General features: G+C 39.7%; 2 protein-coding genes, 1 long non-coding RNA gene and 1 pseudogene across 6 annotated transcripts in view; 3 read left to right on the forward strand and 1 right to left on the reverse strand.

The window, feature by feature from the left end:
• The first annotated feature begins 6562 nt into the window (after positions 1-6562).
• TXLNG (taxilin gamma) lies at positions 6563-71881 on the forward strand. Of its 3 annotated transcripts, none has more exons than XM_037822151.1 (10): positions 6563-6672; positions 47825-48128; positions 50434-50525; positions 57807-57977; positions 59415-59609; positions 61055-61174; positions 62575-62649; positions 65374-65466; positions 67595-67690; positions 68779-71881. In XM_037822151.1, the coding sequence occupies exons 1-10, from the start codon at positions 6571-6573 to the stop codon at positions 69109-69111; spliced, it is 1581 nt and encodes a 526-aa protein (XP_037678079.1). In that variant the 5' UTR covers positions 6563-6570; the 3' UTR covers positions 69112-71881. The 3 variants fall into 3 exon arrangements, with proteins under 3 accessions (XP_037678079.1, XP_037678081.1, XP_037678080.1); XM_037822153.1 differs by lacking the exon at positions 6563-6672 and adding an exon at positions 10544-10589; XM_037822152.1 differs by lacking the exon at positions 6563-6672 and adding an exon at positions 38147-38201.
• Positions 71882-72733: 852 nt separating this feature from the next.
• RBBP7 (RB binding protein 7, chromatin remodeling factor) lies at positions 72734-93115 on the reverse strand. 2 transcript variants are annotated; one of them, XM_037822009.1, is made up of 12 exons: positions 92820-93115; positions 91883-92027; positions 87928-88073; positions 84270-84443; positions 83090-83205; positions 79495-79655; positions 78604-78730; positions 78417-78494; positions 77741-77817; positions 75913-75970; positions 73970-74080; positions 72734-73185 (listed from the first exon to the last, which is right to left on the reverse strand). In XM_037822009.1, exons 1-12 carry the CDS (start codon positions 92833-92835, stop codon positions 73117-73119), a joined length of 1278 nt encoding a protein of 425 aa, XP_037677937.1. In that variant the 5' UTR covers positions 92836-93115; the 3' UTR covers positions 72734-73116. The 2 variants fall into 2 exon arrangements, with proteins under 2 accessions (XP_037677937.1, XP_037677938.1); XM_037822010.1 differs by lacking the exon at positions 92820-93115 and adding an exon at positions 92456-92602.
• Positions 93116-107181: 14066 nt separating this feature from the next.
• LOC119523327 lies at positions 107182-107529 on the forward strand (annotated as a pseudogene).
• A 25571-nt stretch (positions 107530-133100) lies between these two features.
• LOC119522924 overlaps positions 133101-144179 on the forward strand; it is an 11255-nt gene continuing 176 nt past the window's right edge. The window contains exons 1-3 of the long non-coding RNA XR_005214563.1: positions 133101-133225; positions 143336-143411; positions 144156-144179. The exon at positions 144156-144179 is cut by the window's right edge and continues 176 nt beyond it. This is a non-coding gene — a long non-coding RNA (uncharacterized LOC119522924). The remainder of the gene's footprint in view (positions 133226-143335; positions 143412-144155) is intronic.

A 144179-nucleotide genomic window follows, 5' to 3' on the forward strand; every position in this document is an offset into this window, starting at 1 on the left:
TTCATAGCAGCATTATTCACAATTGCCAAGAGATGGAAACAACCCAAATGTCCTTCAACAGATGAGTGGATAAATAAAATGTGGTATATACACACGATGGAATACTACGCGGCAGTAAGAAGGAACGATCTGGTGAAACATATGACAACATGGATGAACCTTGAAGACATAATGCTGAGCGAAATAAGCCAGGCACAAAAAGAGAAATATTATATGCTACCACTAATGTGAACTTTGAAAAATGTAAAACAAATGGTTTATAATGTAGAATGTAGGGGAACTAGCAGTAGAGAGCAATTAAGGAAGGGGGAACAATAATCCAGGAAGAACAGATAGGCTATTTAACGTTCTGGGGATGCCCAGAAATGACTATGGTCTGTTAATTTCTGATGGTTGTAGTAGGAACAAGTTCACTGAAATGTTGCTATATTATGTAACTTTCTTGGGGTAAAGTAGGAACATGTTGGAAGTTAAGCAGTTATCTTAGGTTAGTTGTCTTTTTCTTACTCCCTTGCTATGGTCTCTTTGAAAGGCTCTTTTATTGTATGTTTGTTTTCTTTTTAACTTTTTTTTTCATACAGGTGATTTGAAAAAAGAAGGGAAAGTTAAAAAAAAAAAAAAAAAAAAAAGAAAAAAGACAAACAAGGGGAAAAAAAAAAAAAAAAAAAGATGTAGTGCCCCCTTGAGGAGCCTGTGGAGAATGCAGGGGTGTTCGCCTACCCCACCTCCATGGTTGCTAACATGACCACAGACATAAGGGACTGGTGGTTTGATGGGTTGAGCCCTCTACCATAAGTTTTACCCTTGGGAAGACGGTTGCTGCAAAGGAGAGGCTAGGCCTCCCTATATTTGTGCCTAAGAGTCTCCTCCTGAATGCCTCTTTGTTGCTCAGATGTGGCCCTCTCTCTCTCTGGCTAAGCCAACTTGAAAGGTGAAATCACTGCCCTCCCCCCTACGTGGGATCAGACACCCAGGGGAGTGAATCTCCCTGGCAACGTGGAATATGACTCCCAGGGAGGAATGTAGACCTGGCACCGTGGGACGGAGAACATCTTCTTGACCAAAAGGGGGATGTGAAAGGAAATGAAATAAGCTTCAGTGGCAGAGAGATTCCAAAAGGAGCCGAGAGGTCACTCTGGTGGGCACTCTTATGCACACTTTAGACAACCCTTTTTAGGTTCTAAAGAATTGGGGTAGCTGGTGGTGGATACCTGAAACTATCAAACTACAACCCAGAACCCATGAATCTCGAAGACAGTTGTATAAAAATGTAGCTTATGAGGGGTGACAATGGGATTGGGAAAGCCATAAGGACCAAACACCACTTTGTCTAGTTTATGGATGGATGTGTAGAAAAGTAGGGGAAGGAAACAAACAGACAAAGGTACCCAGTGTTCTTTTTTACTTCAATTGCTCTTTTTCACTCTAATTATTATTCTTGTTATTTTTGTGTGTGTGCTAATGAAGGTGTCAGGGATTGATTTAGGTGATGAATGTACAACTATGTAATGGTACTGTAAACAATCGAAAGTACAATTTGTTTTGTATGACTGCGTGGTATGTGAATATATCTCAATAAAATGATGATAAAAAAAAAAAAAAAAAAAATAAAGCCACAGTTGCCAAAACAGCATGGTACTGGCAGAAAGATAGACATATAGATCAATGGAATCGAATTGAGAATTCGGAGATAGACCCTCAGATCTATGGCCGACTGATCTTTGATAAGGCCCCTAAAGTCACTGAACTGAGCCATAATGGTCTTTTCAACAAATGGGGCTGGGAGAGTTGGATATCCATATCCAAAAGAATGAAAGAGGACCCCTACCTCACCCCCTACACAAAAATTAACTCAAAATGGACCAAAGATCTCAATATAAAAGAAAGTACCATAAAACTCCTAGAAGATAATGTAGGAAAACATCTTCAAGACCTTGTATTAGGCGGCCACTTCCTAGACTTTACACCCAAAGCACAAGCAACAAAAGAGAAAATAGATAAATGGGAACTCCTCAAACTTAGAAGTTTCTGCACCTCAAAGGAATTTCTCAAAAAGGTAAAGAGGCAGCCAACTCAATGGGAAAAAATTTTTGGAAACCATGTATCTGACAAAAGACTGATATCTTGCATATACAAAGAAATCCTACAACTCAATGACAATAGTACAGACAGCCCAATTATAAAATGGGCAAAAGATATGAAAAGACAGTTCTCTGAAGAGGAAATACAAATGGCCAAGAAACACATGAAAAAATGTTCAGCTTCACTAGCTATTAGAGAGATGCAAATTAAAACCACAATGAGATACCATCTAACACCGGTTAGAATGGCTGCCATTAAACAAACAGGAAACTACAAATGCTGGAGGGGATGTGGAGAAATTGGAACTCTTATTCACTGTTGGTGGGACTGTATAATGGTTCAGCCACTCTGGAAGTCAGTCTGGCAGTTCCTTAGAAAACTAGATATAGAGTTACCATTCGATCCAGCGATTGCACTTCTCGGTATATACCCGGAAGGTCGGAAAGCAGTGACATGAACAGATATCTGCACGCCAATGTTCATAGCAGCATTATTCACAATTGCCAAGAGATGGAAACAACCCAAATGTCCTTCAACAGATGAGTGGATAAATAAAATGTGGTATATACACACGATGGAATACTACGCGGCAGTAAGAAGGAACGATCTGGTGAAACATATGACAACATGGATGAACCTTGAAGACATAATGCTGAGTGAAATAAGCCAGGCACAAAAAGAGAAATATTATATGCTACCACTAATGTGAACTTTGAAAAATGTAAAACAAATGGTTTATAATGTAGAATGTAGGGGAACTAGCAGTAGAGAGCAATTAAGGAAGGGGGAACAATAATCCAAGAAGAACAGATAAGCTATTTAACGTTCTGGGGATGCCCAGAAATGACTATGGTATGTTAATTTCTGATGGATATAGTAGGAACAAGTTCACAGAAAGGTTGCTATATTATGTAACTTTCTTGGGGTAAAGTAGGAACATGTTGGAAGTTAAGCAGTTATCTTAGGTTAGTTGTCTTTTTCTTACTCCCTTGTTATGGTCTCTTTGAAATGTTCTGTTATTGTATGTTTGTTTTCTTTTTAACTTTTTTTTTCATACAGTTGATTTAAAAAAGAAGGGAAAGTTAAAAAAAAAAAAAGGAAAGAAAGAAAAACAAGGAAAAAAAAATGATGTAGTGCCCCCTTGAGGAGCCTGTGGAGAATGCAGGGGTATTCGCCTACCCCACCTCCATGGTTGCTAACATGACCACAGACATAGGGGACTGGTGGTTTGATGGGTTGAGCCCTCTACCATAAGTTTTACCCTTGGGAAGACGGTTGCTGCAAAGGAGAGGCTAGGCCTCCCTATATTTGTGCCTAAGAGTCTCCTCCTGAATGCCTCTTTGTTGCTCCGATGTGGCCCTCTCTCTCTGGCTAAGCCAACTTGAAAGGTGAAATCACTGCCCTCCCTCCTACGTGGGATCAGACACCCAGGGGAGTGAATCTCCCTGGCAACGTGGAATATGACTCCCGGGGAGGAATGTAGACCCAGCATCGTGGGACGGAGAACATCTTCTTGACCAAAAGGGGGATGTGAAAGGAAATGAAATAAGCTTCAGTGGCAGAGAGATTCCAAAAGGAGCCGAGAGGTCACTCTGGTGGGCACTCTTACGCACACTTTAGACAACCCTTTTTAGGTTCTAAAGAATTGGGGTAGCTGGTGGTGGATACCTGAAACTATCAAACTACAACCCAGAACCCATGAATCTCGAAGACAGATGTATAAAAATGTAGCTTATGAGGGGTGACAATGGGATTGGGAAAGCCATAAGGACCACACTCCACTTTGTCTAGTTTATGGATGGATGAGTAGAAAAATAGGGGAAGGAAACCAACAGACAAAGGTACCCAGTGTTCTTTTTTACTTCAATTGCTCTTTTTCACTCTAATTATTATTCTTGTTATTTTTGTGTGTGTGCTAATGAAGGTGTCAGGGATTGATTTAGGTGATGAATGTACAACTATGTAATGGTACTGTAAACAATCGAAAGTACGATTTGTTTTGTATGACTGCATGGTATGTGAATATATCTCAATAAAATGATGATAAAAAAAAAAAAAAAAACGAGTATTCCTGTAAAGCAATGAAATGATGCCCATAAACCAATAAACTGCAGAATAAACAAGAATGCTAAAAAAAAAAAAAAAAAAAAAAAAAAAGAAAGAATGGGTCTATCAAAGATCTGAGTAGTCTGACTCAGGCAAAAAGAGAGTTCCCAGCCAGAAAGCACAGGCAAACGCTATTCTCCTTTTTCTCACCTGCCTTTGGGAATTACACACCTCTTCTGCTACACTGTACTCTTTAGAAGCAAACTTCTTAAGTCCAGCGCACATCCAAGGTGATGAAGAGTCACACTCCACCTTTTGCAGGGAGAAGGGTCGAAGAATTTGTCGACAGATTAAAAAACCACTGTACCTTATATATAAAAGATGTTATAAGAAACAGAACTCTAATATTCACATTTCTCGTAGAACCAGAAATGGCTATGTTTCTCTTGAGCAACCAGTTTGGCTTTTATTTTGTGAAGTGAATCATTCTGTAAGTGGTTTTCCTCTTTTCTCAGCTGTCAAGATGCTCAAAATAAAAATGTTGGCTTACCTTCAGCTTGTGTATAAGAACTTAAGGCATGTATTTTATGGATTAAACTTACTCATGACTTCATCTTATTTTTTTCTACCTTTATTTCACTTTATTCTCATTTCTGCATATACAATACATATAAATCTCGGCATATTGTGTATACGTTTACAAGTCACCCCAAATCCCTTTGAAATTAGAATATGTATAAATACAATTAAATATTTTTCATTGCTCTTAAGTCTCGAGGTCACTTGCATAGTTCTTTCATTTTCTTAATGAAGATGACTTTGATTTTTTTTTTTGGTTCTATACATACTTCCACTCAATACAAAAAATCATGAGGTAATAATACACCCAAATCTCAACATCGAGGGAAAAACATTATTAACGTTTTGATGACTATCCTTCTAAACATCTCTTTATAAACATACTCATAGGTAATTCTACATAAATGGAAAAATTTTTAAGCTCACTCTATGTACATTTTTCTAGGTCAATTAAAAACGCTTATCATTTGTAGTAGTTGCACAGCATTCTGTTGTACCATAATTTAACTAACTATGCTGGATTTTGACACTCGATTCCCTGGAGAATTCCTGATATATTTTATTTTGCATCTTGCTGGGACTTTTGCCATATGGGAATCCTGTAGTTTAGGCATGATTGTTCTGTAAACACACTTCTCTAAAAAAGGAAAAAGAAAAAAAAAAAGTGAGGGTTTGGGTTCATCATCTACCTCTTAAACTATACTCTAGTTTTGAAATGTCAAAGCTGGACTGAGGTGTTCTTTCCATGAAACAAAATAATGGTACTTTCCCCAAATTTACAGAAAAAATTAAAGGATGTCATTTCCCCAATATCAAAATTTACTCTCGCGTATGCGCTTAAAATTTTGGCACCCGCTACCACTGTTTTGTATTCAAGTCTAGTAAAAAAAAATGATACAGGACTTAGCACAAATTTTCATATCAATTACTGAACACAATATGTTAGGATTTCATGAGGTGAAGATCCGGTTCTATCAGATGGCAATAGGGAATATACCTGAGGAAAACTCCATCCCGTCCTCCTCCATCATATCGAGATTAAAATCAATTCAGCAAACCGGGTTTATTGAAAAATCTAAGTAACGAAACGACTGGCGGAGAAAGCAGGATCCATTCGACTTGAATCAAGCGTCAACTAAGTATGGAGCGCTGTGCTAGAAGCCGGGAGGGTTCAGCCAAGGTGAATAGGACGCGCCCTGCAGGAGCGCGGGACAGGTAAACCGTTGTGAAGAATCTGGTGGAGGGGCAGGTGTCTGAGCCCGAAACTGCAAATTTTGAAAGCCACTGCACCTTGAAAATCGCCAAATACTTCCCTTTATCCCCAAATCATTCGGGCTCAATTCCGAAGAACAGGCAGGTGAGTCCCACATCGGATGAGGCAACAACAAAAACGCAACAACCGTTTCCTGATCCCGATCTCTCCCAAACGTAAAAATTCTTAAAACTTTTCCCGATCATAACCGAATACCGCCCCAGCAAACTACATGTCCCAGTAGGCTGCAGGCGCAGCACAGTGGGTACACTCTCCCTGCCCAGAACGCTGTATTACACGCCAATCCCTATCTGGGCCTGCGAGCCGTGGCCGCGCAGCCTATTGGGACTCGTAGTCCGCTTGAGTCCCTTCCACCGGTCCGCGCAGGCTCGGGCGGCAGGGGTCTGCCCTACCGCCCCGCCGAAGCCCAACCCACGCTTCAATGTTCCCCACCCCCATCCCGCTACCTCCCCTCGGGGGTCAACCTCCTCCGGTCACGTGAAGAAGCTCGCACGCGGCTATTGGCCTTGGGAATCCGGGGGCGGGGCGCGAGGCCCTGAGAGGTTCCGTGCCCCTCGTCGGGCCGCTTGTTTGGCCGTTGCCGTCACCTCATGGCGACGCAGGTAGAGGAGGCAACGCGGGGAAGAGGCGGCGGCGCTGAGGAGGCGACTGAAGCCGGACGGGGAGGACGGCGACGTAGCCCGCGGCAGAAGGTCAGTCCGGGGGACGCTTTCGTTGCTGCCAGGCGGGAGGGATGCTCAGTCTACCTTTTACGGGAGCCAGCTCTTCACTCCCCCCCGGGTTACCTTTAGCTACGGGGCGAACATCCGGTCCTCTTCCCTCCGGGGGGTGACGACAGTGGGAGCAGGTGTGTGTGTGGGGTGGGACCGGGAGGGATGGGGAGGGAGGGGGCGACGGTTGGGTTTGTGGGCGCGCGGCGGGAAAGGGGAGGGACGGCAGGGGGTGCATCCAGGTCTGCTGGGGAAGGGGTGCGACGCGGGGGCGCTCCAGGTGTGACAGCCACGTGCGGCCGGCACCGCGGGGCCCCGGGCGCCAGGTCTCCTCTCTCCCAGTCCCCGCCATCACCAGGCTCCCCGCGCTGGGCGCCGCAGTCGGGGGACTCTCTGGGGTCACGGGCTCGCCGTCCTCTCCTCGGGCAGGTGCGCAGGGCGCGCTGCGGGGTGCTCCCGGGCCGCGCTGGCGAGGCTGTTGCGCAGTAAGATAACCGCGCGGGAGCCGGGGCTGTGCTCCGCCGGCCCCCCCCCGCCCTTCTTCGGTCCCCGCCACTGCGCGGGCTGGCGAGCGGCGGGGCCGGGGGGACCACTGGCCCCCGGGGCTCGGCTCTGGGCGCCATGGGCTTGACCGCACGTGGGGCCAGGGATGGGGAGGTGATGCCAGAGGACCACGGTTTCGCAGAGTTGGGAGCAGCATCGGCTGATACGTCTTCCCAGTCCAGCCTTCCCCGTCCCCTTCCACCCCACCACGCCTTCCTTTCTCTCCTTTTTTTTTTTTTTTTTTTTTTTTAAAATTTAAGTGTGCGGGAACTTGCACCTCCCCGACCCTGGCCTTTGGTCTCTCACTCTGGGAGACAAGCTGGACCGTTCCCTTTCCCTTTCCCTTAACTTGACTCCCGTCAAGGAGTTTTCAGTTTCTGCCTGGATACAGGAAAATCGAGATCTCCTTCAGAATGGGACAGATCCACTCGTTCTGGAGTTCAGTGGGTGGAGCTCGAAAAAGATTGCACAACTAGTGGGCTACAGGGTGCAGGGCTTTCGGGGACCAGGAGTGGAGAATTGCGGGAAAAGGGCCTTGGAAAGTGGAAACCGATTTCTTTTTCCTTGTAGTTGAGCATAATGAAAGATTCAAGTTGTTGGACGTCCTGCTGGATCACTCAGGGCTGTTTAATATTACTTGATTATTCATTTGAGTACTCTTAAAAATCACTCCTGTATGAAATTACGAAATAATATTTTTCTCATGCAGTTCATGAACTTCAGAAGGGAGAAAGAACAAAGGTTCGGTTTATATCTGTGCAAAGTGTCAAAAATTAGCTTTTTGGGCCTGTTTCTAAGGTCAGGTCCCTCGGCATGTGGGTGTTACTACTTCTCAGTTGCCTCTGTTTCTCTCTCTCTACTGTGAAAGAAAGATCCAGTACTTTCAGGACCGAAAAAGAAGCTGTGGACCAGAATGTTCTCTAGGGATTCAACATTGTCACTTTGGACACTTAACTTATTCCCTGAGGGTGGGGAGCCAATCTCAGTGTTTGATTTCCGAAGTCCCCCAGGGGAGAACTGATAAAAAGCCACTGGAATTCAGGACATAAGTCTCTTTTATGTCACTGGGATAAGTACAAAAAGTCGTTGAATCAGGAACAGAGGTTTAATCAACCAGCATTTTAAATGACGAAGATAAGAGGTACAGAGTTCTGGTTAACAGCTAGGTGTGAATAGTTAGATCCTATTCGTATCTTTACAGTCTCATTTTTATACACTTACCTCATACTTCTTTGCTTATGCCTTCCTGGGCATCTTTTTCCTTTTGATTTCTTGCTCTCATTTAACTGACTGTGACATAGAATTTAAATACATACTTAAGTATTAGTTTTTGAATTTTCATTAAAAAAAATCAAGTGACTATCTTGTGCTTGCAAAAATCGCTTTTAGGTTTTTTCCTTATGACCTTTAATTTATTTTCTTTGTGTCACTATCTCGAAAAAAATATTCCTTAATTCTAGCTAACCTCTGCCCTCTTTCAGGAAGCAGAAATCATGTTTAACTAATTGGGTTGTTTCAAAAATATTGAAGGAGTTAAAAGAAAAGTGACTGTTTAGTCACTGTTTGGTTACGTTATGGGACTTGAAATGAGGAACAGTTGGAGATGGGTTTTATTGGTGACTGGTTGTTTTAACCATCTAGTTAGTCACCCTTGACCTCGGTTAATTGTGGCAGTGTTTCATAACTTCATCCATTTGAATGGTTTCTTGGGGTTACTTGTTACTTCTAAAGGTAATATTGTAAGTCCTTCTCCTGGGGTCTCTTAAGGAATTGTCTACAACTGTGCTGTCTAATGTGGTAGCCACTAGCTACATATGGCTGTTTACATTTACATTAAATTAAATTAAAAATTCCGTTTCTAAGTTGCACTAGCCACATTTCAAGTGATATTAACTAATGTGCCTTAGTGGCTGCCATATTAGACAGAGCAGATATAGCCCATTCCCCTCATTGCAGAGGGTTCTTTTGGACAGCACTGGTCTAAAAGGATGGAATATACATTATCAAGTATTCCAGGCATCTTTTGTAACATCAAGATCATTCATATTACTTCTTACATCCCTATGCAGAATTTATTTTTTAACATGGATTTTTTTTATTTACTAGCTTTTTGCTTGGAAATGTTAAAAATTATTTAACTATTGTTAAATTTGTTTTTAGATATATAAATAATCTAGAAGGATAAAAATATATGGAGCCTAGGCCCAAATTAACAAAATCTTAACATTTACTTAGTGCCTAATAGTTTTTACAGTGTATTTGTTGTACATACACTGATTCGGCATCACCCAGAGACTATGGAGAAGGACAGGCAGCTATCATTGTCCTCATTTACTGATGAGAAACTGGTCAGCAAGGTCAAGTGATTTGCCCAAGGGGTGAAGCTGAGTCTGGAACCCAATACCCTTTCTTGTATACTACAATAATTAGTGTGGTAGTGGGTAAAACAGTATAGATTTTGGAGTCATGACTCTTAGCACTCTGCCACTTATTAGCTGTGCAACCTTGGGCAAGTTTGCCAGTCTTTGTAATCCTAAATTCCATCATCTGTAAAGTGGGGATGATGCCAATACCTACCACATAAGATTGTTGCAAAGAATAAGAGTTCATGTAACTCATGGGGTACAGTGCTGGGCATGTAGAATTTCGGAGGGGAAGATGTCCAAAAGAGACTAATTTCTCTTTTGCCTTTAGAGTGCTACTAATTCTGTAAATCCGTCATCTAACTTTACTTTGTAATCTTACCTCTTCCCCAGAATCTCTAAATGATGGACATAATGTGGAGAAATTAGGTCAGGGTTGGAAGAAACCATTTCATTATCTTGTTTTGCCCCCCATCTGAGGACTTAATGAACTTCTACTCTTCTGTGAACAGAGATTAAGTAATGAGAAACAAAGCAGTCTTCTGTGTACGGGATTGTTGTCTCGTATCACTAAGCTTTGGTCAATTTCATTTTCACCTGCATCTAACAGGGAAAGCAGTAATGAGAGCAGACAAAATGTAGTAAGTTCTTCTAGTAATACCACCTTTTTATATCATAGTATGCCACATTTGTTCCTTATGTGATTACCAGAAGGCATTTTTAATGTTATTTTGTATCATTTATATTGGTTTTGAGTAGAGACATTTTATTTGGGAAAGTATATGTCAAATCCAGATTACGTGAAACAGGATGCATGTCATTTGCTTTTGTGGGATTCCTCACAGGAGTAAACAGGTTATTTTAAATAGATATGCTGTTGCAATTTTACACTTTTCAGGGAGTCTCCAAGGAAAGAAATTTGAATCCTCACTGTTTCATGAACTGCTGGGCACTTAAAATGTACCTGCCTTCTAATATCTCCAACTCTCTAAGGTAGGTTGTATCCCCAGGTATGCAGATAATGCACCTGAGGTTCAGTTAAAAACAAAACAAAACTTGCTTAAATACCATGGCTCATAGTAGGTGAAGTTTGCCTAGGGTTGATCTGTAATCGTGTAATTGAAAGTGCAACTGATGTACCTCACTGCATGACGACAGTTTCTGCTTACCTAGTAAATTTTAACCTAATATACAAATGAATCCCTTTGCTTTCTTCCACCAAATTCCCTTTTATTTGATGCTAACATGATTATTAGTAACTTTACTATGACAGATGTGACAGAATTTAAAACATGCAAAGGAGTATACAAATTTAATATTGTATTCATCAACATTAAGAATTAGCTATGCTTAAGTTTTTCCCAGGTGGGTCATTTCCAGAATAAGATAAAAATAGATGAGATGACCTTTAAGAGCCATTGAGACCCTGAGAGTATATTTTATGATTCTGTCTATTTCCTAGTTGAAATTCTGTTGGCACTTAAAACTACTTAAATTTTATTACTTGAAGGAAAAGCATATGAATGACCAGAGTTGTCTTCCTATGCTGTGAAAACTTAGGGTGTTGATTTGCATTCTATGATACGTTTTCACAATGTCCCCAGAATGATCTTCACTGCTCCCCACTTTCTACCCTTTATTCTTCCATGAGTAATATTTACTTACATGATAAATTGCTTTTTCTTTGTCATTTTTCTCTCAGAAAGGTCAGGGTAGAATGATTTGGTGAGGAAGATGTGCCAGTCGCTTAGAAACAAGTTTCTTTAAGGAGCTTTTGGATTCAAGTGTGGGCCATATTAAAAATGAGAATATATGCGTTTTGTAAAATATCCTTATTCAAATGTTATAACAGTTCTGTGTGGCAGCAATGTATATTAATTATATCTAATCTCAAAACTCTGGAAGATAAGTAGTGATCATCCCCATTTTACAGATGAGGAAATGGGGGTTGACCTGCCTATGGCCACACAGGAGGTAGGTAGTAAGTGGTATATTCAAAAGTAGGGCTTTTTAGGCTCCATAGCCATTATCCATTACATATATCTCATGCTCTCTTAACACATTTCCTGAGGATAGTAAGAGCCAAAAATATGGTCCTTATTGAATGTGAGCAAACCTTGGTAGTATATAAAATGAGTAATTGTTTTTGCTAAATGAAAATAGATTATAAAGGGTGGGGTTGGGTGATTAGGAGGCATCAGAGATCTATTGTAATCTAGGGACCAGGGGAGTTTTGAGCCTTATTCACTTATTACTTTTTGCTTCATTCATTTAGGCTCTAGGTTGACCTTCAGATATATGAATTAGGAGGTGTGCTGCCCTGTAACTCCCTGCAGAGGTACCCCCAAGTGTCATTTGGGTAAATTGAGATGTAGAGTGGAATAAGCTGCTTGTTGTTTGAAGTGCCAAGTTTAGAGAGACCCATTTTAAGTTCTGTTAAATAAAGTCCATACAACATGGTGTTAACAAAGAGCTAAAGTGGTCTGGATAAGTAGGATGAGTAAAAAAAGTCTTGATATTTTGAAGGTTGCATCATGATTGGTCCAAGTGGAGCTGGGGAAAGGTGACTTCATTAAATTGGAACAGGGATGTTCCACTTAGATAACCCATAAAAGTAGAGGACCATTTTACATCTAGGAGTCTGTGACTTGAAGATGCTAATTGTGTGACCCATCCCCTGCCCCTCTGCAAAATAGGTGAGACACAAGCATATTTAAATGGCTTTGGGCATTAAAATCTTGGGATTTCCTGACCCTTTTGCTGCAGAGATAGGTGGTGGGGCTAATACAGGTATCTCTCAGGTTGCAGTTAATTTTTGAATACAGTTTTAGAGCTAGAAGTGATTTTGCAAATCATGTGGTCCAACGCCCTTTATTTTTTATAAAAGAGATAGCCACAGAACTTAAATGTGAAATGTAATATAGACATCCTCATATTAAAAGGCAAATACAGATGTTACCTGTAAATATACATTATCAGAACCTACTATTACTATGAACATTATGAGGCTCAAGAAACTGTCTCAAAACTAGACCTCTTCCAGACCCTTTCTTTCATCCTTGGCTTCTTCACCAGTGGGGAAAATTAGGTTCTCACATTCCTTAGTTTAGCATTGGTTTGTTCTTTTCTCCTCATTTGCCTATTAATTACATATTACTGCCTCTGCATGTCTTCTCTGTCTTCTTACATACTATACCAGTAACTCTGGATCCTTTTGCTGCCAGAGATTATAGTTGGGACATAAATATTTTGATTGTTATTTCTTCTTGGTGGATTGCCTCTTTCATTATAGTCTCCTTTGTCTCTTATAGCAGTTTGCATTTCAAGTCTATTTTGTCCAATATTAGTATAGCTATCCCAGCTTTTTTTTGGTTATTCCAGTTTATGTCCCTTCTCAGAAGTCTCATCATTGCTGTCTTCACTCATTTATTTGTTTTCTTATTTTTAACAACTTTATTGAGATATAATTCATGTAGCATACAGTTCATCTATTTAACGTGCACAATCCAATGATTTTTAGTATATTCATAGAGTTTTGCAACTGTCACCACTCTCATTTATTCTTTTTTTTTTATATTTTCCTACAATTTTATAGAGTTATATTCACATACCATACATTTATCCACAGTGTACAATCAGTTGTTCATGGTATCATCATAAAGTTGTACATTTATCACTACAGTCAGCACTTGAACATATTGATTACTACAAGAAAAATTGTTTTTTTTTTTTAGCAATAAGAAAAAAATGATAAAAAGAAAAATAACATGTCATACAATACAATATACTAGTAAGGACAGCAAATAACACCACTAACCAAGAATCCCATATTCCTCCCCTATATCCCCCTCTCATATACATTTAGCATTGGCATATTACCTTTGTTACATTTAATGGAGGTATATTACAATGTTACTGTTGACCATAGACTCCAGTTTGCTTTGATTATGTTTTTTCCTGAATACCATCCCCTTTTCAACTCTCTACATGGTTGACATTCATTTGCTTTCCCACATGCAAAAACATTTTTATATTTGTATATTTAGTAACAGTCATTGGCCACTCCAGTTTTTGCCACGTTATACAGTCCCAGTCTTTATCATCTATCTTTACCTCTGGTGTCATACATTCTCCTATCCCACCTCTTTCAGCTTTACTCACAGACATCTTTGTTCAGTGTACTTACAATACTGTGCTACCATCACACAGTATTATGCTATCTATTTCTGGATCTATGCAATCAATCCTAAATATTCTGTAGTCCTTCAGCATCAAATCGCTGATCTCTGCCCGCTTTCTATCTCCTGGTCGCCTGTGTTGTCAGCTTTTAACTCCCAAAGTTTGTTCATTAATGTTTATTCATATTAGTGAGACCATACAGAATCTGTCCTTTTGTTTCTGGCTAACTTCACTCAACATAATATCCTCAAGGTTCATCCACATTATTACATGATCCATGTCTTTGTTCTGTCTTAGAGCTGTATAATATTCCATCATGTGTATATACCACAGTTTGTTTATCCACTCGTCCTTTGATGGACATTTGGGCTGTTTCCATCTCTTGGCTATTGTGAATAATGCTGCAATAAACATTGGTTTACAAATGTCTGTTTGTGTCTTAAGTTTCAGTTCCTCTGAGTATATACCCAGCAATGGAATAGCTGGGTCATATGGCAAATCTATATTTAGCTTCCTGAGGAACCTCCATACTGTCTTCCAGAGTGGTTGCACCATTCTACATTCCCACCAACAATGAATAAGTGTGCCTCTTTCTCCACATCCTTTCCAGCACTTGTCATTTTCTGTTTTTTGGATAATGGCCATTCTGGTAGGTGTGAGATGATATCTCATTGTGGTTTTGATTTGCATTTCCTTAATAGCCAGTGAAGTTGAGCATTTTTTCATATGCTTTTGAGCCATTTGTATTTCCTCTTCAGAAAAATGTCTGTTCATGTCTTTTGCCCATTTTTTAATTGGATTGTTTGTCTTTCTGTTATTGAGATGCAGGATTCCTTTATATATTCAGGATATTAAACCCTTATCGGATATGTGGTTTCCAAATATCATCTCCCATTGTGTAGGTTGCCTTTTTACTTTTCTGACAAAGTCCTTTGATGTACAAAAGTGTTTAATTTTGAGGAGATCCCATTTGTCTATTTGTTCTTTGGTTGCTCGTGCCTTGGGTGTGAGGTCTAAGAAACCACCTCCTATCACAAGATCTTTAAGATATTGCCCTACATTTTCTTCTAAGAGTTTTATGGTCTTGGTGCTAATGTTTAGGTCTTTGATCCACTTTGAGTTAATTTTGGTATAAGGTGTGAGATGGACATCCTCTTTCATTCTTTTGGAAATGGATATCCAGTTCTCCAAACACCATTTATTGAACAGGCTGCTCTTTCCCAGTTGCTTCGGCTTCACTGCCTTATCAAAGATCAGTTGTCCGTAGATGCGAGGGTCTACTTCTGAACACTCAATTCGATTCCATTGATCAGTATATCTGTCCTTATGCCAGTACCATGCTGTTTTGAGCCCTGTAGCTTTGTAATATGCTTTAAAGTCAGGTAGTGTGAGACCTCCCACTTCATTCCTCTTTCTCAAGATATTTTTGGCTATTCGGGGCACCTTACCCTTCCAAATAAATTTAGTTATTGGTTTTTCTATTTCTGTAAAGTAAGTTGTTGGGATTTGAATTGGTATTGCATTGAATCTGTAAATCAGTTTAGGTAAAATTGCTATCTTAACTATATTTAGTCTTCCAATCCATGAACATGGTATGTTCTTCCATTGTTTTAGGTCTTGTTCAATTTCTTTTAGCAGTTTCTTATAGTTTTCTGTGTAAAGGTCTTTTGTGTCCTTGGTTAAGTTTATTCCTAAATACTTGATTCTTTTGGTTGCTATTGTAAATGGGATTTTTTTCTTGATTTCCTCCTCTTGTTGCACATTACTTGTGTATAGGAACACTACAGATTTTTGCGTGTTGATCTTGTAGCCTGCTACTTTGCTGTATTCATTGACTAGTTCTAGTAGCTTTGCTGTAGATTTTTCTGGATTTCCTACATATAGAATCATGTCATCTGCAAATAGTGAAAGTTTTACTTCCTCCTCTCCAATTTGGATGCCTTTTATTTCTTTTTCTTGCCTAATTGCTCTAGCTAGAGCTTCCAGCACAATGTTGAATAACAATGGTGATAGTGGGCATCCCTGTCTTGTTCCTGATCTTAGAGGAAAAGCTTTCAGTCTCTCCCCATTGAGTGTGATGTTAGCTGTGGGTTTTTCATATATTGCCTTTATCATATTGAAAAAGTTCCCTTCTATTCCTATCCTTTGAAGTGTTTTCATCAGGAAAGGATGTTGAATTTTGTCAAATGCCATTTCTGCATCAATCGAGATGATCATGTGGTTCTTCTGCTTTGATTTATTGATGTGGTATATTACATTAATTGATTTTCTTGTGTTGAACCAGCCTTGCATACCTGGAATAAATCCCACCTGGTCGTGGTGTATAATTCTTTTAATGTGCTGCTGGATTCGATTTGCGAGTATTTTGTTGAGGATTTTTGCGTCTATATTCATTAAAGAAATTGGTCTATGATTTTCTTTTTTTGTAGTATCTTTGTCTGGTTTTGGTATTAGGGTGATGTTGGCTTCATAGAAAGAGTTAGGTAGCTTTCCCTCTTCTTCAATTTTTTTGAAGAGTTTGAGCAGGATTGGTACTAATTTGTTCTTGAATGCTTGGTAGAATTCACATGTGAAACCATCTGGTCCTGGGCTTTTCCTTTTTGGGAGCTTTTTGATGACTGACTCAATCTCTTTACTTGTGATTGGTTTGTTGAGGTCATCTATTTCTTCTTGAGTTAATGTTGGTTGTTTATGCTTTTCTAGGAAGTTGTCCATTTCATCTAAGTTGTCTAGTTTATTAGCATATAGTTGCTCATAGTATCTTCTGATTATCTCCTTAATTTCTGCAGGGTCGGTAGTTATATTTCCTTTCCCATTTCTGATTGCATTTATTTGCATCTGCTCTCTCTTTTTTTTTGTTAGCCTAGCCAGTGGTCCATCGATTTTATTGATTTTCTCAAAGAACCAACTTCTGGTTTTGTTGATTCTCTCTATTGTTTTCCTGTTCTCAGTTGCATTTAATTCTGCTCTAATCTTTGTTATTTCTTCCCTTCTGCTTGCTTTGGGGTTAGTTTGCTGTTCTTTCTCTAATTCCTCCAGGTGAGCAGTTAACTCTTCAATTTTTGCTCTCTCTTCTCTTTTAATATAGGCATTTAGGGCAATAAATTTCCCTCTCAGCACCGCCTTTGCTGCATCCCATAAGTTTTGATAAGTTGTGTTTTCATTGTCATTTGCCTCGAGGTATTTACTAATTTCTCTTGTAATTTCTTCCTTTACCCACTGGTTTTCTAAGAGGGTGTTGTTTAGCCTCCATATGTTTGTGAATTTTCTGACCTTCTGCCATTTATTTATTTCCAACTTCATTCCATTGTGGTCTGAGAAAGTGTTTTGTATAATATCAATATTTTTAAATTTGTTGAGACTTGCTTTGTGACCCAACATGTGGTCTATCCTAGAGAATGTTCCATGAGCACTTGAGAAAAAAGTGTATCCTGCTGTTGTTGGATGTAGTGTTCTATAAATGTCTGTCAAGTCTAGTTCATTTATCATACACTTCAACATCTCTGTTTCTTTAGTGATCCTCTGTCTAGATGTTCTATCCATTGATGAGAGTGGTGTATTGAAGTCTCCAACTATTATTGTAGAGGTATCTATTTCTCCTTTCAGTGATCGCAGTGTTTGCCTCATGAATTTTGGGGCATTCTGGCTTGGTGCATAAATATTTATGATTGTTATGTTTTCTTGATGAATTGACCCTTTTATTAATATATAGTGTCCTTCTTTGTCTCTTTTAATTGTTTCGCTTTTGAAGTCTAACTTGTCTGATATTAATATAGCTACTCCCGCTTTTTTCTGGTTGTTGTTTGCATGAAATATCTTTTTCCAACCTTTCACTTTCAGTCTATGTTTGTCCTTGTGTCTAAAGTGAGTTTCTTGTAGACAGCATATAGATGGGTCCTGTTTTTTAATCCATTCTGCCAGTCTGTGTCTTTTTATTGGGGAGTTTAATCCATTTACATTTAGTGTTATTGCTGTAAGGGCAGTACTTTCTACTACCATTTTGTTTTTTGGAATTTATATGTCATATCTTATTTTTTCCTCTCCTTTTACCTTTCCTGATAATCTTCGTTTCTACGCTCTCCTCCAACTCTCTCTCTCCTGTCTTTTCCTATCAGCCTGTAGCACTCCCTTTAGTATTTCTTGTAGTGCCGGTCTCTTATTCACAAACTCTCTCAGTGTCTGTTTGTCTGAAAATGTTTTAATCTCTCCCTCATTTTTGAAGGAAAATTTTGCTGGATATAGAATTCTTGGTTGGCAGTTTTTCTCTTTCAGTATCTTAAATATATCATGCCACTGTCTTCTTGCCTCCATGGTTTCTGCAGAGAAATCTGTACATAGTCTTATTGACTTTCCCTTGTACGTGATGGATTGCTTTTCTCTTGCTGCTTTCAGAATCCTCTCTTTGTCTTTGACAGTGGACAATCTGACCAGTAAGTGTCTTGGAGTAGGTCTATTGGGATCTATTCTATTTGGGGTACGTTGTACTTCTTGAATCTCTAATTTTCTGTCTTTTATAAGAATTGGGAAATTTTCAGTGAATATGTCTTCTATTACTCTTTCTGCCCCTTTTCCCCTCTCTTCTCCTTCTGGGATACCCATAACACGTATATTTGTGCGTTTCATGTTGTCACTCAGCTCCCTAAGACCCTGCTCATATTTTTCCATTTTTTTCACCATCTGTTCTTTTGTGTGTATGAATTCGAATGACCTGTCTTCCAGTTCACTGATCCTTTCTTCTGCCTGTTCAAATCTACTGTCGTGTCCCTCCATTGTGTTTTTCATCTCCTCCATTGTGGCCTTCATTCCCATGAGTTCTGCCATTTGTTTTTTTAAGTTTATGAATTCTTCTTTATGGTCAGCCAGTGTCTTCTTTATATCCTTCAGCTCTTTTGCTATATCTTCCTTCATTTCATCGAATTTATTTAGCATTAGTTGCCTCCACTCCTGTGTCTCAGCTGAGCTATTAGTTTGTTCCTTTGGCTGGTCCATGTTTTCGTGTTTCCTGGTATGGCTTGTTATCTTAAGTTGTCTAGGCATCTGATTTTCTTGATTAGTTTATTTTGGAGCTTGTTTTCTGTCTTTTACCTAGTGGTTTTCTTGTAGGTTGGCTTTGTTCTCTGGCCTCTGTTATTCAGTTCAACTTATTCTAGACCTCTAACTTAGGTTCTATTTAGTTGATCAGAACTTTTCCCCTCTTGTTTTTTCTGTTTCTTGCTCTGCCTCTATGTAACCTTTTTGTGAGTGGATCTCCTCAGATATGGTCGACCCTAGTCAGATTTTCCTAGTCTAGTGAGGCCCAGGTCTCATTGGGAGGGTATGGAATTTTCCTGAGAATGAGACCCTCCTATGAGGCCTTTAGAATCGGTGCTTTTCCTCTCCTGTCCAGCAGGTGGCGCTTGCCAGCCCGCAGCTCCCCCACCAGTGTAAGGAGGTGTGGAGCCTTTAGTTCTCCTGGTGACTCTGATCCTGTCGGGGGCGTGGCTGACTGAAGCTGGAATCTGAATTCCAGCCCCTGGGGTCTGAGTTCCCAAAAGGAGGACTGCCAGTTGAGCTGGACCTCCCTCCACTCTCCCAATCCTCAGAACTCCAGTTGTCTCTCAGGGGCACTATTCCCTTCTCCCCTCTCCTCTTTGGGGCATCTCCAGCTAGATTCCTTGGTCAGCCTGAGTTGCCAATTAAAGACGGGTGGAGGCCTTCAGCAGTGAATATGGAATTCAAAGACACTGTGGGTACTCTGTCTCCCCCCAAGCCCAGCCTAGTCCCTCAACCTGGGCTTTCCGATAGAAAATAACCACATATATTACTTTTAGATTAAAAAAAAAATAGAAAAGAAAAACAAGAAAAAGAAAAAACAAAAGAGTCTCTTTTAAAAGTCTTCCCCCAGCCTGGAAGTTTTGTCAGTGTCAGAATAGAGCATTTAAAGATATGCTTTGGGCTATTGTCTGATAATTACTCTCCAATAGCTTCAGTTCCACCCCTGCCGGGGGCTATTGAAATGCAAAAAGATAAGGGATCAGCAAGAAGCCAGAAGGGACAAAATGTAGGGGAAAAAATGGCTTTTTTGGAGTCTGGGAATGGGTGCCCGCTTTTACGTGCCCCCACTTCTCGGAGCCCAGCCCTTCTTTAGCACCCCAGCTCCCAAAATTAGTTAATTAATTTGTTAATTAATTCTGCAGTTGAGGCTGGGTTGAGCCTCCCTTCTTGCCCTCAGCAGATTGCTGTTTTTTGTTTTTTTTTTTCCCCCTTTCAGGGAGCCAGCAGCAAGACAGTCTGTGAGGTCTGGGTGGGGAGGGGCGCCAGACCCCTGGTCCGGGGAACTTACAATGTTCGCTGCCATCTCAGCTTTTCCTCCAATTCCAAACTTGCGTCCGATGTGTGACTGGTTACTGGAGACCCCGAAAACACTGTTTCATATAGTTCTTGGGTAATTGTCAGCTGCTCTAGGGGAGAGACGAAATTCTGCTCCTCACCACTCCGCCATCTTGCCCCGCCCTTCTCATTTATTCTTAACATGATCTGGGAAGAACCTACTCTTTGGAATGTGATAAGAATAAAGAATTCAGTCTCTACTTTCCCTGACCTTGGACAGATTGCTTTAAATTACCTGACCACTGAGGCTCTTCATGGTATTTGCCTATAAGATAGTTTTGAGGATTAAAGGATAAAGTATATCAGATACTGTTGCAGATGGCTTCTGAGTGAGCTAGAGCGATGAAGGCCAAGGAAAAATGGTTTAGACCAATTCTCCCTCCCCACTCATTTGGATTATACCGGTTGGTACATCAGTCACTTAACAAAAAGGGGGGAAGCACCCTATAGTCGACCTAGGTGTAGTTGACCAAGCAGGGAGTGGCACTCTTCTCCCTGTTCTCCTACCTGGTCCCGGGGCATTTTTCCTACAGATGCTTCTGCCAGGCAATTGGTGCTAGGGTTTGGGCCCCTTCTAGACCAAGTTTTGATGGATCTGGACTTCTACTCTCTGTCCCTGTTCCTACCACACTCAGGGTAGCAGTTCTCAGGCATTTTGGTATCAGGATCTGTTAGCAAACTTACACGTTAATTGAGAACCCCGAAGAACTTTTGATTATGTGGGTTATAGCTAATAATATTTACTGTATTAGAAATTAAAACAAATGTAAAAGTGTTTTATTTTTAATTCATTAAAAAAGGAATGAATGTACTTATTATTGATTGCTGTGCAACAAATCCCCCCAAAACTTAGTGGCTTGAAACATCTCACAGTTCCTCTAGGCCAGGAATCTGGGTATGGCTTAGCTAGGTCCTCTGCTTTAGCTTCTGTCTCTGATTACCATCACCGGAAGGCTTGACCTGGAAGCATCTGCTTCCTAGCTCACTCATGGAGTTGTTGGCAGGATTCAGTGCCTTGCAGGCCTTCCTGGGTTCCTTGCCTTGTGGGCCTCTTCATAGGGGTGATAGAATGGGGAATTAATGCTTGTACAGAATTTCTGTTTAGGATGATGGTAAAGGTTTGGAAATGGGTGGTGGTGATGGTAGCACATTATTGTGAGTGTAATCAACAGCACTGAACTACATCAGTGAATGTGGTTAAAAGAGGAAACTTTAGGATGTGTATATTACTAGAATAACAATTAAAAGATAAAACATAGGACTGTACAGCACAGTGAACCCTATTGTAGATGATGGACTAAAGTTAATAGTACAAGTTTAAGAAAGTTCTTTCATGGGTTATTACAAATGTGATAACAATACAAGGTGGTAATAATAGTGATATATGGGAAAAATACACCTAATGTAAAATAATGGACGATAGATAGAACTATTTTAATGATCTTTCATCAGTTGTAACAAAGGTAACAAATGTTCCATACCAGTGCAAGGTGTTAGTGGTGGGGTGGTGTACCGGAATCCTGTATTTTATGCATGATTGTTTTGTAAACTCAGAACTTCTCCAATAAAAAAACAAAACAAAAACTGCCTGTCTTCTCACTAATTTTTGTTTTGGGAAACTGTTATTTTTAATTTAAAAATGTTACTTATGTTAACATGTGTGGGAGGCAGCTTCTGACCTGGCCCCGCCTGCTGGTATTCACAAACTTGTGTAATCCCCTCCACTTGAGTGTGTGCTACACCTAGTGACTTGCTTCTAATGAAAAGAATGGGCCAAAGTGAAGGGATGTCACTTCCATGGTTACCTTAAAAAAGACCGTGACTTCCTCCTCTCTGTTGCTGCACTCTCTCTTGTTCACTTAGGTGAAGCTAGCTGCTGCTTTTTAAATTTATTGAGACTTGTTTTGTGACCCAATGTGTGGTCTCTCCTGGAGAGCAATCCACGTGCACTTGAGAAGAATATATAATCCTGCTGCTTTAGGGTGCAGTGTTCTGTATATGTCTGTTGAGTCTAGTTCATTTATCGTATTATTCAGGTTCTCTGTTTCCTTATTGATCCTCTGTCTAGATGTTCTATCTATTGATGAGAGTGGTGTGTTGAAATCTCCAACTATTATTATAGAGACATCTATTTCTCCCTTCAGTTTTGCCAGTGTTTGCCTCATGTATTTTGGGGCACCCTGGTTAGGTACATAAATATTTTGATATATAGTTGTCCTTCTTTGTCTCTTATAGTTTTTCATTTGAAGGCTGTTTTGTCTGCTATTAGAATAGCTATCCCAACCTTTTTTTGTTTTTTGTTTTTTTTTTTTTTTGGTTGCTGTTTGCTTGGAATATCTTTTTCCAACCTTTCACTTTTAACTTGTTTGTATTTTTGGGTCTAAGGTGAGTCTCTTGTAGACAACATATAGTTGGATCATGCTTTTTTTAAATCCATTCTGCCAATCTGTGTCTTTTAATTAGGGAGCTTAATCCATTAACATTCAGTGTTATTACTGTAAAGACAGTCCTTACTTCACCCATTTTGTCCTTTGGTTTTTATATGTTTTGGTTCGCGGATACTGATGAAGTGCAATATACCAGAAATGGACTGGCTTTTAACAATAGGGATTTATTAGGTTGCAAATTTACAGTTCTAAGGCTGTGAAAATGTCCCAATTAAGGCATCAACAGGACAATACCTCCTCTGAAGACGGGTTACCAGCAAGCTTTGGTTCCTCTGTCAGGTAGCAAGGCACATGGTGATGTCTGCTGGTCCTTCTCTCCCATCTTTGCGTCAGCTTCTGGCTCCTATTTGTGGCTTTTTTTTTTTCTAAATGTCTCTGGGTAGTTCTCTCTTAATTTCATCTCTTAGCTTCTGTGTGTGTTTTATCCTCTTATAGAGGACTCCAGTGAGAGGATTAAGACCCACCTTGAATGAGGTAGGTTACATCTCAATTGAAATAACCTAATCAAAAGGTCCCACCCACATTAGGTCTACAGGAATGGATTCAAAGAACATGATCCTTTCTGGGGTATATACATCTCCAAACTACCATGTATGTCATATCTTTTTGGTTTCTTTTTACCCTTTTAGTTACCCTTACTGATAATCTTCATTTCCACACTCTACTCTAAGCCTTTCTCTCCTGTCTTTTTCTTTCATCCTGCAGAACTCCCTTTAGTATTTTTTGTAGGGCAGTTCCCTTGTTGACGCATTCTCTGTTTCTGTTTATCTGTGAGTATTTAAACTCATTTTTGAAGGACAGTTTTCCCAGATAAAGACTTCTAGGTTGGCAGTTTTTCTCTTTCAGTACCTTAAATATATCATACCACTGCCTTCTTGCCTCCATGTTTTTTTTTTTAATTCAATTTTATTGAGATATATTCACATACCATATAGTCATCCAAAGTGTACAATCAGTTGTTCACAGTACCATCATATAGCTGTGCATTCATCACCCCAATCCATTTTTTGAACATTTTCCTTGTACCAGAAAAAGTGTAAATAAGAATAAAAAATAAAAGTAAAAACAAACACCCACATCATCCCCTCCCTCCCACCCTATTTTTCATTTAGTTTTTGTCCCCATTTTTCTACTCATTCATCCATACACTGGATAAAGGGAGTGTGATGCACAAGGCTTTCACAATCACACTGCCACCCCTTGTAAGCTACCTTGTTATACAGTTGTCAGGAGTCAAGGCTACTGTGTTGCAGTTTGATAGTTTCAGGTATTCACTGCTAGCTATTCCAATGCATTGAAACCTAAAAAGGGTTCTCTATATAGTGCATAAGAATGCCCACCAGAGTGACCTCTTGACTCCATTTGGAATCTCTCAGCCACTGAAACTGTTTTGCTTCATCTTGCATCCCCCTTTTGGTCAAGATGTTTTCAATCCCACGATCTTGGGTCCAGATTCATCCCCAGGAGTCATTTCCTGTGTTGCCAGGAAGATTTACACTCCTGGGAGGCAGGTCCCACGTACTGGGGAGGGCAGTGAGTTCACCCGCCGAGTTTCGCCTCCATGGTTTTTGATGAGAAATGGGCGCTTAGTCTTATCACTTCTCTCTAGCTGCTTTTAATATTCTCTCTTTATCTTTGGCATTTCACATTGTGGTTGGTATGTGTCTTGGAGTAGGTCCTTTAGGATTTATTCTGTTTGGAGTACATTCTACTTCTTGGACTTGTATCCTTTTGTCTTTAATAAGAATTGGGAAATTTTCGGCCATTATTTCCTCAAATATTCTTTCTGCCCTCTTTCCCTTCTCTTCTGGGACACCCGTGACACGTGCTTTCATGCAAATCCCTGAGACCCTGCTCAATTTTTTTCATTCTTTTCTCTGTCTTCTGTCTGTAAGATTTTGATTGCCCTGCCTTCTAGCTTGCTGATTCTTTCTTCTGCCTCTTCACATCTGTTGTTGTGTGCCTCTTCTGTTGTGCCTTTCATTCCTATCATTTGTTGTTTCTGTTTTATACTTTCAGATTCTTCTTACTCTCCTTTATCTTTTTTCATCTTTCCCAAGAATTTAATCTTTATATTTTTTCAATTTTTATGTATTTAAAATTTTTGTAATTTTATTTTTTTGTTTTAAAATATGAATTATTTTCAATTGCTTAAAAATATAGAAATTATTATTGAGAGTTTACAATGACATGAAGAAAAGAGTATAACCACATATATTTCCACAAAGCCCTAACTTAAGATATTTTAATGACAGCCTTGGGTAATAGCCTATTAAACTTCTTGTGAACTCAGAAACTTTCCTTGGGATGTCGCCCCTCCACCTTCTCTATGTTCATGCCCTCCTACCCCAACCTGGTCTGTCCCAGCCTTGAAAATGGGACCTGGACAATTATTGACTTCTTTGTAGAGTCAATCCTTTAGTTGTCCCCCAAATGACTAAAATCATACGGCAAGTTGTATCAAGAAGCACTTCCACTGTTGTGGTAGATTGATTTATGTCCCTCAACAAACCCCCGTTCTTAATCTTAATCCACTGCCCTATTGTAAATAGGACTTTTTGAAGATGCTATTTTTAGTTAAGTTGTGGGCAGTGGGCCTTAAACTAGATTACTAGGGGCCTTGTAAAGAGAATGCCACAGGGAGGAGCCAGAAGTTGGAGTCAGCAGATGTCCTTTATCTCTTTAGCCATATTCTCCTTCATTTCCTTGAAGTGATTTAGGAGATTTGTTTGAACATCTTTGATTAGTTCAAATTCTGTATCTCCTCTGAAGTTTTAATTTGTTCTTTTTTTTTTTAAATCTTCATTTTATTGAGATATATTCACATACCACGCAGTCATACAAAACAAATCGTACATTAGATTGTTCACAGTACCATTACATAGTTGTACATTCATCACCTAAATCAATCCCTGACACCTTCATTAGCACACACACAAAAATAACAAGAATAATAATTAAAGTGAAAAAAAGCAATTGAAGTAAAAAAGAACACTGGGTACCTTTGTCTGTTTGTTTGTTTGTTTCCTTCCCCTATTTTTCTACTCATCCATCGATAAACTAGACAAAGGGGAGTGTGGTCCTTATGGCTTTCCCAATCCCATTGTCACCCCTCATAAGCTACATTTTTATACAATTGTCTTCGAGATTCATGGGTTCTGGGTTGTAGTTTGATAGTCTCAGGTATCTACCACCAGCTACCCCAATTCTTTAGAACCTAAAAAGGGTTGTTTAAATTGTGCGTAAGAGTGCCCACCAGAGTGACCTCTCGGCTCCTTTTGGAATCTCTCTGCCACTGAAGCTTATTTCATTTCCTTTCACATCCCCCTTTTGGTCAAGAAGATGTTCTCCATCCCATGATGCCGGGTCTATATTCCTCCCTGGGAGTCATAATCCACGTTGCCAGGGAGATTCACTCCCTTGGGTGTCTGATCCCACGTAGTGGGGAGGGCAGTGATTTCACCTTTCAAGTTGGCTTAGGTAGAGAGAGAGGGCCACATCTGAGCAACGAAGAGGCATTCGGGAGGAGGCTCTTAGGCACAATTATAGGGAGGCCTAGCCTCTCCTTTGCAGCAACCGTCTTCCCAAGGGTAAATCCTGTGGTAGAGGGCTCAACCCATCAAACCACCAGTCCCCTATGTCTGTGGTCATGTTAGCAACCATCGAGGTGCTGTAGGCCAATACCCCTGCATTCTCCACAGGCTCCTCAAGGGGGCTCTACATATTTTTTTCCTTGTTTTTTTTTTAACTTTTTTTTTTAATCAACTGTATGAAAAATTAAAAAATAATTTAAAAAAATACAATAAAAGAACATTTCAAGGAGACCATAACAAGGGAGTAAGAAAAATTTGTTCTTTTGGGCCATATCTTCCTGTTTCTTAGTATTGCTTGCACTTTTTTCCTTACGTCTAGGCATCTGATTATCTTGATGAGTTTACTCTGAAGGCCAGTTTCTCTCTCTTGCCTAGGGTTTTATTGTTGACTGACTTTGTGTTATGGTTCTTTGACTCTTGGTTCAACTTATTCTAGATCTTTAGAATAGCTTGTATTTGATCAGAACTTTTCAGCTCTTCTTCATCTGATTTCTTGCCCTGGATATGCGGTACAATTTTTAAGATTGCACTATTTGTGCAATTATTTTACTCCCAGGAGAAAGCTTTCTTTCCTCTTTTCCTTCTTCCGGAATCTTGATTTTTTTTTTTCTGTTTGTTTTTGTTTTGCCTCTATAGTTTTACTCTTCTTCCTTGCCTCTAGCTGCCTTTGCCTGGAGGGCAAATTCTGGGAGGAGGGTCACTCTGGAGTGGACTTTACCAAGTCATTATTTCCCAGCCTGAACTGGGCCAGGGACCCATGATAGGGGCACAGACCAGCTCCAAAGTGCCCTGGGGAGCGAGTCAGGAAAGATGCCAAAAGCCTTTATGATGGTTCCCCACAGCTGTGCTTTCCTAGCCTGCCCAGCACATGGCACTGTTCAGCAAACTTCCCTGCAGCCCTAAGGAGGCTCTGCATCTTTAAACCTTCACTGCCTCCTCCCCTGTTGGGGATGGGGTTGAAACAGTGACTGCTGCCACCTTTGTCCAGGATGGGCTGAAACATAGCTCAGAGCTGGGACCCAGGGATCTTAATTCACTGATCAAAAGCCATGATCAGTACCCCCCCCCCCCATTCTTGGGAAAGAGGCAGCAACTAGTCAGTGACTGTATCCTGAGGTGGCCTGCCATGAGAGCTACTCACAGTTCTTTACCGCAGCTTATCAGCCTCTTCCTCCTGCTCTTTCCTGGATGCTGTGCAGTGTTGTTTTGGCCTCCAGAGCCCCAGAACAGTTGTTTCAGACAGTTCCTTCCTGTTTACTAGCTGTGAGGAAGGAGAGTCCTAAAGCTCCCTACTCTGCCATCTTCCTTGGAAGTCTCCAGTATCTGTTCTTAACATTTTAATATCAGTGGCGTTGTACATTTCTGAAAATCTGTTTCGTGAATGGCTTAATAAAAGACAGTTGAATTCTCATATCTGCTGCATTCAATCCGTTGCAATATGCTTTTTTAGTTGAAGTATATGAAGACAATGTGGCCTCACACACATGTAGTTGGAACAGGGAGGAGTATTTTTAAAGGCTTTTCAGATAGTTGTGGAAATTCTTTGCTACTACACCAAAACTCAACAAGTAGTAGTTCTTAAAGGTCATTTGCAAGGTGTGATGTGGAACCCTATCCATGATTTTTCAGACTGTTATATTAAAATCCATCATTCTTTCTAGCACTTTGAATGGATCTTGTTTCCTGCATCATTTTGTAACATTCATTAATCATTTGGAAGAAATATTGGTTTTCTGACTTGTGTTGATCTTCAAAATGTTGACATATTTTGTTATTCATTATAAAAAAATCACATTAGTATTGACACTGATTTCATCAGAAAAGTCTTTTTAAGTACTGGGAAGCTGTCAGGTTCATGGAGATAGACTTCAAAAATTTTATTGCCAGAAAAAAACTTTATTGGTGGCAGCAAATACTGTCAGTTGTTTGCCTTGAAGTGACAGTCTCATTTCATACATTTTTGAGAAAATGTGTGCCAAATACACAAGTCTCAATAAACAGCTGTAGTTTGTCTTTTTTTTTTTTAAAAAAAAAAAAGGTATTCCATTAAAAAAGTGGTGAGTTCAACTCATAATTCAAACAACCTCACAAGTGCTTTTCCTCAAGAAACCACCATACTTCAACATGCAGTAGAAGGACTTTATGTGTACTTCCCATTTCCTCACACAGAATATTAAGACAATATGTACTCAGTTGCATAAACCATGTGTATTAAATTGAGGTTTAATAAATTACTTTTTTATTTTTTTGTGGGTTTTTTTCCCCCTTCTTCAAGGGCATTCTTAAGTGAAAATGTTTTTGGTCTTTTTTTCTGTGAGTGTTGGTGAAAAAAACAACTACTAGTATAGTATGATGCCACTGCCTTGATTTGTTCTAAGGGCCGGTAATGTTATTCATTGCTACTCTTGCCCCGTCAGTGCAAATGTCAACACTGAAGAAGCCTGACACTGAAAACACTGAAATAACTGCTTAGTGTTATTATGAAAATAGTTTTTGACCTTGCAGACCAGCAGAAAGATTCACAGACCACACTTTGAGAACCACTGCCCCAGGGTCTATCAGAATTGGGTCTGTTTTTTCCATCTTCTCCATGACCATTCTGTCAGAAAATAGACTTGTTTTTCATGAGCCTCTTTATTGCTAAAACTTGTTCTTAGGAATGTGGGATCCCAATTATTTTTTATTCAATTGCTAGTGAAGGCAGCAACCAGAATATTTTTACATCTAATTCCTGATGTCCAGTATGAAGTTAGGTCTTATTTGCTAAAGCCTTGAAGACCATTTTAAACCAAAATATATTCATCGTGATTCTTAACCTTAAGTGTGATTCTTTAGGCTATCCCTCATAGAAGCATCCAGCTCCACACCAGGCTCTTAATAAATGTAGATCTCAGATAATAACTTTTGTCCCCTCACTTCCTACTCTGCTCCTTAGTTTCCGTTTTTTTTCTTTTTTTCTTTTTACACTTTTTTTATTGTGAGCTTTAACATATATACATAACAGTGATAACTTTCAATGGACAATTTCACAAGTAGAGAGCAAATCTCAAAGAATGTCATGGGTCACAGTTCCACAATTTCAGCCATTTCCATTATTGTAAAATATAACATACAGAAAGGTGTCATCTCTCAATGTACAGCTCAATAAGCAGCCATATAGATAATTTCAAAAATTGTTACGGGTTACAGTTCCACAGTCTCAGTTCTTTCCTTATTATGCAATAGAAGTATATACAGAAAGGTGAAGACCTTCAAGGCTCCTTAGTTTGTTTATCTGTATAATGGGGTGATGCTCTCACTAGCTTGGAATTGTAATGTATTTAAAGTACTTGACACGTGGCAGTTAGTAAATGTTAGGTCTTTTTCTTCCTCCTCTCATTCAGATCTTAGCCCTATGTATACTGTGTTAACTTAGCCCTCTTTTCTATTTCCCATTTATCTCAGACAGTAGGCTCAGTTACCATCTGATTCCACTTGGGAAGAGTTAATTATCCATCATTGAATTCTTTTTTGTTAAACTGGTAGAGAAAGTAATTTGGCAGATGTCCTAGCTGTAGTTATCAATAGAGGCCAAGTATAAATGTGATGTTTCCATTTTCAGAATTGTTTTAAGAAGGAAATAGATGAGGACTACTACCAAACTTTATCCTTAGTAGATCCTACTTCTACTATAATCCAGTAGAGGTCACGATTGTAAAGATTTGGAGGGACCGACCCAAAGGTTTTATTGTTGCTTGTTAATGCCTTTGGAAAAGAAGAAACTTTTGAAAAATCTTTATTTGTTAGTGCATTTCCTAGGACAGTATTCTCACCCTCAGTGAACTCCAACTTTCCCTTTCTGCTGCTTACTTGAATTCGATTGCCCCGAACATCCAAATAGTCCAGAACCCTCCCTCTCTCCTCAGTGGTCCACTGACTTATTTCGGTGAAACCTGTTATCTTTCTCCCAAGGACAGTGTTTTCCTTACAGCTATGAGTAGATTAATTCTCCACCTATTGGGATTGGAGGGAAGGAGTCTGGTTATTTTCTCTGCTTATCAACTAATCAGTATAATTTTTGTTGCATATTCCTTCCTTTGAAGCCCTGTACTTATTTTATCCTCAATAACATCAGCATCATCTGTGGGCCCTTTGAAGACTGAGGACCCTGTAACATAGTGATAAAAAGCAAGGGCTCAGAACAGAGCCAGGCTGCCAGGCCAATCCTGGCTCTGCCACCTAACATTTGTGTACTCTTGTGCAAGTTAGGGATACCCCCTTCTTAGTGGTTCTGACCGCTCCTTACGGTAAGTTGACTTGGTTGCATTTCCCCTGGCATAGAGTGAGGTGAAGGGAAAATATGGCCTGAAATGAGATCCATCCTCTTGCCATCTTCAGATTCAGAGTTGGGATAGTGGTGGAATAATGAACAAATGTATTACTCTGCTACCAAACTAAAATCTCAACTTAAAAGTTCTGTTTTTAAAAATAAGAGTAATCATTATCATAATAAAAAAAATAGAACCAAAAAGTATAAAACAAAACAAAACAAAATCTTCATTTCTAACCACTAGGTCAACATTCCAGAGGTAAATGTGTTGAACATGGTTTTGGATATCCTTATAGAAAAATTTTATTCTTGTACTAGCTTACATATGAATATATTTTTTATTTACACTGGCAGGTTCATCATGTACCAGATGTACACTTTGCCTTTTTCCCACTTAATTATATCTTGGAGATCTTTCCTTATGGACATGGATTTACCTTATTATTTTTAATATCTACATAGTTTTACCTTGTATGAATGACTGTTACTGATTTAACTAGTTCTCTGTTGGTGGACATTCAGGTTGTTTCCGGTTTTATGTGGTAATAGCCCTTGGTGAATAGCCCTTTGCACTTGAGTGAGAATGAATTCTTAGCAGTGGAATTGCTGGGTTAAAGTGAATGGGCGTTCAGACATTGATAGATATTAGCAAATACCTCTATGGAAACCGCTGTACCAATTTAGATTCCCCACCAGGGCGTTGTTTGCCACATTGAGGGCTTTTGGTTTTGTTTTTTTAAATCATCTTTTTAAATCTGATAGGTAAAAGATGATGTCTTTCTCCAATTTGCATTTTTATTTGTATTTCTTTAATTACTAGTGAGGTTGAATATGTTCTTATATATTGGGCATTTTTGGTTCTTTTATCTGTGATCTGCTTGTTCACAAACCCTCTTGAAAATTATGTCTCTGACTAATTTGTAAGAGCTACTTTTGGTTAGTCAGAAGTTTTAAATTATTATTTAGTCACATTTGTCTCCTTCTCCTTTTTTAAAAATTGCGTCTGAGTTTTGTGATTTTCTTCGAAAAGTTTTCCCTGTGCCAAGATTATGAAATAAATACTTACTTAGGTTTTCTTCTAGCTCTTTTTGGTTTTCATTTTTCACATTTAAATCTTGATACACCTGGAGGGGTGAGACAGGAGGATGGCACTTTTTCGTCCTTGGGCTTGGGAGATATCTCAGCATCATTTATTTCCTTTACCAATCTTCAATGACACCATTTTTAATATAGTATATTCCCATATATGGGGCTGCATGGTCTTTTTGAAGGCAAACGCTGTATAATTAGGAGGTCCCAGACAGTATTATATGATTGAAATACAAATAAGATCTCATCTTTGGGTGTTTATATTTTGAGATTTTAAGAATTTATTATCTTAAAGAATATAGGTATTTGTAGAGACATGTACACCAGAATCTAATTATATGCTAGTGCACAGTAATATATCATTTTATGTTAAAAATAAAAACCCTTTAATTTTACTTCAGTCCTTTGTTCTAACACAGTAAAACAGACTACTATTTAAGGAAGCATTGAATTATATAATACATATTACAAGGACTTTGATCCAAAATGGTTAAAACAGAATTTTGAGATGAATAATTGATAAATGTATTAGCTGTGTGGAAAACTTTGTTAACCAGAATAATATTTTGATATATTAAAATAGCCTTCGCATTTAAAACTTTGAAATGACCTATATAAAGCTAAAGTCACTTTTCTAATTTAAATGCATAAAAATGTAATTTTTATCACAGATTTGTTTGTTAAACTTTGCATTTGGAAATGTAAAAGCCCCTCAAATTTCTGGAAAAATTTGGGAGAGGAGGAAGTGCATTTTAAGAAAAAGCACTAATAATAAGGCCAGTAGCTGAGACCCTGGGGTTTATAGAGTGTCTTGGATATCTTCTAGTATTTTCCTCATCCAGTCCCACCTTCACTGCCCCACACCAGACCAGGCAAGCCTGCGTGCATGCAGACTCAGCTTGCCCTTCCCTGTTTGGCAGTTTACAACCCTTAGGGTGTAGACTGTTGGAAACAGTTGAAGGGGATTTTGGAGATCGTTTTGTTTATTCTAAGACACAAAAAAGGTGGTGGGAAAAAAAAACCCTCAATCCCATTGCTTAAAATTATTTAAAAATAGGACCTAACCTTTATCCTTACCCCCAAAGTAGACCTGTCTTCCCTCCTTAAATCTCAGTGTTAATCATCATTAAAAATTCAGTACAAATCTTTCCTAATGTTTTCAAAAATTCATGCTGATCTATCTAGCAGGCTATACATTTTTAGACATTTATTTTCTTAGATTTATTTTGTAGCTGCACCAGAGATCTGTTTGACTTCGGAATTTCTTTTCCCAAGGCTGATTTAGAAGTGACTGGAGTGGTATAATGGTGTAACAGCGGCTCTTGAGTTTGACAGACCTGTTTTGTTTTTTTTATTTTGCAGTATTTTTTCTAGTTATCTTTTTTTAATTTATTTTTATTTTTAAGTTCAGTTTTATTGAGATATATTCACATATCATACAGTCATCTGTGGTGTACAGTCAGCTGTTCACAGTACCATCATATAGTTGTGCATTCATCACCCCAATCTGTTTTTTAACATTTTCCTTATATCAGAAAAAGCAAGAATAAGAATAAAAAATAAAAGTAAAAAAGAACACCCAAATCATCCACCCTATTTTTCACGCAGTTTTTGTCCCCATTTTTCTAACTCATCCATCCATACAGTGGTTAAAGGGAGCCACAAGGCTTTCACAGTCACACTGTTACCCCTTGTAAGCAACATTGTTATACAGTCATCTACAAGAGTCAAGGCTATTGGATTGCAGTTTGATAGTTTCAGGTATTTACTTCTAGCTATTCCAATGCATTAAAACCTAAAAAGTGTTTTCTATAGAGTGCATAAGAATGTCCACTATAGTGACCTCTCGACTCCATTTGGAATCTCTCATTCACTGAAACTTTATTTTGTTTCATTTCACATCCCCCTTTTGGTCAAGAAGATGTTCTCAATCCCATGATGGACAGACCTGGTTTTGAATTTTGCTGGCCCCTTTTACTGATTTTAATATGATCTTGGACAAGTTACTTACTACCACAAAAGTCTTATTTTCCTCATCTGGGAACCATAGGACCTGCTGGAAAGATTGAATGATGTGACTTGTGAGGGCCCAGTACTGGCTTGTAGGTACTGAAGATTCCCTTTTCTGACTTGCTAAGTTTCTGAGACTCTTTGAGAATCCAGGCAAGCTGAGGATCTCTTCTCCAGGAAAATGCATAAATGGATGTACATTTTTATACATGCCCCCTCTGAAGGTCTATCCTAGCCCTCAAAGGCAAAGACTGACTGATTTCTGTTCTCAGCACTTGCAGGAGACATTGGGAACTAATTTAATCAGATGATAGTTGCAATAATTAGGAAGTAAACGTGGGCATTGACTTTTTGATTTTTATGTAGACAAATATCAGTAAACGAATAGCCATTACTAAAAAACATGTAAGCTCTTTAAACAAAATAAGCCAAGGAAATATAGTTCATTATCTCCAACAATATTTGAAAGTATATTAGTGAAAGTTTTAAACTCTAAAATTGTTCCCCTTTTGCTTTACAGAATAGAAGGGGAAGAACATTTTAAAAACTTATTTATTTTCTTTAGGCTTTTGTAGTTCCCTTGTCATCTCAGTTTGAGCCAAAAAACTATTACATGTAGTCAGTGAATACAGAGTACTTTAGCATGTTCATTTGCAAAAATTTCTATATTAGTTAATCTTTGCTGCTTCAATTTATTCTTAGTCATCTTAGCTCCAAGTATCAAGACAGTGGAAAGAAGATTGTGAAATGTATTCTCTGAAATGATGGGAGTGGCTAGGGCAGGAGATTGCTGGCATTGAAGGCTAGTCAGCACTGAAGCCCAGTGACCTGGTGTTCCTCTAGTGTCTGTTAAGCCACTGAGATATGTGCTGTTCACAAGTACAGACTTGTTGAACAAAATGAAAATGTGATAGCTTTTCTTTCATGATTTGGTTCAGTGAAGGGTTCTAGAAATTCATCTTGAAACTACTTATTGTTGGGTTCTTTTTTATTTGAGATTGGGATTTAAATGAATGGTTCCTTCCTGTTGTGTTTCCTAATGATAGATACTATCTTAGAAAACTGTGCATCCCGATATTAAAAGATAAAAAATTAAAAAAACAACTTTTGTAAAGGCAGTTCCTGGTATCTAACTCAAAAGGGAAAAAACAAGTAACCTGAGAACACCAAACATCCCTCCCACTCCTGTCCCCAGCCACTCAGTTTCCCTCCAGTCTCTTTGCCTCCTTCCAGAGATTATATATGCTTGTCTGCTCATAAACTTATACAGCCACCTCACCACAGCCCCCCCCCCCCCGCAATCATGTCATACCGTGTACATACTATTGCACTTTTCTTTTTTTTCTTATCAGGCTACCTTTACAAATCAGCAACTATACAGCTGTCCTGTTCTTTTTTTTATTCAATTTTATTGAGATAGATTCACATACCATACAATCATCCAAAGTGTACAATCAGTTGTTCACAGTACCATCATATAGTTGCATGCCCTACTCTTTTTAACACATGCTATACTATCCCATTGTATGGATGTACTACAATTTATTTATCCAGTTTATTATTAATTGACATTTGGGCATTTCTGAATTTTTGCTGCCACAAATCAAGCTGCATGAATATCCTTAGGTATGTCATTTCACAAATCTGTGGGAAAAACTGATAAAGAGCGAATTTGCAGGGTTGAAGCACATGTGGTTTGATGATGTCTTTCCACCATTTTATTATGAAAAATTTCGAACATAACAGCAAAGTTCAAAGAATTTCACAGTGAACATCCATGTTCACATTACCTAGATTATACCATTGACATTTTACTCTGCTTCCTTTATCACTTACCTCTTTATCTACCTACCCCTTCCATTAATACTTCTTGAATGTATGCATGCTGAGTTTTAGCAAATGCACATGGCTCTGTAGCCCAAACATCAGGCTAGGGAGCCTGACCATTACTCCATGTGTTCCCATGGGCCCGTCCCAGACAATCCCAGGCCCCCCTTCCACTCTTTTTTTTTTTCATTTTTATTGAGATTGTTCAGATACCATACAATTATCCAAAGATCCAAAGTGTACAATCACTTGCCCCTGGGTACCCTCATACAGCTGTGCATCCATCACACTTAATTTTTGTTCAATTTTTAGAAACTTTTCATTACTCCAGACAAGAAATAAAGTGAAAGATGAAAAAAGAAAAAAACAAAAGGAAACTCTAAACCTCCCCTATCCCTAACCAACCCCCTCAATTGTTGACTCCTAGTATTGATTTGGTACGTTTGTTACTGTTTATGAAAAAATGTTGAAATACTACTAACTGTAGTATATAGTTTGTAATAGGTATATAGTTCTTCCCTATATGCCCCTCTATTATTAACTTCTAATTGTATTGTCATACATTTGTTCTGGTTCATGAAGTGATTTCTAGTATTTGTACAGTTGATCATGGACATTGCCCACCATAGGATTCAGTTTTATACATTCCCATCTTTTGACCTCCAACTTTCCTTCAGGTGACATATATGACTCTGAACTTCCCCTTTCCACCTCATTCACACACCATTCGGCGCTGTTAGTTATTCTCACATCTTGCTACCAACACCCCTGTTCATTTCCAAACATTTAAGTTCATCCTAATTGAACATTCTGCTCATACTAAGCAAGAGCATCTACATTCCTTCCACAAGGCAGGAGGGAGAGTCAAAGAAGGTAGAGAGGCAAAAGAAAGAGGAAACAAAAAAAATGACAGCTAGGAAGCAGCACAAGGAAAAATAACCTTAAATCAAAGTAGAATAAAGAATCAGACAATACCACCAATGTCAAGTGTCTAACATGCCTCCCCTATCCCCCCCCCATCTGCATTCACCTTGGTATATCACCTTTGTTACATTAAAGGAAGCATAATACAATGATTCTATTAGTTACAGTCTCTAGTTTATGCTGATTGCATCCCTCCCCCAATGCCTCCCCATTTTTAACACCTTGCAAGGTTGACATTTGCTTGCTCTCCCTCGTAAAAGAACATATTTGTACATTTTATCACAATTGTTGAATACTCTAGATTTCACCAAGTTACACAGTCCCAGTCGTTATCTTTCCTCCTTTCTTGTGGTGTCCCACATGCTCCCCACCTTCCTCTCTCAACCGTATTCATAGTTACCTTTGTTCAGTGTACTTACATTGTTGTGCTACCATCTCCCAAAATTGTGTTCCAAACCACACACTCCTGTCTTCTATCACCCTGTAGTGCTCCCTTTAGTATTTCCTGTAGGGCAGGTGTCTTGTTCACAAAGTCTCTCATTGTCTGTTTGTCAGAAAATATTTTGAGCTCTCCCTCACATTTGAAGGACAGCTTTGCTGGATACAGGATTCTTGGTTGGTGGTTTTTCTCTTTCAGTATCTTAAATATATCACACCACTTCCTTCTTGCCTCCATGGTTTCTGCTGAGAGATCCGCACATAGCCTTATTAAGCTTCCTTTGTATGTAATGGATTGCTTTTCTCTTGCTGCTTTCAGGATTCTCTCTTTGTCTTTGACATTCGATAATCTGATTATTAAGTGTCTTGGCGTAGGCCTCTTCATATCTCTTCTGTTTGGAGTACGCTGCGCTTCTTGGATCTGTAATTTTATGTCTTTCATAAGAGATGGGAAATTTTCATTAATTATTTCCTCTATTATTGCTTCTGCCCCCTTTCCCTTCTCTTCTCCTTCTGGGACACCAATGATACGTACATTATTGTACTTTGTTTCATCCTTGATTTCCTGGAGACGTTGCTCATATTTTTTCATTCTTTTCTCCATCTGCTCCTTTGCGTGTAGGCTTTCAGGTGTTTTGTTCTCCCGTTCCTGAGTGTTTTCTTCTGCCTCTTGAGATCTGCTGTTGTATGTTTCCATTGTGTCTTTCATCTCTTGTGTTGTGCCTTTCATTTCCATAGATTCTACTAGTAGGTTTTTTGAACTTTTGATTTCTGCCGTATACATGCCCAGTGCTTCCTTTACAGCCTCTATCTCTTTTGCAATATCTTCTCTAAACTTTTTGAACTGATTTAGCATTAGTTGTTTAAATTCCTGTATCTCAGTTGAAGTGTACGTTTGTTCCTTTGACTGGGCCATAACTTTGTTTTTCTTAGTGTAGGTTGTAATTTTCTGTTGTCTAGGCATGGTTTCCTTGGTTATCCAAATCAGGTTTTCCCAGACCAGAACAGGCTCAGGTCCCAGAGGGAAGAAATATTCAGTATCTGGTTTCCCTGAGGGTGTGTCTTAGAAAATTGCTCCACCCTTTGATGCCTTGGGTCACTGTGCTTTTCTGCCCAGCAGGTGACGCCTGTTAGCCTATAATTCTTGACTGGTGTGAGGAGGTATGGCCGTGTTCCCCCAGGCTCTGGGGTCTGGTTCTGAATGGAAAGGGCCCCACCCCTTTCCTCCTAGAGAAGACAGACCCCTCAGGTGGAGGTCATTAGCATTTCAATGGTCTCACTTTCTGCTTGTGCTGTCTCCGCCCTTCCCAGAGTCACAGCCCTGGAAACTGAAAATGACTGGGGCTTTCTCCACTGAGCCAAAAAAGAAACAGATAGTCCCCTTCAGACCGAGTCCAAGGCAACCCTCCGGCTCTCCCAGGTCAGTCGTCACCCAAAGCCTCTGTTTTTTGGGGCTGCGTACCTGTAGTGAGCAGTTCACACTCGCTACTTAAAACCCCAGTTGGAGCTCAGCTGAGCTGTATCCGCTTGCTGGGAGAGAGCTTCTCTGTGGCACCACGCGGCTCTGCAGCTTGGGCTATGGGGGAGGGGGTCTCCCGACCTGGTTCCGCAGGTTTTACTTACAGATTTTATGCTGTGTTCTCGGGCATTCCTCCCAATTCAGGTTGGTGTATGATGAACGGATGGTCTCGTTTGTCCCCCTGCAGTTATTCTGGATTATTTACTAGTTGTTTCTGGTTTTTTGTAGTTGTTCCAGGGGGACTACTTAGCTTCCACTCCTCTCTATGCCGCCATCTTGCCCGAGTCCCCCCTTCCACTCTTAGTGATCATACCACTTCTACTCCCACCAGGGATGCTTGAAGGCACCTCACACCCTCTCACACTGTGCTGTCTGTAACTTTGGATGTTTGCCAATCTGACAAGTGAAAAAGGGTTTCAAGTTGTGTTTCTCTTTATTCACTTTATTGTGAATAAAGTTAAGCAAATATTTATGAGCCATTTGTAGTTCCTTTTCTGTGAATTCTTGCTTCATATTGTTTGCCTATTTTTCTGTTGGGTTATAGGTTTTAACATTTTTTATTTTGTGTGAGTATCCATTTATGTTAAATAAAAGACCACTCTTAGAAGTTTGGTATTGTTAATAAAACTTTCATGTGAAGTAGTTCATGATGCTGAAATGGATTATTGTCTTGCTTTTAATGATATAATAATAATAGTGGTGTTTTCTCTAACTTGTATATTACTGCTCAGGTACTTTCCATGGCTTATTTTTAGCAGTACCCCTTTCCCCCTCATAGTCTGCATCCATAGGCATTTGAGTACATCTTAGGCATAAACTGTTGCTACCCAGGAGGACAGGCCTGCAAATAAGTGATAATGTCATATGTGTCACTGGAGTTTAGAGGTGAGAGGAGTATCTGGAAAGACAAAAACTAACAAATATTAACTACAAATAGGTAATGTTGAGATAAAATTAGAAGGAAAACATGAGAAGTGGTTGATTTGCACTGTGCAGATTAATATCCTTATTTATGCTGAATGGCAGCAGTTACTGTTATGAGTTAGTTGATTGGGCCTTTCTAAAGTCTTTAAACTCAATCTTTGTGTGTGTGTGGGGGGGGGTAGGAGTAATTGACCTATATGCCTTTAATCTGAAAGCAAAAGGTAACCTTTCATTGTCTCCTTATGCCATTTTGAAATAGGTAAATATATTGTGCCTTTTTTCCAAACTGAGAGAATGAAGAAGTCATCTGAAAAACCAGTAATGGGAGAAAATATTTGCAAATCATGTATCTGATGAGGAATTTGTATCTAGAATATATAAAGAACTCGTGGAGCTCAGTAATCAAAACACAAATAACCCAATTTAAAAATGGGCCAAGGGTCTGAATCAGCATTTCTCCAAAGAAAATATATAAATGGCCAATAAGCACATGAAAAGATACTCAACATCGTTAGTCATCAGGGAAATGCAAATCAAAACCATAATGAGATACCACTTCACATCCAGGAGGATGGCTATAATCAACAAGACAGACGATAGCAAGTATTGATGGGTATGTGGAGAAATTGGAGCCCTTGTACATTGCTGCTGGGAATGTAAAATGGTGCAGCTGCTTTGAAAAATAGTCTGGCACTTCCTTAAAAGGTTCAATATAGAGTTACCATATGACTCAGCAATTTCCCTCCTAGCTATACACCCGAGAGAAATGAAAACATACGTCCACACAAAAACTTGTACATGAATGTTCATAGAAGCATTATTCATAATAGCTAAAAAGTAGAAACAACCAAAATATCCATCAACTGATGAATGGACAAATGAAATGTGCTGTATCCTTACAATGAAATATTTTTCAATCAAAAGAAACACAGTACTGGTACATGCTATTGAAACATTATGTTACGTGAAAGAAGCCAGACGCAAAAGGACAAATACATGGTTCCATTTATATGACATGTCCAGAATAATAGGCAAACCCTTGGAGACCGAAAGCAGATTAGTTATTGCCTAACATTGGGGTTGGGTGTTGAGGGGAAACAGCACGGGGCTTTTTTTTGAGGTGACAAAAGTGTTGTAAAATTGATTATGATGATGGTTGCACAACTGAATACACTAAAAATCAATGAATTTTACACTTTAGGTGAATTGTGTAGTATTGAATTTTATCTCCATAAAGCTCTGACCCAAAAAAATCACTAATGGAGCCGAAAAGAACTTCCTAAAATACTAGAAATGTAACCAATTCCATTCCTCAGCTAGCTTCTTACTAAAATTGATCTTAGGAGAGGCCTCAAGTTTTCCTTGGTGAAAATTGTTTATGCTTCCCGCTTCTCCCAACAAATTAAGTGCTCATTATTTTTGATGGTTTTCATTCTTTTTTTTTTTTTTTTCCATGGTTTTCTTAATTCATTTGACACCGGCTTTTCTGGGATTGTGTGGGTTTTTATCATCATTATTATTCTTCTGAGAAATTCTGAGAGCTATGCAATCTTCTCTTAATTATTTTCTGACAGACTTTCATCAATATTTAAGACCAGCATTGTGATTTCATGTAGCTCTATTTCCTTATACCTAATGGCTTGCAAAAAACAGGTTTGAAAATTATTTTTAAATACTGAGGAAGATGGTATTAGTACTAATTTTTCTCCTCCAATGGCTTTGTGTGAAGGGTTTTTGTTAAGGTTATCCATGTGTCCAACTAGTATATTTGATATAGAGAAGAGGTGGAATTAGTAGTTAAATGTATAATAGAGCATTAAAATTATCACTTTGCATCTGGTTTGTTGATAATTGTTATTAAACAAGCTGCTACTACCTTATTTGGGCATGTTGATGGCTTCAAGAAGTTTCTGCAATAATGAAATCTTAACAGATGACATTTTCCAAAACTTCATGGATTTCTTTGTTACCTTAATACCTATGGATCACACTTGCAAAACACTGGGAATACATTATATATGGAAATGAATTAAACATTTTTTGAAAGAATTTAAGAAAGAGTCTTTTAATATTACTCTAAGTTTTTCTGTCAGAATTAGGCTTCGAGTATGTCATCAAACCATCTCTCTGAACATAGACCACACATTTCTCCTTAATGCGTTAATGTTTTTAAAGAAATCAAAGTATCACATGCTTATTATTTTAAAAGTATCATCTCTCAACTTTCTCCCCAGAGGAAAATATTTCTGTTGTTTTAGTTCTTCCTTCATAATTCTTAAATAATGTATAAATTTCAACTTTTTAAATAAACTTATCAAAGTAAAGCTTATATTCAGAAAAGTATACCAATCATAAATATTCAGCTTAATGAATTTTCACATAGTGCATACCTGCGCTCCTCCATCTAGATCAAGAAATAGAATATTACCAAGCACCGCAGAACGCCCTACCCCCAAAAGTAACTACTATCCTGATTTCTAGCCCCATCAAATTAGCTTTGCCTGTTTTTTGTTTTTCTTAGTGCAGCTGTAGGTTTACAGAAACATGCAGGAAGTACAGTTTCCATACCCCCCCCCATTCACAGTTTTCCCTATTAATATTTTGCATTAGTATGATACCTTTGTTACAATTGATGAATCAATATTATTATAACTATATTATTAACCCTATATAGTTTACATTAGGGTCACTCTGCTTTGTACAGTTCTATAGGTGTGTGTATGTGGTAATTTATATGCAGCCTAAAATTTGCCTTTATCCCTTTTCGAATATACCTTTCAGTTGTGTTAATTATGTGCACAAAGTTGTGCCTCCATCACCATCTTCCATTGCCAAAACTTTTCCATTACCCCAAACAGAAACTCCATACCACTGAAACATTAACTCCCCATTCTCCTCCCCCACTCAGCCCCCCTCGTAACCTGTATTCTAATTTCTGACTTTATGAATATGCATACAGTATTTGCCCTTTTATGTGTGGTTTATTTTACTCATCAGGATGTCTTCAAGGTTGATCCAGGTCGCATTATGTGTCAGAACTTCATTCCTTTTTGAGGCTGAATAATATCCCGTTATATGGATATACCTCATTTATCCATTCTTCTGTTGATGGACACTTGAGTTGCTTCCACCTTTTGGCAGTTGGGAGCTTTGCCTGTTTTTGAACTTTATGTATAAATGATTTCGTGTAGTTTATACACTTCTGGCACCTTGCTTGCAGCATCATGTGTGTGAGGTTCACCTGTGTTCATTCTCTTTGTGGCATACCACAATTTATTCATTCTGTTGATAGAAATTGGATGGATTACATTTTATGGCCATTACGAATAGTGCTGTTTTTAACATTCTTGGCCTTTGAATGCACGTTTGCACACACTTCTGTTGGGTAAAGTCCTAAACGTAGAATTACTGGGTTAGAAGGTATTCAGATTGCCAAGGAGATTTTCAAAGTGGCTGTACCAGTTTATTCTTCCAGAAGCATAATACTTGATTTATCAACTTTAGACTATAAAAGATAAGGATTTAGTTCCCTTAACCTCTCTATCCTCCCTCTGTCCCCTCCTACTTTGACAGTTTAAATTATTTTTAATTCTTTGGTCAGATACTGTTGTAACTTGAAATAATGAATCCCTGCTCTCCCCTTAACTTTAGAAAGTAGCTTATGTCCACTTGTGACATAAAAGGATATTAGACACCTCCCCCCTCAATCATATTACTCAAAAAAGGCAGAGGCCTTCTCTCCTACAGAGAGGAAAAGTATAGAATTTAAATTTGTGTCATATCCTATGATCAAGCAGCATTAACGGGGGAAAAACAACATAAATAAATAGGGTTAACAGTATTATGGAAGAGAGTAGATAAAGTAAAATTATTGAATTCAAGAAGCCATCTTGACTATGCCTACTATCTATTTCAAAATTTCAATTGCACAACATGAGGAAGCTTATTTCTTGTTCATCCAGTAGTCCACTGTGGGTGATCTTTGTAGGTAGGGTGGCTTTCCTGTATATACATGGGTTTCAGGGATACCAGTCACCTTTCATCTTGTGGCTCTGATATCCTATAGGGTCTTGGAGACCTCTATTTTCAGACAGAGTATGGTGGAAAAAGAACATGGGCTTCTAAGAATAAGAGTCTGCTGAAAAGACAGTGGTCACTTCTGCTCACACTGCTTTGGTGGGAACGTCACATGGGAGTCTCCTCTAGATGTAAGGGGGCTGGGAGATGTAGTGCCTTCCTGGGCACTTATCCACCAGTTCTAACTCCACAGAATATTGGGGTATCAGGTATTTTTGGTGGATAGCTAGCCATCTCTGCTTTACTGTCTCCTTGAGGTTAGGGTCAGAATAATTAATGTTAACTTGGAACAATTTCATTTCTGCTGATGTGCCTAATTATTTTAAGTGGTGATATTTTAAAAATTTTATTGTAATAAAATGTCTATAACATAAAGTTTGCCATTTTAACCATTTTGAAATCTATAATTTGCTGGCATGAATTGCATTCACATTGTTAGTCAACCATCACGACTATCCATTTCCAAAACATTTCCATCACCCCAAACAGAAACCATGTACCTATTAAGCAATAACTCCCCATTCTCCTTCTTCCCCAGCCCCTGTTATAACCTTTAATTTACTTTCTGTCTCTGTGAATTTGCCTATTATAGATATTTCATATAAGTGGGATCATACAATATCTGTCCTTTTGTGTCCGGCTTATTTTATTCAACATAATGTCTTCAGGATTAATCCATGTCATAGCAGTGTCACAACTTCATTCCTCCCCCCACTCCAGGAGCAATTTGTTTTTTGTTTTTATTTTAATTAAAAAAAATTGTGGTGACATATATATATAACATACATAGATATCATAAAAATTTGCCATTTTAAGTTTTTGAAGTGTATAATTCAGTGCTACCACTACTACCATCCATTACCAAAGATTTTTCATCACCCAGAACAGAAAATCTGTGCTCATTAAACAATAACTCCCCATTCCCCTCCCTCCCCCTGGCTCCCAGTAACCTTGAATCTGGTTTCTGTCGCTATGAATTTGTCTATTCTAGATATTTCATATAAATGGAATCATATAATGTCTGTCTTTTTGTGTCTGGCTTATTTCACTTAGCATATGTCTTCAAGGTTCATCCATGTTGCAGCATGTATCAGAACTACGATCCTTTTTATGACTGAATAATCTGTTATATGGATAGACCACAGGGTTGTTTTTTTTTTTGTTTTTGAGGTTTACTATTATTTTTTAAAGCAGTTTTATTGAGGTAAGTTTACATACTAGACCACATTTTGCTTATCCATTCATCTGTTGGTAGACACTTGGGTTATTTCCACATTTTGACTATTATAAATGATGCTGCCATGGACATTGGTGTACAAGTATCTGGGATTCCGTTTTCAGTTCATTTGGGTACATACTTAGAAGTGGAATTGCTGGGTTCTGTGGTAGGTAAATAACCATAAACCAATGGTTATATCTGTAGGTATTACCGAACTGTTTTCCACAGGGGTTGCACCATTTTACATTCCCACCTGTAATGCACAAGGGTTCCACTTTCTCCATATCCATTTTGAGTTCATTGTTGTATATGGAGTAAGAGTCCAACTTTATTCTTTTGCATGTGGAAATCCATTTTTTCCAGAACCATTTCTTGAAGAGACTATTCTTTCCCTATTGAATGGACCTGGCACCCAAAGATCAGTTGGCCATAGTTGTATGACTCTCAGTTCTATTTAATTGATTTATATGTCTATTATGCCAGCACCGCATTGCCTTGATTACCGTAAAGCTTTTTAGTAAGTTTTGAAATCAGGAAGTCTTGAGTCCTCCAACTTTGTTCTTCGTTTTCAAATTGCTTTGACTATTTGAAGGCACCTCTGCAGTTCCATATGAAATTGAGGATCAGTTTTTGTGCAAAAAGGATTCTTGGAAATTTGATAGGGATTGCATTGAATCTATAGATCGCTTTGGCTATTGTCTTAGTTTCCTGGGGCTGCCGTATCAAAGTACCACCAGCTGTGGGTGGCTTAAAACAACAGAAATTTATTCTTTCACAGTTCTGGAGCCTAGAAGTCTGAAATCAAGATCTCGACCCAGCCATGCCCCCTCTGAAATCTTTAGGGAAGAATCTGTTCCATGTCTTTCTCCTGGCTTCTGGCAATGACCAGCAGTCCTTGGTGTTCTTGGTTAATAGCGGGAAAACTGCAGTCTCCACCTCCGTCTTCACATGGCTGTCATCTTTCTGTCTGTCCTGTGTCCAAATTTCCCTCTTCTTAAAAGGACACCAGTCATACTGGCTTAGGGCCTACCCTAATCCAATTTGTTCTTATTTTTAACTAATCACATACTTAAAGTCCCTGTTTCCAAATAAAGTAGTCCCCTTTATCATACAGTGAGTTAGGACTTGAACATGAATTTTGGGGGACACAATTTAGCCTATAGCAGTAGTATTGACATCTTTACAATATTGTCTTCCAGTCAATGAACATGGGATATCTTTCCATTTATTTAGGTTTTCTTTAATTTCTCCCAGCAATGTTTTGAGTTTGTTTTTAGTTTAATTATTTACATAAACATTTAACATAAACAGGAACAAAGAGAAGACTTTGGGTATTAGCAACAAATAATGAGCAGCAAACTAGAATTAAGAACAAAAGGTAGAATATATATATATATATTTAAATCGGGGAAATATTTTTAAAAACAAAATAAGGCAAGAAGATATTTTGCCAACTTGACAAGCATGCTTTTGCGAATATTAGATCATGGTAGGATGACTTTAGATAAAATGTGAGGAATAAACACATTTCTATAACCTATTTTATTTGCAATCACTGTGCTTACATAGATGCTTGGTTTGAAAAATTACAAAACATGGCCACAAGGAAAAATCTGGTGGGTAACAGAGATCATTCTCCAGAGGTCAGCCAACATAGAGGTGGGCAGGGCTGCTGAGGATCCAGTGCTTAGTTATATCTCCATTCAAAGATTCTCTGCCTTTATCAGTTTTTTTTCAATGCAATTTTATTGAGATATATTCACACACCATAGAATCCATCCAAATGTTTTTAGCGTACAAGTCTTTCACCTCCTTGGTTAAATTTATTCCCTGTGTATTTAACTTTTTTAGGTGGCATTGCAGATGGAATTGTTTTCTTGATTTCCTTTTTGTAAGTGGTGAATTTTTATATGGAAATATATAGATTTACAACTAAATGATACTTCTTGCCTCCTTTGGTAATACTTAGTTTCATGATTTGTTTTATTTTTATTTTTATTTTTTTATTTTTTTATTTTTTATTTTTTTGTTTGTTTAATTAAATTCAGTTTTATTGAAATACATTCACACACCATACAATCATCCACGGTATACAATCCACTGTCCACAGTATGATAACATAGTTATGCGTTCATCACCACAATCTATCTCTGAACATTTTCCTTACATCAGAAAGAACCAGAACAAGAATAAAAAATAAAAGTGAAAAAAGAACACCCAAATCATCCCCCCATCCCACCCCATTTGTCCTTTAGTTTTTTTTTTAATCTTCATTTTATTGAGATATATTCACATACCATGCAGTCATACAAAACAAATCGTACTTTCGATTGTTCACAGTACCATTACATAGTTGTACATTCATCACCTAAATCAATCCCTGACACCTTCATTAGCACACACACAAAAATAACAAGAATAATAATTAGAGTGAAAAAGAGCAATTGAAGTAAAAAAGAACACTGGGTACCTTTGTCTGTTTGTTTCCTTCCCCTATTTTTCTACTCATCCATCCATAAACTAGGCAAAGTGGAGTGTGGTCCTTATGGCTTTCCCAATCCCATTGTCACCCCTCATAAGCTACATTTTTATACAACTGTCTTCGAGATTCATGGGTTCTGGGTTGTAGTTTGATAGTTTCAGGTATCCACCACCAGCTACCCCAATTCTTTAGAACCTAAAAAGGGTTGTCTAAAGTGTGCGTAAGAGTGCCCAACAGAGTGACCTCTCGGCTCCTTTTGGAATCTCTCTGCTACTGAAGCTTATTTCATTTCCTTTCACATCCCCCTTTGGTCAAGAAGATGTTCTCCATCCCACGATGCCAGGTCTAGATTCCTCCCCGGGAGTCATATTCCACGTTGCCAGGGAGATTCACTCCCCTGGGTGTCTGATCCCACGTAGGGGGGAGGGCAGTGATTTCACCTTTCAAGTTGGCTTAGCTTTAGAAGGAGAGGGCCACATCTGAGCAACAAAGAGGCATTCGGGAGGAGGCTCTTAGGCACAATTATAGGGAGGCCTAACCTCTCCTTTGCAGCAACCATCTTCCCAAGGGTAGAACCTATGGTAGAGGGCTCAACCCATCAAACCACCAGTTCATGATTTGTTTTAACTTTAATTTCCATATACTTTACAGTTAGGTCACCTTTCAGTGAAACTTAGAAACTACTATATTTACATGGATTTTACAAACCACTCAGAAAGAGAAAAAAAGCTGTCAAACTATGATGTACCATTGATTGTAAATGTTAATTATATGTGTCTTAATCCCTCTCTCCATCTTTTTTCTCCTCCCCCTTCTCTATAGTTTGTAATTGGCACAATGGAAGAAGCTGGAATTTGTGGGCTAGGAGTGAAAGCAGATATGTTGCATAACTCTCAATCAAATGATATTCTTCAACATCAAGACTCAAATTATGATGGCACAAGTAACAAACATTTATTGGAAGAGGACGAAGGCAGTGATTTTATAACAAAGAACAGGAATTTGGTGAGCCCAGCATACTGCACGCAAGAGGCAAGAGAGGAAACTCCTGGTCGAGAAGCTCGGATGGATCCTCCTGATGGCCAGCAGGATTCCCAGTGCAACAGGAACAAAGAGAAGACTTTAGGTAATAGTCTCAGCTTGGCGTTGGACATTTTCAAATCCTGCTCATTTTACTTAAGTTTTCTATAGCACAGATGATGATTGTAGAATATGGCCCATTTTGAGGTAGATGTTGCTTGGCTAATACACATATTGTCTGGTTGAGTCATTCTGTCAGTGAGTAGGAAGTTTAGTTATTTCTCTCAGATTAATCAAGAATTGACTTTCTTGCAAAAGTTAGGGGCCAGCTCGACAGAAGTAGTAGTTGACTTGCCTTGTTTGGATTTTTTTTTCTTTTTTTTTTAGGTACTGACCAAAATTACCATGAAAACTGTATGTTTATTTTCTCGGTTTATTTAAAAATTAGTCACAAAACTTTAGAGATGATATAATGCTCTCTGTGATTTAGAAAGAAAGTTAAGACTGATTGATTTTCAAGGGTATGTTTTCTCCCTTCTGCTATGTTAGTTTGAAATTTAGGACTAAGAATGTGAAATGTTAAATATGAATGAAATCTGAAATCCCCTTTTAGTTTAGTTTACTGGTTACCTCTTAGTTTTTTATACTTGGGTATAGTAGGTATAACAAAGTTTACAATGTTTGATTTGCATGGTTTCTGAACATGACTGTAAATTGGAATTATCCTTCTCATTAAGTCCATTTTCTGATACCCTGGAAAACTTAAAAATTTATAGGAATATGAAAAGTAATTTTAACTCCCTGCAAAACAAGACAAATTTCTTCAGAATCAATAGCCCCAATTATAAGTATAAAAACAGTCTCAAAAAGTTAAAACAGAGTTACCATGTTGACCCAGCAATTCCACTCCTGGGTATAATATACCCAAGAGAATTGAAAACATATATGTACACAAAAACTTGTACACAGCTATTCATAGCAGCATTATTCATAATAATGAATAATTATTCATAAACCCAAATATCCATCACCTGATAAATGGAAAAACAAAATGTGGTCTATTCATATAGTAGAATAGTAATGAGCTGTAAAAAGGAATGGAGTACTGATGCATACTACAGCATGGATGAACATTGAAGATGTTATGCTAAGTGAAAGAAGCCAGTCACAAAAGACCATGTGTTATATGATTCCGTTTTATTTGTAATGCCCAGAATCCACAGACACAAAGAAAGTAGCTTAGTGGTTTTCAGGGACTGAAGGGAAAGGGGAACGAGGAGTGACAGCTAATGCCTAAATGATTTCTTTTGGGGTAATGAAAATGGCCTGGAGTTAGACAGTGGTGATGGTTGCACAACTCTGTGAATATAATAAGTTGTACACTTTAACTGGGTTAATTTTATGTTATGTGAATTATAGCTCAAAAATACAAACAAGAAAACAGATGGAGTTTGCATTAAAAACTCTTCATAAACTTGCAGATTACAGTTATTTCTAATCACATTCAATAATAATGTTTAATCTTTTTTCTTATTCTTACTGGCCTCAGGCTTAATGAGAGAAGGTTTAATTACTTAAGTTTTTATGTGGATAGAAAATTACTCTTTTTTGAAGACAGCCTTCTTTTTTCCCCCATAGCAGTTTGTACCGTATACCAAATACCAGTTATTTTAAGATATCTTTTTTATGAACTATCTTACATGTAAGAATGAATATTTTAAAAAATAAATGAGATACCTATCACCCAGCTTATGAAGTAGAATATTATCATTTACTTTGAAGCATCATTTGTCTGCTGCTATCTCAGTTACCTGCTTCTCTATGCCAAAATCCTTAAAATACTGTTAAGTACTTTTTCACAAGGGAAGAGCTATCTTAACGTCCCTTTCTTTGCACTAAACTTGATTGACACACAGAATCTGCTTAGTAAATCATCAGAAAACAGCATAAGTTATTTAAATTGCACATAGGAAAAGATGTGTGATTGTGTGTGTCTCATAGGTAGGCAGAGAGTACCAGCTGAACTCCTTTTGGGCTTGCTTTTATATATTTGTACTTGATTAAGAGTACGCTTTTAAAAATATTCTCTGCCCTTTGTAAGATGTCTTAACATGGACATCAGTTTAGGCAAGGGGAATTTTTAAACCTTCAGTAAGTGTTCTTTACAGTTTAGATGACAAATGGCTAGTGAGTGAAGAAATTTGGGGTGGGGGTAGGAAGGGAGGGGTTCTTGCTAATCCAGAATTTAAAACTAGTTTTCTTAATTTAGCTGGTAAATCTCTATTTCTAGATATAGCCATAAATTATTTTACTCTGGATGTCAGATCCTGGGAAGTGTTATGTAGAATTTACAAATTAGATTTGATCTCATCCTTTTTCCGGGACTGACTTCTTATCTTGTTAATCATCAGGGAAAGAAGTTTTATTATTGATGCAAGCCCTAAACACCCTTTCAACTCCAGAGGAGAAGCTGGCAGCTCTCTGTAAGAAATATGCTGATCTCGTGAGTATTTAATCAGGGGAGCTAAGTCCAAATTAAACATGGCAAAGTGTGTGAGTGCTTGATAAGCTTTTAAAAATATAATTTTGATACAGATTTAAATGTAAAATTATATTTTATTCCAAAATTGAAGGGAAGGATATGATTTTTTTGAGACCTTTTTATTTGTTGTATAACTTCATTTTATGAGGTGAATATATATAGAATATTATGCTAAAATGCAGCATAGATTTCCTAAAACTCAGTGTTAGAGTATTTCTAAGTCAGCATTTTCATTCCTATGTTATGATGCCTTAGAATGCCAGTTAGTGTCTAGTGGTTCCTGCATTTAACTTTTTCCAGGGGAATTCACAAAATAATGGAGGCTCTAACCATTTTGATAGAAATTGTGAGTTAGATAAAATAGTCTACTAGAACAATAGCTGTGTCTCAGGAAACATTTATTTAGCATCTTCTAGGTGCCAGGCATTGTTCCTTTTTCCATCTTCTGAAGAAACTGACCTCATAGGAGAGTTTGTTGGCGTGTGTTATTTCAAGTAGCATTAATTCTCTGTGGAATTAGGGAGGCACTCTCAACATGGAAACCCTGCCATCTTATGTGAGTGAAAATGGGGAAGTCCTGAGAACCCTTTGAAGGAAGGATTGTGGGAAACTTAGAATAACTGGTTCTGATGTAAATGCTAAAAGTATTGCCTTTTTGGAAATACTTATGTGAATCATCATTGACAGTTTTTATGCATTTTCATCTGATCAAGCAGTTATTATTCCATGTCATAAATACTGTTTGTGAATGATTAGCTCTAAACAATGGATTTTGTTTGTCTATTACTGAAGGAATTAGCGGTACTTTTCCCTCCATTTAGAAAGTGGTCCACGTATACCCCACTTAGCTGTCATTCAGCAGTCTGACACCTTCTTTTTGGAGCAACAAGAAACCCTGAGCATCAGTGAAAATGGCCTAGGACAGTTACAGGTGCAAAGATCACAGAAAACACCGTGTGATCTGATTACTGGCTTCAGGAAAAGAATGCTTTCATTGGCTATGGAAGCCAGTCCCTATTGGGGCCATTCACATGAGAATCGTGTGAGAAGTGGTAGAAAAAGAAGACAAGCACAGAAAAGGGGAAAAAATGGAGAAAAGAATAAACTCTGGAAAAAGCAGTATAAAAGGTTAGTTAGCTGACCCAGAGATGTGACTCCAGCGGCCAGCTATGAAGGGACTAGAAGAAGGAAGAGCAACTAGAGTAGCATGGTCGTCTAGAGCTGTCCTTCTCAGACTCCTGCTCATGGTGACTGTGGTTCCAGTATGGATTCTGATGCATAGGCTGGAGGTAGGGCTTGAGATGCTGCGTTTTAGTAATCTCTCGGAAGGGGATGATGGTGATGCTGCTGCTGCCAGCCCTTAGATCCTACTTTAAGTGCAAGGGTATAGACTGTTTTTGTGATTTTTTAAAATTGCTTTTTTTGTTTTATTTTGTTTTCTGTGTGGGAATGGTTATTGTTAAACACCAGTAACAATTGCTGCATTCATTTTGGGAAGTGACACATTGAAAATTTGTTTAGTGAACAACCTGCCTCTCCTTGATTGGAGTACGGTGATTACTTGTGCTGAATATGTGAAAGATAAGATGTGTACTGTTCTCAGAAAATGTTCTAAAGCTTTATTTCTTGCAGGAGTGCTCGTTTTCTTTAAAAAGTAGAGCGTATGGTATATGTAGCAGTGAGACCATCAAGGGAGTAGCCTCTTCCCAGGCATTGTTCAGAAAACGTCGTCATTACCCTCATTTGTTGGTAGCGTTCAGCATCATCTGATTTCCTTAGTGTTGGTTACACTGACTCAGTATAGACATTGTGTGGATTGAGTGTGATGGAGTATTGTGCACCGTAATCTGGATTGTTGCTAGTCCATTTAGGGAGACTTTGTGGTGGTCACTAGGTTCATCAGATAATCTGGGTTTGTGAAGTCATATGTTTCACTTTCTAAATGTGGATAACATTAGGCCTTGAACATGGTCTGTAAGTACTTTATAATGCTATTTTCCACTCCTTTGTCACTTTGTCTAAATTATTATAGTGTAATAATAAATCTTGATATCCGATAGGGTCGGCACATCTTACCCTCATTGTCAGAAGTATCTTGGCTATTCTTGGACCTTTACTCTGCATAAAAGTTTAGAGTCAGTGTATTAGTTCTATGGGGGGAAAAACACCATTTGGAATTTTGATGAGCATTTCATGGAATCTACAGAGAAATTTGAGGGAGAACTGACATCCTTATGATTTAAAGGGGCTTCAAGTAGTTATCCTATGGGAAAACAGTGAAATCAGACCCTTACACACCAGTCAGTTCCAATGGATTAAGGACTTAAATGTCAGAAATTAAACTTTAAATTTTTTAGGGATTTCAATGTAAGTGAACATCTTCCCAACCTTGGGTTAAGGAAGTATTTTTTAGGGCACAAAAAGCACTATCAGAGAAAAGCTTGCAAAAATTGGCTGTATTAAAATCAAGAATTTCTGTTCATCAAAGGACACCTTAGACATGTGAGAAGACACCACAAACTGGGGAGAACATGTTTGTAACACATATAATGAACAATAGATTTGGTACCAAGACTATGTAAAGAATACATACAGATGAATACAAAAAGGACAAATAACCCAGTGGAAAACTTGGCATGAGACACGAGGAGGCATTTCGTAGAAGTGGAAAAGCCACAAAGCTGTTAAACATTCGAAGAGGTGTTCGAGCCTCTTATTCATCAGGAAAGTGCAAATCAAGACCACACAAGATGCCAGTTTCTGCCCATTGTGGTGCCAGAAATTAAGAACTCTGTATTGGACAGGAGTGGATCCATAAGATCTTATCACTGCTGTTGGCAGTATTCACTTGCCAGCTACTCTAGAAAACAGTTTGGGATTGTCACATACAATCGACTGTTTAAAAATCCCCTTACTCCCACTTACCAAGAGAAGTTCTCACACATGTACACCAGACGGCATATACCAGAATGTTCGTGTCACTGTGGGTGATAACAAAAGCAGGAAACAGCTCAAATAAATCTGTTGACAAGAGAATGTATAAATAAGGTGGGGGGGGGGTAATTTTTATTTTATTATATTTTATTATTTTATTTTATTTTTATTTATTTTTAAAATTTTATTTAGTGTGTGGTATGTTTTTTTATAGAGGGATATTATATAGCCTGCCAGCCAAATACAGCTTAGACCTGATTTTGTATTGCCCACAAGCTAACAATGGTTTTTCATTTTTAAATTGCTTAAAAAAAAAAAATCCAACAAAGATCATATGTGGCCCACAAAGCCTAAAATATCTACTACTTTCTGGTCCTTTACAGTAAAAGTTTGCTAACCCGTGGTCTATAGCTGCATGCAACAAAATGTGGATGAATCTTTGCAATATAATCTATAGTGGTGCTGTCCAGAAGGGTAGCGAATAGCCCCATGTGGCTATTTAAATTAAATCAATTTAAATCAAAGCAAATTAAAATTCTAGTTCCTCAGTTGCACTAGCCACGGTAAGATCATAACAACTAAAATGGAAAAGATTTTTTTTAGGACTAAACACAAATGAAATAAAATAATGCAAAAAGGAAAGCAATGGAATGATGAACACAGGATTCAGGATTGTGGTTACCTTGAGTCAGGGAGCACAGGGGGACATAGCTAGACTGAAGGAATTGTCAGTGTCCTAATGTTGTGGGGTAAAGGAATGAACCACAAGGCCTTGCACAGACCAGTGATTGCCTCATAAACCAAGGTCTGGGATTAATCCAGTGCTGTGCACCGGAGGTCTCAGATAAAAAGAAAAATTGCTCATATATCCCATTTATCTGTTCTTAGAGTTTTTTGTAAAATTTTCTTGTCTTTTGAGTATATACCAGCAGGTATTTGTATTTTATTCAAACAGGGAACATTTTTTGCATATGTCATTTAGTTTTCTTTCCCCCCTCATAAAATTATCTGTGAGCCTTTTTCTCACACCAGCAATAATTCCTCAAAGCCCACATTTCTAATAAATTTAAAGATTTAATTACTAAGCAGAGGAAAGACGCCTTTAAAGGTTGTTGATACCTGTTGAAAAGGTTTTCCAGAAAGCCACGTGTGTGTGCCCACGGCATGCAGCACACCTTCCGGTAGCCTGGCCTTCATGGCTGTAGGCAGTGGGGCCTCCTGAGAGAGAGCAAAGGCCTTGGGCTGGTGCCTTGGCACTGTTCCCAGGTACCTGTGCAACTACGGGCAAGCTACTTCACCTCTCTCGCTCAAGTCTATTTGCTCATATTTCTGCAATTATCAATTATCTTAATTTCTTTGCCCCTTTTTCCTTTGGCATGCTGTTTTGTGTTTTTTTAGTACAAGAGAAAATAATTTTACACTTTGACTCAAAAGTCATGTTTCAAAATCCGAAGCCTTCCTACCCACTCCTGTCCAAAAGGGGGAAAAAAAAAAGGATAGAGGTAGACAGTCCCTTGAGTTGCCACATCCCCATACTCTTCCAGCTTCCCCTCCCGGGCAGATATTTAAATGGTAGTTGGTCCTCCATGGGATTCTAAGCTGCCCTGTGAGGCACCTTCAGGAGCAGCAGCATGAGATCCCTTCCCTGCCGGGAACACTGGTTGTATGTCCAAGATGAGCTTCACCCCACAGGGTGCCTGTTGGACTTGATGGGAATCCCTTCCAGCACATGGAAGAGCACGTGGCTTATCTGCCTGCCTTCACTGCCGCCACTGCTCCTGCACTCACATAGCTGCCAACACCAGTTGTCTGTGAAAAATGTGTGCCTAATCCTCTGTGCCAGGCCACAGTAGATTTTTAGGTTCTGACTTTCCCCTTGCTCTTCAAAGAAACCAGCATATACCATGCTTTCTGGCCAGAGTGTAAGCTGCAGTACCTAGCACTGCAAGGATTAGGGCCCAGGAGATGGAAGCTGTCTGGAAAGGCAATGCAAATTCCAAAATCCACAATCACTCCTATGATTAATGCTCCAACTTCTTGTATTTCCGGAAAGCTGGCTCTTCCCTGAAGGCCTGACTTCCTTTTTGGGTCCTTTTTTGCTGTGTATCTCAGGGCTGGGAAGGTGGGCTTTGTGCCCTTCTTGTTACCCTGCCTTCTTTTTTACAACCCATGTTTCTTAAGGTTCAAGGCCCATCCAGCTGCCCTACCTTATCTCCCTTCTTGTTGCTGTCATCTCCCAACTTTCCTGGTCACTCCTAATGCACTGAAGACTTTGGCTCCTGACCCGCCATGGTCCCCTCTGCCCCACCTCTCGCTCTCAGTCTGGGTTGCTTCCTCACTCTGGCCTCTCGTTTCTTGACTGCCTCCTCACTGTACCATCCAAGCCACCCACTGCTCTGATCACCCCCATGGACTACATACAGGACTCCAAAGTCACTAAGGCAGACATCCCATTTGGATCAATAGTCCAGCGAACTTGCTCAAGGATTCCCACCCCATCTTTTCCCTATATGCGCTGTGGCCATCAGCTCATTGGCCGTCTGCTTTCTTCCCAGCCATACAACCCTTCAGTCTTTGTGTCTGTTCTTTCCCTTGGGTTTCATACATCATCATAATCATTCTCTTTGGAAACACCCCCTCTCCCCTTCTGATCATCTATTCCAGCTGCCTTGCAGAGTCCCGACTCGGGTCATCCAAGGCAGATGAAAATTCAACCAGGCCTTCAGTGTGGTATGGTCACATTAAGATGTTTTTCTGGTTACCTCCTTCTCCATAGTTGATTGTTACATACCCTTTCCATTAATTATAAACCTTCATCTCTCTCCTTCTCAGCAGTTGACCATGCCTCATATTGCTTAAAGGAAACAGAAACCATGAGACCCTCAATGCCCCCCATCAAATCTACCAATTCATTGCATCTGTACCCATCTTCTAGGATGCTCTTGTTCCTTTTACATCATTCGTGGTTAGCTCAGTGCCTGGTACCTAGTAAGGTTCAGTATATCACCAGCAGTGCAATAGAAGTTGCTTCTGAGCTGCTATTGCCAGTGATTTGTTATCACTACTAACATTAAAGAGTATAATTAAAATAGGCAGAGTTTGGATTTTCCCTATGATACTGTTTTTATTCATGTTCTGCTGTATTTGGAGTGAGAAAGAAAAAGGTGGCGTTACATAGTTGGGGTGGAATTACAGATGATGTGTGCAGAACCTGTAGCCAATTTTAACTGGCCTGCAGCTCATGTCCATAGTTAGATCCAAAAGCAAAATGACTTCACAAAATTATTGTACAAAAACCAAACTATTTTTGCCTGCAGAGACTTCCAAGAAGGTGTTTTCCTTAGCTGTGAGCTTATTGCCTGTAACGATGCTTGATATATTTTAATAGGCCACAAGATGTCACTCCTGCTCTTGAAATTGTGACTCATCATCATTTCATTCTTCATAGAAGCTTTATTGAAAGGTCATTCAGGCTGCCATCTTACGTTAGTGTTGATTTAACCTTGAAATAGACTAATTCGCCCCCCGTCTAAAATCACAGTGATTCCTCCTTCTCTTGGGAGACCCCTGGGTGCTGCTTATTGAGTTCAGATTTTGATGGACCATTTCAAGAAAGTAGCTTTTGTGTGTTATTTTGGAAAAGTAAAACTAGGTGGTGTTGATTCCTAAAATTTTAGTTTTTTTTTTTTTGATAGACTTTATTTTTAAAGCAGTTGTAGGTTTACAGAAAAATTATGCAGAAAAGTAAGACTTCCCATATCACCCCCCCAACCCCCTCTTTTCTCTAATGTCAACAGGTTGCATTACTGTGGCACATTTGTTACACTTGATGAGCCAGTATTATTATAATTATATTATTAATGAAAGTCCATAGTTTAGGGTTTGCTCTTTGTGTTGTACAGTTTTTTTTCCTTTTAATTTTTATTGTGGTGTAACATACATACAACATAATATTTCCCATTTTAACCAAATCAGTTCAGTTGTATTCATTACATTCACAATGTTGTGCTACCATCATTGCCATCCATTACCAAAACTTTTCAGTTTTTGTTTTTAATAAGAAAAAGAGAGATTGTTTTTTCTTCCCACCCTACTTTTTTTTTTTGCCTACTTTCCTATCACAACTGGAAAAGAGAGGAATAGAAAAGGTTAGCAGATTAGCATGGCATGGAATAAGTTAAATAAAATAGCACACTACAGTGTTTGGCCTTTTGAAAACGTGTTCTGTAGCTGTAATCGTAATTCTTCCAGCCGTAATGCAAAGATTCTTACTGTACTTCCTAAATGTAACATTCTTGTGAATTTTAGTTGGAGGAGAGCAGGAATGTTCAGAAGCAAATGAAGATTCTGCAGAAGAAGCAAGCCCAGATAGTGAAAGAAAAAGTTCATTTACAGAGTGAACACAGCAAGGCTATCTTGGCAAGAAGCAAACTAGAGTCTCTTTGCAGGGAACTTCAGCATCACAATAAGACATTAAAGGTCAGTTGGTTCATTTTTCTGGGTTTTTTTGTTTGTTTGTTTTTAGGAGGTATTTACTTAGATGGCATTTTAATTACTTCTTATGCATTTGAAATCAATCCTCGTCTCTACTTGCTTTAATGGATATTAGCTGTAACTGTGGTTGTTGGTTGATGAATTACGAGGATTTACGTTTGTGCTGGTAGACCAGGTCCCTGAGAGGAAGACACTGTGGGTCCTTGGAGACAGAGATACTGCCTTGCTTGTGCCAATGCCATGTGTGAGGCCTAAGCTGTGGGCCTCCTGCTTGGTCACAGGGCTCTGGATGAGGTGGACGTTTGTGTCCATAGCTCTCCTACTCAGAGCAATGGCTTAGGGAGCTGGAAGGTGCCAAGTTTCTGCTGGCCGCTGACATAGTTGATTACCCCTGTCTTCCTCAGATAAGGGATCAAAAGCTTAGGTGAAATGGGAAACTGAAGAGGGAAAACAGGCCGTTTGGCTCTTCTGTGGATGTGGTTTGGCTGGACTGCCAAACTCCCCCCCCTGCCCACCCCCGACTCTTCATTTGCTAAGTGCTTTTAGAACAGGACTTGGATCTTGGCTGATTATAAAGGAAGAAGGAGCAGGTATGAAAAAATTAATTGGTATCAACAGGGGAAGAAAGGAAAAAGAACAGAGGTACTGGCAAGAAGCTTGCCTCCTAAAACAGGGACATGCCTGTCCTTGTGGTATGGCCAAGCCGGGGTACCGGTGGCGTATGATTTTGATGGAGCTGGTTGCTGATCAGATCCACTCACCACAGAAAACCCCTGGGCCCTTGCACGTGAGACCACGCATGAAGTGGAGGCTCACCTGACGTGAGGTTGTGTTTTTTTCTCTTGGTTTTGAAGCCTAGGATTTAGATATTATTAAAGTAGGTGGTATTTTTCCCATAGCAGATCAGCATTTTGATTGGGTGGGTAACTCTTTAGATATAAAAGTCTTTTGGCACATGTATCCTAGCAAGAGGTGAAAGTCACCTTTTAAAAATGAGGATTCCATTTGTCCCTTGCCCTTGAGGGGATAGAAGATGTGACCCTGAAAGGGAGCTTAAACAGGGGATGCACCTCCTCAGGCTGCCCTGAGATGGTGCCCTGCCTTACTGGTGAGGAGGGTATTGGGGAAAAGCCAACTATGGAGAAGCCCCTTCCCTTGATTTCAGTATGGAGAGTTTCTAGATGGTCAGATAACGCTTGCTTTTTAGCTGGACAGTTTGCAGCTCTCTGATTACTCCATATACTTAGGAAAAGCTACTTGCTTTTAAAAGAGAGCCTTCTGGTCATCAAGAAGGAGGAGGAATTCTAGTGCAGAAGCAACACTTTTGGGCAGCAATAAATGAACACACACCGAGGCAGCATCTTTTGTGAGCATCTTCTCTATAGGTTGATACTATTAACAGAAATTATTTTGGATGATAAGGAAGAAAATATGCAGCAGGCACGAGAGGAAGAAGAGAGACGCAAAGAAGCAACTGCACATTTCCAGATTACTTTAAATGAGATTCAGACACAGCTGGAACAACACGACACACACAACGCCAAACTCCGACAGGAGAATATTGAATTGGGAGAGAAACTGAAGAAGCTCATTGAACAGTATGCACTGAGGGAAGAGGTAAAGACCTTTTCTTTGTTTATTTAGACAGCTACTCTTTATTAGCCAAAACTTTTCACCATTCACTGCTAATTTACAACTATTGTCACAGGACATTTTAGAACTTTCGTATATGTGTAGTGGAAGGTCCAGCAAGGAAAGGATCAGGCACCCAATAAACACAAGGACTAGTTGGGATCATCACTTGATGTCCTAACAGTTAGTAGATTTGGATAAGCAAGGTAATTTTTAGGAGATGTGCTAAGTACTACCTGTCTTCCATGTGATACTGGAAGATTGAGATTTTTGCATACAGACTCGTAATAAATAAATATTAGGCCCCAAAATATCTGTACCTCAGACTTCTCTGATAATCTTTACAGTGTATGCTTCTGCTGCATTTCACCTATAATTCAGATATTTGTTTAGATAGGGACTTTATACTATTGGGGAGAAAAGAAGAATCTACTTCTAACCCTTCACACATACACACTCATTGAAATAAAAAGTTTACTGGAGGGATCTGTGGCCTCCAAACTTGGTCACTGGCCACCAGTAATTTTTCCATTATTCTGTTTATTTTGAGTATTATAGAATGTTTTTTTGTTAGTCGGGATGTAGTTTAATGATGACCAAATTATTTGCACTCAAAGCGAGACATCTGTTGTGCTCTCCTCAGTACTTTATTGGGTTACCTTATTATCAACTAGTACTTCTTCCCCTCACTTAGGGTGTTGTAACTAGAAGGGTTGCTATTTTTCTGAAGAAGGGATGTTCTGATCACTTTACTGAGCATAAATAACCACTTGACAATTTAGTTTGTACATAATGACCTCTTACCAAGCATCTAATATCTGCCAGGCACTGAGCACCTTACGTAGTTCAGCATTGCATTTAGTTTTACAGCACCTCTGCTAGGTATGTGTGGTTTTCCCCCATTGCAGATAGGGGAACTGAGATTCAGCACGGGGAAGAATCTGCCCAGGGCCACATACTGAGCAGAGATTTGCCTTCCCCCCACCCCTCCACCGGGCCATTCCTACCATTATATCATGCTGCCTCCAACTAAGAAATTTCACAAAATTTAATGGGGAGAGAAATAACCAGGAATTGTGTATATGATGAATGGGCTTACTAGTTTGATCCTTTTCCTTATCTGTCCTTTTCTTAATACAATTTGAACCTTATTTTCTATGTAGGGCTGATGTAGGAAATACAAAGCTCATGGCTGCTGAGGCTGTTGATGGGGGACACCCCATCTCTGGCAGGGATGGGCATGGGGTAGTCAGGACTATGTAAAATAGACTCTTATGCAAGCATATGCCAGAAAGCACCAGTGTTCTCAGCTACAGTGGCATTAGCAGGAAAAGCACGGTTGGCAAGGCATTGGAACTTGGGTTATGTCCCTTAAACATTGTGTACCTTTTTTTGTCGAGTTAATGGAAGAAATTTTACTTTTCCCGTAGCATATTGATAAAGTGTTCAAACATAAGGAACTGCAACAACAACTTGTGGATGCCAAACTTCAGCAAACGACACAGCTTATAAAAGAAGCTGATGAAAAACATCAAAGAGAGAGAGAGTTTGTAAGTTTTATTTCTTTAAAAAAAAAAAAAAAAAGATTATCGCCAAAATTGTAACCAAAGCCATTTAAAACGTTTATACCTTTCTACGTTTTGTGTGGCCCAGGGCATGCTGTTTGGTTGTTTGCTCTAGAAAGAGAAGGGGAGCATGTGTTTAAGGAAACATTTGGCTTTCTACCTCTAATTAACTTTTTTATACCAAAACCATACTTGAGATGCTACTTCAAATTAGTAGAAAGGTGTGCACACAATTTGGTTTTTTTCTGTGCTTAGAATATTTATTTTGCTTCTTAGGTAATGGTCACCAGGTTCAAAAATTGTGCCATTGATTTGGCAAGTTGGGCCTTGAGAGTTAGAGGCAATTATATTTAACTTAGAATTCACCAAGCATGGATCTCCTATACACTGTTACATTTTGTTTTTAAACAAGTAATGAGGTAAATGATTTTACTTACTCTGCTATAATTTTCTGATAAAATTTTAACAGAATTCTCTATATCCTAATCCCTCAGCATTGTTCCCAGAGTATAGACTCAGATCCTATTGCCTGTCAAAAATTGTGAACCTGGTGAAATCTCACTGGCTATGTATATATTAGCACATATGCTAATTCAGCTATATGTGCTTAACCAAAAATACAGTAAAAGTGAGAAATAATTGTAATAATGTGGACTATTCCGTCCAGCATTTCACTCAAGTGGCCTAGACCCCGAGGTGAGCGTGGTAGGGAAGGCTCAGTTCCTCAGTGCCCCTCAGGATTGTGAACATCTCATGCTGAGTGTGGGTCTCGGGTTTAGAGAGAGGCACATGCCTCTCTTTTCAAGACTTATTTGGACTGTTTGAGATGTTTTACTTCAGCAACTGAATTTCACATCTACCTTCTGTGCAACTTCACTGTGTAATTTTCTTGAAAACCCAGGTATATTAAATAATGCCCCCCCCCCACAGCCTCACCTCTGCTTTTCAAAAAGTGATTAGAAACCAGGTGTCCACTTTCGTTGCTTTACTCCATATGTCCCTTCAGCCTGCCTCATCTTGCCCCTCATGGAGTAGAGGGGCTTACTAAAATAGCCCCTTAATGTTGATGCTTCTAGCCATATTTTGTGCTAATAAAACTGGGCATCTGAGTATTTTCACTTACAACAATTTGACCCTGAGATTCGTAAGCCTTATTGGGCCTCCAGGGTACTTTTTTCTCCTTAAGCAATAAAAGATTATTCCTATGTTCCTAAGTGCTAACAAGTGGAACAGATTGAAGATATAGGTAATGTTTCGTTACCTATATATAATTTCATTACCTGTATATAATGGTGGAAGGAATAAGCCTAAGTATGTTGTCACTGACATTTTAGTCATCTCTGTAATTGCTGTCAGTATTTTGCCTGAATGTTTCTGTTTTCTAGTTATTAAAAGAAGCAACAGAATCAAGGCACAAATATGAACAAATGAAACAGCAAGAAGTACAACTGAAACAGCAGGTAACTTGACAACAGAGGATGGTAGAATTTGTGAGGAATACTTGGTATGTTTGATATACACCTGGGAGGCTCGACAGAGCTGAGGGTTGGATCACATGGCCCTCATGGGAATTTCCTCATTTAGGGTGACCATCTCATCCTGGTTTGCCCAGGACTTTCCCAGTTGTAGCACTGAACATCCCAGGTCCCAAGGTTCCCTCGGTCTCAGGCAAACCGGAATGGGTGGTCACCATGTCTTCAGTGTGGTCACTGTGTCTTCAGTGTCCCTGCCATTATCCCAGCTATCTCCTCCCTTTTGCAGTCCCTTGCCCCATGCGCTGCTTGCCAGCTGATTGCTAACTGAAGAGAAACTGATAGAGCTTCAGATTTTCCTTCTTTTGTGTTGAGTTGAACCTCACGAAATTACTGGTATTTAACTTCTTTGACTGACAAAAATGACAATTTCATATAGGTTAACCTAATATCTTTAAAATTTTGTGCTCTGAGCACATGACCTATTTTTAAAATGGCTTAAGACCATACAGGCCCACTCCCAGATAGAGTTGTGTTGTTATTTTTTCTAAATTAGGGTCCTCCCTGCTTTTCACACTAGGCCCCTTAGGTCTGTCCCTTCCATTCCTTATCGGTGCCTCGTGTAGAATAAGGGAGGCTCAGACTCGCTCCTCACTCCGAGAAAAGGCACAGGAAAGACTGTGCTTCCCATAGCTGAAAGGTTGCTGCTTTCCACCTGGTCTTGTTTCTTAAATGTGTAAGGTCTCTCAGTTAGTTCTCACCTGCCCTGATACTTCATGAGCACCCCCATGGAGTGCTGCTTATAACTGGGAACGTTTACAATGTGGTGATAATTAATTCTGTATTAAGCTAACCTAACTTATGGAGGAGTCAAGTATCAGAAATCTTTTGAACTTTCCTCTGTAAGTTATATGATCCTGCGAGAATGCTTCTAGAAAATTTGAAGCCCTTTCTTAATAGTTCTGTAAATTCACCTATCCATATATATGGAGAAGTAAGTCATTGTGGAGAAGGTATAAAAAGTCTTTTGTGGTTTTGGAAGATGTTCTTTAATATGAGAGTCCTGCACAATAGCTCTGATTCTCTTCTGTTACGGTATCAGTGCAGCTTTTGTTGTCGGTGATCTCCTGAGTCTTTTTATCTAATCGCTGTTTTGTTTCCTTTGCTGTCACCTTTCTCTTCCCACTACTTAATGTGGCTGTCCTTCCCAAGAGTGTTTCCTTCTCTGCTCTTACCATCTCATTTTTCATCATTTGTTGGTGATCTCCATAGTCTACTGGTGTGTCTTGACCTAATGTTTTGTGATCCAGTCACATAGGTCCAGATGAGATGGTAATTGACATTTATTAACTACCTACTGTAGGCCAGCATTGAACTTTCAGTTGGGGCAGTCTCTCTTCTAGAAGAACATGCCATGCTGAAACTGCCATAACCTCTCATCTCCCTCATCAGATAGAACCACACCCCTTATTATGCTGCCCTGAGACCCACCATCATTCCGGGCCTCAGGCCAGTAGCCTCAATGGCCTTGTCATTGGGTGCCTCCTACAGTCTGTCAGTAAATCCTATGCCTTGTCCTCCAGCTCACTCCTATGTTTCTCCTCCTGCTGGCATCATCATCGGCCAGGCCCTCACCTTTCGGCAGGCGCGCTGGCGGTCCAGTACTCTCCTTCTAGCCTGACATCACTGGTGATGTTGCTTTCCGTCTTTCCCCTGCTTGCACACACTGCAGAACTTGCTTCTCTATGCTTTTCCCACCTGACAACTGGAGGTGCGCTGGGCACCACCATTTACCCTCCATCCTGTTGGGGCCGATCTGTCTAATGTTCCTGGTACGTCACTGCTCAAAGTTGAAAGGCATCGTTGATGCTGTTCTTTGGCCTCTGATGATCTTTTATTCTTCTCTCTTCTCACGTGTATGGTGTAATCTTGGGCAAAACATTTTATTTCTCTGGGCCTCTATTTCCCCATCCTGAAAACAATGTAATCACATTGGGTGATCTCTAAAAGGTTCTCTCCTGGTCTAAAATTAAATAATTGAGCCCAACCTTGAGGCCTGGCTCAGGCCTCACCACATGACACTTGCCCGACTAGTCTGACTCCCTGCACGTGCCCCCCACCACCCCCTTGCCTTCTTTGAATTCTTATTCTAAGGAAGAGAAAACTCTGTATTCTGCTTGGCTTGTTGGTTAGTGTTATTTTCCTGGCTGGATAATAAAAATTCCTTGAGGGTAAGAGTTAAAAAAAAAAAAAAAACAGTGTTTCTACCACTTTTAGCTTTTCTTTTTCTCTTAACTGTACCCCCACTGAATTCTTCTCCAACCAAACCAGTTCTTTGGCTTCTATTTCATTTTCTTGCCTACGTTAAGGAAAGAGAGATCCTTGAAATCCAGCTAAGAACTATGCAGGTGGAATTCTGATGTTAGTAGAGGGGGTGGTTCGTAGAGCACTATGGGTACACGAAGCGTATAGCTACACCACTCTACTTCACTTTTGTGGCGGGTTAGGTCAACAAAATTGCATGTGTTTAATGCATTTCAGGGGGTGGTAAGAATTTCAGCCATCTCTCTGGTTTCAAGGATTGCGTTTGCATTTGTTATTTCTGTCCCTAATAATATAATTAATGTTTAACCATATTGTGTTCTGTTGAAAGTCTGTGAGATTTTAAATTGCTTACCTGGAACTCAGAATATTTAATACTTTTTTCTGTAGCTTTCTCTCTATATGGATAAGTTTGAAGAATTCCAGACTACCATGGCAAAAAGCAATGAACTTTTTACGACCTTCAGGCAGGAAATGGAAAAGGTATTTGTATATTTTTAGTAGAATATTACATAAAAGAGAATTTATGTAAGAAGCTATTTTAAGCGTGATTACTACTTGGATGCGTTTCTGTTGTCATGATACTGTCTTAATTCCATCTTTTCTGATCCCCCATTGGTATGCTTATTTTGCCCTCAGTGTGCCCCAAGTAGTTAGTGGATGTTCAGCTCTGAAAAAGTCTCTCTATTAAAGTGAACTCCTCTATAAAATAAAATTTGTTGTTGGAAGTAAGTGTTTTCTTTTTTGTTTGTTATTTGTGGGTTTTTGTTTTATTTACTGTTTTAATCACTTCAGGTGATTGCTCCCCAGTCCTTTCACAGAGCCCAGTGTCCTTGGAGACACAATTCTTTAGTCATCCAAGCCCAGAAAAGTAATCGTATATTTAGTTGAAATAAACACACACAAAACACACACATATCCATCCATTCTTAATTTAACCTTGTAGTCCCCCTCTTTTTTTTTTAATGGTAGCAGATTGGGGATCAGTACAGTAGCTGCTGGCACTTTGTAAGCATTCAGTAGAGGTTAGTCATGATTATTATTAGATCTTCTGTGGCGATGGAGAGCATGCACTCTTTAATCAAATTTCCTGGGTTAATGTCCTGCTTGCATTATTTAACGTGTGACCACGGACAAGTTGTTTAACCTTTCTCTGCCATTGTGTTCCTTCATCGTTAAAAGTAAAGATAATAAAAATACCTACCCTTCATAAAAGAGAGTATTTCTAAGAGTGCTTGACACACATTGAGTGCTCAGATTACTACCTTCAAGTATTTTTTGATCCAGTAATCTGGAGAATTTGGTGAGCAGCAGATGGGCTCTGTCTGCCAGTCCTTTCAGTTAAGGCTCTGATCTAGGGGGTCATGTTTGGGACAGCAAGTGTTTGCTTGAGCACGTGCTCACTCGTTCAGGTGGAACCAAACTTACAAGGACTCCCAAATTAGCTATCCTTCTGCAGGCGCCTGCACCAGAATGCATTCCTCTGCCAGTGGCTACAGGGATCGCCACAGGTCAGCGTCCCACATAGATCTTCCCTGAGTGCTTCCCGTGGCCTTTGTCCCACTTTGCCTTGTATTACAGTTTCGGGTGTAACCAACCACCCAAGGCAAGGGGCATTGGCTCCTCCTCCTCCATGTTTCCCTGAACAGCACTTGGCTCAGGGCCTCTACTTGGAACTGAGCGGGTGCTGTATTCTTGTGTGAAGGATCTTTTTTTTTGTTCATTTTTCTTAAATTCAGTTTTATTGAGATATATTCACATATCATACAGTCATCCATGGTGTAGTCAACTGTTCACAGTACCATCATATAGTTGTGCATTCATTGTCCCAATCTATCTTTGAACATTTTCCTTATACCAGAAAAAAGTAAAAATAAGAATAAAAAATAAAAGTAAAAACACCCAAACCATCCCCCGTCCCACCCTATTTTTCATTTAGTTTTTGTCCCCATTTTTCTACTCATCCAACCATACACTAGATAAAGGGAGTGCGGTCCACAAGGCTTTCACAATCTGTGTGAAGGGTCTTGTGTGAGGGAACAGTCTTGTGAGTTGTGGGGCTGACAAACTCTCTAAGGATTAAATACTTTGATCATTCTCCTGGTCACTGGAGTCTTACTAAATTATGCTGCCTCTAGTTCTGAAGCTGATGTGGTCTCAGAGGTGATGGTTAGAGAACCAGTCCTTAATCTTTGGAGGCCAAGAGTCCCTATTCCTCCAAGAAGCTGATGAATTAGTTTAATGGACCATAAAAGTCACGAACAAGGACTTACTTCATTCTCAACCCCCTCAGCCCTCCAGCCTGAGCTGAGAGTCTGGAGTGTGGCGGCTGACAGCGTCCTCCTGGTGCTGCTTCCTCTGAAATGGAGGGGATCTGATTTGCCTCATTATGTGCAACCCCTACTTTGGTTCCTGCTGCTGCCACCCCAGGAGCTTCTATGATAAGCTCGACTTCCAACAGGCAGACCAGCAACTTTGATCAAGACACAGCTGCCAGCGGGGCAGGAGAGCAGGGTGGGGGCAGCCTGTGAGCAGTCTCTTGAGATGGGACAGGGTATAGAAATGAGAAATGGAAGTTAGAATTTAAATTTGCAATTGTGTTGCTTCACAGATGACAAAGAAAATTAAAAAACTGGAAAAAGAAACGATTGTCTGGCGTGCCAAATGGGAAAACAATAATAAGGCGCTTCTGCAAATGGCTGAAGAGGTGAGCTGGTTTTCTACCACGGAGACACATTCTTCCCTCTCGGGGCGGGGGTGTGTGCTGTGATGGCACCACCAGGGGGGATGGCTCTGGCCAGAGCCGCCCATGGCTGGGGGTGTGAAGTAGAATTTATGAGGGCTCTGCTAACCACGGACTTGCTTCTATGAAGTCTTTTCCACAGTGAGGTATTTAAGCGTCTTACTACCAAATGCATTAGCCCAGGCTTATGTTGGAGACGGCTGCAAAGTACCTGGATGCAGCTTCCTTCTGCAGCACTGGTTTCTTGAACTCCGGCGTGTCCACATTGGCTTGCTAGGCTCCCCTGGGTTTTTGCTTAGGCAGGTCTGGGCTGGGGTCTCTGAGGTCTGACAAGCTCCCGGCAGCAGCAGCAGGCCCCGCCCAGCCACTCTTCTACTGTGACTGACAGTTTTTTCAAAAAGGCAGCAAAGTACTTTTGCCAGTCTTCTTATAAAGCTGAAATGTATTCAGTGCATTTCAATTTGCAATACCAAATTTCACACCTTCAGAAACTTGATAGGGCTAATTTATAACATTTCACAAGAGGAAATGGGGCACATGTAGCAAGAATCTCATTCTCTAAAACTTGGTAAAACAGAAATCTACGTAGAGGGAAAATGAATTCTTCTGTTTTTAATTAGGCCCTTCAATTTTACATCAACTGGTCTTTGTGACTGATTCTTTAATTTTCTCAGTATTTCATCAATACAAAGAGTTAAGTAGATGTTGATTTTTTTAAAAGTTTATTACTGTAACATATAACACAGCATTCCCCATTTTACCCACTTATATGAGCACAAGTCAGTGAGGTGTTATTTTTAAGAAACATGACAATGTAATTTTGCTGTCCTAGAACAGTGTTACTTTAAATATCAGTTGAGATACTTACATACATATGTGTGCAGTGAAGCTAGCTAGAAAGTTAGGAGGTGTTTTTAAAAAAAACTGAACTTGTCCAAGAGGTGATAAAGCCAGTAGTTTTTCAGTATGGCTCAGGTTACTTAATTTTGTATACAGTAACCTAATTTGTATTTAATGAGGTTACTTAAATTCTTTTTTCCCTCCCCTTACAGAAAACTGTCCGTGATAAAGAGTACAAGGCCTTTCAAATAAAACTGGAACGGTTAGAGAAGCTGTGCCGAGCTCTTCAAACGGAAAGAAATGAGCTCAGTGAGAAGGTGGAAGTCCTTAGAGAGCAGGTGTCTAGAGAAGCAGCAGGTGTGGGTTTAGCGAGGCCTGTGCTCCAGGCGGGCCCGGCCCTGGCTTCTCACAAGGAGCTGGACACTTCCTCTCAAACAGCCCCAGGGGCCCCCCTTGAAGCAAAGCCCAAGGCAGCCAGTGAAAAAACTGCCGCTCCAAAGACCCTGGCCACGGGCTCTGTCCCAGGCACTGATTCAGTTGACTAAGATGAAGTGTCAGCACTGTTTTGAGAGATATATTTTGTGTATAACTTTCTCTGTTAGTAGTAAACTATTGGTTTTGTGGTGAAAATTTTCTTACTTTTTCTACCATATCTGTATTTTCTTAGAACTACTGGACTTATGTGGTACAGGAGGCTGCTTAGAGTTTTGAATAGTTTTAATCGCTCCCTTTTCCCCAGCTGTGTTGCACATCTGCCTCACTGTCCCCCTTCATTGGCATGCATGTGTTCATTGCGTTGTCCTTTCTCTTCCCTGCTCCTTGCACATAATCGTCACTATTAAAATTCCAGTCAAGACAGGGCCAACCATTACGAGGGAACTTTGTTCTGAGCATGGTTCCTAGATGTAAAAACATTAATTTAAATTTTCTGCCTGCCATTAATATAATTCAATAAAATAAAATATACAAGATGATTAGTTTTGTCTAATATCCCATTTAAATGCCAAGTAAAAATAAAAGTCTAGTGTTAGATCAGAACCAAGCATAGGATATCTGATTCAAATTAGCTTTTGGGTAATTGTTTGTCACTTGATAAAACTGAGATGGCCACAAGCCTTGAGTCCCACAAAGTTATGCCAGAATATGTATACAAAGATGTCACCTGTAAACAAAATAGTACATACAGTCAAATCATTGGACAAACACACTTAATGTTTATGTGACTAAAAAGTCAACAATGCTGCTTTGCTTTCAGGCTAGAACTGATGTGTGGAATTTTTCTACCCAAATGTCTACCATAGAGTATGCTGGTTTTTGTTTGGTTTCAATTTGGGATTTGGGTACTTATTCTCCACCTCCCACAGAAAGGCACCATTCTTCAAAAATTGCTTTTGGCATTTGCAGTCACTTCCAGTCCCTTGTCAGTTTAAGTCAATTAGGGTAAATTCTATGTAGCTTTCAATAGGCGAAGGTCCCTCTGCTGGTTACTTGAAAGGTTGATGTTCAACTGTTAGAAGAGTCCCACCAGCAAAATATCCCAGGCTCTTTAAAGTGAATTTTAACTTTGGATCATCTTAACTGAAACTGCTTTCATTTCCAAAACAAAGACTGGAACCAACATTTTTTCCCCTTTGGGAAAACTTGGTGCAGGGTGGTGTTCAGTAGTCACTATCCTTATTCTTGTGCTTTCACTGTTTCTCATCCCTTTCCTACTGACTTAACTGTTTTAAAGGGGAAAAAAAAACAACCCAGTATTATCAAGGTCTCTGCACTTGGGAGTGGGGGAAATTTCTAAATTAAGCCTGTAACTTTTGCATTTGTTTCTTAACTTTCCTTTGATTGAGACATGGGTAAATTATACAAATGAGCAATCAGGCTGCACCAATGGTAAAAACTTTGACATTGTCCCTAGTAAACTTTTGCATTGAAAGACTTTGAAATAGAAAGGTTCTAACCAAACCTGTTAGCACATTCCACTGAGCAAAACCATCAAACTGACACTTCTCAATTGCTCACTGGACTGAAGAAGCCCAAGTTTTCCGTCCAGTTAAAAGGGTTTTGTCCTTGTTCAAGTTTTATGTATAAGGTCCTGTTACATTTGTGGTCTAAACTGGGTTGAAAGAATTACAAATTTGTCCATCCATAGATGAGAAACATCATCTGGACTGGAAGATTAGATCCAAGCTGCCACCATGAGTCATGCTAATCAAGGGCCAGACAGTGAGGAAACAAAATCCAGAGTAGGTTATCTGATTATTCTCTCAAAATGAGGTGAAAACAAAAAGCCCTCCCACAACCTTTCATAACACCCCCCATTACTAAATGAAATAGACTAATTTCCCTCAGAGGAAATGAAGGTATATATCAGAAATAGAATCTATCTTAAAACTAGTACTAATGATCACATTTCACAAGAACTCTGCTGGATGTACAGCTCTTAACATTTTATTCAGCCAGTTGTGGAGCCCACATTTCTTTGTGGTACTTGTTCTCTGTGGAAGATTGTAAATCTTAAACCTTTGCATATTCTCAAGGGCTTTATAAAGCAATGTGATTAACAGTACTTGGCCTGCTGCTTACGGCTTACTATGTATATTTAGCTAGATGCTACCATGGTGTTTAAGAATATGGATTCTGTCTGGGATGTATTTATTTATTTGGTCTTTCAGAATCTCCCTACCATTACCCTGTTAAGAATAAAAACAAATGGGACCCTCTAGGGCCACTCTCGTAAAGCAATCCCCTCACCAGCCAGTGTTGTGGCTTTGTAGCACGCCCTGTATCTACCGTATTCTAGAACACTGTAATGCTCCTACGCTGACCCAGAAAAGGTTTAAATGTTGAAGTCACTTAAATTGCATTTGTTGCACCATTGTGGAATCTTGATTTGTATTATAGTGGCAGTAGATGCCAAGGTGTAGAAAAAACTTGTGTCTTGGATAATGCACCATTTCATCCTCAGACTTATAGGAATATATTTCTCAGTCTTGAGACCAGTATTTTTTATTAGTTATGTGTTCAACTGCTTTTATTACACCTAGTTATCACAATTCAATTCTCAGGTGTTTCAGAAAAATCTACCTCTTTCCGACTGTAGATGGAAATAACTGTGAAAAAATGGATGCAGATATCTTCTAGTTTGTGCTAAACACACTGCTTTATTTTTACAGCCCACGTCTTTCATGAGGATACGAATTGTTAAGAGGCAGGCTTGTTTTGCTTTTCAAAGACATTTTGTAGAGATTTTTCACTAATGTGAACCTGATTTTATCTATTCAATTCTGTATAGATTAAGTAAATATGTATGAAATTTAATGCCTCCTGTGTATTCTTTTGTTAACCATGACATTGATTACGTAACAGTAAAATCCAAAGAGATCTGTTGTAGATCTGCTGGTTTCTCAGGTCTTAACAAGTTTAATTATTTTACAACTTTAACAAGGAGTGTGGGGCTAATCATTCTGAGTGGGTGGCAGAAATCTCAGTTTATGCAGTCAGACCTCTGTTGGTACCTTTTTTGCCTGTAAAATAGATGATTCTAGAAGAATTCTGCAGTGGGATTTCTGCTGAGGCTTTAAAAAACTACAAGGATTCTGAGTTTTCTCCAGTCTCCTGCCTTAGCATATCCCAGTCTACCTGTTTGCGTAAAAAGGGATACTTGTATATAGGAAATGACTGACTTGGTGATGAGCAAAAGGTGTTTAGTCATCCATGTAAGAGGTCAGGGAAAGTTTCTCTGTAAAAAGTGAAGTATTTAGGCCTTCTGGGCCACAGAAGGTAGAGACCTTTAAAAAACTTTAAAAACCTTTCCTAGCTGGCAGGCTGTACAAGAACAGACCTTTGCTGGTCCCCACTACTGGGAAAGCACAAAAAGGATATGGGTCCAATGATGTGTAAGTTAAAGTAGTTCTAGGTTTACAAGTCTATCACCCATAAAATACACCTAGCTTCTTCCCTACCTTTGGATTAGGAGGATGCTGTCATGTACCCTGGAAAGAGAAATTCAATACATTCTCAATGTGCATGTATAACAGTTTCTTCCCTTTCAAAATGAGGCAAGTAAGAAATTGGAGACTGCAGGATTTACCCATTTCTATTCAAGAACCAGGATGGACGTGTGTGCATGCACACACACAGCTACTGTGCTGCTCAAAGAATAAAACAAAATTTATTTTAAAACTTTTATTTCTGCAAAGCCAATCGAGGTGTTGGAGGGAAAAGGGGTAAAAGTTATTCTTGCATATCTGGGAACAGCAAGCACTTAGTTGGAGAAAACGACTTAAAACAGTTGAATCAAAGGCAGTACCCTGCTACTTGTATTTTAAAACAACGATGTTCTTTCTTAAGCAACATTCCTTCCTCCCCTAATAGCTACAATATGATACAGACAGTACACAATAGCTCACTTGAAAGTGCTAGAATCAGAGGGTAAAGAATGCCATATGCCATCCCACTTATATTTCCTACTATACAATGCCTTTTGGGTGCTTGATAAGTCAAGCATTCGTGTGGCATTACATTCAATAGAAAACCCCTCTCATACTTTGGGTTTAAGATCCTTGCCCCTCCAGTTCCGACGCCGTGACATCTGACTCTTCATCATTGTAAATATTTTCAGCCTGGAGAGGAACAACCAAATAAATTTGTAGGTAAATCTGTGGTTTTTATAAGGTCATCTAAAAATAGCATTTAACAATTCTATCTGACCAGGCTTTAAGATTCAATGACTGGTGTGTTTCAGTTTTGGAAATTAAATGTGGACACATTTTTTGGGTAATTTATTTCCTGGTTTCATTTTGTTTTCCCCCCAGACCTTATTTATACCTAGCCACTCATGCACGACTATCGTTTCAATTATATATTGTTCATAAAAGGTGTTTTCCAAAAGCAGCATAAAAGGTGTTTTCCAAAAGCAGTTTCAAGCATCATTCAGAGTGGTTGTCCTCATGTTTATGAAACATCTAAATACCTTAGAATGCCAAGTACTTTGTGCTCATCAGAGAACCGAATCTTCTCTGAGTGCCTTGACATTTTCCTCCTGTGTCCTTCATGCCTGTGACACAGCAGACCCTGGAGACAGTGCAGTGATGCCGAGACACCACTTGATGACTATTGCAACAATCATGAAAATCGGAGCAGAGGCTGCGTCGTCATCTTTGTATTTATATAGATGTGTGTAGATTTCCCCCGACCCGACAGGTGACAGAAATAATGGATAAAGCCCTGGATTGAACTCAAGACTCTGTTGTTAAAATGGAAAAAGTTCTTTTAAACGGTTTCCTTTCTCTAAATACTTGGTATAATATGCACCTAAATATCTGAAATACTTTTGCTACATTAACATTAGCCATAAATCTCTTCTTTCCAAGATAGTCATTTAGGAGAAAAAATATTTTAGCTCACCATCTGCCATATTTGCATGATGTTATCCTCCGACACCGAGCAAATAACCCAAGGCTCATTGGGGTTCCAACTGAAATCTGATATCTTGGCGGTGTGTCCTCCATGAATGAACTGTTAATAAGAACAGCAACAAAAACAACAAAAAAGCCTTAGTTTCCCATCTTGTCATGTTGATCCTGACACTTGTTCATTAAAGATTTAAAGTTAGTTTTTAGAGTATCAGTCTTTCTAGTGGGGGGTGCCGCCTGGCAGTGGAGGGAAGGGGGTACAAGCTCAGTCATCTACCCTCCCACCCACTTTTTAATTTGAAAATTTCCAACATTTCGGAAAAAGTAATAGAATTGTGAAGTGGACACCTATATACCTTTCACCCAGATTCACCAAATTGTTAAGATTTTGCCCCACATGCTTTCTCTTATCTCTATACCTATGAGTTCATGCAGGCCCACTTGCGGACCCATTGGGAAGTTGCAGGTAGGACACTTCACCCAAGTACCTCAGCTAACATTTCCAAAGGACATTTTCTCACATAACCACAATGCCACGTCCACACCAGATATTAACAAGTCACATTAATCCAGCATCATTGAATATACAGGTAGGTACAAATGTTTAAGGTAATTAATATCCAGAATGTCATGCTACATACTCTTTCCTCAAACTGGTATATCTGAGGGGTCTCCTGGTTCTTTCACCACCCTTTCCCTGCTTTACTAAAGGCCTCCTGCTCACCGTTCCTCAATCATCCCATGGTCCACTGCCTCAGTTCCACTGTAAAAGCAGAGCTCCAGGGAGTCTCCCATAAACCCAGAGCACTTTGCTAATTAATGCTGAAGGGGACAAGGTCTTATTTCCTGCAAGACAGGCAACCTCATGGGAAGGTACTGCCCTTATTTATCTCAGAATAAAGACTCCAAAGAAACAGTTGTCACAAGTACATTAGGAATACATTGTTTTGAACTGGAAAGTCACTTTCTGACAGAGAAAGTCTGATTTGACTCCCGTTTGACAGATTATATGCAATGTAACTATTTTACCTAATAATTTTATCAGCTTAAAAACGTGCAATGGGTAAACAGCTTCTTGAAGTACTGTTAAAGGGTACACAAGTGAAAATATTTTAAGACATTGGCTCGAAATTTTATATACAGAGGAGTCCTCAAAGCAAGATACTGTTATGTTAAAATTAGGGTTAGTATTCACTTTGCTACACTTAAAATGTCCTTTGATTTTGGCCTCTCCTGTGAACAGAGCAAAATCCCAGCTGATTTTATCAAGGTCCACAAAATTGTTGCAGAGCCATAATATACAAAGTAATCCATTTTCCCCTCCTTGCAATTTCAAAAAAATAGCTGGAAACCTTGAAAATATGCTAAGTGAAAGAAGTCAGCCACAAAGGACCGCATACTGTCTGCTCCCATTTATATGAAACATCCAGAATAGGGGAATTGAGAGACAGAAAGCAGACTGATGGTTGCCAGGGAGTGGAGGAATGGGAGGATGGAGGCAGGGGGAAACAGTTTCTTTTTGAGGTGATGGAAACGTTCTAAAAAACTGATCTGTGGTGATGGCTGCACAACCCTGACTACACTAAAAATCACTGAATTGTAGACTTTAAATGGGTAAATTGTACGGTATATGAATTATGTCTTAATAATGCTGTTACCAAATACATAAAAAAATAAACAAACATATTACTACACATTATTTTCCAGGCACTCAAATTACCCTTAAGTGAAACATTGTAAAAATCTACTGGGCCTCTAATTTACCATTTTCAGTACATGTCATAAACAATCACACTAACCTCCAAGCCCTCCATTTTGCAGTCATCCTCGAGCTAGAATTTAAAGTTCTAACTAATTCTCAAGATAAAAGGACCAATTACAAATAATCCCATCTGCATATGACATTTCATTTTGTGTAAGAAAGCCAATATATACCAGGAGTTCTGGAGGTCCATCTTCTGCATCTTCTGCTGATTGCTCTTCTCCAATTTTACTATTAAGAAAGGACACAATGCTTTCAATTATTGACATTCTTGTAGCATGAATATACGCAAAACCATTCAGTCCAGAGAGCTTATCTTAAAACACATTCACACCCACTAACTCTAAAAACAACTACTGCTATCAAGTAAGGTTTTTATATGAATGATTTGGTGGGAAGATGTGATGTTTACTTTCTCTAAATGTGAAAAGAGCTGTTTATAACTGAAGCTGCAGAATGGGGAACTTATTAATAACAAATATTAGCTTAAGATCTGTTCAATATTTTAACTGTTGTTTACTGCATTACAATTAAAAGCTGAGTATATAAAATATCTAAACAAGAACTGATACAGAGCTCCTATGCTTCACTCTTAATCAAAGCCTTTTCCATAAAGCAGTAAAATACAATTACATATCAGTATTACAGATCTGTTTAAAGATATAGCAACAAAACATGCAACTTTAAGTAATATAAGCCAAGGAAAGGTTTTTAGTTTTATTTTCCTTCTCTTAAAAACTTCAATTTGTAGAATTTGCTAGCAGTCCCACAGTGAAATGACTCCTAATCAAAATTACACACCAATATCACAGCCCTATCTTTTATCTAGTTTGCTACCAGACTGTGTGTTAGTAATACCTGCTGAAAAAAGCCAAAATACAGAGCCTTTCAAGAGACAGACATTTTTTTCATTCCCATAAAACTAATCAAACAAACCCAAACATGTAGGATTGCTAAATAATTCCAGGCATGAGACTTCCAAAGTTTACTACAACTAACTACATTTTTGTGTTTTAGGTTTTTTATTTTACTACCAAAATTGTTCACAAATAAAAGAGGCAGAATATGCTCAAATATCTGCTTTCAAAATTCCCCCACTTTTAAGTATCCATCAGGGCCAGAGTTTGTTCCATGAAAACTCTGAACATTAGGTGTTTAGAAGTTTCATAATACTAGAATTTTATTTTTATGTCTCTGTTCCATACAGCGAAAGATGGGCCTGCTATCTGTGTAATTAAGGCAGCCTTGGTTTTAATACACTGAATTTATTCCACCTCAAGGCAATAGCTTTAATACAAGTAGGAAATAAATTATTTTTTGATAATCTAATGATTTAAACTTAAGGTGATGGCATCTTCTGGAGAAGTTTATTACTGAGCAACTCTATTAATGGCTCTAAAGGCCCAGACAAAAAAAGGAAAGGCACCTGCAATTCTTAGAATATCAACTCTGAAGTCAAGGGACTTTTAAGAAATTGGGAGAAAATCTGTTATATAGAATAAGTCTCCAGAAGAACATAAGCTCTATGACAGCATGGGCCATGCTTATCTCGTTCACAAGTGTTCCCAGCTGTTACACAACCCACAGCAGGAGCTTCTATCTGCTGAATGAACACACAGAAGAGCAACTGTACAGAAACTCTGAGAAAGGATAGTCCAGGCGGTGTACTGTCAGACCCAATGAAACATGAGCTGCTAGCATCTTCCTCCTTTTCTAGAGCAAGAGTGTTTTAAATAAAATCATTTGGATGTTAAAACACACACATACACACACGACTTCATGCCTGAATATTAAAAGAAAAGCAAAACTGACAAAATTTATTTTATTATTTGCTGATTCACCAATTTATATTAATAGAGCCAAGACTCTTCAGGGAAATTATTTTAATATCAGGTTTATTAAACTGGTGTTAACAAATTGTTCTCCTCAATTTATGATTATGTAATCTTCCGATTAGGAGATTCAATTTATGCTTTATTTTGTCACTGGATTCTGAGTTACCTTAAATCCCACACATTGAGACGGCGATCAGTACCGCTTGAAGCCAAAATAGTTTCATTATGCGGAGACCAGTGGACCTAGCAATACATATTTTGAAATGTATTTTAAAAAGAATCATCTATTCCTAGATTTGTGGATACTATTCTAATCCTTGAGATTTTCCCACCTCCTGTTCTTTATCCTCTCCTTGGCCCACAGCCCCATCCCCCACCCCCTCCTAACCTTTAAGTGCTCTTAAATGGACTAGCTCCTGGGCCCACCTTCTGTGCATGTCACTTTCCAGTATGGTAGGCATCAGTTAGTGGTCCCAATAAACTTAATTCATCCCTATAACCATCCCAGAGGCTTTTAAGTTTTCATGAGCATCTATCTATCTTACACTAAGCAAATCTCTATTTTAAACTGTGTACAAGAGAGCTTATCTTTTTACATGTCAACCCATACAGCCAGCATACCTTAACTGAAGAACCTTGGATTTTCACTTTTTAAACATCCTATTTTGCAAGCCTTTTTTAAAAAAAATTTTGAACAGCCTCTCAAAAAGCTTCAAATGATCACCTACTAGTTTACTCATATAGACCAAAAAGGAGCTTTTTAAAAATACAATGTCCCATCCCCAACCATATAATATGAAAGAAATGCTTAAAAATCTGATATACAAAAAACTGTTACATACCTGGAAAATTTCATCTTTATGAGACTCAAAGGTGTGGAGTTTTAATTTTAAATTACGCAGATCCCATAAAGCTACAGTCTGAGGAAAATAAATAAAAATGAATTCATTCCACACTTCACATAATTTTTAACTATCTAATTAGAGACAACTGGGTTTGTAAACACCAAATATGCAAAAATTTAGAAACCTTATCCGCAGAGCCAGTTGCTAGAATGAACTCGCTGTAGGGATTGAATGACAGACAGTTGACCTCGGCTGTGTGAGCGTCCACCAAGTGGCTTGGCTTGGAGGTGGTGTTGGACCTGGTGTCCCATCTAAAACACAAAGACACAAAGCCAGCATACCCCGAGGACGCTTGGATTCCACCCGCTTATTCCACACTCCTGGCTCGGTCCTCACTCCACACCTGCCATTTTCTCGGTGAGGATACCCCTTAACAGAGACACCAGACGAGCAGAGAACTAGAAAGTAGGTCTTTCCAACCATGAAATGATCAATTCTAAACCTAATGAGAATAAACTAGGGCTTTTATTTCTGGTTTCTCTTTTATTAGATTTCTGTCTTAGTCATGAACTATTTTAAGAATACACTAAAGTACAATGTAGAGAACAATGTAACAAACTGATACCTAAAACCTAGGCTGGTCAAATTTCAATATTTTGCCATAATATGCCTCAGGTATTTTCCAAGGTCAAAAAGCATTACAGTGGTTGAATGAGCCCTGCCACCACGCCCTGATCGGATTGTTTTTTTCTCTTCCTCCAACTGAAGTCGCTCTGATCCCAATTTTGATATTTACCACTACCAAGCATGCTTCTTCACATTCATTTCTGTTTTTCTTTCTTTTTTAAAATAAGAAACAATTGTGTTTATTCATCTCGCCCAGTAAGTCATATGTAAAAAGGCCATTACAAACATATGTGCAGTTGATAATATATTAATTAGACCTCTACAAAGCTGTTTTTCTTTTAAAGTTAATGACACAACTTAAAAAGACATCAAACCACAGTCTCCAACAATCACTGATGGTTATTCGGGACACCCATCCAACAAAATTCTGAGGAACTTTCCACCTTACATCATAAGTTTCTGATCATCAGCAACAGATCCAAACAGTGACTCATGGAGCAGATGCCAGGCCACATCTTCTACCACAGCAGAGTGGCCGGTAAAGATTGCTTTAGCATCCACAATTTTGCCTTCCTTTGGTCCTGCATTTATATCCCACAGACAGACAGTCTGAAGAAGGAAAACAACAACAACAAAAAATACAATAAAACTTATGAGAATGAATTTAAATACTAGCATCTTAATTAAAACATTTTCATTAAAATAAAAATAAAACTAGATAACTACATAGAAATGTTGCTAGCTATACGGCTAGTTAGAAATAAACATAAGGGAGAGAAATATAAACAAAAGTGAAACTTCCCAAACAGAATCAAGTGTGTCTGGGTGTAGCCTCCATGACCTACAAAGCAGAGGGCAAAGAAACTACCCTGAAGTGGGGGAACCCTTCATGGTGGCAGGCAAAGGACATGGGGATCCGAGTTTCTACTTCCATCCAGCCAAGTACCCCAAAGTCATCCAAATGACAAATCACCGAGAGCCAGGTGCTCAGTATCTACTGAACAGTATGAATCCTTACAATTCATACTGGGTTGGAAAGAACCAAAACTATAGAAATTAATAGTCTTCTTAAAAAGAAAAAGCCTTTTGGGCAAAGTCTCTCACTTGCCAGCAGAAACCATTGCAGGCATCCGGAGACTGGCAACAGCTGAGTGACCCTGGGCCAGAAACTCACACTAGACTACCCCGAGAGGCCAAAGCTCCCAGGCTGCACACAGACCCCGATGGCGTGCTCCCGGCAATGTCAGCAAAGCCCAAGAAGAGGCAAGAGGGCCCTCTGCAGGCCTCAGAGACCAGAGCGGCCCACACATTGTGAGGTTTCCACCTTCTCTTGGCATCCCATCACAAAAAAGTTAGGAGGGTTTTTATGAAAACATATTGCAAGCAATGATTCTCACCCAATGGTTTCAAATAAGAGGCAGTTCCATTAAGGCACATTAGCACTAATTAGAATTCCACTGATATTGGTATGGGTTTCATCTCTTTTAAAATTACTCTCTCATCTCAAAGGGTTTCTGTAACAAAGCTTTTTCCCAGTAATAGCTACTTTCCCAGTAACAAAAAATAATTTTACATAATACACGTGCCCTTCATCTCTGTTGTAACTTTCACACTCAGGCAATTTACATCCTCTTCCCATCTCTCTCCCCTGCTTCTCACACCTCAGGAGACCTGGGGGAAGACAGCAGGAGGCCTGGTCCGTGGGCAGCCTTTGTGCCTTTGCTAAGTGTCAGCTATTATTATCATTAGCACCTCCCTGCCTTCTACAGGTATTTCCAAAGGCTTCTGATAGAGCTCACCTTCCCTACTGGGAACCTCTACCACAGGCAGATCCCTGCACCCTGGCCCTCCTGCCTCCCACGCAGCTGGGCTGCAGGAACCCACCACCAGCTCCATCAGTCAGACTGGGACTTTCAACTGTGAACAGCACCAGGGGAAAATCTGTTCTGATGGGGCGGCACCCCTTCCAGGGGTGGCAAGAATGATGTCACTGGTCTGATTTTACGGCATGATGTGGGTGGTCATGGATCTGGCCTCTCGTTTTCCAGGCAGTTTTCCAAGCTTCGTTCCTGAGCTATCTATCATAGTGGTGGGAAGAGCTACCCTACCCAATGCCCTTCAAAAAACTCCCTTTCTGTTCATATCAGCCAGAGTCAGTTTTGGTTACTTACAACTAAAGAGCCTTGATTTAGGGCAATTATCTGTTCTCAATACTTCAAACAGCTTAACGCATAATCAACAAAAATATAAAAATATAAAGGAGGACTGCCATGTGACAAACCCTGTTCTAAGCACTGGGGATATGCTAATAGAAAAGACGAGGGAACCTGCTCTTGTGAAGCTCACATAAAATGTTAACTGAGACCAAGTTACATGAGCTGAAGTCTACTCTGCTTTCAGGCAGAATCATAACACATGCTGTTTGCTTAAAGTATGGGATCCATGAGAGAAGATAGCGGGTGGTTAACAGTGAGACTGCTACAAACCACTAATCAATGATAAGTGAACAATACCACTTTGTATTTGGGTGGTACTTTTAATTGTTAAAATATTTTATACATTAAGGGTGCCAAGGCAATTCAACAGTCTTTTCAATACATGGTGCTGGGACAACAGGATACCACCTGCAAAAGAATGAAGTCAGATCCCTACCTCACACCATATACCAAAATGTACTCAAAATGGATCAACAGCCTAAATATAAGAGCTAAAACCATAAAACTTTAAGCAAGTTTCTTAGATTTGACACCAGAAGCACAAAAGAAAAAATAAAATGTGGACTTCATCGAAATTAAGCTTTTGTGCTTCAAAGGATACCATCAACAAAGTGAAAAGACAACCCACAGAATGGGAGAAAATGTTTGAAAATCACATATCTGACAAGGGACTCAATCATAAAAAGACAACCCAATTTAAAAACAGACATAGAATCTCAATAGAAATTTCTCTGAAGATATAGTAATGGCCAATAAGCACATGAAAAGATGTTTCACATTTGTCATTAGGGAAATGCAAATCAAAACTACAACAAGATACCACTTCACACACACTAGGATGGCTATAATCAAAAAGACAATTAACAAGTGATGATGAGGGTGTGGAGAAACTGGAGCCCTCACACACTGGTGATGGGGATTTAAAATTGTGCAGCCACTTTGGAAAGCAGTTTGGCAGTTCTTCACAATGTTAAGCAATAGTGTTACCACATGACCCAACAATACCACTCAATGATATATAACCAAGAGAAATAAAAACATGCCTACACAACAACTTGCACATAAATGTTCAGAGCAGTATTTATAATAGCCAAAAAGTGGAAACAACTCAAATGTCCATCAACTGATGAATGGATAAATAAAATATGGTCTATCCATACAATGGATTATAATTCGGCAATAAAAAGGAACGGAGTACTGATACATGCTACAACAAGGATGAACCCTGAAAGTATTAATGCTAACGGAAAGAAACCAGAAAGAAAAAGCCACACACTGTATAATTCCATTTACGTAAAATATCCAGAATAGGCAAATCCTTAAGAGGCAGAAAGCATATTAGTGGTTTTTAGGGGCTGGGGAGAGGCGGAATGGGGTGAGTCTGCTAATGGATAAATAAGTTTCTCTTTGGGACATCTGATGAAGAAAATGGTCTGGAATTAGACAGTGGGTGCATTAACAGTATACTAATATACTAAAAACCACTGAACTGTACACTTAAAAAAATGGTTTATATTAATCTAGCCCTAAACACTCCGTAGACTTTCCATTATAAGGCCCTAGAGGTCGTCTTTTATGTAATGGGGTGCCTTTGGCCTACCCTCCCTCCATTCTAAGGCTGCTTCAAAAGAACTGCAGAATCCCAAGGCTCCACTGGGCAGTTTAAAAAAACCATTGCTCTAAATCCTATGAAAATATTCTCACAATAATCTGCAGTATCATGTCAGGAAACCTTTCATCTATATAGTGCTCCTCAGTGTGGAGCTGTCCATGACATTTTCTTTAACTCTCAGGATATAAGTAGATTAGGAAGAACACGTTTCTCACATGGTCGTCAGATGCACTTAGGAGATGTCCACTCAAATTAGAATTCCAGGAAAGACCATAGCCTTCCTTCTGGTGACCTCTTAACCTAAGATCAGGATTACATTCTCCGCTTGGGTCTAAGAAAAAAAGAAATACATCAACCATTAAGTTATCTCTTTATTAGAACTGGCGAGAGCAAATTCTCACTCCTTCACTGAGTGTGCCATAACATTTATTGTAATGTCTGGAAAAGCAATGTACATGAATAAGGACCTGGTCTGACCTGTTATTGCTATGAAAAGCTGTTCTTTGTACTTCATTTTAAATACTCAATTGCAAACCAGTCTCATGACCATCAAATGACTGGTTTCACTGGAAAACCTAATACTATGTCCAACACAAAATTACTGACAACTATAGCTAGCTATCTAATACATTTGGGTGGTGGCAACTTCCCTCCACAGGTCAATTTTTAGAAATATTGTTGCAAGGAAAGAGTGAACCAAGCAGGTCTGGTTGCTCAGTCCTTGCAAGTCTCGAGGGTAGCTTGCAACCACCAATGACCCTTGGCCAAGCCCTGGGAATGTTCTTTGTATCACTGATCAATGAAATTGGGTACACCTGGAGCAGTGGGGCATGCTGTCGCAGCTCACCCAAACTTGTCAGAATCATTTAGTAAGATTCATGAAGTAGCTAGTAGCTGGCTTCATCACTGGAATCCTGAGTTTTGGTTACCATGGCTAGTCACATAGCAGGATATGCTTACGTGACCAGACCTCCATAAAACCCCAGACTCTGAGACACAAACAGGCTTCCCTGGACAGAGGCATTCATTTAGCCCAGGTCTCTGCAGTTCACTGCTAGAGAGAATGCAAGTTATGTGTGGCCCTGGGGCAGAGAGACTCAGAAGCCTGTGCTCCACCAATCTGGACTTTGCTTGATGTTTATCTTTTTCTTATTGCTTTTGCCCTGTGTCCTTTGTTTAAAAACAACAACAACAACAAACACCTTAGCTATTGCGTATAACCTGCTGTTAAGTCCTTCTGGTGAATCACCACACTTGAGGGTGGTTGAGGGACCACTGAAACAATTTTAAACCTTTAGAAATCACAGCGTATACTACTTCGAATGGTTTTACAAAATACTACCATTTTGAAGCAAGAAAAAGCTCAAGTAACAGCCTGACTTTATTATTCCATACCTGGCTTAGCAGGGTGCTTTGTATAGTCAAAAACCAACACGTCAGAAGATGGTGTTTTTGTAGCAATAATGTGAGGATTCTGCGGCATGTAACGAGCACGGTTTACTTCTCCTTCGTGGTTAATTTTAATCTCGCATTCAATTTTTCCTGTTACAGAACCAAAGCCACCAAATTCTAACGTGAGGAGAAAGAAACACATATTACTTAGGATTAAAATTTACAACTCAATTCAATCAAACCAACAGATTTTAAGCTGACAGTAACAAACTGCCCAGAGAGAGAGAAAACACAAAAATACTTGGAATTAATTTATTCTTGAAGCCCATTTGCACTGGAGAATACTGACAGCATTTTATGCAAGTCAAGTCAGCTGTACTTGTATGTAGAATTTTGTTTTGCTTTAGGGGGAAAAAACTGGCATCTTTCACTTGTAAAGATGATGTAGTTATTTAATAACGTTTCAGATAACCACATAATAAACACTCCAACCAGCTTTTATAGTTCAACTACAACTCATTTGAAAGCACTGCACTGAATTAGCGTCTTATTTTAGGTTTCATCTAAACAGGAAAGGTTTTCACCACCACTCCTTGAGTGTCAAGTCAGAAACATCCTCAAACCAGAAATCCACGCTAACCCCCATCCAACCCCAGCACACACACTCACACGCTGGTTCTGCTAGTATACATGGTTCAACTGCTAGTGGAGTGCCAAAGCTAAACAAGGGGGCTAAACTCTCAATCTGATGTGTGAATAAAACTGCAGTCTTAATGTAGTAATGATAAAAAAAAAATAGGCCTTGGCAAAGTGATGAAGTGTACAAAAAATATGATAATTTCTGAAAACCAGCAAGATGTTAGCAGAAAGAGTAACAGTAGAGAACATCTAAGCTGATAGAGCAAATAAGAACATTTTCTTTTTTTTGCTCACAGATAAAAACTTGAATTGGCTGCTGACACTTAACAAGTTAGGCAGTTTTGCATTATAATTATTTCTTCCTGACCTAAACTGCCTCTTCTTCACACATTACTTTTTAGCTCACCCTGTGTCTCAGGTCAGAAATAGCAAACTCAAATGCCAAATGGAGCCAGGCAGCTAACAAGTAAAGCAGACGGGCTGAGGCCTGGAGAAAACAGACCTCTCCTAAATGGTAAGTCAGCCATTTCTCAGTTCTGGCCAGCTCTTGCTATGTGGGAATGCATTAAGACCACTGACTCCCATGCCTTAACATCAGCACCTAGTCATTCTCTTCTGTGGCAAACACAGCTTACTATTTCAATGTGGCTGAAAATCATAACCCATTCCACACAACTACTCCACCCACTACTCACACAACCATATGCAACCACCCATTTCCCTCTCAGCACTTACCTTCTGCATCGTGGCAATGAAAGATGTGCATCTCAGCCTTCCTCAGATCGCCTGCCTTGATCCTATCACTTCCTACCTCCTGTGAAACCCTGTTCCATTCCTGCCCCTGCTTTTACTTCCAACATCCCATCTCATAGACTTCACTAGTTCTAACCCTTCTGCTACAAAGATACTCAGGTTTCCCAATTGCTTTTGCTAAAACAACCTTAACAGCTGTAAAAAAAAAAAAAAAAAAAAAAAAAAAGGGCTTCCAGGTAAGATTTAAAAGTTTAAAAAAAAACCCTCCACTGTCTAATGATAGTAATGGTACCCACTAAAAAATACCAGTATCATAAGTAAAAATTTTAAAAGGTGTTGACTGAATTGTTTCTGCCACTCGTTAGAATGCAATACACTGGACGTGTAACTTCATTTGAAGTATCCATAATTTATGCATGGAGACTGAATGTTAAACTGAAAGTCCAATAAGTACATATATTACAAGACTAAAAGCCATTTTAAATATTCTGATTGTAACAACATTTGCAGAAATAATGTATAAGGTTGACAACAACCCCAAACACTGCCAAGGTTGTGGGGGAATGGACTGTAGACTGTGGGGAGTGGTAAACTGGGTAATTCACTTTGGAGAATATTTTTATATTATTTTGACAATGAACATACCATACAACCCAGCAATTCCACCACACTAGATAAAACTCTCCCTGAGGTGTTCAAGGAGAGGACATGTAAAGGATATTCACTGCTGCACTGTTAGTAAGAGGAAAAGAAGCAGAGATACAATCCAACTGTTCCTTGGTAAGAGAACAGACAAACTAAGGTTTAATCAAAACGGAATACTATACAGCAGTTAAAAGAATGAGAAAGGTGTCTACATGGTATATACACACATAAAAAAACAATGTTGAATGAAAAAATGCAAGCTGCCCAACAATATTACACACATTTAGTACCATTTAAGTAGGAAAAATGAAAATGACACTAACTTCAGAACAGTGATTAACTCTGCAGAGGAAAGCTACAGGGAGGAAGGGGGTAACGGGTAGTGGGGCTTTAGCTATAATGCAATTATTTTATTTTCAATAAGGAAAATACAAAAGCAAATATTGCAAAGTGTTCCTATCTGTTAAACCATCTGAGGGTGTGAGGAGAGCGTTAACACAGCAGGTCTGGTTGCTTAGTCCTTGTGTCTCCGAGGGACACTGGAACCATGATTCACCCTTGGCCAACTTCTGGGAACATGAACCTCAGAATGTTCTTTATGTCACTGATGGACTGAAGATTTTGTGGTGTACACCTGGAGCAACAGACCGTGCTGTACCAGTTGGTCAGGGTTGCTCTGCACAAACACCAAGACTGCTAATGGACACCTGGTTTCATTACTGGGTCCCAGAGGTTTCAGTTGCCATAGCTACCTGTCAGCCAGATGTGCCTACGCAACTAGTAGCCCTCACTTCCCTGAAAGCCTGGGACCCTGAGCCTCAAATGGGTTTCCCTAGGCAAAGATATCCCACACGTCCTTGTGGTTTGTGCCAGAGAGAAAGCACATCCTGTGCACACGGCTTTGGATGAGGCCTGGGCCAGACCTCCTTGTACTCATCGATGTGTATCTTTTTTCTGCTGCTTTTGTTCTGTATCCTTTGCCATAACAAATTTTAGCCAAGAGTATAATTTGTTATTGAATATTCTGAATCCATCTAGCAAAATCACCAAACTTGGAGGAGCTGTGGTAGTAACAGAACAGGGGGGTAATGTGTGTCTGACACTCCTACCTCCAACAAAAAGAAAGAAAAGCCAATAGCTTCCATAATTAACCTTTCTACTACACTACCTCCTACCCCCCCAAAAAAATCCATTAACTGTTTAGTGCATATGCCCTCAGATTTTTAATATGCTTTTATCAACACATATTATTAATCAAAATGGAGTATTATAATTATACATACTAATCATTCACTTAATTTATTTTGGATCTTTCCATCCCAGCGCAAATAATTTTACCTCACTCCCACTGACTGATGAAGAGTGTTTCAAACATACCATAATGTATTTAACCAATTCCCTATGAAGCAACATCTGGGTTGCTTAGGTTGATCCTAATTTTTCAATCCTGCAAATAATGCTGTTGTGAAATCCTCATGCACATATGGACGAGTAACTCTGTAAGATAAATTCTTAGAAGTTAAACTGCTGGGCCAAAAGATATTAGTACAAAGCTTTAAAAGCATGTGCTTAAAAAGAGACATACACCCTTTGACACTGGTATTGGAATATATGGTATACCTACCACCCTTGTCACTGTCACAATGGGAAGCATCAAACTGTGCATCATCATTCGGAATATGTACTCGAGCCACCACCAAATGATTCTGCTCATCAGATGTGTGAGTCCCCAGCACTAGCCAATGAAGAGCATAATCCTTTCCTTCTGGTCTGTTTTAAGAAAGAAAACTAAGTTACACTGATTCTACAAGAAATCTTCGGTAGCTAACAAATTCAGTCTAGTCTTCCTAAAACACACCAAAATTTCTTTAACATATATATAGAGAGCATCAACTATGCACCAGCACTCTGCCCCCCCACCAAGTTACCAGCTTTACAATCCCCACCTGTCCAAATGTAAGGAACTGTTCTAATAACATGCAGAGGGCTTGCTTCTTTCCTCAAAGAGCCATCTTCCTCTGCCTCCATGTACCAGTGGAACAGTCTTTTCTAGAGCAGCACTCTGGGGCAGGTAGGTCCAACTCAGTAAACACATACCAACTCATCTACAAAGCAGTCCATTCACAGATCCCCATACTAATAAAACACAATGTCATGCCTATAAAATGTCTTCTGCCCATAGTCCCATTTTATTAAATTAAATTAAACACTAGATGTTTCTGATTTCCCAGTAAGAGGCAATAAGGTAGAATGGAAAGAATAAAGAGTTTAAATCCTGGCTCAGACTAAAAATCAGCTGTATGTAATTAGTTCAATCATAACTTTCTTGTGGGCCTCAGTCTCTTCACTTAATAGTGTTTAAAGTTTATGAAATGGGGGCTCCTTGATTTTCTTGAGGGGGTCTCTGTTCTTTCATTCTGTGATTCACAAAGAGGTGGAAGAACCTGCTAATGCCTCTTGGCACCCTGGGCCAATCAGTAATTTTTGCATCATTATGTATCTACAGGGGTTTCCTATTTGTACTACCACGAGGAGCAATTTTTAACTGTGCTCCACAGTCCCAAACTTTGAGAGGAGGGCCATTTATCTGTTTGTTTCTAAATTTTGTTGTTCAAAGGACTCTGTGGTTTAAAAAAAGAAGAACTTGGGACAGTGGAGGATCTTAAAAAATTCCTCTTGACTCTCATAAAATTCCATGATACATTTCTCCTGATTTGATCATCATATAAGGATTGTTCTCTTTACTACAAATCCATTCACCTCCATCATTAACACAGGCCTACTTTCTAAACTAATCAATAGGAAACTATTTTCCTCCAACACTGGATGCACCTAAAAGCTGCAGAAACACTAATGGTAAAAGAAAAAGCTTGTCCCTTTTTCAGTGCCAGAATCCTTTGACCTAGTGACTCCACTGCTAGGAAATTCACTCAACAATGAAAGAAGTGTGTCTTATTACATGATTATTCTCAGCAGCCCCGTTCATAGTCACAAGACTGAAAACAACAACCTAAATACCCATCAATCAATAAGGAACTGGTGACATAAAATTATAATATAACCATAAATAGAATTCTATGAAGTTCTTAAAAAGAGCAAAGCATATTCAAGCATGCTGACAGGAAAAAGTCTCCAACATGTATAAAAACTCTTAATGAAAAGTCACATGAACAACTTGCTACCATAAAAAAAGGTAGACAGGAGACACATATGCACTTACCTATGCTAGTAAGATGGATAAGAAATTGAAAACAGTTGTCTCTGCCCTGGGGAAGGGAACTGGGAGAATACACAATGTGGAAAGGGGACTTATTTTTTACTCTATACACTTGTGTATTTCTGAATTTGAAAGATTACAAAAGCTCCTGAGGTGGAAACCAAGTCTCAATATATTTATTAAGAAATTATTTAACAAGAGATATGAAATAATGACCTACGAGTCTTAAAAAATAAAAAATTTTAAAAAACCAAATCAATTATTTGGACAATTACCTAACTGAATTTAAGGATATCAGCTCAGAATTCAAGTAACAGGAAGCATATTGCATGTAGACAGAAGAAAGGCCCATGAGATGGAGTAGGGTCTAGTTCCTCAAAGACAGTTAAGTGTAGCCCACATTTCTACCGTTCTGCTAGTGATAAAACACAATCACACTCCCTCCATACCCCAGACAGAACCCTGCAAAAGCACCCCAGAGCAGTCCTCAACATCCAAGAATGCAGGCTGGCTGGCATTTTCTTGCATTCCCAGAGCCACTGCACTTCCCACAATCAGATCCCACAACCTCTTTGTGTGCAAAGAACACCCGGAATATGTAATTTAGTTAAAGCATTGTCTGCTAAGTTCCTAAGTGTGAATATAAACAGCAATCTGTCTGGGCCCAGAGGAACATATAGGTCTATTATCTTTAAAACTTTTAAGGCAAACACCACTATAGGTAATGTTCAAAAAGAATTTTAGTTAGCCGTTATCACTGAAATAGAGGTATTTCCACCCTAAGAAAGGGAAGGGGAAGGAATGGAAGAATCAGCATCAGCCACCACTTTAAGTTTACTGGGTGCTTACTACGTGGCAGGCCTTCAACAGGGATGATCTTATTTAATTCCCTCAAGTGTAGGTGGTCAGTCCTACCAACCTGTCCATTTACAGACCAGACAACGTGGAGATAGAGACTGAACATCCTTCCTAGGTCACAAAGCAGGAGCAGTGTCCAAACCCAGGTGTCTAACCTGAAAGCCCCCTGCTTTTCCTACGATGTCACAGGTCAAAAAGAGCCAAGGGAATGTAAGTTAAGTTGTGGAAAAGTTTTTAATTTGCGTAACAGGAAGACAGAATCAAATACACAAGATGCTCCAAACCAGAATCTAAATACCCTTAAATATATGATGCTCAATCTATTGTAGAAATCTACCCGTGTTTAGAAATCTCCATTATTAGTTCTCGGCTACCCTTCCCACATCTGTACATTTACCCTTAGACATTTGGGAACACCAATGGAGACCCTATCTGTGTGGAATCAAATGTCCGCATATGGAGAATCTAGTCATTATAAGTTAATTTTATACAAAACTATGATTTTATAAAATAAGTAAAAATTCATAAAATATAAAACAATTAAAAATTTTTTGTAACTTGTCACAAAAATCCCCTTTATAGAATATCTGACTTAATCCTCATTAAATTATATGCTCATGATACCCAAATTTAATACACCTTTAAAGTCCGTGGCCAAGTTCCTGCTGGAAAAAGGGAAAGCCTATGAGAAAGGGAGGCTAGTGCAGGGGCTGCCAGAACTCTGGAGCCCTCTGGTCTGTGTTCTTAAGCCCACTCCTTTACTTACCAGCTAGGTGACCCTGGGCATGTTTTTAACCTCTCAGCCTCAGTTTCCTCATCAGCCAAATGGGATAATAAGTACCTACACATTGTAGTACTGTGGTAAGGATTAAACCAAATAAAAGGACGTAAAACTCTTCAGATACGCCAGACCCTGTTCTAAGTGTTCAATAAATGTTAGCAATTATTACCAGAGAACTTTTAGGACTAGCTGAAAAAAAACACCCTTTTGAAAACTAACAGCAATCTCAAAGTATATTCCATACCCTTTCTTTGGGTAACTGTTACCAAATTCTTTTCCCTTTGCCAATTAAAACGATTTATCTTGGGCGCCAGTTACATGGGCGCGTTCCTTTTGTAAAAATTCACCAAAGAAATTCACCTTTACAATTTGTGCACTCTTCTGTGTGCATGCCGTTTTTCAATAAAGTTTGAAAGAAATGCAGTAGTCCGGGGCCCAGAGAAAGGCCGCTCCATATTTAAGCCCAAGAAACGTCCAATATATTCAGTGTTTCCTACAAACATCATCAATCTCACAAAGGACCCTTTCTCCCCTTTTAATGCCACACATATACATCAGAAATCACGCCATAAGTCACTTACATTTTTAAAAATAAAAAACCACCTATCACCTCATCCAAGGACTGACTAATGATTATAAGCTTACATTCCAGGTATAAAACGCTAGGAAATTTAAGGCCAACAGTTAAATTTGTGCAAAATAAAAGTTGCCAGAAACCCTTACTTAGTCACTTCAGGAAGCCACTGAACGGTAAGACTCGGCCACTGAAGAGCGTGGGTCATCACCAGGTCATACAGAAATGGTGTATTCTTCTTCCAGATTTTATATTCTTCATTGATGACACGCTCCTCCACAGTATCTTCGAACACTGAAATTTGGAGAAAGCTCATACGATTAAGTGGCTGAGAGAGATCGAAGTCAGAAGCTATCCAGATACTGGAGAGGTCACCTCGAGATGGCCACACCTAACCTCCTCTTTCCCTTTACCTCTATTTTAGAAGCGAACAACTGCTTCCCCAGAACGTGGAGAGAATATTAACGCCAGGAAGCTTATTTTTTTGCACTTTGAGACAAATACCTCCGGCGTATACAGAATAGGATAACAACGGGGACGTCAATCTGCCTCCGATATTACAAATTGTTTTGTACATTACAGCTGTTCGCACCTGCTCTAACAGGATGGATGATTTGGATCTAGAGGGTCTCCACGACCCACTTGGAGAGACATACCTACACGTAGCAGGAAACCATCAGCCCCCTCCCTCCATCCCCCCGCCAGGAGAGGCCCCACGATACCCGCGCGGGCAGCCATAGGCCGGGCGGCTCCAGAGGCCCCGCGGACGAGGCCGCGACCCTAAGGCGGTCGACGCGCGCGTGCGGAGAGGGCCGTCGTCGCCGCGGCCCGGTGGCGGTCGCCTCCGCCTCGAGGCCGGGAGCGCCCGAAGAGAGCGCAGCCGCCGGGGGCCCAACCCTGGGCCCCGCGCCCGGCTCCGGAAGTGCTCGGAGCCCTCCGCGCCGCAGCCCCGTCCCGCGCAGGCCCCCCTCGAGGCGCGCGCCCAACCTGGCGCCCGGCCCCGCCCCCTGCTCCGCACGCCAATTCGCGCCTTTCGCCGGCGCGTGCCGCGGTCTCGCGCGCCCGCCGCCCCCCAGGGCCTCTTACTCTCTTTACTCGCCATCTTGCGTCGGGTCGTTCGCCCCTCGCCGCCGCCCCGGACTCCCCTCGTTAGTCGAGAGCAGCCCAACCGCAGGCGCTCCGGCCTCTCCCAGGAGCGTCACGCACTTCTGGCCGCCGAAGCCTGAGCTCCGTTGCCGCCTGGGTGCTCCCCAGATGCCGCGTCCTTCTTTCCTGCCTGCTCCCCGCTCGCGGATACCGAGGTCTGTGCTGCTCGTCTCTCTCGCCAAACTTGGAACGAGACTTTTCAACCCGCGCCTCTCAGCCCGCCCAGGCTGCTGAGCGCAGGCGCATCCGCCCTGGGAAAAAGTGAGAGGCGGTGAGGAGGCGGGCCTGGGAGCTAACAGCTCCTGCGCCTCGGCCAATGACGTGAGGCGGGCGGGTTTCACGCGGCGTTCGGGGGCGGACCTCCGGGGGTGGGCGGGGCGGTCCGCGGCAGGAAGTTGGCAATGCGCAGGCGCGAGGTCTCGCCCGGCGCTCCCAGTGCCGGCCGCGGGGGCGGATGGGGGCGCGCGGGGGCGGAGCGAATGGAGGCGCGGCGTGCCCGGCTGCGCGGGGGCCGGCGGCCCCGGAGCGGCGAGCCCTCGGGCTGCGGGGCGTGGTTGTCTGAAGCGAGGTGGTGGGGGCAGGGAGAGGGGGCAGGGAGACTGCCGCCGCCTAGCCAAACAAAATCTCTGGGGGAGAGAGCAATGCGGGGATTCCGGGCCAGAGTTTTAGGAATTGTTTTCAGTTCTCAAATTAGTGTGCCCTCAGAAGGCTCCCCGGTAGTCACGGGCATGCAATTATGTGCACTCCGAAAGGTTCTCCAAGCAGAGGCTTGCCTTTCCTAGGGCCGGAGCACCGCCCCCTCCGGCGGGCGAGATGGGGGCGGGGTGGGGTGCGGTTTGTGGATGGCGAATAGGACCTTTTGAAGAGGCCCCGGGCGTTTTCTGGCTGCCGAAGTCGCCTAGGCCGCCCTGTTAAGGCTAAACGTGCGGCCTGTGGGGGCCCAGGCAGCCTGATTCTGGTGCCAGCAGTCGGGAGCGGCCTTGAATTAAATTTTTCATTTGTTCGTATATTTGGGCCCTTAACAAATGATGGTTTGCGGTCTCTTCGTGGTGCAGGGGATTTAGGCCCCTCGCTGGCGCGTCCCGCCTGGAGCCCAGGCCCGAGTTCGGGCCCTGCTGAGTCATTCTTACCATCTTCGGGGGTCCTTGGACAGCCCCACCCACCCCAGCCGCAGCTGGGGAGTGCTGGGCTGGGCTGCCCCGGGCCGATTTCCCTAAAGCCCTGTTCTCCCGGGGAACTTCGTAGGCCCTGAGGAAAGGGGTGGGCGTGTGAAGCAAGCGGGCTGCAAGGCCCAAACGGGAAGCGAGAGACTAAAATGAGGTCCCGACGCAGGGGGGGTGGGGGTGGGGGTGAGCCGCCGAGGTGCCAACATGCAGAGGGAACCGCAGTCTATATCCAGACGCTGAGAGACACTCCCCCTTGCAAAAACACCCTCCTGAACACTTGTTGCCTTGATCCGTTTCCAAGTGCCTGCACGCAAGTGACCATGGTGATGTTCAAACGATATAGTGCAGCTGCTACTGTGATGCCCACTTTTCTGATCGGGAAACACACCCAGAAGTTACTCTAGTTGGTGGCAGAAGCACTCATATGACCTTATATAGAAATTTATAGTCTTGTGTCTCAGGTTTCCCATACAATTCATTATTATACCGCCCTCCCTCCATGTCAGGCACAGGAATCTTGTTATTGACTAAAGCGGAGGTGGTGGCTGGAGAGGGAAGAGGGTTGAAGGATGTTCATATTCTAGAACATGGCCTGCAAACTTTTTCTATAAAGGGCCAGATAATAAATATTTTAGGCTTTGCAGACAACTCTTCAACTCTGCCACCCTTTTTTTTTAAATACGTAATTTTTTTTTATTAAATTCAGTTTTATTGAAATACATTCACACACCATACAATCATCCCATGGTATACTATCCACTGTCCACAGTATGATAACATAGTTATGCGTTCATCACCACAATCTATCTCTGAACATTTTCCTTACATCAGAAAGAACCAGAACAAGAATAAAAAATAAAAGTGAAAAAAGAACACCCAAATCATCCCCCCACCCCACCTCATTTGTCCTTTAGTTTTTATCCCCATTTTTCTACTCATCCATACACTAGATAAAGGGGGTGTGATCCACAAGGTCTTCACAATCACACTGTCACCCCTTGTAATCTACATTATTATATAATTGTCTTCAGGAGTCCAGACTGCTGGATTGGAGTTTGGTAGTTTCAGGTATTTACTTTAGCTATTCCAATACATTAAAACCTAAGAGGTGTTATCTATATAGTGCATAAGAATGTCCACCAGAGTGACCTCTCGACTCCATTTGAAATCTCTCAGCCACTGAAACTATTTCGTCTCATTTTGCATCCCTCTTTTGGTCAAGAAGATACTCTCATTCCCGCGATGCCGGGTCCACATTCATCCCCGGGAGTCATATTCTGCATTGCCAGGGAGATTTACAACCCTGGGAGTCGGGTCCCACGTAGAGGGGAGGACAGCAAGTTCACCTGTTGAGATGGCTCAGTTAGAGAGAGAGAGGTCTGCCACCCTTTTAACACTGAAGCAGCCTTAGACAATATGGATGAACCTGGCTGTGTTCCAATAAAACTTTATCGACTCTGAAATTTGCATTAAATGTAATTAAAATTTTTATTGTGATAGTGCATGTAAATAACATAAAATTTCCATTTTAACCATTTTTAAGTGTGAATTTCATATAATTTTCATGTGCCACAAAATATTCTTTCTTCTGTTTTTCCAACCATTAAAAAATGTGTAAAAACCGTTTGTGAACTATACAAAAAACAGGCGGTGGACTGTAGGTTGCCGGCTTTGTTCTAGAACAATCGTATATCACAGCCCTGCTCCAATGGGGACCTCCTCATTTGCACAGCCAGAGAGGGCTTTGGCAGACAATTTCCAGTCTCTCTTTAATATAATTTACTCATTTCTGATGGGCAGGCATGATTTTCAAAGCATATTAAATGTTTAAGGGGCTGAAAGTAAAGAAACCTTCCCAGACGGTATGACTTTAAAATCTTTATGCTGCCTACAGCGGGAGGGTAGGAAAAGGGAGTATGGAGCAGATACTTGGGGTTTCTGAAAATACGCACGAGTATCGTGCACTTATCATGTACAGCATATGTGGTTAGCTTTGAATTGTACTGATTTTTGTTTTTGTTTTTCATGCGCGCTTGCTCTCTTTTTTTGGGGGGGGGGTTGTCTTTTTACCATCAGGTACGTTTTGCCTGAAAAAAATGTGATACCAGTTCTATCTCTTGAATTGCTTAATTGTTCAGTTTTGTTTTGCCTTTCTCCCCTACCTCTTAACTCTGGTCCTGATCTTTTCTCCCGCTTTTACTGTGATTGTCTTTTTGTCTCTTGCACTCAGCTAAATCTATTATGTAAGTGAGTAAGACACAAACAGTTGCAGGCACGAAGTATGACTATCCTAATCGAGAGAGGTACCCTTCTCTAAAACCCTTTATCTCAAAGTTCCATACAGTTAATCATGCCTTTCTCCATGTCAGACAGTGTTTTTACACACTAGTAGATGTGTGTGTAAACTGGAACAAGTTACACAAAACAAGTGCTTATCTTTAATATCTGTGATGCACTCTGGTATTGTATATTTCATTTTTTTTTAAATATGCAGTTTACCGTCTAAATTGATTTCATGATCGTATTTAGTCACAACTTGAAGTTTCCAAAAATCACTACGCTAGGATTCTTTTGAAACCTTCAGCCATCTCTGATCACCACTCCCCCAACCTGAAGTTACTCTCTATCCCCTTTAGTCTATTATTTTTTCATAGCACTTATTTTGTCATAGCACCTGACAAATGTTTGTTCATGGCTGTCTCACTAGAATGCAAATTCGAGGGCAGATCTTTGTTTATTTGTATCCTCATCACCTGGGCCAGTGCTTAACTGATGAGAAAACTGTGACTGAGAATGGTGAAGTTTCTTGCCAAAATCACGTCATTGGTGGGTATTGGAGTTGGAATTTGAATCCGATCGTCTTATAGTAAGGGAGCAAAATTATTGAGAATTGATCACGTATTATAGAATGAACCATTTACTAAAGGGAAAGAGAAATAATACCCAGGCATAGCTATAGTATGATGCTTTATTCATTAACAAACCCATTTCACTAGTTTGGGGTGAAAAGCTAGCCGTCCAGAAAATACTGTTGGAGTACCAACTGTGTTCCAAGCAGTGTGCTGGGCATGGAGATACAGGGATGAATAAGGCATAGAGGTCTTGTTCCTTTATTGTTTGTTTTTCTTAGTATAAAAGCAAAGCACATTACAGAAAGATCAGGGAATTATAAAGCAAAAGGGGATCATAAAGAATACCAGTTTTGCTTCTGGCCAAATTGTTTTCATCCAGATCATCAGGAACTGAAGAAAATACACCAGGATATGAACAGCCATTGTCTCTTGGTACTGGTATTAATGGATGGTGGGTATTTATTCTTCATATACTGCTCTATTTTAAAACTTTTATCCAGTGGTCACACGTTACTCTTATAAACAGAAAACAACCCCACATATTTTAGAAAAAATATATAAATAAATGGTAGAGGAGTAATACAGAGAAATAAAAAGAATTGCCTTAGTGTGACAGAATACTAAGTAGTTTCTCTTAAAATATCTTTTAATGCAATTGTGTGAGAGGGAGTTAAAGGAAAAGTAGTATAGTAGAAAACACACTGTACTTGCTTGAACTTGTGCTGCTTTGTTTTCATTTACTATTGTGGTATTTTATTAGGCAAAGTGAAGTAATTGTTTTATACTTATAAATGTGTTAATAGTTAACCTTTGTGAGGTGTCTCTCTGGATTTCTAAAAGGCCAGCTCACCCTATTAATGTTAAGTACCACTTAACTCTACTTTGGTGACAGTGGATAAAGGAAATGACCTAGACCAGAGTCACTGGGGCTTAGAATCAGCGGGGCATAGTAAATAAATATTTGTCAAATGAAAAAAATAATTAAAAAAACTCCCCCCTGGGCTTGTCCCAATCCATAAGCAGTGATGGGAAGGCTTCACTGTAGAACCTTCTTCTAGAAAAATTGCTCTGAACATTCCACCCCAAGTACATAATTCTTTTATTCAAAGTTTTAGTGTTTAGTGCATTATAATTTACAACTGAAGACTTCTGAAGTTCCATGTAGCACAAATTTGTTGTAATTGCTGACCATCATCCATTCTTCCTTCTGTAGGGAACAGCCTGCTAAATTTCTTTTCTGTGAACTATTCTTCCTCAATTGGATACAGTTTGGTAGGACTGTCATTTGGGATGTCCTGCTGGCCACCAACCACTAAGGTAGGTGTGTGACCACAGTGGGGCCGAGCAGCCACGCCCCTCCTGGGGTGTGAATTCGGTAGATTCATGCTGGTGAAACACCCTGAAGGTGCAGTCCATTGATTCCTGCTTCCTAGATCTCTGGCTCTGCTCAGGTTCCCACCCCTTTCAAATCTGCACCTTTAATTCTGTGTCATATCCTTCCATAGATTCTTTTTTTAAAATTTTAAGCAGTTTTCCATAGATTCTTTTTTTTTTTGCTTAAATTAGCCTGAGTCCATTTGTTGCTTGCCACCAGAGAGCTCTGATATTTACATAACCTTATCCGCCCCTATCCCTGTGTCCTGAATTCAACCACAGATTCTCCTGAATAAAGAACATGACACTTGTATTTGGAGATAAAAAAATAAGATATAAAACAATTTGCAAAATTTTGTTTGTAATGGTATAGAAGCTTCAACACTCAGGGAAACAGAAGCTCTGCTAACTATTTCAAACAGAGTGGATTTAATACAGAGAATTGGTTACATAGGTATTGGAAGGATGAAAGAAGGGACAATGAGGTGATCCAGATATTTATCACTGCTTCCTGTACCCCTTGGTCTGATATTAGTAGCTGCAGGAAGCAGCCCCCACACCTAGAACGGGGGACAAAAGCAAAAAAAGTGGGGTCACCACAAAAGGGGGATGCAAAATGAAACAAAATAAAGTTTCACTGGCTGAGAGATTTCAAATGGAGTTGAGAGGTCACTCTGGTAGACATTCTTACGCACTCTGTAGATAACACCTTTTAGGTTTCAATGTATTGGAATAGCTAGAAGTAAATACCTGAAACTATCAAACTCCAACCCAGTAGTCTGGACTCTTGAAGATGATTGTATAACAGTGTAGCTTACAGTGGGTGACAGTGTGATTGTGAAAACCTTGTGGATCGCACTCCCTTTATCTAGTGTATGGGTGGATGAGTAGAAAAATGGGGACAAAAACTAAATGAAAAATAGGGTGGGATGTGGGGGATGATTTGGGTGTTCTTTCTTTACTTTTATTTTTTATTCTTATTCTTTCTGGTGTAAGGAAAATGTTCAGAAATAGATTGTGGTGATGAAGGCATAACTATATGATGGTACTGTGAACAGTTGATTGTCCACCATGGATGATTGTATGATATGTGAATATATCTCAATAAAACTGAATTTAATTAAAAAAAAAGTGGAGCCACCAGAGCATTTGCTGGCTGGTGCTTGGTCCTCTGGTGGAGGCCTTCTACCCAAACAGTGCTCAGACCTCAGGGGACGTACTACTGGATTCACACCCAGACCACCACAGAAGGAGTGGCTGGTTGGTTGATGCTGGTACTTCTGTGGGAACAGGGCTTGGTGAGAGTTGGAATGCTGGAAGAAGCTGGAGACTGGAGCCATGGGGGGGAGATAGAAGCTGGCCATAAGTCCCTCCTCCCCCTCCCATTGGCAGAACCTAACAGGAAGGCAACCCGCATCTGAGTCTGGGAAAAGCAGTTTTCAGAGTCCCAGCCCTAGCATTACAGAGCAGAATAAAAAAGGATTAGCTTAGAGCTACTAAGAGCTCAGGTAAATGGCAACAGGTAGGAGGCACTGGTAAATTAACCACCACAAATCCATGTTGCACTTTGAAGAGGATCAATAATGGTTTCCAAAAATAGAATTCCTTAGTAAATTGGAAATTTTCAATGTATCTGTGGCTGAATATAAATTACATCAGATCTGTGGCTGAATGTAAAAGACCTGGCCCTTTGTGATGGCATATGGATGTACCAGTTGGAAAATTTGCCTTCCATTACATATTTAGGAGGTGCAGGAAGTGCAGCAAGAGCATTCCGTTTGATTGTTATAAAGGAGGAATCAGCACTGATGTAAAGCTGTCTTCATTACCGAAAGGTCTGTAATTGTAAGGCCATTTACAAATTCCTGTTGAGAATTGCTTTTCAAAATATTTTAGAAAAACAGCCAGAGAAATTTTTTATATTATTGAGAAAATACTTCATGATCTCACTTAAGGGAAATGACATGCTTCAAATGTATCGATAAAGCCTACAGATTTTATTTGGAAAGTTTGCAAAATTAACAATCTTTTGAGATTAATCAATAGAAGGGGAAATTGTTATAGTAGTAGCAGAGCAAGATGTTAGATGACAAGTGCATCTGTGTCTTTGTTACCATAGCTCTCCATTGGGTCTGCTTATGAGGGAGGGGAGTTTAGAATCTTCCAGTTAGGTTATGAACAACCCTCTGGATTAAGAGGAGGAGATCATAAGATCACTTTACTCAGTAGGATAAATCAAAGAGGCAAACTACTTTGCATTCTGAGTCTCTGAAGGCAATTTTGTGTCAGAGAGGCATCCAAAATGTCCTTAATGAAATAAGACACACAGGGTAGCAATGATTTGGAAGCCATATTAACTTTCATGTGACCCACTCTAAAAAAAAGAAGCATCTATAGCAGCTTTATTTGTAAACCCCAAAAACTGAAATCAGCCTAGATGTCCTTCAACAGGTGAATAATTGAACAAACTGTGGTGCATGCATACCATGGAATGCTTACTACTCAGCCATAAAAAGGAATGAGCTATTGATAAAGGCAATAACTTGGATGACTCTCCAGGGAATTGAGCAAAATAAAAAAAAAAGGCAATTCCCAAAGGTTAACATACTGTATGATTCCATTTATATAATATTTTCAAAATGATAAAATGTTAGAAATCAAGGACAGATTAGTGGTTGCCAGGGATTAGGGATGGGGAGAGGGGCAGGAGGGAGGTGGGAATAGTTATCAGAGGGCCATGTGAGGGATCCCTGTGGTGATGGAACTGTTTAGTATCTTAACTGTGGTGGTGGACCTACAAACCTACACATGGGATAAATTGTACAGAACTAAATACACACACACATACACAAGTACAAACAAGTAAAACTGGGGAAATCTGATTAAGATCAGTGGCTTGTCCTTTTCCTTAGCAATGGACAAGACTTTAAATGTTTTTTTTTTAAACTTAAAAATAGGAGTATTCAGAATGGAATAACTTGTATCTTGAACTGATTGTATGTTCTGGGTACTATGACTGAGTAAAAGTTTTGCAAAAGAAAGTGGAATATGTCATCTAAAAATTAAACTTTTTTCCTGCTTTCTTTTCCTTAAAAAAAAAAGTTCAGTGGCTTCTGTCAATCTCAGTATCATGGTTGTGATATTGTACTATGGTTTTGCAAGATGTTACCATTGGGGTAACTGGGCAAAGTGTACACAGGATCCGTCTGTAGTATTTCTTACAACTGTGTATGAATCTACAATTATTGAGATAAGAATTTCAGCAATAATCAAAAGAACTTAGTGATGCTTACAGTCTTGTTCCATTTATTAACTGAAATAAGACAATCATTCCTGTATGTGTGTGTGTATTTTTTTTTTAACTTTAAAATTATGGATAATTTCAAACATATACAAAAGAAAAAAGAATACTGGAATGAAGCCCCACGTACATACCACCCAGTCTAAATAATTATTAGCTTGTGGTCAAACGTCTTTCACCTATAGCCCCATCCACTCCTCTTGTCCCTCATTATTTTGGCACAACTATCAGATATATTATTTCATCTGCACATATTTCTCTATGCATCTCTAAAAAATAAGGACTCCTTTTTAAAATTAAAAATAATTACAATACATTCTGTCTTTGCAGGGTGGAGACTAGGGGAGGGGGTAGATGTTCCTTAAACAGCTTCATAAGTTGTTACCAAACTAGCTCAGACTGGCTCTGCAGTTCAAGAACAAAGGAAAGAGGGGTGGAGACTTGTTTCAAATGTTCCAAGTTTGCACAGGAGACTTCTTTTTTTCAAATGTTTCCAATTTTGGCGGGCTGCATGTTTCAAATTTGCGGGGGCTAGTTAGGCTAGTCGAATAGACTGTAACCTCTGACGTATCCAGCCGATGGAGAAACAGGGGAGGGACTTGCTTTTAGGTGTAGGGAATAAATACTGCTGGGTCTATTGTTCTGTGCACCAACTCCCCCCACACACATTTTGGTTGGGTGCCCGTTCTTGCAAGATCGTGAATAAATTCTTTTCTTCTCCACCATCGGGTGAGCGTTTATTCCTTTTAGGAATAGTGCTTGTTTCTCACAATGGTGAACCCCTGAGGCCGAAAACAAGGTTAATTTAGAATACTGTAATAACAGCTAACATTTATTGAGTACTTACTATGTGCCAGATGTTTTATAAATATTATCTAATTTGTCTCATGGCAATCTTGAAATTGTTATTAATCCTGTTATTCTCAAACCCATTATACAGATGAGGACGTTGAGGTTAGAGAGGTTAAGTAACTTGCCCAACGATTTCATAGCTTGTAAGTGAAGGAGCTTGGATTAAAAACCCAGGTCAGCTGATTCCAGAGTCAAGTCCCTTTAATGACCGCACTTGTAGTCGGTTATCAGCGAAAAGAACTGACATGAAAAGAACACCTGGGTGTATTTGCTAAAAAGTCTTTCCGTCCCCAAACCTCAGTTTCCTCATCTTGGGAGTCAGGAGTTCGACTAGATCTCAGAATGAAATTCTGTTCTTGTAAGTAGAGATAAATTGACCCCCCTCCCCCTTACATTTCCAAAAGCATTCTCTTTATGCTTTTTAAAATCTCCCCCCACCCTGTGGTTTTCAGTGAGTACATTGATAGATCAGCAGAGCTGGCCTCATTTGGCTGTGAGTGTTCTGGCAAAGAATAGACTAACACAGAAGATTCAAAAGTTTTCATCAGGTCTTTGTGGTGATATTTTAAATAAAACTTTGGGCAAAACTTGTTTCGTATGTCTATCCAACGTTTTCTGTGTTAGTTTGAAAGTCATTTTCTGTGTTCATTTGCAATTTTGACTTCAGTGTCCTAGAAAATATCATTTCAAGTTAGAGTAAATATTCTAACTTTGGGGAGGAAATCTTAATTCTATTATGATCTTAGTGAACTCATTTGTTAACCATGCCATGTAGCCAAGTATCACAGTAGTTTTGGTCTCAAACAAACAAAGATTTATGTTATGATGTAAAGTAAGTTGGTCATATGGACCTTATTGGGTTATCTTGGTATGAAATAAGACATTCAAGAGCATGTGGCTGTGTAAACTCTGCCACTCGTACTTCTATTTGCCAAGGGGATGTGCAACATTTATGTAAATCACCGTGTCCGGCATTCCTTACAAATAGTCATAAATATTTGATGATGATGTTTAATGAGTCCAACTGTGTGAAGAAAGAGATACAAGAGGACTAGATTTTTTAAAAAGTGTCAGCAACCATCCTAACGTATATCATAAGATTCTTTAATTTGTAAATGTATTAAAAGGGTTGTGATAAGTTTTACCCTTGGGAAGACGGTTGCTGCAAAGGAGAGGCTAGGCCTCCCTATATTTGTGCCTAAGAGTCTCCTCCTGAATGCCTCTTTGTTGCTCAGATGTGGCCCTCTCTCTCTGGCTAAGCCAACTTGAAGGGTGAAATCACTGCCCTCCCCCCTACGTGGGATCAGACACCCAGGGGAGTGAATCTCCCTGGCAACGTGGAGTGTGACTACCGGGGAGGAATGTAGACCCGGCATCGTGGGACGGAGAACATCTTCTTGACCAAAAGGGGGATGTGAAAGGAAATGAAATAAGCTTCAGTGGCAGAGGGATTCCAAAACGAGCCGAGAGGTCACTCTGGTGGGCACTCTTACGCACACTTTAGACAACCCTTTTTAGGTTCTAAAGAATTGGGGTAGCTGGTGGTGGATACCTGAAACTATCAAACTACAACCCAGAACCCATGAATCTCGAAGACAGTTGTATAAAAATGTAGCTTATGAGGGGTGACAATGGGATTGGGAAAGCCATAAGGACCAAACTCCACTTTGTCTAGTTTATGGATGGATGTGTAGAAAAGTAGGGGAAGGAAACAAACAGACAAAGGTACCCAGTGTTCTTTTTTACTTCAATTGCTCTTTTTCACTCTAATTATTATTCTTGTTATTTTTGTGTGTGTGCTAATGAAGGTGTCGGGGATTGATTTAGGTGATGAATGTACAACTATGTAATGGTACTGTAAACAATCGAAGTACAATTTGTTTTGTATGACTGCATGGTATGTGAATATATCTCAATAAAATGATGATAAAAAAATAAAAAAAAAAATAAAAGGGTTGTGGATGATTTTTAGTGAATTGTTTAATTCCTAAGGTATCCAGATTGCCTAAGGGCAATTTGAATTGATGGAGCCCCGACTTTAAATTTACATTAAGCAATATTTAGTATGGGAATTAAGAGTTTCTTTTCTAGGGAATAACTCTTAACACTAAGCATTTTTCTTACATTATATTGCTATATTAATTGTTCTATTTTAAATCAAGAAAAATTAAACTTGCCCTCTCTACCACTTCACCCCCACTATAGAAAGAACTGTTAAATATATATTTAAATTGCTTAAAGCAGTGGCTTCTTAAATTTTTCTTGGCTGCAACCCACTGTAACACATATCTATGTGCATATGTTGAAACAAAATTTCCACAAAGTAGTACCTACCTGTGTGCAGTACATTCTGATCTGATCTGTTCTGTTACATTTCTATTTCATTTGAAAAATTCTGGTCTTGACCCTCTAGTTTGATTTCACTAATGGGCCAAGACCTGCAGTTTGAAAAATGTGGCTTAGAGATCTCCAGATGAAATGTGCGGTGAATAGACCAAATTATAACATGCAATGATAAAAATGCATTGAAAGTTTGATAGAAAAGAAGCATCTTTGACATGGAATTGTTAAACCACCTCTGAGCAGTAGGCATCAGAACTTGTTCGTTAGGTTGGCTGCAGAGGGGTGGAAGAAGGTGCAGGGGGAGGGATGTATGCAACTGTGTTCCTATTTCCATTTGATGTAACCATTGTACATGGGCATCTCTTGGCTGTACCACAGGAAAACATTGCTAAAATAATTCAATAGAAACATACCTTGCTATTTCAATATAGATCTGACAATGAATTCTCTTAGTTGAATTATACTTATTGTATTCTTGCTTTATGTCTAATTTTAAATTGAGCATTAAGGGAATGCAGTATTTATAACTCTGCCAATATCTATAGAGGCCTGTTGCATTTTTGTCTTCTATGAAATTTTTGTCCCCAAGAAAGGCAGGAATACATTTTTCCCCCTGATTGAGTTGGTGTCGTGTATTCTTGGTTATCCCAATACTCATGGCTTTGGGACTTGGAATTGGTAAATATTCATGAAAAAGAATGATACACATAAAAATGTATGTTCAGTTGTGTGTATACACATAAAGCACCTAGAAGGATATGTCAACCCGTAAACTGCTTGTGAGTCTGGATGACTTTTGTGTTTGCTTCTTGTGCTTTTCAGTTTTCTATATTGCACAATTAAAAGTTTGAAAAAAAATGTTATTTTAAAAACCTTAAAAAATGCATTGAAAAAAGATCTGACCACTTCATTTCTGAATAAAAATAAAAATTTTAAACTGACCTACCATAGACTATTTCTGGGAGTGCTGGGAGTGGAATTGAGAGATAGACCCTTTTTATTTTATCTTCCAAATTTGTTTCAAAAAAAGTTTTAAACATGTAACAAATACATATATATATATATGTAAACTAGCATGATCTAGCTGTTTGCCCTAAGGAGCTGATGTCATGCATTCTAAGAGTTGTGTTTTATTAAAAATCATGAAAAATTGGACACAACAGGAACATGCAATTATAGGGTATTAGTTGCATAAATTGTAGATTATCCATGGCATACAGTACACAGCCATTAAAAATGATGTAAGATCAGCTCAGTGGTTCTCAACCAGGGGCAATTCTGTCTCCTAGGGATCATTTGGAAGTGTCTGAAGACGTTTTTGGTTGTTATAGTAGGGGCAGGGGATGCTACTGGCATCTAGTGGGTAGAGGCCAGGGATGTTGCTAAACATCCCACAGTGCACAGGACAGCCCCGACAATGAGCAATAATCCCCAAATGTCGATAATGCTGAGATTGAGGAACCCTGGTTTCAACTTAACAGCTATATCTGCATGGAAGCTTTACCTCATTCCTCACCGATGTAAGTGTGATGGTTTGGAGTCTTTATGGACCCCAGAAAAGTATGTTCTTAAAGTTAATACATTCCTGTGGGTGTGGACTTATTGTAAGTAGGATCTTTTGGTGAGTAGTATCTTAAGTTAAGATATGATGCTCCTCATTCAGGGTGGGTCTTAATCCTCTTACTGGAGACCTTTATAAGAGAATGAAAATCAGACAACAGAAACAAAAACAAAATCCACAGAAGCCCAGAGAGAAAGCCCTGGAAGCCAGAAACTGAATGCAAGGAAACCCAGAACAGAAGGGAGAGAGAAAGACCAGCAGATGCCGCCATGGGCCTTGCTCTCTGACAGAGGAGTCCAGGATCACCAGCAGCCTGTATTCAGGAAGAAGGTATTGACTTGATGATGCCTTGATTTGGACATTTTCACAGCCTCAGAACTGTAAGCTTGTAAACTAATAAATTCCCATTGTTAAAAGCCAGCCCATTTCTGGTATATTGCATTTTGGCAGCCTAGCAAACTAAAACAATTAAGTAACCCCCTTTTTGGGGTAGCATTTTATCTATAACCCTCTCATACTTGGAATACTGTTATTTATGTTCATGTCTTATTTCCCTTCTTAGGTAGAAAGCTCCTTTTTTACAGACGGGATACATGCCTGATTCTTTTCAGTATAATGTACAACCAGACCATTATGTGTCTTAAAATTGTTTAATACATATTTTGTTAAATGACTAAAATTTTAAAAAGATAATGAAACTCTAATTATTTAAATGAAAAGACATCCTTAATATATTTAACTAAAACAGGGTTACATGACACTGTATGTCTATATGTGATGTACAGATTCAATACAATCTCTATCAAAATTCTAGTTACCCTTCTTCTGGGGACGGTGCCTAGAGGCATTCGAAATGGTCCAGCATTCGACATACCATCCTGGGCTATCCTACAATACGGCTTCTAACAAAATGAGGCTATCCCAGACCCCTGGTAATAGGATTGTTTACCTTTATACCAAGAAGGTTGGGAAAGCACCAAAATAAGCATGTGGCATTTGCCAGGGCTGCCTTTGAAGGGTTCATGCCATGAGACCTAAAGTAATTATGAGTTTATCTAAAACAAAAAACATGTCAGCAGAGCCTTTGGTGGTTCAACGTGGGCCAAATGTGTCTGTGGCAGGATCAAGCGTGCTGTCCTGATTGAGGAGCAGTAAATCAGTGTGGAAGGCACAAGCACAGGGTCAGAAAGCTAAATTTTGAAACGAAGCTTTTTTTAAGTAATAAAAATCAAAAGATTCGTTCTGTGTTACAAAAATAATCCAGCTCACTTTGCAGAAATTGAGTTGATCCTCAAATTCATATGGAAATGCAGTGAAGGCAGAAAAGCCAAAACAATCTTCAAAAAAAGAAACAAATTTGGAACACTGACATTTTCCATTATCAAGACTTGCAGCAAAGCTTCAGTATTCAAGACTGGAGTTTTGGCATAAGGAGATACACACACACACACACACACACACATATCAATAGAATAAAATTGAAAGTCTAGAAATAAACCCTTACATTTGGGGTCAATTGGTTTTTAACAAGGGTGCCAAGACAAGTCAATGGGGGAAAGAATATTCTTTTCAACAAATGGTGCTAGGACAACTGGATATCCACATGCAAAAGAATGAAGCTGGGTCCCTACCTTATACCATACACAAACCTTAACTCAAAATGGATCAGTGCTCTAAATGAAAGAACTAAAAGTATAAATCTTTTAGAAGAAAGCATAGGAGTGAATCTTCACGACCTTGGGTTAGGCATTAGGTTTTTTAGACACATCACCAAAAGCATAAGCGACAAAAGAAAAAATAGATAAACTCGACGTCATCAAAATTAAAAAATTTTGTGCCTTAAAAGACACAATCAAGAAAGTGAAAAGAGAATTCACAGAATGGGAGAAAATGTTTTCAACTCTTATATCTGATAAGACACTTGTATCCAGAATACGTAAAGAACTTTTACAATTCAATAATGTAAAAGACAACCCAATTTAAAAAATGGGCAAAGGAACAGAAGTTTCCTGGCTTCCAGTCTCAAAGGTGATGTAGCTTTCCCTTTGTGCAATCTCACCGTTGCCCCGGGCAACAGCTGGGCTGTCCGGGAAGGGGTGCATCTGCTTGAGTCAAGAACTGTCAGTCACCTTGGTAATACTGAGTTGGATGTCTAAAGCTGTGGGGAAAAAGACCAGGGGAACTTTCAGGAAAAAACCTTACTATATCCAACAAATTCAGAAGTGATGGAAGTGAAGTCAAAGTTCCTGGAAGTTCTTCCATAACAAGGAAGATGTATCTGTGGAAGATGTAACCACAATGGTGCTGTGTAAACCCAAACTTTTATCCTTAAAATCTCTGACTCTGGAAAAACTGGAGAAAATGCAGCAAGCTGCACAGGATACCATTCACCAACAATAAATGGCAGGAAAGGAACAATGGCAAATAACCCCTGAATGATGATTTAGCACTTCCACAAATACCTCACTTACTACTTAATAATTGGAAAATAATCTGCATCTCTATGCTGAAAGTAGTATTTGTTAATAAAACCAATAGTATTCATATAAATAATACAAAAATACCCAAGATTGGTGAAACCTATATTGTAAATATAAAAAATTCCAGTTTGTATTGAATGTAAAACTTTGAACCAAATTTTATTATTTGTCTCCCCAAGTGTTTAGAATTGCAAATTAAATTATTACTGTTCAACTTTCCTATTGCTATCAGTTTTATGGATGACATTCTTAGGTACAAGTGACTAAATGCAACTTTCTATGTACAGAGGATCATTACACCTTTATTAAAAACTTGCATTTGAAGATACATTCTAATCTTGCATAAGGTGTTCATGCTGGGCTTTTGTGTTACCTAACATAATATTTTACCAATTTTTTGTGTTATATCATGTTTAAAGCTATCTTGCCTGACCAACTGATCCAACCAATAATGACAAAACCGGGTTTCTTAAACAAATTTGATTTTTTAAAAACCCTCACCTATTCTGTATAGTCACCTAAATTTTTACTGATCCTATTTTTTAAACTTAAGATTTACATATCTAACTTTATCATCCAGGTATCAAAGAATTAAAAAACCTGAAAATGGTTATTATAATTATCTTTAGAAGCCACAGTAATGTGGACTTTAAAGAGCTCATGAGGTAAATTTGAAGGTTAAATTTAGAGTTTTAGTTCTAAAAGACTGTACTTAAACCTGTAAGAGGTATATTCCTAAGAATACCTTTGTAAATTCTGAATATAATTCTAGATTGGTTTGCAATAATGAGTCATTTAAAAGAATAGACCTTGAGGCCTTGCTGAGTAATTAGGCTCTGCAAAAGAGGGGTTAGAAATGGGATCATTCTTTAGATAATTATTATTTATTGGTAGCTAGTATTGTTTTCTCAGATACCGGTAAGTGTAAAAAGTTGAGTCTTTGAAGAATAATTTCTTTTTTTTTTTTTTTATTTCTTTTATTTTTTTTTTATATAATTCAGTTTTATTGAAATATAGAAGAATAATTTCTTATAACACTATTTGGTAAGAGACTTTAAGAATGAAGAGAGGTATTATGCAAATTTTAGAAACTTCATTAAGCTCTAGATAAGATCAATAAACACAAGAGTAAGTGTGCATGTGTTTTTTTCCCAGGATAATATTAAAATAATTTATTTGTTATTGTACTTTTTTTAAAACTACATTTTTTATTGGGAAATTTAACATATATACAGAACAGTGATAACTTTCAAAGTACGATTTAACAAGTAGTTAGCAAATTTCAAAGAATGTTATGGGTTACGGTTCCACAGTTTCAGTTATTTCCTTCTTGTGATATATAACATATACAGAAAGGTGATAACTTTCAAAGTACAATTTAACAAGTAGCTATAGAGCAAATTTCAAAGAATGTTGTGGGTTAAAGTTCCACCATTTCAGTTATTTCCTTCTAGCTATTCTAATACCCTAGCATCTTAAAAAATATAAATATATATATATTTATATAAAGATTCAGTATTTGTAATCCTTTGTTAAATCCTGTCTTGTTTGTTGCTATGCCTTCCCCTCATTTAATCACTTTCTCGATCTTCAGGGGTATTGTACTTTTGATTTAAATGCTTGCAAGGAGCAAAGCTTGTTTCACTAGGTTCAAATGTGCTTCCTTATATAATTTAAAATATGCTGTGGAAAATAAAAGTTTAAATGTTTTTTTAAGAGACCTAAAATAAATTTACTTCCAATAAGGAATTAAAAAAAAAAAAGGGCAAAGGATCTGAAATCTGAATAAACATTTCTCCATAGAAGATACACAAATGGCCAATACGCACATGAAAAGATGCTCAACATCATTAGTCATCAGGGAAATGCAAATCAAAACCACAATGAGATACCACTTTGCACCTAGGAAGATGGCTATAATCAAAAAGAGACAATATCAAGTGTTGATGGGTATGTGAAGAAATTAGAGCCCTTATATACTGCTGGTCAGAAGGTAAATTGGTGCAGCCACTTTGGAAAACAGTCTGGCAGTTCCTCAAATGATTAAACATAGAGTAACTCTATGACCCAGTGATTCCACTCATAGGTATATGCCTAAGAGAAATGAAAACCTATGTCCACACAACAACTTGTACATGACTGTTCATAGCAACATTATTATTCAAATAGCCAAAAAATAGAAACAACTCAAATATCTGTCAACTAATGGATGGATAAGTGAAATGTGGTATATCCATACAATGGAATATTATTTGGCAATGAAAAGAAAGAAAATACTGATACATTTGACAACATGGATAAACTTCAGAAACATCATGCTAAATGAAAGATGGCACAAAAAGCCACATATTGAGTGATTCTATTTATGTGAAATGTCCAGAATAGGCAAATCTATAGAGACAGAAAGTAGACCAGTAGTTGCCTAGCCTTGGTGAGTTTGGGGGGGAATGAAGAGTGAATGCTTGTGAGTACGGGGTTTTTCTTTTATAGGGTATTTCAGTTTCCTAGGCTGCTTAAAGCAGATACCATGAAATGCATTGGTGTAAACAATGGGAATTTATTACCTGTGCCGGTTTGAATGTATTATGTCCCCCAGAAAAAGCCATATTCTTTGATGCAATCTTGTGGGGCAGATGTTTTAGTGCTGATTAGATTGGAATCCTTTGAGTGTTTCCATGGAGATGTGACCCACCCAACTGTAGGTGATAACTCTGATGAGATAATTTCCATGGAGGCATGGCTCCGCCCATTCAGGATGGGCCTTGATTACTGGAGCAGTATATAAGCTCAGACAGAAGGAGCGAACTTGCTACAGCTAAGAGGGATGCTTTGAAGAAAGCACAGTTGCTGCAGAAGAGAGACAGTTTGAAGACGACCGCTGAAAGCAGACTCTTGCTCCAGAGAAGCTGAGAGAGGACAAACGCCCCAAGAGCAACTGAGAGTGACACTTTTGAGGAACTACAGCCTAGAGAGGAATGCCCTGGGAGAAAGCCATTTTGAAACCAGAACTTTGGAGCAGATGCCAGCCACATGCCTTCCCAGCTAACAGAGGTTTTCCAGACACCATTGGCCATCCTCCAGTGAAGGTACCGATTGCTGATGTGTTACCTTGGACACTTTATGGCCTTAAGACTATAACTGTGTAACCAAATAAACCCCCTTTATAAAAGCCTATCCATCTCTGGTGTTCGCATTCCAGCAGCATTAGCAAATTAGAACATTACCTTACAGTGAGAAGCTGTCCAAATCAAGGCATCATCAAGGTGATGAAGGCTGCTGGGACTGGCTGCTGGCAATCCTGGCTTCTGTGTCACATGGCAAGGCACATGGCGGCATCTGCTAGTCTCTCCCTTCTCTTCCAGGTTTTGTTGATGTCAGCTTCTTGCTTCTGCAGCTTTTTATCTCTCTCTGTATTCATCCATTTATAAAGGACTCCAGCAATAGGATTAAGTCCCATCCTGAATGGGGTGGGCATACCTTAACTGAAGTAACTTCATCAAAAGGTCCTAGTTACAATGGGTTCACACCCACAGGAATGGATTAACTTTAAGAAAATGTTTTTTGGGGATACCTACAGCTTCAGGCCATGACAGAGGGGATGAAAATGTTCTTTAGTTGATTGTGGTGATGGTCATGCACCTCTGTGAATACATCAAAGAGCAGTGAATGTACACTTTAAATGAGTGAATTGTGTAGTATGTGAATTATATCTCCATTAAGCTATTAGAAAAAAAGAAAAAGCAGCAATATGAGTATCTGCTCTCCAGAATGTAGTAAGCTAAGATAAATGTGGAATGTGTGCAGGTCAGCTTGTACCTGGTTTTCAAAAACATCCATTGTGAAACCCCTGATTGATGAGTTGCAGCTGCCCTAGGAGGGATGGGACTTGGCACTTCCTCCCAAGGAAAGACAATGCACCAAGTGTGGGCGACTCATGGGTAAGAATTGGTAGGGATGGCTATCCTGAGCTGAAGAATTCTGCACTCCTTCAACCTCAGCTCTTGCAACTGAGCATGTCTTGTGTGGTGGTGGTGGTGGTGCGGGGTGCCTAGAAGCTGTGCTTGAAATGTGGCCAGACCCCAGGAGTCAGCTAGCTTCTTGCTTGGCTGTTTGCACTGCTTACTGTACATCTTTTAAAGCTAAGTAAACTAGTGTGGGGAGAAAAACCCACTATGTGCAGTACAACCCTATATTTAGCTAAATTAACAAGTGGTTTTGTTTTGGTGACAGGATTATGGGTGATCTTTATACTTCTGTGTGTTTTCTGAATGTTTTTGGAAATGATGTATTAATGTATTCAGAAAAAAAATGTAAACTTTTATAAGGAGTTTTCAATTTGTCACCGGTGAGGCTAGAACCCTGGGTGCGAGAGCCTGCAGCTGCCCAGCCTCCCATGCTCAGAGCAGTCTGTGGAGAGGGTGCTTGGGCCAGGCACTGAACTCAGGCAGGGACCGTGTTCCAGGGGAGCCCCATCCCGCCACCAGGGTTCTCCATTTTTATTGTGCAAACATGACAGCTTTGCATGAGGGGCAGTGTTCCAGTTTGCTAATGCTGCTGTTTTGCAAAACACCAGAAATGGATTGGCTTTTATAAAGGAGGTTTATTTGGTTACAAAGTTACAGTCTTAAAGCCATAAAGTGTCCCAGGTAAGGCATCAACAACAACAGGGTACCTTCACTGAAGGATGGCCATTGGCGTCTGGAAAACCTCTGTTAGCTGGGAAGGCACGTGGCTGGCTCCCAGGTTGTATTTCAAAATGGCGTTCTCCAAAATGTTGCTCTTCGGGTGTTTTGTCTTTTCTTAGCTGCAGCTCCTCTTCAAAATGTCACTCTCAGTTGCTCTGAATTCCCCGTCAGCTCGTTTATATGGCTTCAGTGATTTAATTCAGACCCACCCTCAATGGGTGGGGTAACACCTCCATGGAAATTATCCAATCAGAGATCTTGCCCACTGTTGATTCAGTCACATCTCCCTGGCAACACTCAATCAATAGGTTCTAACCTAATCAATACTAATAAGCCTGTCCCCACAAGATTGCATCAAAGATAATGGCGTTTTGGGGGTCATAATACATCCAAACTGGCACAGGCAAGGAGGTGGGGAATAAACCTTTTGGGCTGAGATACCACGCAGTCTGAGCTTAGATGCCCAGCTGTTTAGGGAAGTGTCTGGGGAAGGACCAGGTACCCAGCACCCAGAAATGTAGGCGCCCCTCCATGTGGGGGAAAGTTGAGTCTCACCCTGCCTCTGCCCACACGGGGAGCCAGAGGTTCCAGCTAGTTTGTTGCCCGGTTCAACTGAGAAAGCTCCTGGGGTCATTCATCAAAGAATCCTGCTTGACTCTCCACCCTTTCAAACACTTAAATAGCACTGTCCTTCGTTTAAATAGGGAGTCTCTTTATCTCACAAATTTAAATCAGAAAATGTTGAGATTTAGGAATATGAATACTCAATCAAACCATCTTAAACAGATTTTCCTTAGTACTCTCTAGAGCCTTCAAAACGCATATACTCTTTTATGTTATTTTTCTTTCTAATGGTCAGATTACTGAAGATTTCTCAACTAGCCCTTTTAAAGATATTTTGCTTTATCAATCAAATACAGACTAGTCCACCTCTAGCCACAGGAGGGCGCACAAATACTTCAATCAAGGGAAGTTTGACATAAGAGGGAAAGATCCTTGAGCGGTGTTGTACCATATTTGCATCTAAACAACTTTGACTCTAACAACAATAACTTCAGGGGTGACGGGAACTAACATCAGTGTTCCCACCAAATTCCAGAGAGCTGAGATAACGGGCCCCAAATCATCGAGATAGTCGTGGAGCTAAATATACCCTTCTAGCATTTATTGAGTATGTACTATGTGCTAATAAATATATTGGCTAGGCATTCTTATAGACACCAGAAATCTATAATAGAAGCCAATGCATGATGCAAGGGCCTTTTTATTATCATTATTATTTTGTAATTTATTGAGGTGAAATTCACATGACATAAAATTAACCATTTTAAAGTGAACAATTGGAGGGCGGGGCAAGATGGCAGACTGGTGAGCTGTAAGTTTTAGTTACTCCTCCAGGAAAGTAGGTAAAAAGCCAGGAACTGCGTGGACTGGACACCACAGAGCAATCTGTCTTTGGGCATACTTCATACAACACTCATGAAAACGTGGAACTGCTGAGATCAGCGAAATCTGTAAGTTTTTGCGGCCAGGGGACCCGCGCCCCTCCCTGCCAGGCTCAGTCCCGGGGGAGGAGGGGCTGTCAGCTCCGGGAAGGAGAAGGGAGAACTGCAGTGGCTGCTGTTATCAGAAACTCATTCTACTGATTCAAACTCCAACCATAGATAGACTGAGACCAGACACCAGAGACTCTGAGAGCAGCCAGCCCAGCAGAGAGGAGACAGGCATAGAAAAAGAACAACTCGAAAAACTCCAAAATAAAAGCAGAGGATTTTTGGAGTTCTGGTGAACACAGAAAGGGGAAGGGCGGAGCTCAGGCCTTGAGGCGCATATGCAAATCCCGAAGCAAAGCTGATCTCTCTGCCCTGTGGACCTTTCCTTAATGGCCCTGGTTGCTTTGTCTATTAGCATTTCAATAACCCATTAGATCTCTGAGGACGGCCGTTTTTTTTTTGTTGTTTTTTTTTTTTTTTTAAATCCTTTTTTCTTTTTCTAAAACAATTACTCTAAGAAGCCCAATACAGAAAGCTTCAAAGAATTGCTATTTGGGCACGTCAAGTCAAGAGCAGAACTAAGAGAGCTCTGAGACAAAAGGCAATAATCCAGTGGCTGAGAAAATTCACTAAACAACACAACTTCCCCAAGAAAAGGGGGGTGTCCGCTCACAGCCACCATCCTGGTGGACAGGAAACACTCCTGCCCATCGCCAGCCCCATAGCCCAGAGCTGCCCCAGACAACCCAGTGTGACGGAAGTGCTTCAAATAACAGGCACACACCACAAAACTGGGCGTGGACATTAGCCTTCCCTGCAACCTCAGCTGAATGTCCCAGAGCTGGGAAGGTGGAGCAGTGTGAATTAACAAAGCCCCATTCAGCCATCATTTCAGCAGACTGGGAGCCTCCCTACACAGCCCAGCAGCCCAGAACTGCCCTGGGGGGACGGCACTCACCTGTGACATAGCACAGTCATCCCTCAACAGAGGACCCGGGGTGCACAGCCTGGAAGAGGGGCCCACTTGCAAGTCTCAGGAGCCATACGCCAATACCAAAGACTTGTGGGTCAGTGGCAGAGACAAACTGTGGCAGGACTGAACTGAAGGATTGGACTATTGCAGCAGCTTTAAAACTCTAGGATCATCAGGGAGATTTGATTGTTAGGGCCACCCCCCCTCCCCGACTGCCCAGAAACACGCCCCACATACAGGGCAGGCAACACCAACTACACACGCAAGCTTGGTACACCAATTGGGCCCCACAAGACTCACTCCCCCACTCACCAAAAAGGCTAAGCAGGGGAGAACTGGCTTGTGGAGAACAGGTGGCTCGTGGACGCCACCTGCTGGTTAGTTAGAGAAAGTGTACTCCACAAAGCTGCAGATCTGATAAATTAGAGATAAGGACTTCAATAGGTCTACAAACCCTAAAAGAACCCTATCAAGTTCAGCAAATGCCACGAGGCCAAAAACAACAGAAAATTACAAAGCATATGAAAAAACCAGACGATATGGATAACCCAAGCCCAAGCATCCAAATCAAAAGACCAGAAGAGTCACAGCACCTAGAGCAGCTACTCAAAGAACTAAAGATGAACAATGAGACCATAGTATGGGATATGAAGGAAATCAAGAAGACCCTAGAAGAGCATAAAGAAGACATTGCAAGACTAAATAAAAAAATGGATGATCTTATGGAAATTAAAGAAACTGTTGACCAAATTAAAAAGATTCTGGACACTCATAGTACAAGACTAGAGGAAGTTGAACAACGAATCAGTGACCTGGAAGATGACAGAATGGAAAATGAAAGCATAAAAGAAAGAATGGGGAAAAAAATTGAAAAACTCGAAATGGACCTCAGGGATATGATAGATAATATGAAACGTCCGAATATAAGACTCATTGGTGTCCCAGAAGGGGAAGAAAAGGGTAAAGGTCTAGGAAGAGTATTCAAAGAAATTGTTGGGGAAAACTTCCCAAATCTTCTAAACAACATAAATACACAAATCATAAATGCTCAGCGAACTCCAAATAGAATAAATCCAAAAAAACCCACTCCGAGACATATACAGATCACACTGTCAAACATAGAAGAGAAGGAGCAAGTTCTGAAAGCAGCAAGAGAAAAGCAATTCACCACATACAAAGGAAACAGCATAAGACTAAGTAGTGACTACTCAGCAGCCACCATGGAGGCAAGAAGGCAGTGGCACGATATATTTAAAATTCTGAGTGAGAGGAATTTCCAGCCAAGAATACTTTATCCAGCAAAGCTCTCCTTCAAATTTGAGGGAGAGCTTAAATTTTTCACAGACAAAGAAATGCTGAGAGAATTTGCTAACAAGAGACCTGCCCTACTGGAGATACTAAAGGGAGCCCTACAGACAGAGAAACAAAGACAGGACAGAGAGACTTGGAGAAAGGTTCAGTACTAAAGAGATTCGGTTTGGTTACAATAAAGGATATTAATAGAGAGAGGGAAAAATATGGCAAACATAAAACAAAGGATAAGATGGCCAATTCAAGAAATGCCTTCACGGTTTTAACGTTGAATGTAAATGGATTAAACTCCCCAATTAAAAGATATAGATTCGCAGAATGGATCAAAAAAAATGAACCATCAATATGTTGCATACAAGAGACTCATCTTAGACACAGGGACACAAAGAAACTGAAAGTGAAAGGATGGAAAAAAATATTTCATGCAAGCTACAGCCAAAAGAAAGCAGGTGTAGCAATATTAATCTCAGATAAAATAGACTTCAAATGCAGGGATGTTTTGAGAGACAAAGGCCACTACATACTAATAAAAGGGGCAATTCAGCAAGAAGAAATAACAATCGTAAATGTCTATGCACCCAATCAAGGTGCCACAAAATACATGAGAGAAACACTGGCAAAACTAAAGGAAGCAATTGATGTTTCCACAATAATTGTGGGAGACTTCAACACATCACTCTCTCCTATAGATAGATCAACCAGACAGAAGACCAATAAGGAAATTGAAAACCTAAACAATCTCATAAATGAATTAGATTTAACAGACATATACAGGACATTACATCCCAAATCACCAGGATACACATACTTTTCTAGTGCTCACGGAACTTTCTCCAGAATAGATCATATGCTGGGACATAAAACAAGCCTCAATAAATTTAAAAAGATTGAAATTATTCAAAGCACATTCTCTGACCACAATGGAATACAATTAGAAGTCAATAACCATCAGAGACTTAGAAAATTCACAAATACCTGGAGGTTAAACAACACACTCCTAAACAATCAGTGGGTTAAAGAAGAAATAGCAAGAGAAATTGCTAAATATATAGAGACGAATGAAAATGAGAACACAACATACCAAAACCTATGGGATGCAGCAAAAGCAGTGCTAAGGGGGAAATTTATAGCACTAAATGCATATATTAAAAAGGAAGAAAGAGCCAAAATCAAAGAACTAATGGATCAACTGAAGAAGCTAGAAAATGAACAGCAAACCAATCCTAAACCAAGTACAAGAAAAGAAATAACAAGGATTAAAGCAGAAATAAATGACATAGAGAACAAAAAAACAATAGAGAGGATAAATATCACCAAAAGTTGGTTCTTTGAGAAGATCAACAAGATTGACAAGCCCCTAGCTAGACTGACAAAATCAAAAAGAGAGAAGACCCATATAAACAAAATAATGAATGAAAAAGGTGACATAACTGCAGATCCTGAAGAAATTAAAAAAACTATAAGAGGATATTATGAACAACTGTATGGCAACAAACTGGATAATGTAGAAGAAATGGACAATTTCCTGGAAACATATGAACAACCTAGACTGACCAGAGAAGAAATAGAAGACCTCAACCAACCCATCACAAGCAAAGAGATCCAATCAGTCATCAAAAATCTTCCCACAAATAAATGCCCAGGGCCAGATGGCTTCACAGGGGAATTCTACCAAACTTTCCAGAAAGAACTGACACCAATCTTACTCAAACTCTTTCAAAACATTGAAAAAAATGGAACACTACCTAACTCATTTTATGAAGCTAACATCAATCTAATACCAAAACCAGGCAAAGATGCTACAAAAAAGGAAAACTACCGGCCAATCTCCCTAATGAATATAGATGCAAAAATCCTCAACAAAATACTTGCAAATCGAATCCAAAGACACATTAAAAAAATCATACACCATGACCAAGTGGGGTTCATTCCAGGCATGCAAGGATGGTTCAACATAAGAAAACAATCAATGTATTACAACACATTAAAAACTCGAAAGGGAAAAATCAATTGATCATCTCAATAGATGCTGAAAAAGCATTTGACAAAATCCAACATCCCTTTTTGATAAAAACACTTCAAAAGGTAGGAATTGAAGGAAACTTCCTCAACATGATAAAGAGCATATATGAAAAACCCACAGCCAGCATAGTACTCAATGGTGAGAGACTGAAAGCCTTCCCTCTAAGATCAGGAACAAGACAAGGATGCCCGCTGTCACCACTGTTATTCAACATTGTGCTGGAAGTGCTAGCCAGGGCAATCCGGCAAGACAAAGAAATAAAAGGCATCCAAATTGGAAAAGAAGAAGTAAAACTGTCATTGTTTGCAGATGATATGATCTTATATCTAGAAAACCCTGAGAAATCAACGATACACCTACTAGAGCTAATCAACAAATTTAGCAAAGTAGCGGGATACAAGATTAATGCACATAAGTCAGTAATGTTTCTATATGCTAGAAATGAACAAACTGAAGAGACACTCAAGAAAAAGATACCATTTTCAATAGCAACTAAAAAAATCAAGTACCTAGGAATCAACTTAACCAAAGATGTAAAAGACCTATACAAAGAAAACTACATAACTCTACTAAAAGAAATAGAAGGGGACCTTAAAAGATGGAAAAATATTCCATGTTCATGGATAGGAAGGCTAAATGTCATTAAGATGTCAATTCTACCCAAACTCATCTACAGATTCAATGCAATCCCAATCAAAATTCCAACAACCTACTTTGCAGACTTGGAAAAGCTAGTTATCAAATTTATTTGGAAAGGGAAGATGCCTCGAATTGCTAAAGACACTCTAAAAAAGAAAAACGAAGTGGGAGGACTTACACTCCCTGACTTTGAAGCTTATTATAAAGCCACAGTTGCCAAAACAGCATGGTACTGGCACAAAGATAGACATATAGATCAATGGAATCGAATTGAGAATTCAGAGATAGACCCTCAGATCTATGGCCGACTGATCTTTGATAAGGCCCCCAAAGTCACCGAACTGAGCCATAATGGTCTTTTCAACAAATGGGGCTGGGAGAGTTGGATATCCATATCCAAAAGAATGAAAGAGGACCCCTACCTCACCCCCTACACAAAAATTAACTCAAAATGGACCAAAGATCTCAATATAAAAGAAAGTACCATAAAACTCCTAGAAGATAATGTAGGAAAACATCTTCAAGACCTTGTATTAGGAGGCCACTTCCTAGACTTTACACCCAAAGCACAAGCAACAAAAGAGAAAATAGATAAATGGGAACTCCTCAAGCTTAGAAGTTTCTGCACCTCAAAGGAATTTCTCAAAAAGGTAAAGAGGCAGCCAACTCAATGGGAAAAAATTTTTGGAAACCATGTATCTGACAAAAGACTGATATCTTGCATATACAAAGAAATCCTACAACTCAATGACAATAGTACAGACAGCCCAATTATAAAATGGGCAAAAGATATGAAAAGACAGTTCTCTGAAGAGGAAATACAAATGGCCAAGAAACACATGAAAAAATGTTCAGCTTCACTAGCTATTAGAGAGATGCAAATTAAGACCACAATGAGATACCATCTAACACCGGTTAGAATGGCTGCCATTAAACAAACAGGAAACTACAAATGCTGGAGGGGATGTGGAGAAATTGGAACTCTTATTCATTGTTGGTGGGACTGTATAATGGTTCAGCCACTCTGGAAGTCAGTCTGGCAGGTTCCTTAGAAAACTAGATATAGAGCTACCATTCGATCCAGCGATTGCACTTCTCGGTATATACCCGGAAGATCGGAAAGCAGTGACACGAACAGATATCTGCACGCCAATGTTCATAGCAGCATTATTCACAATTGCCAAGAGATGGAAACAACCCAAATGTCCTTCAACAGATGAGTGGATAAATAAAATGTGGTATATACACACGATGGAATACTACGCGGCAGTAAGAAGGAACGATCTGGTGAAACATATGACAACATGGATGAACCTTGAAGACATAATGCTGAGCGAAATAAGCCAGGCACAAAAAGAGAAATATTATATGCTACCACTAATGTGAACTTTGAAAAATGTAAAACAAATGGTTTATAATGTAGAATGTAGGGGAACTAGCAGTAGAGAGCAATTAAGGAAGGGGGAACAATAATCCAAGAAGAACAGATAAGCTATTTAACGTTCTGGGGATGCCCAGAAATGACTATGGTCTGTTAATTTCTGATGGATGTAGTAGGAACAAGTTCACTGAAATGTTGCTATATTATGTAACTTTCTTGGGGTAAAGTAGGAACATGTTGGAAGTTAAGCAGTTATCTTAGGTTAGTTGTCTTTTTCTTACTCCCTTGTTATGGTCTCTTTGAAATGTTCTTTTATTGTATGTTTGTTTTCTTTTTAACTTTTTTTTTCATACAGTTGATTTAAAAAAGAAGGGAAAGTTAAAAAAAAAAAAAAGAAAGAAAGAAAAAAGACAAACAAGGAAAAAAAAAAAAAAAGATGTAGTGCCCCCTTGAGGAGCCTGTGGAGAATGCAGGGGTATTCGCCTACCCCACCTCCATGGTTGCTAACATGACCACAGACATAGAGGACTGGTGGTTTGATGGGTTGAGCCCTCTACCGTAGGTTTTACCCCTGGGAAGACGGTTGCTGCAAAGGAGAGGCTAGGCCTCCCTGTATTTGTGCCTAAGAGTCTCCTCCTGAATGCCTCTTTGTTGCTCAGATGTGGCCCTCTCTCTCTGGCTAAGCCAACTTGAAAGGTGAAATCACTGCCCTCCCCCCTACGTGGGATCAGACACCCAAGGGAGTGAATCTCCCTGGCAACGTGGATTATGACTCCCAGGGAGGAATATAGACCCGGCATCATGGGATGGAGAACATCTTCTTGACCAAAAGGGGGATGTGAAAGGAAATGAAATAAGCTTCAGTGGCAGACAGATTCCAAAAGGAGCCGAGAGGTCACTCTGGTGGGCACTCTTACGCACACTTTAGACAACCCTTTTTAGGTTCTAAAGAATTGGGGTAGCTGGTGGTGGATACCTGAAACTATTAAACTACAACCCAGAATCCATGAATCTCGAAGACAGTTGTATAAAAATGTAGCTTATGCGGGGTGACAATGGGATTGGGAAAGCCATAAGGACCAAACTCCACTTTGTCTAGTTTATGGATGGATGTGTAGAAAAGTAGGGGAAGGAAACAGACAAAGGTACCCAGTGTTCTTTTTTACTTCAATTGCTCTTTTTCACTCTAATTATTATTCTTGTTATTTTTGTTTGTGTGCTAATGAAGGTGTCAGGGATTGATTTAGGTGATGAATGTACAACTATGTAATGGTACTGTAAACAATCGAAAGTACAATTTGTTTTGTATGACTGCGTGGTATGTGAATATATCTCAATAAAATGATTAAAAAAAAAAAATAAAGTGAACAATTTGGTGGCATTTAGTATATTTACAATCTTGTGCAACCACAACTTCTATGGAGTTCCAAAACATTTCCATCACTCCAAAGTAAAACAGTTTCTCCCCATTCCTCCCCTCCCCCAGCCCCTGGCAACCATCTGCATTCTGTCTCTATGAATTTGCCTATTCTGGCTATGTCATGTAAATAGAATCATGCAATATATGACTTTTTGTGTCTGGCTTCTTTCCCTTAGCATTATATTTTGAGGTTCATAGGCTTTGTATCAGAACTTCGTTCTTTTTTATGACTGATTGCTATGCCATTGTATGTATACCCCGCATTATATGCTTACATCACATTGCATGTGTATACTGTTCATCCCTTGATGGACCTTTGGGCTGTTTCCACCTTTCGGCTATTAAGAATAGTGCTGCTTTGAACATTTTTTTACACCCCGCAGGTGGTTCCAATGTGCAGCCAATTTGAGAACCAATGCTCTGTCCAGTGCTTCTCCACTTGAAGGTGCATAAAATCGCCTTATTAAATACAGATTCTGATTTAGTAGGTCCTCCAGGGTGGGGCCTGAGGTTCTGCATGTCTATCAATGCTGATTCTGCAGAGGTTCTGAGCATACTTTGAGTAGCAAGGCTCTAGTTTACACAGCTTGTTCTCAAACCTGGTTTTGTCCTCAAAGGATGAAAGATTAAAACTGGGAAACATTAGCTGGGCCAATCAGCACGCAATCCCCCCCAGTGCAGCACTGTGGTAAATTTGAGTTGGAGTACAAGGTTAGACTAGAGGCCTTGGGCTCCCCAAGCATCAATCAGGTCCTGGGATGTTAAATACAGGGGTGGGGGTGGGGGGTGCTGCTCAGCAAATGCTGTCATTCATCCTATGTTCCATATCTTGATCTATCTGAGGATGATTCATACATTTTAGAACATTATAATCTCAGGGTTTGAAGAGACCTCTAGACCAACCCTTATCACCTTCTCTGATGTATGAAATTATGCATCACCGTGAGCTCTGATCCAGGCAGGGGGCAATTGGTTTCCATTTCCAACTCTGTCACTAACTAGATCCATGACCTTAAGTAGATAGTTTGCCCTTCCAGTGATTTAATTCTCTCATTTCTAAAATCATGCTTTTATCCTAGGAGATCTCCATTTCACTGATTCGGAGACTCACATTTTTTTTTCACCTTTTGTCATCTCTGAATCCAGGTCTCAATTGACAAGCAATGGCATGTCACAGAATAGTTGGCAGCAGTTTTTCTTAGCTTTATCTATAAAATAATGTTGCATCTCATAATCGTGGTCCCTTAGCTTAGATGAAATATGGTCCATCTACATTTTGAATGTCAGTAGAAATATTTATGTTTTAACTCATGTTTAATATACATTTTAAAGATTCCCCTGTAGGCAAAGATGACTAGGACCTTTTATTGTGATTTTAAAACCCAGTTTAGAATACTAAATTGCATATGCCATGATCAGTGTGCCCCCATGTGGCCAGGGCCTGGCATGTAACCCACAAAGTCAAAAATCTCCACTGCAGTATTTCTTCCAACCCTGTCCCAGTTTGGATATGTTATGTCCCCCCAAAATCCATATTATTTAATGCAGTCTTGTGGGGGCAGATGTATTAGTGTTGATTAGGTTTGAATCTTTTGATTGATTGTTTCCATGGAGATATGACTCAATCAATTGGGGGCAAAACATTTGATTAAATTATTTCCATGGAGATATGGACCCCACCCATTCAGGATGGGTCTTGATTTAATCACTGGAGTCCTGTAGAAGAGCTCACAAACAGAAGGAGCTCAGAGCAGCTGAAAGGAACATTTTGGAGAGAAGCTAAGAGCTGACACTGATGCTGACACTTGGCGATGCTTGGAGACGTTTGGAGATGCTAGCCCGGAGAAGCTAAGAGAGGACCCCGATGCTTAGCTGCACAGGAGCTGAAGAAGCTAAGAGAGACCCAAGAGACATTTTGGAGAAAGCCATTTTGAAACTTCTTGGGAGAAAGAACCAAGAACTCATAGGAGCTGAGAGAGGAGCTGGAGCACAACCCAGGATCAACAGATGCCAGCCACGTGCCTTCCCAGCTAACAGAGGTTTTCCGGATGCCATCGGCCATTCTTCAGTGAAGGCATCATCTGTTTATGCCTTAGTTTGGACACTTTTCTGGCCTTAGAACTGTAAATTTGTAACTTTATAAACTGCCCTTTATAAAAGCCAATCTATGCCTGCTATTTTGCATAACGGCAGCATTAGCAAACCGGAATGCACCCCATGTAGAAATGATGGTCAGCGGGGTTAATCTTAGGCAAAGTTGGGTGGGTGGGTGCAGTTTCATTTGTTTTGAGAGTTTCACTTCCTTTGACTTCATTTCTTTCCTTCAGGTACTCATAGCTCTTAAGCACTTTCCCCTTTGTGATGCCTCCTACCCTTTCTTCCCTCCCTAACCCCCTTCATCAGCTACACTCAAGAGTAAATCAGTACCAGGGATATTTTCTCATGAAGATTTATGACTAAGGAAATTAGTTGGTACCAGTAGTGTGCTGGCATACGTTTAACAACCGGATCTCTAGAGGGGGAAGGGCCCAATTTGTAGCATTTGCCAATTTCCATGCTATAAAGCTCCCACAGTAGCTGTTTTCAAGCTACCAACATGACGTCAACCCCCCCCTAGAAAATTCCTGAAAATTTAACAGTTAGCTCTCATGAACCAGTATGACCCAGTTCCAGCACACCACTGCTTGGTACAGATCTTCTGTCAGAAAAAATTAGTATCATTTACAGTATCTTGAGATAAACTGCCTTTGAATGGGAGCTTCCTTACCAGAACTTTGAGATCTGAGAGACCTATCTAGAAAATTTACTACTGTGGAAAATGAAGACTGCTTAAATCAAATGGAGGGTAGGTGGACTGTGGCTTTTCTTTTCTTTCTTTCTTTCTTCTTTTTTTGAGAAGAAACAATTTCTTTTTATTGAGGTAAAATTCACATAACATAAAATTCACCATTTTAAGTATTTTAAAGTGTATAATTCAGTGACTTTCAGTACATTCTCAACGTTCTACAACCATCACTATCTATATAGCTTTTCTTTTTGATTGCTATAACAGTGTCCTTCAGGTGACTGAGGGAGTTTCATATTTTCTTTAGACATCATTAGGTGCCGAAGCTCATTCAGGACAGCTTCAATGCTATATGAATTCTGCTATTTTGCTAGCACTGATATGGCTCTTGGGTCTGCCACTCCATTAGAACTATTAATTCCATTCATATTAATTTTGTTTTAAATCTTATAAAGCGGGGGGGGGGTGCTTCTGGGTATTTATGCCCACATTCTATTTTAAAGCTCTATATCCAGTATTCATAAATTGCCCCACCCTGTGGTAGCTGTCATCATGTGCTGCTGTCACTCAAAGGCCGGCCACTTCTTCCTCCAGCTTCATATTTAAGAGCAGGGCTTGTTCTGGGTCTCGGGGGTCCTGAAGCTTATATAGTTTGGGGGCCCTCTTTAAGAATAACAATACAAACTTAATAATACAAAATTAGGTACAGAAGTGAATAATGATTTGGAGTCAGAAAAGAAATCGAGACAAATTAGTTGACAAATGCCAGAAACATCACAAAATTGGTAATAATTGTACAATATGATTGGGAGAATTTTTCACCTACCTGCTTAAATTGTTATTGTGGTAACATAAATACAACATAACATTTCACATTTTAACCACTTTCAAGTATAGAATTCAGTGGTGTTAGTTACATTCCAATTGTTGTGCTACCATCACCTCCATCCATTACCAAAATTTTTCCATCACTGTTTTAGTTTCCAAGGCTGCCTAAGCAAATACTGTATGTACCAGCTTGTATATATTATGTCCCCCAGAAAAAGCCATATTCTTTAATGCAATCTTGTGGGGGCAGATGTATTAGTGTGGATTAGGTTGGAATCTATTGGTTCAGTATTTCCATGAAGGTGTGGCCACACCCATTCAGTGTGGGCCTTGATTAGTTTACTAGAGCCTTATATAAGCTCAGACATAAGGAACTGGCTGCTGTAGCTGAGACAGACATCTTGAAGATGGCTGTTGGAAGCTGATGCAGACATTTTGGAGAACACCATTTTGAAATGCATCCTGGGAGCAAGCAGATGCCAGCCATGTGCCTTTCCAGGTTGCAGAGGTTTTCCAGATGCCATTGGCCATCCTCCAGTGAAGGTACCCGATTGTCAGTGTGTTACTTTGGACACTTTATAGCCTTAAGACTATAACTTTATAACCAAATAAACCCCCTTTTATAAAAGTCAATCCATTTCTGGTGTTTTGCATTCCGGCAGCTTTAGCAAACCGGAACACCATATATGGTGGTTTGCAATTCTGTGTACCCCAGAAAAACATTTTCTTAAAGTTAACCCATTCCTATAGGTGTGAACCCATTGTAAGTAGGACCTGTTGATGAAGCTACTTCAGTTAAGGTGTGACCCACCTCATTCAGAATGGGACTTAATCCTATTACTGGAGTCCTTTATAAATGGAATGAATACACAGAGAGAAAACAAGCCACAGAAGCAAGAGGTTGAAACCAAGGAATCCTGGAAGAGAAGGGAGAGACTAGTAGATGCCGCCATGTGCCTTGCCACATGACACAGGAGCCAGGATTGCTGGCAGCAGTCCCAACAGCCACTCTTTGGGAAGAAAGCATCAACCTTGATGATGCCTTGATTTGGACATTTTCTCAGCCTCTAACTGCAAGCTAATAAATTCCCATTGTTTATGCCATCATTTTTCTTTGTATCTGCTTTAAGCAGCCTAGGAAACTGAAATACCCTATAAAAGAAATCCTGTGCTATCGGCTTCCAGCAGCCTATGAAACTAAAACACCACAAAATGGGCCAGGTTAAACAATGGGAATTTATTTGCTCATGGTTCTGAGGCTAAAAGAATGTCTAAATCAAGGCATCATCAAGGCAATCCTTTCTTCTTGAAGACTGGTATTCTGAGACTGGCTACCGGTGATCCTTGGCTTCTCTGTCACATGGCAAAGCACATGGCAGCATCTCCTCGTCTTCCTCTTCTCTTCCAGGTTCCATGGGTTTCAGCTTCTTACTTCCTGTGGTTTTCTCTCTATGAGTTTGAATTTCATTCCCTTATAAAGGACTCTAGTAATAGGATGAAGACCCATCCTGATTGAGGTGTTCCACACCCTAACTGAAGTAACCTCATCAATGGCTTTGAACATTGGTGTACAGATACCTTGTATATTTTACAGATACCTTGTACATTTTAAACCTTTTTCTTTTTGTCCACTACCCACAGACTTCCAGTGCCAGATACCCTAAGACAGGATGATATTGTGATATGACCCCTGGCAGTGGGCTGTACAAATATTCCTGGAAGCCTTTCCAATCCACTGTCAATGACTTAACCATTCATGGAAGTGATTGCAAACCATGTAAATATAGCTCTCTCAAGCCTAGTGAAATGTATTTTCAACTCAACTTCCCCTTAATTGGGACCCAGAAATGCCTCTGGCCATTCCAATGCCACTGAACATGTTGGAAAGTGTATCAGTTAGGGTTTGATCAGAAGAGCAGAGCTGCCATGAGTGATACAGAATAAGGGATTCTCATGCAATTGTCGGGGCTGGTGGAATAGTCTGTGTAGACTATTGCCTCTGTGTCTATTGTTGAGCCTGAAGGTGCTATAGGGCAGCCAGATGAGCAGTTGGGAAGGAGAGCAGAATGTGGACAAGAGAGCAAAGATGAATTGGGACCCATAAGGACAACTGGCATGCATGAGGGCAAACCGGAATTGGGGTCCAACATCTCACCCCCTTCAACCATGATGTCATGAGAAGCTGGTACCCTGTACTGTGGAGCTGCCTGTGCATTTGGTCTAGGTCTTGAAGGAATTGATGGGGTGCACCTGAAGGAGCCGCAGGCCTGGGTGCTGCCTGATAAGGGATCAGATCTAAGTGAGGGATCAGATCAGTGACACTGTACACGAGCTGCCACAGTGCCTGGCACCCTGTCCCGACCTCACAAGCTTAAACACTGTGGCCACTGCTTCACATATGCCTTCCCCCTCTCCTATGGAATATCTCTAGTGGCTAGCACTAATCTCGAACCACACAGGGAAGAGAATTCTGGGAAGCAGTTCCTGCTTAGCTAAGTTGATACAGTACAAAGCCACCACAGGAAGTGTGAGGGAGGGGAAATGGGGATGGAAAGAGACAGTATTCTTAACCAATTGCAGTTTAAGCTTTTACTTTTGCAAATATATGAAAATATATGGCCACACATTGCTAGGCCCTTTCCTTAAGCTTCATTAGCTTCATGGAAACCCAACCTGCTGTAGAGCCATAGAATCTAGTTCCAACCTACCTCTCACCTTTGATCTGATCTCCCTTCCCTTTCTCTAGCTCTGTCTCTCTCTATAACAAATATTTACTTCACTCTTATGTACCAGGCACTGTTCTAAGCAGTGGGGATGCAGAAGTGAATGAAACTGACAAAAATTCCTACCCTCACAGAGCTTACATTCTAGTGGGAGTGGAACAGACCAAACAAATAAACAAAGGGGTTTATTGTATTTCAGGTGGTTGTAAATGTTATAGAGAAAAGTAAAGCCGAAAAGCGAGATAGGGGATGGAGGTGAAGACGGAGGTTTTTTTTGAGAGGTGGCCAGAAAAGGCCTCAGGGAGCAGGTCGAGCTGAAATATAAAGGATGGGAGGGAGCCACCCGGCCATCTGTGGCACGGTGTCCCAGGCAGAGGAGGCTAGTACAAAGTCCCTGAGGCCAGGCAGGGTGAGCTAGCTTTGTTCTGTCAGGACTGGGGGACTGAGTTCTGTGAGCTGTAATGAGATTGAGTCAGTCATTAAAAAGCTCCCAAAAAAGGAAAGCCCAGGACCAGATTGCTTCACATGTAAATTCTACCAAGCATTCAAGAAAGAATTAGTACCAATCCTGCTCAAACTCTTCAAAAAAATTGAAGAGGAGGGAAAGCTACCCAACTCATTCTATGAAGCCAACATCACCCTAATACCAAAGTTAGACAAAGATACTACAAAAAAAGAAAATTTTACACCAATCTCTTTAATGAATATAGAAGCAAAAATCCTCAACAAAATACTCACAAATTGAATCCAGCAGCACACTAAAAGAATTACACACCATGACCAGGTGAGATTTATTCCTGGTGTGCTAGGCTGGTTCAACACAAAGTCGCAGAACATATAGTAACATGGATGAACCCTGAGGATGTTATGTTGAGTAAAGGTAGCCAGAAACAAAAGGACAAATACTGTATGGTCTCACTAATACGAACTAACATTAATGAGCAAACTTTGAGAGTTAGAAGCTGAGAACACAGGTTATCAGGAGATAGAGGGTAGAGATTGGTCATTTGATGCTGAAAGAGTATAGAATGTTCAACAGGATTGATTGTATAGATCAAGAAATGGATAGCATAATACAGTGTGATGGTAGCACAGCATTGTAAGTACACTGAACAAAGATGTCTGTGAGTGAAGCTTAAAGAGGAGGGCTAGGGCCAGTATGACACCAGAAGGAAAGATAGACAATAAAGACTGGGACTGTATAACTTAGTGAAACCTAGAGTGGTCAATGATGGTGACTAAATGTACAAATATAAGAATGTTTTTACTTGTGGGAAAACGAATGTCAACCTTGCAAGGTGTTGAAAAGGAATGGTGTTGGGGAAAAAATATAATCAAAGCAAACAGGAGTCTATGGTTAACAGTAACATAATATGCTTTCATTAAATGTAACAAAGGCAATATGCCAAAGCTAAATGTCTATGAAAGGGGAATTACAAGGAGGGGTATGGGATTTTTGGTAGTGGTGGTATTGTCTGACCTAATTATTATATTGTATTCTATGGTATTTTAATTTTTTAAATCTTTTTTAATATTCTTAAAAAATTTTTTGGAGTAATGAATATGTTCAAGTGCTGATTGAGGTGATTAATGCACAACTATATGATGATACAGTAAACAACTGATTATACACTGTGGATGATTGTATGGTATATGAATATATCTCTATGAAATTGCAGGGAAAAATATAAACAGAGGGATACAAGTGCTGGAGAAAATGTTTAGAGAGGGATATACCTATTTACTGTTGGTGGGGAAGTAGAATGGTGTAGCCTATCTGGAGGACAGTGTGGTGATTCCACAAGAAGCTAAGTATGTGGGTGCCATAAGGTCCTGCAACCTCATTGTTGGGTATATACTTGAAAGATCTGAGAGCAGGGACATGAATGGACATTTGCACACTGGTGTTTATGGTGGCAGTATTCACGATTTGCAATGGATGGAGGTGGCCTAAGGGTACATCAACTGATGAACAGAATGATGAGATGTGATGTTTGCATACCACAGAATATTGAGCAACTGCAACAAGGAATGAAGTTGTGAGGCATGCAACTATGTGAATGGATCTTGAGGACAACATTTTGAATGAAATAAGCCAGAAACGAAATGACAAACATTATAATGCCTCACTAGTATGGACTAACTATAATGTGTAAACTCTTAGAATTGAATCTGAGACATAGGTTATCAGGGGAAGGCTTATTGTAAAGGCCCCTAGATTGTAAGCTCTTACAGCAGTCACATCTATTCCTGAGTTGTAATGGTTGCCTCCAAATTCTGAGATGCTGAGCTCTTTGTGTATAACTTGGTCGGTCTCTGGAAATTTGGGTATCTGTGTGTCACCTGAAACTCAGAGCTAGAGCTCAGCAGCTATGAATGTCAGGATTACCTTATACAGCAACTGTTTAAAAAGGTGAAAAAGAGATCAGACTTCAATTAGAGATATGAATGAAGAGGATCTGGTTAGGACCAAGGCAAATGAGGCCAAAGGGTAAAGGACGATATTGACTGTGTTTTAAAACTTCAACTTCTGTGTGAGGTCAAGGGAAGAGATGTTTATTTGGTGCAGGATCTATATTTTCTGCAGCACACTAAATAATCTAACTTGTATGGTCAGTTTATTCAAACACCATAATTACATGGAACTTGGAATAGGAAGTGAGTGAGGTCTGTTAAGTTTGTACAGGTTGTGTGAAATTCCGATACATCCCAAAGTAATTTGGGCAGAAAATAAAAATGCATTTGTACTATGTGACTATATCACATATCCTATTAAAAGCTCTCTGGGACCCAGCAATTCCACTCCTAGGTACATACCCCAAAGACTCGAAAACAGGGACTCCAACAGATACTTGTATGCCAGCATTCAGAGTAGCATTATTCACATTAGCCAAAAGATGGGAGCAACCCAACTGTCCATCGAAAGATGAGTAGATAAACAAAATGTAGTATATGCATACAGTAGAATACTATTCAGCCATAAAAAGGAATTGAATTCTGGTAAGTGCTACAACATGGGTGAAACTTGAAGATTGTTCATGTAGAGTGAAAGAAGCCAGACACAAAAGGCCACATATTGTATGATTCCACTTATATGAAATAACTAGAATAAGCAAATTCATATGGAAAATAGATTAGCGATTACCCTGGGCTAGGGCAGGGGAGGAATGGGGAGTTATTGCTTAATGAGTACAGTTTCTGTTTGGGGTGATGAAAATGTTTTGGTAATAGATGGTGGCAATGGTTGCACATCACTGGGAATGTACTTAATGCCATTGAATTATACACATAAAAGTGGTTAAAATGGCTTATTTTATATTATTTATATGTTACCAAAATAAAGATTTTAAGAACAAGAAAGAATGCTCTCACAGAGCGTGTATTTAATATGACTAAGTAATATCATGCTTTCCCTTCCAATCATAAGCTCCATGAAAGAAAGGGCTGTGGGGTTCTGGTCACCACTGTCTCCCCTGGGCCTGACTGTGTCTTGCACATGGATCGCGCTCCACAAGAATACATTCAATGAATGAACGTATGAATGGTTTAGCCAGTTAGGCCTACTCAGTCAGGACGATTCATTTCACGGCACAGGCTGTGCCTCTAACGATTTTGCTGCTGAATTTACTAAAATTTCATTTAGGATTTAGCATCTGTATTCATAAGTGTCATTAGCTGGTAATTTTCAATTTTAGGCCTGTCTCAGTCAGGGGCCAGTCCTGGAGACAAAAACCATACCAGTTATTTAAATGGAAGAATTTATTATAAAGAATCACCCTGGTCTTCTGATGCTGGTTATCGCTGGGATTGGGGTGAGCGAGGGGGTGGCGATGAAACTGTTTCTCTAAGTGTTGGAAAACTTGCAAACTGGATTCAGACGCTGCTATGGGAAGGAACTGCTGCTGCCAAGGAGTAGGAAGCAGATAGGGAGGAGCAAGTCTCTTTTCTCTTCTCCAGCCTTACAGTGTGTGTGTGTCTGTCTGTCTGTCTCTCTCGAGCTCTCTCTCCTGGCAGAGCCTAACAGGGAGCAGCTGGCAAAGCAGAGCTGTGGTTTGCAGAGTCCCAGACCTGGCATCCTCAGCCAGGGAATGGAAGGACATGTTTGGAGCTGGGAGACAATAGCTCAGTATTTGGTACAGAGTCATAGAAAAATAAGGTAATCTTTTCCTAAATTTATCATGAATTATTACAATGTATATATTTCTAACTTCTCTCCTTATTAACTGTGTAGTTTTGGACAAGCTTTTTAAAGTTTCAACACCCTTTGTTTACTTATCTGTAATAAGAGAACAGTAATTCTGTGCCCATCTCATAGTGTTATTATTTGCAGATTTCAAATATGTTCTCTAAGGAACACAATGGTTCTAGGTGCTTTTATTTGTGGAAGGTCTTTTACAAATTCGCCCCCCTTTTCCAACTCTGTTGTTAGTTTTCAATTTTTTGTTGTGTCCATTTAGGTCAGATTTATTTTCATAAACAACCATCTCTTGCACTCACCTTATCCAGAGTCAAGAAGACAAAGCCCATCTTAAACTTATCATGTCCATCTCCATGTACAACCTTTCCCTCAGGCCCTGCTCAATTGTCTTTATCTCTTTAAAAGATGATACTAACCAACTAATTGCTCAATCAGAAACCTTGGGGTCATCCTTGATTCTATTTTCTATATCGAATCCATCATCAAGTTCTTTTACCTCCAAAGCATATCATTGGATCCCTCCAATTCTTTCCATTTCCATGGCTACCACCTCAATCCCAACAACCATTGTCTCTCATCTGATCAGAGTTACAGCCTCCTACCTGATCTTCCCACCACCACCCTTGACTATTCCAACACATCCTACATAACATCAGGAGATACTTGGTTATTTCTATTCCCTTCTTTAACCCTTCAACACGTTACCATTCGACTGGAATAAAATCTATACTCCTTACTGTAGTCCCTAAAGCTTTACATGATTGGACTCCTGTTTAACCCTCAGGCATATTTCACGTCAAACTTCCCCTTGCTCATTGTGTACCAAGAACATTCTGATCTTTCAGTTCTCTGAACTTACCAATTTTTTTTTCTGCCTCAGACCCTTCTAATTTTTTGTTCCCTTTCTGCTTCTCCACATCCCCATCTTTGCTCCTCCTTCTCTTCCTTCAAGTCCTAGCTAAAATATCATTTTCCCAGGGATGCCCTTGCCAACCACCCAATAGTAGGTGCACCTTTCTATTACTTTCAAGCCTAATACAACACTCTGCTTCCTTCTTGGTGCTTGCCACACTGTGTGAATGTTTCGGTTTGCTAAAGCTTCCAAAATGCAGTATACCAGAAATGGGTTAGCTTTTTACAATGGGGATTTTTTAAGTTACAAGTTTTAATTCTAAGGCCATGAAAATGTCTCAGTTAAGGCATCAAGAGGAAGATACCCTCTGTGAGGAAAGGCTGCTGGCATCTGGGGTTCCTCTGTCCCATGGGTAGGCAGGCACATGGCATTGTCTGCTGGTCCTTCTCTCCTGGGCCCTGGTTTCAAAATGGCCCCCTCAGTTTCTGTGGGTCCTTCTTGCTTCTCCCAGGACGTTTTCTTTCTTAGCTTCTCTCCAAAATGTCTCTGCCTTTTATCCTCTCATAAAGGACTCCAGTGAAAGATTCAGACCCACCTTGAATGGGCTGAGTCACATCTCAATTGGAATAGCCTAATCAAAAGGTCTCACCCACAACAGGTCTGCCCCCACAGGAATGGAATAAAAGAGCATAGTCTTTTTCCAGAGTACATAACAGATTCAAACCAGCACAACCTACCCTCTGGACCCCAAAAAGACATGTTCTTTCCATGTGCAAAATACATTCATTCCATCACAATATCACAAAAGCCTTAAATCACAAAGTCTTATCATAATCAGTTACAGGTGTGGTTTGTCCTAAGGCAAAATTCTCCTCTGGTTGTGGACCTGTGAAACTTAGAACAAGTTATCTGCTTCCAATATACAAAGGTGTGACAGTCATAGGATAAATGTTCCCATTGCCTTAGGGAGAAATTAGAAGGAAAACGGGGGTCACTGGACCCAAACAGCTCCCAAAACCCGCAGGGCAAACTCCATTAGATTTCGGTCTCAGAGTCATCTACAGAAAGATGTTTTATCCTCAGGGTTTGAGAGAGTGGCAGTCCCACCCTTTCTAAGGGATTATGCAGCGGCCCTGCTCTCTCCAAGCTTTGGGGAGCCCACCATGTTCTCGGCTCCACCCTCTTCAGGCATGGGGTGGCACCCGGGCTTTCTGCCATCTCTGGGGTGTACTCTCAACCCCCTTAGAACAGTGGGGTGGTGGCCAGGCTCTTCCCAATCCCCGGGGAATGAGCTGTACCCTCTCTGAAGCCTGGGGCAGCAACACTCTTTCCAAACAATAGGGTGGCCAAGTTCCCCTCAATTCCCAAGGCATCTGAGAGCCCTGGGGTGGTAACACTCTTCCTGAACAATGGGGCAGAAGGCCCACCTTCTGCAAACTCTGGAACAAACTCACCCTTTCCACATGAATGTGTGGGTCTGCTCTCTTGGCCCAAAGTTTCTTAGCTCCAGACCTTAGCTTTCATGGTTCTGCCTTTGACATCATTTTTCCTTCCATCTGTCCCTTTTTTGGTTACTCCAGTGCTTGCTTGACCAGACAATTGGGCACCATCACCTGGCCAAGTTGACACATGAACCTACCTATTGCAGTGAACATTCTCTTTATTTGTCTATTTACTTTTGTTGTCAGTGTACCTCTCTCGAATGTAAGTTCCAAAATACTAGGACTATTTCTGTCTTGTTCACCATCCTGTGCTATGTACTAGGGACAGGGTACTCAATATTTATGAATGAACAAATAAAAGGAAGGTTGGTTCTTCCATCTGGCAGGCTGGGAATCAGGCAGGGAGAGTGAGGGAGACTTTCACCATTGGCTGACACAATGATTAAGCTGCTTTTCCCTTCCAGGCATGGGCAAGGCCCAAGTCCGACAGGGGAATGGGTGAGCTTGGGCTCATGATTTTCTGCTTCTTTTTTCCCTCGAGGAAAGACTAAAGGGATGTGGGAAGAATCTGACCAGAGTCACCTATGCCAGTTTCCTTATCTGCCAAGTGAATAAAAGGAAAAGGAAGGTTGCTAAAATATTTAGGAGACATGTGGAACATAGACTGTAGAGGAGCATGGGTGGACTCTGGGAAACTAGTTGAAAGACTATTGAAATAATCCAGGTGAGTGTGGTTGTGGTTTGGACTATGGTGGTAGCAGTAGAAATGTGAGAAGTGGTTATATTTGGAATATGTAAGAAAGATCTTGTAATGACATCTTATTCTTGCTACTTCATTTAATTTTTGTGCTATGAACTGAGGAACTCCATTCACTCTCCCCAATATTCTATTTAAATTCTCTGATGTTTATATATTTATGGGACATTTAAGCAAGCTTCTTAAAATCTTCAAGGTTTAGGGTACTCATCTGTAAATTGGAACTATGTTGTTGTGTAGATTCCATGACTGTTAATGGGTTGAATTTTGCAGCCCCCTCCCCCAAATAAAAAGTTATGTTGAAGTCCTAACCTGTGACTGTGACCTTATTTGGAAATAAAGTCACTGCAGGTGACATTAGTTATGTTAAAATGATGTCACACTGGAGTAGGGTGGGCCCTTTTCCGCTGTGATTGGTGTTCTTATATGAAGGGGAGAAGAGGCATAGACAGACGTAGAGAGAAGATGGCCAGTGCAGATGGAGGCAGAGACTGGAGTTGTTACCACAAGCCAAGGAACTCCCAAGGATTGCTGGCCACCACCAGAAGCCAAGAGAGAGGCATGGAAAAGATTTTTTTGCTACAGATTGTAGAGGGTGTATGACCCTACAGACACCTTGATTTTGGACTTCTAGTTTCCAGAACTGTGAAACAATAAATTTCTGTTGCTTTAAGCCACCCAGTTTGTGGGACTTTATTATGATAGCCTTAGGAAAGAAATACAATGGAGATGCCAAGGGGTGGCTTGAGGGGAGTTTAGGTCTGCCACCAATAATCTGCATGAGGGTAGACCCATTCTTTGACATGGATGGCTGACATTTCCTCAACATTTATAAATTGCTCTGCTAACATAGATTCAAACAGATAGCTACTTAAGCAGCTACTGTGTGGATTAAATTAGGGAAGTAATTTTGAGAAATCAACTAGCCCAGTGTTCTGGTAGTCTGAGAAAATGTGACTTTCCACCTCTTCAACCTTATTGATTATTTAAGAAATAATTAAAATGGAAAACAGAATTCATTTTCACCCAAATTAACAAAGATTAAAAACAACACAAAATGAACAACAGCAAGAAAAACCCCACGGGGCCTTTGAGGCTTTGGTGAAATGAATGCTCAGTGTTGATGGGTGTGTGCATTGGTACTAAATCCTTTGGGAAAGTTGTCAATATGTGTTGGTTCTATAAAGATGTTCATACCCTTTGATCTAATTACTCTACTTAATGGGAATAGGTGAAGGAAATAATCTAAATTTAGAAAGAGCTTTATGGTTATGAAGGTTCATTGCAGCATATACCCAATTGCCCAACAATAGCTAAGAAATTATGATTCATTCACTGGATGGACTATTATCCAGCCATTAAACATGATATTTTTGAAGAGTAACATACAAGAAAATACATTTATTTAATAAAATTTTAAAAGCATGATACAAAATTGTCCATATAGAACTGTCATTGCCATGTAGAAAACAAATATGCACAGAAAAAAGATTGGGAATAAAGATAGTAAAAAAGCCTACAATGGTGATATTTAGGTTGTACAACTATGGGTGGCATCTTTTGTTCTTTCTATCATTCTAATTTTCCCTAATGAGCATGTAATAATTGGAAGTTTTGGTCTAGTATGGCATCACTCACAAATCTGGAGGTTCGTGCTGGCTGGCTGAGGCAATGAGGGTGACTGCATAAGGTGTCTCCAGCAGGCTAGCTGGACTTTATTCACATGGTGATGGCCCCATCGTTCCCAGGAACAGCAGGAGAGGGCAAGCCCCAATGCGAAAGCACTTTTCAAGCCTCTGTTGGCCTCAGGTTTGCTATTGTTTCATTGTCCAAAGCAAGTCAGATGGACAAGCCCATGATCAGAGTGGAAGGTATGGATGCAGGGCAGAGGAGGGAGTTACGGCAGCCATTTTGTGAACAATCTACCACAGTAATAATTGGCCATAACAATCACTGAATCAGGATGATCAAAGCTGGGAAGTAAAATATAAATAAATATAATTGACCAGCCCATGGGTTATGAGTCCCTACAGCATAAAGTTCAAAGACCTTAGCTCTGACACTCAACTACTTGTCCCTTGTTCTCTCACTGTACTCTTTCCTCACACCTGAAAACCATAGTTACCAGGCATACTAAGCTTTTTTACAGTTATCCGAACATACCTTGCTATTTCACACCCTACATCACTGCTCCTGCTGCTTCAGGTGGAATACAGTTACCCACACTGAGTCCCACACACTAGTCCATCTTCAATTTTCTTTGCAGACAGGACAAGTTTTACCTCCTCAGGAAAGCCCACTCACCCCTCTGGATAGAATAAACACTCCTTTCTTTGGAACCTCTGAGACCACATACAGATTTCTAATTTCGTATCTACAGAACTTCAGTAGTCATTTGTTAACATGCCTGTCTTCCTCTTCTAGACTCTGAGATCCTCAAAGGCAGGGACGATATCTTTCTTGTATTTGTCTCTAGAGTCTGGTACCTGGCAATTGGAAGATGAATGTTTAGATAAATTGTTGTAACGTACATTTTAAAAGAATTGGGGTAGCTGGTGGTGGATACCTGAAACTATCAAACTACAACCCAGAACCCATGAATCTCGAAGACAATTGTATAAAAATGTAGCTTATGAGGGGTGACAATGGGATTGGGAAAGCCATAAGGACCACACTCCACTTTGTCTAGTTTATGGATGGATGAGTAGAAAAATAGGGGAAGGAAACAAGCAAACAAACAGACAAAGGCACCCAGTGTTCTTTTTTACTTCAATTGCTCTTTTTCACTTTAATTATTATTCTTATTATTTTTGTGTGTGTGCTAATGAAGGTGTCAGGGATTGACTTAGGTGATGAATGTACAACTATGTAATGGTACTGTGAACAATCGAATGTATGATTTGTTTTGTGTGACTGCGTGGTATGTGAATATATCTCAATAAAATGAAGATTAAAAAAAAAAAAGTAACAAAAAAAAAAAAAGGTGTGATTGGGCAATACGCAGGTTCAAAGCCTCTAGCCACTGACAGTGATAACTCTTCTCAATTTTGTAAATGCCAAACTGTGGTGGTGGAGACCATTTTGGTTTTGACTAAAATGAGTTTATTATAAAAGAAACTTCTCTTTGCAAAAAAAAAAAAAAAAAAAATCACTAGTGAAATCAGGCATTTTTCAGTATATATTTACTATTTGCACTCCCCCCCTCCATGAGATAATTTAATCACTAGTTAAATGAAGCATTTTTGATATATATATATATATATTTGCATTTCTCTCGGGCTAAAAACTGACTTTTATTTTAATGTCATAATAATTGTAAGATTATGTATATCAGTGGAGTAGCTATATGTTTTCAAATAGCATATGTTTTATTTTATTTACTTTGCAAAACAACAAACTTGAAATTCTGAAAACTTCCTAACAAACTGTGGGGAGAAACCTGCTACTACATATACTGAAAGCAGAAATATATAGCTCTGCAGCCCAAACAGAAACAAAACTAAGCTTGACATGACATATGAAATGTAGAAATTATTACTCAGGTGGGAAAATAACAACTTTATCAATCTCCTTTAGAATGGGCACCCATTAAGAGTTATAACAACACTTAAGTTCAGAAAATCAATCATCTCAAAAAAAATTTTAACAGCCTAAAGATTTTTCACATCCTAAATTGCTTAGTTCTCATTTCTTTTTGCATTTCAGCTTGCGGTTGACTTTGCAAGGCTAACATTTTCTTTGGTGACAGTTTTTTAAACATAAACCAGAAGAATTGAGTCAGTAGCTTCCCTATTCCATAGAACATTTGAGAACTTAAAAAAGTAGTATTTAAATTGGACTAAGATGAGAAAGTTATATGATATTTTGATAGGTGGTTTGTTTTATGCATGTGTTTTGTTTTTGTGTTTGTGTGTTTTATGTTTTTTGACCTCCTAGACCCATCCTAATGTTTTCTGGGATCCTCAAATGATGTGCAGATGGCTTTTTTTTAAACCACCCTTTTGTAACAGAGTAAGTTATTGACAAATTAATTTGCATACTAATTTTTATATTATCAGTTTCTTATGCTGTGAACTCATCAGAAAGGTGACTAGAAAGCCTTCTCCTTGCCTCTCACTGCATGTTCAGCCAGGCCCTGTATTCTGAGTTCCAGTCTCTAGGCCCCAGAGGAAAGTGAGGGCCTCTGTGTTACACTCATCTTTCCAGAAGGACAGTTAGTAGAAGGGAGGATTTTATGGATTTAACCAAACTCAGAAGGAATAGTGAATTCTTGGGCACTGGGAAGCAGGGCTGGCTTCATGGGTGAGCAACCTGTGCTGTCACACAGGGCCCATGCTTGGCTTCATGCTCTGCTGTCACCATCTTGAAATTGTTAATTAGTTTTGAACAAGGGGCCCTCCTGCTCTGACAGGGAGGCTGCAGGGATACTTGAGGACAAGCCACTGTATGGGCACATGGCAGCCTCTCCTGGCCTCTCCCTTGTCTTCCGGGTTCTGTTGACCTTCAGCTCTTGCTTCCCATAGCTTTCCCTCTCTGTCTGAATTTCATTCTGCTTATAAAGGACTCCAGTAATAGGATTAAGACCTGTCGTGATTGAGGTGGGCCACACCTTAACTGAAGTAGCTTCATCAAAAGGTCCTACTTACAATGGGTTCACCCCCACAGGAATAGATTAAGGTTAAGAACATGTTTTTCTGTGATACCTACAGCTCCAAACCACCACATCACATCATCATTCCATACCCTAGCTTCTCATTTATTATTGCATCCAGGAATAAGAAGTTCCTTATGGCGCATAAAACTGCAATTAATGCATCTTCACAGGCAAAGATGGAACACTTGAGATTCAAACTGACTAATTCTTATTTGCAAGGAAGAATCAGGTGTCACCAATGATATCCAACATTCAAGTTACATGAATTGATGTAAATCTACCTCGGAAATCCAAGTCTTCCTTTCCGTAAGATTTTGATCTTTATTGAAACACTTTGTAGTGGGTGAAAATGAAGTTTTCCTGTTCATCCTTCAATAAGACCCTACTGTTTATTTCATGCCAACCATTCTAAACCCTTTTAAGACCCATTGATTAATATATATGTGGTTGTTGCCTCAGCCTCATTTTGTAGGTAGAGAAATACTTATGATTTTCAATGTTCTCCCAGGCCAGAGTTCATTTAAAAGCAAATAGATCAGTTTTTTAAAACATTATTTATTTATAATAGACTGTAGCCTCCAGTTGCCTTGCTTATGATGAAACTGTTTATTTAGAGTATGTGCACAACCCCCAACAATGGAAATAAAATACTGGAGTCAGCATTTTACTTTGGGAGAGGTCATACCAATTTATATGAGCAAGAGTATTTACTTTTTAACAGTGAAACTGGTCCACTATAAAAAGTTGTATTGGCTAAATGTACTGCTGGAATTGATCTGTTTCATCATAGTACTCTTTCAGGCTGCAAACTTGGATAACTGCCTCTTTAGGGGGAATAAAGCTGGCTGTAAAAAAGGCAGATGGAAGACATTAAAACCAGAACACTTCATAAAAGAAGATATAAGAAAGTTCAGTGAGCACATGAAAAGATGCTTAACATCATTAGTCATCATGTAAATGGAATTAAAACCAATTGAGATACCACTACAGTGGCTAAAATAAAGGCCGACCACACCAACTATGGACAAGGATATGGAGCAACTGGGATTTTTTTGAACTGCAGGTAGGAGGGTAAAATGGTACAACAACTATGGAGAACTCTCTGCCAGTTCCTTATAAAGTTAAACCTACTTCTCTGACCCAGGAATCCCAGTCCTAGGTATTTTCTCAGGAGTCCACAAAAAAGTATACATGAATGTTCAGAACAGCTTTATTAATAAGAGCCCAAGACTGGAAACATCTCAAATGTCTATCAGCAGAAGAATGGATGATCAAATTATGGTATAATTACACAATAGAATACTACTGATTAATAAAAAGGAAGTAAATAATTAAAAGGGAGAGGTGCAACAGTGTGGATGAATTTCAAACAAAACAAAACAAAACATTATATTGAATGAAAGAAGCCATTCTGTTAGAATCTGCAAAAATGAAATTCTAGAACAAGCAAAACTGGCCTATGGTGATAGAAATCAGAAACTAATTGGAGGGGATGGGGGTGGATGGGGGAGTGGTAGAGATTGACAGGAAAGGGGCAGGAAGGAACTTTCTGGGATGAAGAAAATATTTTATGTCTTGTTACACAGGTGTGTAATCGTCAAAACCCATTAAACCATGCAGTTAAGATCTATACATTTATCCAGTATCCTTGATTCCTGATGACAATCGTAGAACTATATAGCTTATATGGTGTGACTGTGTGATTGTGAAAACCTTGTCGCTCATACTCCCTTTACCCAGTGTATGGACAGATGAGTAGAAGAATAGGGACAAAAAGTAAATGAATAATGGGGGGGGGGGAGGGTTATGGGATGTTTTAGGTGTTCTTTTTCACTTTTATTTTCATTTTTATACTTTTTTTTTTTTTGGAATAATTTCATGTTCAAAAATTGATTGTGGTGATGAATGTACAACTATTGTGATGAGACTGTGAACAATTGATTGTACACTTTGGATGACTGTATGGTGTGTGAATATATCTCAATAAAATTGCATTTAAAAATCTATGCATTGATTTTTATGTCAGTTATACCTCAATTTTTAAAAAAAGAGCACTCCCCTCAAAAAAAAAAAAGTCTGCCTCAGGCTATATGTGTATTAGGTCAGATTAGTGTTTTATATTAATCTCAAATAATGATTAAACTGAAGAATGTCATGACAAGAGTACACAGGGAAATCAGTCCAAATCAACCAGTGCTGGTGTCAACCCATCCTTTGTATATCCCATCTCAATCACCAGAAGGTATACAAGGCCCAGTTGACAGATGAACGGCTCCTGTTGATGGAGTACGTATAGGTCACAGTTAAGCCCATGTATGAAGCCAAACAGGAGCACTGACACTTCCAATTTTCTCTCTTTCAGCACTGCCACATGGCTGGAATGCAGATGGAATCTTTACAAGGACCAGAGACCCTCTCTGTGATGCTCTACCTGCCCGGTACACTCCCTGTCTCCAGCTTATTTTAGCCTAAGGCCTCTGCAAATGACAGGACTTTTAAATGTTAACTTTTTATTGAGTATAACTATTATAGTAGCTAGTCTCCGAAGATGGCCTCAATGAATCATGCCCCCGATATTCATGCCCCTGGCAGTCCCCACCCACACTGCATCTGTCTGGCCTGTGACTTCAGTTCAACAGTAGCATGTGGCAGCCTAGCTTTTGGGAAAGCACTAGTAGGTTCTGCTTCCTTTCTCTTGGAACACCTGTCTTGGGATCCCTGAGCTGCCATGTAAGAAGTCCAGAATGTCAGTTTGGATCCTCCAAGAAGCATAAACCAAGACCTAATTAGATATGCAAGAGATTTATTCAGAGACATGCTAGTGAAGGATAAAGGGAGATAGAGCAGGGTTAGCCTGGAAAAGGCTCAAGATCATGATGTTGATCCGACACTTGAGAAAGGAGAGAGGGAAGGAAGGAGGATTGGGTAGGTGAGCCTCAGACTGCAGTGTAGTGCTGAGAAATTCTTGGCCAACCTGATGGGGAGCCTCAGAGAAAAGATTGCCCATTGAAGAAGTCCTGCAATGGGCAGGAATGGCCCAGCTCCAGGATCCCCACTGTGCTCAATCACTGGCTGGGCAAAGCACAGGGAGATCACGGTCTCAGTGTGAAGGCTATGGGGGATCCCAAAGGTATACCTGCTATCAGCTAACTATACTCCTCAAGCAGGTTCTCTCTTGAAAGGAGGTGTGAGTGGTGCACTCCCAT

Source organism: Choloepus didactylus, chromosome X (genome assembly GCF_015220235.1).
Source record: "Choloepus didactylus isolate mChoDid1 chromosome X, mChoDid1.pri, whole genome shotgun sequence".
In the NCBI taxonomy this organism is placed as follows: domain Eukaryota; kingdom Metazoa; phylum Chordata; class Mammalia; order Pilosa; family Megalonychidae; genus Choloepus; species Choloepus didactylus.

Coding starts and splice junctions, on each gene's coding strand:
- TXLNG (XM_037822151.1), top strand. CDS start 6,571: ATGGCGACGCAGGTAGAGGAGGCAACGCGGGGAAGAGGCGGCGGCGCT. Junction 65,467..67,594: donor TCAGGCAGGAAATGGAAAAG/GTATTTGTATAT, acceptor GTTGCTTCACAG/ATGACAAAGAAAATTAAAAA. Junction 67,691..68,778: donor TTCTGCAAATGGCTGAAGAG/GTGAGCTGGTTT, acceptor CTCCCCTTACAG/AAAACTGTCCGTGATAAAGA.
- RBBP7 (XM_037822009.1), bottom strand. Junction 83,206..84,269: donor AAAGCACCCTGCTAAGCCAG/GTATGGAATAAT, acceptor TTTTTTTCTTAG/ACCCAAGCGGAGAATGTAAT. Junction 78,495..78,603: donor CAACTGGCTCTGCGGATAAG/GTTTCTAAATTT, acceptor TATTTTCCTCAG/ACTGTAGCTTTATGGGATCT.